The sequence below is a fragment of the Mesoplodon bidens genome, assembly GCF_964165515.1.
Source record: "Mesoplodon bidens genome assembly, chromosome: 4".
Taxonomy (NCBI): Eukaryota; Metazoa; Chordata; class Mammalia; order Artiodactyla; family Ziphiidae; genus Mesoplodon; species Mesoplodon bidens.
This window is the reverse complement of record NC_138160.1, coordinates 151,749,843-151,861,156: the sequence shown is the minus strand read 5'-3', so window position 1 is coordinate 151,861,156 and position 111,314 is coordinate 151,749,843. Positions and strand designations below refer to the sequence as shown.

The 111,314-nt window shown below is 57.8% G+C and overlaps 8 protein-coding genes across 17 annotated transcripts in view; 5 read left to right on the top strand and 3 right to left on the bottom strand.

Annotated features, from left to right (window-relative positions):
• The first annotated feature begins 9,864 nt into the window (after nucleotides 1–9,864).
• On the top strand, nucleotides 9,865–10,427 carry LOC308616203 (small ribosomal subunit protein uS19-like). Its single transcript, XM_081232379.1, has 2 exons — nucleotides 9,865–10,201; nucleotides 10,285–10,427. Exons 1-2 carry the CDS (start codon nucleotides 9,878–9,880, stop codon nucleotides 10,396–10,398), a joined length of 438 nt encoding a protein of 145 aa, XP_081088505.1. The 5' UTR covers nucleotides 9,865–9,877; the 3' UTR covers nucleotides 10,399–10,427.
• A 21,746-nt stretch (nucleotides 10,428–32,173) lies between these two features.
• Nucleotides 32,174–43,836, top strand: PTBP1 (polypyrimidine tract binding protein 1). Of its 2 annotated transcripts, none has more exons than XM_081233512.1 (15): nucleotides 32,174–32,280; nucleotides 34,561–34,591; nucleotides 37,417–37,492; nucleotides 37,732–37,904; nucleotides 37,986–38,132; nucleotides 38,220–38,390; nucleotides 38,484–38,594; nucleotides 38,668–38,842; nucleotides 39,057–39,134; nucleotides 39,820–39,968; nucleotides 41,073–41,106; nucleotides 41,499–41,591; nucleotides 41,687–41,903; nucleotides 42,169–42,246; nucleotides 42,343–43,836. In XM_081233512.1, the coding sequence occupies exons 1-15, from the start codon at nucleotides 32,273–32,275 to the stop codon at nucleotides 42,473–42,475; spliced, it is 1,674 nt and encodes a 557-aa protein (XP_081089638.1). In that variant the 5' UTR covers nucleotides 32,174–32,272; the 3' UTR covers nucleotides 42,476–43,836. The 2 variants fall into 2 exon arrangements, with proteins under 2 accessions (XP_081089638.1, XP_081089637.1); XM_081233511.1 differs by lacking the exon at nucleotides 32,174–32,280 and adding an exon at nucleotides 32,890–32,913.
• Nucleotides 43,837–44,162: 326 nt separating this feature from the next.
• On the bottom strand, nucleotides 44,163–57,213 carry PLPPR3 (phospholipid phosphatase related 3; the record flags this gene model as incomplete). Its single annotated transcript, XM_081231963.1, has 8 exons — nucleotides 57,142–57,213; nucleotides 56,696–56,816; nucleotides 46,701–46,886; nucleotides 46,482–46,623; nucleotides 46,201–46,396; nucleotides 46,055–46,112; nucleotides 45,798–45,971; nucleotides 44,163–45,512 (listed from the first exon to the last, which is right to left on the bottom strand). Exons 2-8 carry the CDS (start codon nucleotides 56,768–56,770, stop codon nucleotides 44,163–44,165), a joined length of 2,181 nt encoding a protein of 726 aa, XP_081088089.1. The 5' UTR covers nucleotides 56,771–56,816; nucleotides 57,142–57,213.
• A 4,202-nt stretch (nucleotides 57,214–61,415) lies between these two features.
• AZU1 (azurocidin 1) lies at nucleotides 61,416–64,082 on the top strand (the record flags this gene model as incomplete). The annotated part of the gene is made up of 5 exons (XM_081232925.1): nucleotides 61,416–61,473; nucleotides 61,753–61,909; nucleotides 62,311–62,452; nucleotides 63,207–63,440; nucleotides 63,853–64,082. 5 exons carry the CDS (start codon nucleotides 61,416–61,418, stop codon nucleotides 64,015–64,017), a joined length of 756 nt encoding a protein of 251 aa, XP_081089051.1. The 3' UTR covers nucleotides 64,018–64,082.
• A 6,842-nt stretch (nucleotides 64,083–70,924) lies between these two features.
• On the top strand, nucleotides 70,925–79,796 carry LOC308616476 (neutrophil elastase-like; the record flags this gene model as incomplete). Of its 2 annotated transcripts, none has more annotated exons than XM_081232709.1 (5): nucleotides 70,925–70,991; nucleotides 77,643–77,799; nucleotides 77,999–78,140; nucleotides 79,145–79,375; nucleotides 79,543–79,796. In XM_081232709.1, the coding sequence occupies 5 exons, from the start codon at nucleotides 70,925–70,927 to the stop codon at nucleotides 79,747–79,749; spliced, it is 804 nt and encodes a 267-aa protein (XP_081088835.1). In that variant the 3' UTR covers nucleotides 79,750–79,796. The 2 variants fall into 2 exon arrangements, with proteins under 2 accessions (XP_081088835.1, XP_081088834.1); XM_081232708.1 differs by lacking the exon at nucleotides 70,925–70,991 and adding an exon at nucleotides 77,233–77,299.
• Nucleotides 79,797–81,833: 2,037 nt separating this feature from the next.
• On the top strand, nucleotides 81,834–84,539 carry CFD (complement factor D). Its single transcript, XM_081232378.1, has 5 exons — nucleotides 81,834–82,327; nucleotides 82,986–83,142; nucleotides 83,234–83,378; nucleotides 83,475–83,732; nucleotides 84,319–84,539. Exons 1-5 carry the CDS (start codon nucleotides 82,270–82,272, stop codon nucleotides 84,478–84,480), a joined length of 780 nt encoding a protein of 259 aa, XP_081088504.1. The 5' UTR covers nucleotides 81,834–82,269; the 3' UTR covers nucleotides 84,481–84,539.
• A 1,947-nt stretch (nucleotides 84,540–86,486) lies between these two features.
• Nucleotides 86,487–105,568, bottom strand: MED16 (mediator complex subunit 16). 7 transcript variants are annotated; one of them, XR_014015772.1, is made up of 17 exons: nucleotides 105,440–105,568; nucleotides 103,879–104,056; nucleotides 103,194–103,301; nucleotides 102,750–102,919; nucleotides 99,013–99,444; nucleotides 98,236–98,341; nucleotides 95,933–96,088; nucleotides 94,938–95,149; nucleotides 93,977–94,183; nucleotides 92,831–93,041; nucleotides 92,280–92,413; nucleotides 91,907–92,099; nucleotides 91,190–91,406; nucleotides 90,044–90,127; nucleotides 89,394–89,536; nucleotides 88,001–88,210; nucleotides 86,487–87,009 (listed from the first exon to the last, which is right to left on the bottom strand). XR_014015772.1 is itself a non-coding variant. In XM_081233507.1 (16 exons), exons 2-15 carry the CDS (start codon nucleotides 104,009–104,011, stop codon nucleotides 89,410–89,412), a joined length of 2,490 nt encoding a protein of 829 aa, XP_081089633.1. In that variant the 5' UTR covers nucleotides 104,012–104,100; nucleotides 105,440–105,568; the 3' UTR covers nucleotides 86,487–88,210; nucleotides 89,394–89,409. The 7 variants fall into 7 exon arrangements, 6 of the variants coding, with proteins under 6 accessions (XP_081089633.1, XP_081089636.1, XP_081089631.1 ...); XM_081233507.1 differs by having other exon boundaries at nucleotides 86,487–88,210; nucleotides 103,879–104,100; XM_081233510.1 differs by having other exon boundaries at nucleotides 86,487–88,210; nucleotides 91,902–92,099.
• Nucleotides 105,569–107,774: 2,206 nt separating this feature from the next.
• R3HDM4 (R3H domain containing 4) overlaps nucleotides 107,775–111,314 on the bottom strand; it is a 9,204-nt gene continuing 5,664 nt past the window's right edge. For both annotated transcript variants that reach the window (XM_081231173.1, XM_081231174.1), the window contains exons 4-8: nucleotides 110,924–111,047; nucleotides 110,644–110,729; nucleotides 110,090–110,175; nucleotides 109,956–110,011; nucleotides 107,775–108,795 (exon numbers count right to left, since the gene is read on the bottom strand). In XM_081231173.1, the coding sequence (XP_081087299.1) occupies nucleotides 108,692–108,795; nucleotides 109,956–110,011; nucleotides 110,090–110,175; nucleotides 110,644–110,729; nucleotides 110,924–111,047 (456 nt within the window). In that variant the 3' untranslated portion in view covers nucleotides 107,775–108,691. The remainder of the gene's footprint in view (nucleotides 108,796–109,955; nucleotides 110,012–110,089; nucleotides 110,176–110,643; nucleotides 110,730–110,923; nucleotides 111,048–111,314) is intronic.

The window sequence follows — 111,314 nt, the reverse complement described above, 5'->3', positions numbered from 1 at the left end:
GCTCAGAGCACTTATTAAGCGCTTGCTGAGTCCCCAGCCCTTCTGGCTTCAGGGGCAGTTGGAGGGGTCTTTAGTTAGGCTCTGCGTGTGTACCAGGGGCACAACCCCCGCAGAGAAGATCATTCTGGGCAAGGCCATGGGAAGCGGACTCAAACCTGGCTCTGCTGCCCCTCTGTGTGGCCAAGGGGCCCCTCCACCTGCCCTGCCTCTGTTTCCCCCCACACACCCATGGGGATGGGGATGGGACCCCTGGCCTTGACCCCAGAATGACCCCGACAGCAGCCCCCTCCTCCCACCAGCCTGGGCCTCCAGAGGCTAGGAGCAACTGGTGGCACCCAGCCAGCAGGGCCTGTCCCCTCCTGCTGCCCCCGGCCCCTCTCCTCCTTAAAACTCCTTCCCCTGCAGTCACCGCAGGGAAAACAGCCATAGCTATTCTAAGAGCTGCATCTTGAAAGCGGCCCACGCGGGCCAGGGAGGATCTGTGGCCTGAAATAGCCGAGGCTGCGGGTCTCCAAGGGCGCCCGGGGCAGGGGTAGCTGAGGTCGAGGGGGGCTGCTTCGGGCAGAACAGGCTATCTGAGGAAGGAGGGCATCTGTCCTCAGGGGGAGCACCTGGGCCCGGCAGCATGCCCCTCGGTGGCCAAGGTCAGCTCTTCTCTGGGGTTCTAGCCCCAGGAATCAAATGTGGGCCCCCGCCCTTCAGGAAAGAAGTTTTGGGGCTTTAGATACAACCTGCCTGAGTCTCGCCAGGTCCTCCCCCATGTCCCACCACATCCTCACCCTGGTGTCCATGGGTCGGTCCCCCTGGTCCCCCTGCTCTGAGGATGTGAGTCTACTGGGGTGACTGCAACAAGTCATCGTGAACAGGGGGCTTAAACCAGCACAGATTGGTTCTCTGACAGTCCTGGAGGTCAGGAGTCTGACTCGGGTCTCACGAGGCTAAATCCAGGCGAGGGCAGGGCCAGTCCTTCCGGAGGCTCCAGGGCAGCATCGGTTCCCGCCTTTTCCAGCTTCCAGAGGCGCCGCATCCCTGGCTCGCGGCCCCTCCTGCATCCTCACAGCCAGCAGCGCAGCATCTCCCGTCTCCCTCTGCCTCTGACCGCCCCCCCCCGCCTCCCTCTTATAAGGACCCTGGGATGACGCTGGGCCCCCGGGAATTCAGGGTCCTCCCCATCTCAGGGGCCTTAATCCCACCTGCAAAGTCTCCTCTGCCCCATGACACGTCTGCAGTTCCCAGGACCAGGACGGGGACGTCATGGGGCCGTTATTCTGCTGACCAGACACAGAAGGACACACACTGTCTGATTCCACTCACAGGAGGTCCTGGAGGAGTCAGATCCATAGAGGCAGGAAGTAGATGGTGGGGGCCAGGGGCCAGGGGAAGGGGTGGGGAGTTAGAGTTTCATGGGGACAGAGCTTCAGTTTGGGAAGATGAGAAAGTTCTGGAGACGATGGTGGAGATGGTTGCACACTGTGAATGTGCTTAATGCCACCGAGCTGTGCGCTTGAAAATGGTTAAGGTGGTGAATTTTATGTTCTGTGTATTTTACCACGAGTTTTTGAAAAAAGAGAGAGAAAAGTATTCTCTCTCTTGAAGACCTCAGAAGGCCCTTGGGAACAATCCAGGAACGATCCACTTACTGGCTAAAAAACATGAGGAGTGTCCTGAAAAGTGCAGTGTCCTTGAAATCCTTGATTCGATGAGGCTGGTGGGAAGGTCTTGTTTTGATGATTCACTTTTCGTTTAATTCTTCTCACTGGCCTCTGCCCTTAAGGAACGAAGAGAGAATTCTATCCACCTGCCAGGCTGCCGTCCCACAAGGCTCTGGGCAAGAGGTTTAAATGAATTCTTAGCGCAATTCCCAAGGGAGGGAGGGTCTGTCTGGATGGGGGCCGAAGTGGGGACAGAGCCTGGGTCTGCGGGTCCCGCGGCCGCTCAGTCTTTCCTGGTTTCCTCCCAGCTTGGGGTATATGATCCGGGGAGGGAGGGAGTTTTCTCAAAGGCCATTAGAAAGGCTGAAACACAAGCCGAGTTTCCAACTGAAAAGCCAGAACCCTTGTTTGCTCTCAGCATTTTTCACCTTCTCTGGCAGCATCGCTCTTATTTAATTAACTCCTGCGGGACCACGTGAGGATCAGGATCCGGGAGCCGGGCTGCCACTCCGGGCTCTGGTGCTCACTCCCTGTGTGTATCCATCAACTTCTGCTGTGTGACAACCATCCCAGCCTTCAGTGCTCTAACGGCAGCTGCTACGAGCTCATGATCCTGTGGTCAGCTATGGAGGTGCTGCCTGGTCTGAGGGAACACTGACCCACACGTCTATCGGTCAGGGTGGCAGGGGGAGGGATGGGAGATAACATTCAGACACCCAGTTCCATTTGAAAATCAGGCCAACACTGAATGACTTTTCCAGTATAAGTATATCCCATGCAATATTTGGGACATATTTACGCTAAATAAAAATCACTCATTGTCTCTTTGAAGGTCAAATGTAAGTGGACGTCCTGGGTTTGTATTTGCTGAATCTGGCTGCCCTGGACAGGGCGCCACGGCCGGATCTCAGTCAGACTGGCGGGCTCATCCCCAAGGTGCTCACAGGAGCCCCGGGCACAGTAGGAGAGGCAGGTTCCAAAGCACCAGCATTAGCGTGATGCTTGTGTCACACTGGCCGCTGTCCCTCTGGCGGCACCAGGGGTGTGACGAGCCCTGAGTCAGGACAGATGGGGACTGCAAGGCTGGGTGGCAACGGGCACTTCCTCCACCTGGAGGGGCAGGTGGACCTTACATCAGTCACGCTGCCCCTTGGAGGTGACGGGCTGTACGTACTGGGCTGGAAGATGTGCAGACACCCACTTAGCGGCTACAGGGCCAGCTGTGACGCTTGGGACCCCACCGGTGCTCCTGGACAAGCAGGCTCGTGTATGAGGGAGAAAGCGGCAACGCCTCTGTGCCTGACATCCAGAGGAAGTGTCCTCACAGAGTGTGGGGCACCCAGTGCCCTCCCGGGAAAGAGGCAGGTCCTGCCCTAGTATAGGGGGAATCCATCTAAGGCCCTGATTGTTGAAGGGACAATGTCCAAGGCAAAAGTCACAGAGAACCCCCTTACTTCTTAGGTCACAGATGTGCCCACGTTCATAAAGGCAGGTCAGAAATAGCACACGTGGACTTCCCTGGTGGCACAGTGGTTAAGAATCTACCTGCCAATGCAGGGAACACGGGTTCGAGCCCTGGTCCAGGAATATCCCACATGCTGCGGAGCAACTAAGCCCGTGCGTCACAACTACTGGGCCTGCGCTCTAGAGCCCGCGAGCCACAACTACAGAGCCCACGTGCCACAACTACTGAAGCCCGCGCACCTAGAGCCCGTGCTCCACAACAAGAGAAGCCACCGCAGTGAGAAGCCCACGCACCGCAATGAAGAGTAGCCCCTGCTCGCCGCAGCTAGAGAAAGCCCAATGCAGCAACGAAGACCCAACACAGCCAAAAATAAAATAAATAAATTAAAAAAAATAGCACACGTGAGTCAGCACAGCAGTGAGCTGGCACACAGGGAAGGATGAAGGGAGCTCTTTGGCCTTCCCTGGAAATTTAATTTTCAGTCACTAGGATGTGTGAGTGGGTAGCTTAGAGACTGGGTATTGATTACTGCAGAAAAGGAACTTTGGGCAGATTGGCTGTATTACTTAGCATTTGCTGTGGAACAAACGAACCAACTTAGCTGCTTTAAAAACAGTTATGTATTTCCCCACAGTTTCTGAGGGTCAGAAGGCCAGCACAGTGTGGCTGGGTCCTCTGCTCAGGGTCTCACCGGGCTGCAATCAAGGTGTTGGCTGGGTTGCGTTCTCATCTGTAGACATCTGCTTCCAGGCCCCTTCGGGTGTTGGCAGAAGTACTTTTCTACATTTGTAGGACTAAGGTCCAGTTTCCTTGCTGGCCACCCCAGGTCCCTGCCACACGGCCCCATCCACCAGCAGTTCAGCACATGGCTGTTTGCTGCTCCCCAGACTTTTATGAAAGCCTCACCTGATTAGGCCAGGCCCACCCAGGAAGATCTCTCTTTCAATCAACTCAAAGTCAGCTGATTTGGGGACCTTAACTGCATCTGAAAAAGCCCTTCACCTTTACCAAATAATGTCTCACCCACACTCAAGGGGGTTACGCACGGTGTGTACACGAGGACAACTCAAAATTCTGGCCATTTTGGGGGGACTTAGCATGGGGTTTAGGGCATGGGCTCTGGTGGGAGAAGTTGGGTCCGAATCTCATCCCCAGCTCCTCATCTTAGCCCTTGACATCTCAAGCGGGCGGCAGGGGCCTGGATTCAGAACACAGGCCTCTCTTGGCCCTCAACATTAAGATTTTTTTTTCTCTTTTAAAGAATTTGCCAATGTTTAAAAATCAGGAGGGCTTCCCTGGTGGCGCAGTGGTTAAGAATCCACCTGCCAATGCAGGGGACAGGGGTTCGAGCCCTGGCCGGGGAGGATCCCACATGCCGCAGAGCAGCTAAGCCCGTGCGCCACAACTACTGAGCTTGCGCTCTAGAGCTCGTGAGCCACAACTACTGAGCTTGTGTGCCACAACTACTGAGCCCGCGCTCCGCAACAAGAGACGCCCCCCACTCACCGCATCTAGAGGAAGCCCACGCACAGCAACGAAGACCCAATGCAGCCAAAAGTAAATAAATTAAAAAATAATAATAATAAAAAATTTTTTTAATCAGGAAATTTTAATAAAAATCTGGATTTCTTGCTTTTCTTGAGAAAGCTGTGCATGGCTGTGGATGGGCAGCTACAAGCAGATCCTGTGGGGAGAACCCCTCCCACTGTGTTTCACCACATCTCTCTTCCACAAGAGAAGAAACTATAATTGGATAAAAATTAGCGAGGGCCTTGCTGAGAGAAGTTTCTTTAAAAATAAATCCTCCTTTACATCTTTTTTAACTTTCCAGTCCCTGCCACGCTCCCCCACTCCATCTGCCTCTCACACAGGGCTATGCCTATACCCAGTGGCAAATTTCCAGGCAGTGCCTTCCAGCAGGACTGAATTTCGGGGTAAAAACGGGGTCTGAGCTCTGAGGCTGTTTGCAGGGCCCCAGCACCCCACTTTTCAAAGGCAGTTGCTGTTGTGAGTTAAATAAGGTCCCCCCCAAAATTCATGTCCAATGAAAGCTCAGAATGTGACCTCACCTGGGGATTGAGTCGATTGACTAAGGGTCTTTGGATTGCAAGAAAAAAAGGCTGAAGCAAAGTCAACTCAAGTTGGCTTTGGTAATACTGGGATCTACTGGTTCATGTAACTGAACAGTCAAAGTATGACAGCTTCAGGCTCAGTTAGTTCCAACCCCCAAACAGGGTATTTGGGTCCCTCTTCACTGTTGAGAGCCCCAGGTTCAAGTCCCAGCTCTGCCGGCCTCAGTTTCCTCATCTGTAAGGAGAGGTAGTCTCAGTGACCCCTCCCAAGGTGGGTGGTTATGAGGGTTACCAGGCATCTGGCACACAGTCAGGGCTGCATAAATGTTAGCTCTTGTTGCTATTGACCAAGTAAATAAAGGAATCCTCGCCAGATAATCAGGGACTCAGATGCAACTTCTTGTTATCAAGGCCTAGGGGAGCAAATGCAGGCTGCCACCAGAGGGCGGAAAAACACCAACGACGCAGCACTAGCTTTCACCCAGCACGAGAAACCTGCTTCCCACTCCTTTAATTGGCTGGCGTTTTCCCAGAATCCCCGAGGGCCCAGACTGGAGAAAACGCAGCCCCCGACCCAGAAAACGCCCCAAGCTGGTGGAGGTAAGAAAGAGGGGTGTGGGCAAAGCAGCACGGAGCCCTATTAGAGGAAAACAGTTGCCTTCTATATGTGTTTCTATGTATTTAAAAATCTTTTATTTTTTTTTTTCCTGGAACACTAAAGTAGTTGAACAAAGTCGAAAAATTGAAAAGTGGGCATATTGAAACGACGTTATTTTAGGCTTAAATACGTACATTTTATTTACATTCCAAACAGAATTTATGCTTTTGTCCACAGTCCTGTCCCTGCAAACTGTGTTTCCTGCCTTGGTTTCCTGCTTGGGACCAGCTGAGTGTCTGGATAGAAAGTTCATCTGGCAAAGAGTCTCTGGCATCTCGAGAGAATTCTAGAGACGTCGAGGTAATATTTTGGGGGCTCGTTGGCCAGGTCCCCACTATGGGCACGTTGTCGGGTGGGATTCGGAGCAAGGCAGGGTGCGGTGGGGCCCAGGGGCTTCTGAGAGAGACCCCATGCACTCCTCTCTCCCTCCACAACCTGCTGGGGCTCCGCGTGGCCGAAGGCCAAAGTCCACAGACAGCACAGTCTCCAAGCCATTCGCTCATTCATTCATTCATTCAAGTCTCCAAGTGCTGGTCAGACCAGCGGCAGGAAATCACAGCAGCCTACCTTTGTGTGCGCTTAGGGAAACCGTTCTAAATCATTGCGGTCTTTAGGCCTCGGAAATGGAACCCACCCACTGCTCGCGACCCCCACCCAGGCTGGATTCCAGCACCCCTCCCCCATCCCCCTACCATCGCCCACCCCACATCCTTCACCGTTTCCCCCACCTTCCCCGCCAAACCTTCCCTCTCCCCATCCCCCCCATCCCCCAGCCATTCCTCCAACATATACCCCACCCCACCCACCCCTCCCGGACCCCCGCAGTCGCCCCGCCCCGCCCCCCGTCTCCCGGTACCGCCCACGGCCTGTTCTCCCCCGAAGCCGCCAGAGGGCGCCTGTGAGCAGCGAGCGGGACGCGTCCCTGCTCGGCCCGCCGCCCTGGGGGGTCCCGCGTCCCTCCGGGTGAGAGCCGAGCCCTCCGCGCCCCCGGGTCCTGCACGGCCTGCCCTGAGCTCCAGCCGCGTGGGCCTCCTTGTGGGTGTGTGTCCAACACACCCGTCCCGGCGCCTTTGCACATGCCGGGACCCCCAGGTACACTCGTACTCAAATGCCCCTGCACGCGGTTCCTCCCCGCTGCGCGTCTTGCCCCCCGCCACGTGGTATTTGCTCAGTAAATACTGGGTGAACAACTGCGCCCACGGAGGCTGCACCCTGAGCCTGTGAGGCAGGAACAGACGAGGACTCCCAGGCCCAGCGGGAAGCGCCGACAGGACCCTGTCACGCAGCCTGGCTGTCCAAGGCCCCTGGGGGGGTGGGGGCGCCAGGCGGCCACGGGCCGGGGGCTGGGGTGGGGAGGGGAGAGCTCCTCTCTGGGCTCAGGTCCCCCCTCTCCTGCGCCGACCTCACGGGGCGAAATGAGGCCATCTGGTCAAGTGCCCAGGTCCTGACACACAGTAGGTGCTGAATAAATGTCTGGTAGCTGATGCCCGGAGAAGGGGGCTCCCTAGGGCTGCCACCTGCCTGGCCTGAGTCTCCCCCTCGTCTGGTTATGGGAGTCGGGTTCCCAGCCCGCAGCAGGGGGCTGGGCAATGGGGACACCCCAGTGGCGCAGGCCAGTGGTGGCGGGTTCTGATGTGGAGTACAGGTGACACAGCGCTGGTCCCAGGGGCAGACCAAGGGGAGGCCTGGAAGCTGCTGGGCAAGAGAGGCGCTCTGACACCCCGCCCCCCAGGCTTGGGTTCCAGCCCAGACTCCCTCCTGCTAAGCTGGTCACTTTGGGCACCTTGCTCACCCCCTCGGTGCCTCAGTCTCCTCATCTGGAAAGTGGGTGGGTGGTCATGAGGTGACAGTGTGCCATAGGCTCCCAGAGCTTTGGTGCTGAAAATAACGCACAGGATGCTGGCAGATATGGGCCAGCCCTTGGGAAGGACTCACTGTGATCTGGGCACCGTGCTTCTCAGTGTGCAAGCCCCAGCTCTCGGGGTCCTGACAATTATCAGCAAAGCTGATAATTTTAATTTTAAACACTGTCCCCATTGTTTAAAAATTGAGGTAGGGCTTCCCTGGTGGCGCAGTGGTTGGGAGTCCGCCTGCCGGTGCAGGGGACACGGGTTCGTGCCCCGGTCCGGGAGGATCCCACATGCCGCGGAGCGGTTGGTCCCGTGAGCCGTGGCCACTGAGCCTGCGCGTCCGCAATGGAGAGGCCACAACAGTGAGAGGCCCGCATACCGCAAAAAAAAAAAAAAAAAAAAAAAAAAAATTGAGGTAAAATTCACATAACATAAAACTAACCACTCGCCACCTTATACAATTCAGTGTTTTTTTAGTGCATTCACAAGGTTGCATAAACACCACCTCTAATTCCAGAACATTCCATCACCCCAAAAGGATACCCCCGTCCCCATCAGCCCTCACCCCCACCCCTTCTGCCATCCCCTGACAACCCTGAACCCACTCTGTGTCTGTGGATTTGCCTGTTCTGGACGTTTCCCATCAATGGAATCACACACTGTCCTTCTCCGTCTGGTTTCTCGCACTGAGCATCGTGTTCTCAGGGTCCATCATGTTGTAGCGAGTGTCAGTGCTTTTCTCCTTTTCATGGCTGAGTGATGTTCCCGTGTGTGGAGGGACCACATTTGTGTATCCATCATCTGTTGATGGACATTTGGGTTGTTTCCACCCTGACTGTTATGAATCGTTCTCCTATGAACATGCATGTAGTTTTTTTTGTGTGTGTGTGTATGTATGTATACATTTGGGCATATACCTAGGAGTGGAATTGCTGGATCATACAGTAATTTTATGTTTAACTTTTTGAGGAACCGCTGCCTATTTTCCACAGCTGTTGCACTATTTTACATCCCACCAGCCATGGACAAGTGTCTGATTTCTCCACAGGGAGCTGCTGCTTCTTTATTTTATTTTTTATTTTATTTTTTATTTTTTTGCGGTATGTGGGCCTCTCACTGTTGTGGCCTCTCCCGTTGCGGAGCACAGGTTCTGGACGCGCAGTCTCAGCGGCCATGGCTCACAGGCCCAGCCGCTCCGCGGCATGTGGGATCTTCCTGGACCGGGGCACGAACCCGCGTCCCCTACATCGGCAGGCGGACTCTCAACCACTGCGCCACCAGGGAAGCCCCTTCTTTTTTTAAATAAATTTATTTATTTTTTAAATTTATTTTTGGCCGCGTTGGGTCTTTGTTGTTGCACGTGGGCTTTCTCCAGTTGTGGCGAGTGGGGGCTACTCTATGTTGCGGTGCACGGGCTTCTCGTTGCCGTGGCTTCTCTTTGTTGCAGAGCACAGGCTTCAGTAGTTACAGCACACGGGCTCAGTAGTTGTGACGCACGGGCTTAGTTGCTCCATGACATGTGGGATCTTCCCAGACCAGGGATTGAACCCGTGTTCCTTGCATTGGCAGGCAGATTCTTAACGACTGCGCCACCAGGGAAGCCCACTGGGAGCTTCTCATAAAACGAAGCACCCGGCTGGGGAGGTGAGTGGCTCAAGAGGTGGCCTGGAGCTGGTGAGGACTCTTCCTGCCCCACAGGCTGACAGTGGGTCCCCAGGCCTGGTCTCTTCTCTCACCCTCAGGCTCCCCATCTGGGCCACGCCATCAGCCTGCCCCATGTCTAGTATCTCGTGGATGAGGCAGGAATTAGTATGGAGAGGAGGAGAGTTGAAGAGGGAGGAGTCTGGGGTCCTGGCTGTGTGGCTTGTAGCTTAGCTTCTCTGAGCTGCAGTTTCCTCATCTGTAAAATGCGACAAGAGGAAAACAGTCTGGACTTTCTTTAAAAAATGATCACGTGGTCCAGCACTTCCACTCCTGGGAACATGCCCCAAAGAACTGCAACAGGTATGTAGACAAACCCTTGTGCACACATGTTCACAGCAGCACGATGCACAACAGAGTGGACACAGCTCAGATATCCATCAGCTGATGAATGGACACACCCAATGTGGTCCATCTGTACAATGGAATATTATTTGGCCATTGAAAAATTGAAACACTCTTTCTGGAGAGCCGACCAGATGGCGGAAGTGGAGCAGAAGAAGAAGCGGACCTTCCGCAAGTTCACCTACCGCGGCGTGGACCTCGACCAGCTGCTGGACATGTCCTATGAGCAGCTGATGCAGCTGTACAGCGCGCGGCAGCGGCGGCGGCTGAACCGCGGCCTCCGGAGGAAGCAGCACTCGCTGCTGAAGCGGCTGCGCAAGGCCAAGAAGGAGGCGCCGCCCATGGAGAAGCCTGAGGTGGTGAAGACGCACCGGCGCGACATGATCATCCTGCCCGAGATGGTGGGCAGCATGGTGGGCGTCTACAATGGCAAGACTTTCAACCAGGTGGAAATCAAGGTGCGCGTGGGCTGTGCTGCGCCGGGGTGGGCGGGGCCTGGCCACCCACGCCTGCCTGACCACCCTGCTCCCTTCCTCCTCAGCCTGAGATGATCGGCCACTACCTGGGCGAGTTCTCCATTGCCTACAAGCCTGTGAAGCACGGCCGGCCCGGCATTGGGGCCACCCACTCCTCCCGCTTCATCCCCCTTAAGTAGCCTGCTGGCCAATAAAGGTAGAGACTTGAGTGTGGGGTGGGGGAGAAAAATTGAAACACTGATTCTTGCTACAGTGTGGGTGCACCTTGAAAACATAATGTTGAGTGAAAGAAACGAGACACAGAAGGACAAATATTATGAGTCAATTTATATGAAGTCCTTAGAATAGGCAAATTCACAGAGGAAGAAAGTAAATAGCGGTCACCAGGGGTTGCAGGAGGAGGGGTGGGGTGACTGCTAATGGGGACGGGGCTTCCTTCTGAGGTGATGAAAGTGCTCAGGACTCAGACCGTGGTGATGGTCGCACAACTCTACAAAATGTACTACACATCCCTAGATGGTACACTTTAAAATAATGAATTTTATGGTGTGTGATTACATCTCAAATAAAAGAAGATGCTACCAGAGCTTTTTCAAAAGCGGCTGCCCCCCTCACCTTCCTGTCGGAGGTATCAGGAAGTTCCTATTGCTCTTGGTCCTGGCCAACACTCGGCATTGTCCGTATTTTTGGTTTCAGTGGTTCTCATGGAGTGAGGTGGCCCCTCACTGAGGTCTTACGCTGCAGGCAGGCCACATGGGGTTCAAGCTCATTGGCCATTGGGGTGTCCTTCAGGACATGACCTTTGAGGTCTTTGGCCCATTTTTCTTTAGTTGGGTAGTTTGGTTTTTGTCATTGATTTGCAAGAGTTCTTTACATATTGTAGACCCTAGTCCTTTGCTGGATTATACACTGCAAGCATCTTCCCCCACTCTGCGCTTTGCCTTTGACTCTCCTAATGGTGTATTTGGACAGATTCACTTGTTTAAAATAAAAGACTAAATGTTTTAATTAGAAATAAATTTTATAGGCAAGGAGGCTCAGCGCATGAGTCACCGGGGAGAGAGTTTACCAACAGTAGCATTAGCTTTTCCACACAGAGGGCAGAGGGAATGAGATTGGCTTCATTCACAGATGAAGAGACGGAGGTTCCCAGAAGCACCCTGACTCGTCCTGGGTCACCTGGGGCAGCAGCCCCAGCTCTCCACTCCTGCCCTTGCTTTGGGAGGGATGTTTCCAGAAGACACACCTCCTGGCCCACATGAGGTTATTTCTGAGCAGATTTGCAGGTTTGGCATGAAACCCTCAATTTCAAGTTACAAAACCTCATTTCCTGCCAAGGCAAATAGAAAAGGCTGGGGACGGAGAGGCCACTGTTTATGTCTCATCCACTCTGGCTGGCCACCCTCATAGGTCAGTCATGTAACTACATGGTGTGGAGTGAGGACGTGGCCACACGCAGGGGTTGCGGAGGACCTCGGTCACCTGGCCTGAGCTGGACGCTGCTGCTGGGGCCCATACCCCGCACGGGGCCTCCATGTCCACCACTGGGTCCTCTTTGCTTGTCCCCTGTGGGGGGTTGCTGGGAGGAGCCAGAGTGGGCAACCAGGAGCCACTGAGTGATGGGCACCCTGCCTTTCTGGGCATTAAACATTTGGGGTCTGGAAAGTTTGCTCCTGGATATATATACCCAAAATAATTGAAAATAGGTATTCAAAGAAAAACCTGTACACATACGTTCACAGCAGCACCATTCACAGCAGCCAAAAGGTGGAAACAACCCAAATATCCATCCACAGATGATGGATAAACACAATGTGGTCCCTCCACACACGGGAGCATCATTCAGCCACGAAAAGGTGTGAAGCACTGACACCTGCTACAACGTGGATGGACCCTGAGAACACGATGCTCAGTGAGAGAAGCCGGACACCAAAGGCCACATAGTGTGTGATTCCATTTACGTGAAACGTTCAGAACAGGCAAATCCACAGAGAGAGAGAGAGAGTGGGTTCATGGTTGTCAGGGGCTGGGGAGGGGGCTGGGGAGTGACTGCTGATGAGGATGGGACTTCTTTTTGGGGTGATGGAATGTTCTGGAATTAGATAGAAGTGATGGTTATACAACAGTGTGAATGCACTAAATGCCACTGAATAGTACATTTTAAATGTACAATTTTATGTGAATTTTATCTCAATTAGTGTTTTTTTAATTTTAATTTTAATTTTATATTGAAGTATAGTTGATTTACAGGGTTGTGTTAGTGTCAGGTCAACTCGGCAGGTGTAGAAAGCCTGGGAGGGTGGTCCAGGCCCCACCCCAAGCCTCAGCCTCAGTCCAGGTGCTTCCCAGCCAGACACATCCCCACACCCCCGCAGGGCACCAGTTTTTCCTCCTTTTCTTTCCTTTCTTTCTCTCTCTCTCTCTCTTTTTTATTTGGAGTTCTTATATGTATTTTTAAGCTGCTTTGTCGGGTATGAGTGACTTCAGCTGGGCGCCCACATTGGAAGCGGCCCTGTGATGTTCCCATGGGCCTGCCCGTGACATCATGGTCACAACAGCAGAGCAGAATCAGGACTTTTTTTTTTTTTTTTGGAAGTTTAGTTGATTGACAATACTGTGTTAGTTTCAGGTGTACAGCAAAGTCATTCAGTTATATATATATATATACTTTTGTTTTGTTTTTTCAGATTACTTTCCATTTAGGTTATTACAAGGTATTGAATATAGGTCCCTGTGCTTAGAATCGGGATTTTGCAATGCGTCATAGGATAAAACTGCCACACACGTGGCTTAACCAGCCCAGAATCTGCAGTGTCTCCCACCCCCCGCCTGCCTCGGGGCCCTCATCCCCAGGACCCACCACGGACCTCGGGATCCTTCGAGAATTAATTACGCATTGTACACACGCGAGGGTTTGGATGGATGTAACACACGTGCAGCTATGACCTGCTTTGGTTCTGGTGGCTCTGCTGGCTGCCTTGGGGCTCAGAGCCCTGCTGGAACCGGACCTCCACCTGCCCTTGCCGGGGACGCGCCGGGGAAACCGAGGAGGGGGAGCGAGTGCCTTAGGGCGCTGAATCCTCATGAGACTGTCCATGTAGGGAGGTGGGTGACAGTCTGGCCCCTTGGACGGTGGTAGAGTCACCGGTGGGCAAGAGTTGCTGCAGGGCCTCAGTCCCCCTGGCCAGCGGCCACCGAGCGTTCAATGGGTCCCTGCGGGCACCCCCGGCCTCGTGGCCTCAATGCCGCCCCCCACCCCCAAGCACGGGGCATCCACTCCGTGTCCCTGCCCTCTCCCCCAGGGCTGCCCAGTCGCCCCACAGACCCCGTGGCTGCTGCCTAAGAGTGTTGTGGATAGGCCGGTCTCCTCGGGGGGGGATGTCCCCCAGTCTGCCTGACCCCTCCCCACAGACGCAGCCCCCCAGGAGCATCCCGCCCCAACCACCTCCCCGCCCCCACCCCCCGTGGCTTCAGTGTGTCTGCCTGTGAAATGGACGGGGTGGAGCTGAGCTGGAGTCCCACCTCCGCTGCTGAGGAGCCAGGAGGGAATGGACTAGGTGGGCACAGGGGAATGGAGGTAGAGTCTGACCTGAGAGGACAGACACTCTGACCGTGGTGGTGACCATCATGTTTGGGGGGGTGGTTCTCACCGTGGGCTCTGGTCTTTATAAACCTCCCTGGAAGACAGGACAGGTCCCCCAGGCCGGGAGGAGACCCAGGGGGACCTGGATGCCCGCAGCCCCCAGGGGGTCGGGGCTGGGAGGGACAGGGCTCTGCTGGGGGCTCCAGTAAGGGACGCCCTGCCAGGATGGAGGCCCCACCCCGAGCTTGGGGACGGATGGTTCAGGACAAGGAAAGAGGGAAGCGCAGAACAGCGAGGGGCCCGAAGGGGCGTGGGGGGTGGGAGCAGGTGGGCAGCATCCCACAGGGCATCTGTCCAGAGGCCGGTGGCTGATCCCAGCCCCTCAGAGGGACTAGTGCTGGGGAGGCTGGGGGCTGAGGACCAAAGTGGCCCTGACAACACCCAGGCGGCTGGTCTGAGCGGGATGCCCGGTTCTGAGCCTCGGGAGAGGGTGGCCGGCCGGCACACCAGCCCTATTTATAATGGGAACCCATGGAAAGTTCTCCTGGCTTCACCGAGCTGCTCTCATCAATAAGTCGTTGCCAGGATGAAGATTCCACCCCAGGGAGCAGCCAGGAGGCTCCGCCTCACCCCCTCCAAGCCCTGAACGGGCCTTGGACGTTCAAACTGCTGGCCAGCTGTTCCTCAAAAGGTCAAATGTGGAATTTCTATGCGACCCGGAAGTCTCCCTCCTGGGTGGAAATAAAGTGAAAGCATGAGTCCACACAAATTCACCCACATCCAGAGCAACATCATTCAGTACAGGAAGAGGTGGACGCGCCCAGATGCCCATCCACCAATGACAGGTGATTGCGACGTGGTCCCCCCACACACGGGAACATCACTCAGCCACGAAAAAGAGCAAAGCACTGACACTCGCTGCAACGTGGATGGACCCTGAGAACACGGTGCTCAGTGAGAGAAGCCAGACACAGAAGGCCACACAGGGTCCTTCGATGACTCCATCAATGGGAAACGTCCAAAACAGGCAAATCCACAGACAGAGAGTGGGTTCCTGGTTGTCAGGGGCTGGGGAGGGGGATGGAGTGACTGCTGATGGGTATGGGGCTTCCTTTTATGGTGATGGAATGTTCTGGAATTGGATGGAGGTGATGGTCACACAACTCTGAATATACAAGAAAGCATTGAATTGTATAATTAATTTTTCTCTGCATAATTTAAAAATATCTTTACTAGTTTTTTGCACAAATTAATTTATACAATACAGCAGGGTATAATTTTTTCTAAAAGCCTGTCCCAGCTCATCATTTCACATAATTCCATCAAGCCATTTCTCTAGGAGCAAACACTTTTTCCCCTCAGCTTCACTGAGGTGTGATTGGCAAATAAAAATTGTGTACATTTAACGTGCAGCATGTGATGGTTTGATATATGTTTATATTGTGAAATGATGACCCCCGTCAAGCTTATTAACACAGCCATCGCCTCAAGTGGTTACCTATGCTTTTGTGATGAGGACATTTTTACGATCTACTTTCTTAGTAGCTGTCAAGTACACAATGCAATATTATTAACTACAATCACCGTGCTGCACTTTAGACCCCCAGGACCTATTCATCTTATAACTGAAAGCTTCTTCCCTTTGATGAGCATCTCCCGACTTCCCACCACCCACACCCCCCAGCCCCGGGTAACCACCGTTCTGTTCTCTGCTTCTATGAGCTTGAATTTTTTTGGAGTACACATTTAAGTGAGATCACGCAGTATGTCCTTCTCCATCTGACCTCTGTCTCCTAGTAGAATGGCCTCTGTGTCCATCCACGTTGTCAAAAATGACAGGATTTCTTTCTTTTTTAGGGTTGAATAATATTTCATTGTAAATACAGGTACCACGTCTTCTTTATGCATTCATCCATCGACGGACACTTAGGTTGTTTCCATGTCTTGGCTATTGTACATAATGCTGCAATGAACATGGGGGTGCAGATATCTTTTTGAATGAGTGTTTTTGTTTTCTTCAGATAAATACCCAGCAGTAGAATTGCAGGATGATATGATAATTCTATTTTTAATTTTTTGAGGAAACTCCATGCTGTTTTCCACAGTAGCTGCACCAGTTTACATTCCCACTGACAGTGCACAAGGGCTCCCTTTTTTCACATCCTCACCAACACTTATTATTTGTTGTCTTTTTCATGATGGCCATTCTGAGTGCTCTAAGGTGATATCTCACTGTGGTTTTGGTTTGCATTTATCTGATGATTAGCGATGTTGAGCATCTTTTTATGTACCTGTTGGAAAAATGTCTATTCAGATCCTCTGCCCTTTTTTTTAAAAAAAAACAGGTTATTTGTTATTTTGTTGTCACATCTGGGCCCCTTGCCCTGCCCTTACAAGCATCCGCCCCTTTTTAAAAAATAGATTTCAGTTTTTGAGCAGGTTTAGGTTTACAGAAAAATTGAGCAGAAATTGCAGAGAGTTCCTGCGTACACACCCTCACCCTCGTTTCCCTGCTGTTTCCTCCCTGGCCATGAATGTCTGGTGTTGGCGTGCTTCAATCCATGAGCAATATCAATACTTTATTATTAATTAAAGGCCGTAATGACACTCAGGTTCACTCTTGGTGTTGGATGTTCTGTGGGTTTGGTCAAATGTACACTGACCCGTATCCACCATTACAGCATCACACGGCATAGTTTCACTGCCCTAAACCCCTCTGGTCCCCACCTATCCATCCCTCCTCCCCCCAAGCCCCGCACCACTGATCCTTCTCCCGGCTCCAGAGTCCTGTCTTTTCCAGAATGTCCCAGAGTTGGAATCACAGTGTGTGTGTAGCCTTTTCAGACTGGCTTCTTCTACTTAGTCATGTGCATTTAAGGTTCCTCTGAGTCTTTTCGTGGCTTCATAGCTCATTTCTTCTTAACGCCAAGTCACATTCCATTGTCTGGACGTTCAGCGTTTATCCATCCATCCACCTGCTGGACGGCATGTTGGTTGCTTTCTGTCTGGGCAGTTATGGATGAAGCTGCTATAAACACCGGTGTGCAAGTTTCTGTGTGGATGGCATCACCTGCTTTTACGTCTTCAGAGCTCAGGCCACTCGACGCAAGGGTCTCGTTGAATTCTGGAGCTCTGGACCGATGTCCACCGCCACCAGCAACCGCGTGAGGGCGGGGACGATGGCCTACTGCCCCTGCTGGTCCTGGAGCTGAACCTGGGGCCGGCTGGAGGCCGGGGCTAGGCAGACCCCGCTCCAAGTCCCACCAAGCTGAGTGACCTCAGAGACTGCCCTGAGCCTCAGTCTCCCCAGCTTCATGAGGCCTGGAGGGAGGTCGCAAAGGGGGTTGCCGGCACGGGCCTCCTCTCCCCCCTCCCCTCCCTCTCCCCCTTCATCTTCCCCTGCTCCAGGCAGAAAATGCTGGGGAGCAGCCAGCAGGGGAGCCACAGTGGACACCACTGCCCCCCGAATCCTTGCTTCTCGGGGACGGGAGCTTCCAGACTCGGGAAAGTGGGGCACCAAACGTCCCCAGCAGGTTTTTCTGGCCTACGGAGTCCAAGGTGGTAACTCACCGTCGGGCTGCCTGAACTTGTCCAAATTTCCCAATTTCCCTCCTGTGCACACAGCCCTCAAATGATGGAAACTCCCATGTGTCTGACACGTACCTTCCCATGTCCTGACGCCACCCCAGCGCAGCCTCGGGGGCCACTGGGAGAAGCTGGAGTCTGCTGTTTTGAGCCCCGGGGCTCATGTTCTGTCCACAAGATGAAGAATCCTGCTCACTGGTGGGAATGAAGTAAAGTGGGGCAGCCGCTGTGGAAAACAACACTTCCTCAAGAAGTCAGACATAGTTGCCATCCATTCCAGTAACGCCAGTCCTAGGCCTTTACCCCAAATGACTGAAAACAGGTGTTCCAGCAAAGATGTGTTCACAGCTGTTCACAGCAGCCCCAAAGTGAAAACAACCTAAGTGTCCATTGATGGATGAACAGGTACACAAATGTGGCCCCTCCACACACGGGAGCGTCCCTCAGCCATGTAAAGGGGTGAAGCCCTGACACCCCTTCCCACATGGATGGACCTTGAGAACACGATGCTCAGCGAGAGAAGCCAGAGACAGGACACACAGGGTGTGATTCCACTGATGGGAAACGTCCAGAACAGGCCGATCCACAGAGAGTGGGTTGGTGGTTGTCAGGGGCTGGGGAGGGGGTAGAGAGAGACTGCTGATGGGGACCAGGTTCCTTTTGGGGAGATGGAATGTTTTGGAATTAAATAGAGGTAATGATTGTACAGCATTGCAAATGTACTGCCACCGAATTGTGCACTTAAAAATGGTCAATTCTGGGAATTCCCTGGCGGTCCAGTGGTTAGGACCGTCAGGTCCTGTGGTTAGGTTAGCTTTCACTGCCACGGCCTGGGTTTGATCTCTAGTCAGCGAGCTAGGATCCCACAAGAAGCACAGAGTGGCAAAAAAAAAAAAAAAAAAGACTAAAAATGCTCAAAACAACTTTACTCCCAGATGGGATCTCCCTGATCATAAACTTGACCTTAAATCTAAAACAACCAGATACCTTAACAGCAAAACGGGTTTATTCGGGAACGGCAAACAGGTACAATTCTGGATACAGGATCCAGGAAGCCACAGGCAAGCCTGGAGAACAAACCTGAGGAAACTTTTATAGAGAATAGGGAGTTGGGGGGGGCTGTTGTAAACAAAGAGCCCATTGGAGGAAACTCGGAGCTGGGAGTGTGGTGGCTTTTCATTGGCTGAGCTCTGATGGTCTCTCATTGGCTGGGCTATGGTCGTTTCTCATTGGCTGAGTTGTGATGGTCTCTCATTGGCTGGGCTGTGAAGTCTGTGGCTGGCTGGGCTGGACTGTTGCCGTGCGGGGAGAAATGCTTCCTTCTCCTGCTGGTGAGAAGTAATAACCTTCCTCATGTTTGGAGTCTGCAGGAGTGGGGGTGAGGAGCAGGGGTAGGGAAACCTCCACTGTAAATGAGGTTTCCTTTGTTCAGTGTCAGAGTTCCGTTGGCTGTGTGCCTGCCCTGTGCTGGGCAGAGGTGATAGGCTCGGGGCATTAATAAAGGCCCCAAGCATGAGCACCTGCTGTGCGCGTGAACCTGCCCAGAATTCTCCAATTTCCTGGAAACAGTCCCATTTCTACGACAGCAGTCGCTGACTCTGCTGGTGTCCCACCTGAGTGCTGGAGCCCCCTGAGGCCTGACAGGTGTTATCCGGTTTGGTCTTACTGTTCCTTCCAAGAGGAGGTCAAGGTCACACAGGCGGGGCTTCTGCTCACTGCAGGGGCCGGGGTCTGCAGACAAGAGCACTGCAGCTCCACGAGGGGTGAAACTTGCCCCCGTTTTAGAGGTGACACCACTGAGGCTCAGGGCAGTGAAACAGCTCCCCAAACCGCCCGCCGGCCCCACGGCCCCACCGCCGTCAGCCTGGCCCTCTTTAGGTGCCCACTGGGTGCTGGGGACAGAGCCTGGACTCAGTGGAGGGGCTGCAGGGGCCGCCGGACTGAGGGTGGTAACCCCTGCCTCGGTTTCCTCGCCGGCAAGCTGGATGTCAGCTGACTACCTGGCGTCTGAAATTCTGCCCTCTCCCTGTGTCCAGGCCTCGGTGTCCTCCGTGACCCAGCCTGCTCTGCAAGCGGCAGAATCTCCTTTCCATCCTCCTCCCGCCCACAGCCACGTGGGGGGCGTAAGGCGGGGGCGGCAGAGCAGTCCAGTCTGGAGCGCGGAGGTCCTGATGGGGATGGGGAGATCGGGGCGGGTCGGGGAGGCAGCTTGCTCCGTGGGCCTGAGGTCCTGCGGGCCCCCGCAGACACTGAGATGCAGAATAACCCACAGCGTGGGTGTCTCTTGGGGGTGGGCCTGTGAGGGTGCTGGAGGGTTCTGTGGCTCGGCCAGGCGGTGGTTCTAGGACAGCAGAATCCAAAAGGCAAAAGGAGTTCCTGGCGGCTTCTAATTTAAAACAAACAAACAAACAATGTGGGAAGGAGAGAAGGAATGCTAGGAATGCGGCCATTCCCCCTCGCGGGTGGGGCCCTGGGCCTGCAGCCTTCAGTCCAGGACCCGCTGAGGGATGGAGGCCACCCCCGGCCCACCCCGGCTCCCCCCAGCCTCTGCGCTCCACGAGGCAACAAAGACAATTATTAACAACCTTGGAAAAGCAATTAAAACTGCCGCAAACCCTCCCCCTGTTTTTCTTTCATTCTTTGGCTTAATACCTCATTCCTCAACCGGAAGTAAAAAGGGGAAAATTATCAAAGACAGTGCTGGGGAACCAAAGGACTTTTCCTTCCTTGTCTGGGGTCAAGATCTCTGTGATCCCACCGGCCTCCTGTAAGGGGACCTGGGGGTCTGGGCGGGGAGTCCTTGGTGGTTTGAATTCTTCAAGGTCTGGGGCGTAGGAGAGCCCCCATGGAAGGTTCCAGAGACAGATTTTCACAGGGAGAAATAACCATGAACTTCGCAGGTTGTCAGTGGCATACAGGGATTTAAAAGCTGTGTTTCTATTATAGCCTTGGCCTGGTCTGTCCCGGCTGTGTCCCCGTGTCTCTGCCGGAACCCTATACAATATCTGGAAATGACACAAGAACATTCCGGAGCCCAGAGGCGGTGCTTTGGAGATAAATACAAGCCTGTCGGTACGTTTGTTTTTATTATTGGGACCTATTTTATCTTCAGCAAAAAGGAAATCGCCAAGAAAACAGGGGTGTTGGAAGCTGGTGGGGCTTTCCTTGGCCCAACTGCTTCTAGAATGTTCCTCCAGGATAATGGGCGGGAATTTAAACCCTGTTGGTTCCACAGAGAAGCTTGGGGTGGGGGTGGGTTGCAAAATGTGAATTTCTTTAAAAAAAAAAAAAAGCTAAGAATGTTGGATCGTAGGGAAGGAAAGGTGATCACCCCAGGCTTTCTTGGTTTTTCTGGTTGTTTGTCCAGCTCTGATGCTCTGAAGGCCCAGGGGCAGCGGACTGGCTGCAGGGTCCTGCTGAGGCCCCCGGGGGAGGCAGCAGGTCCCAGGTCAGCAGGGCTGGGGGACTGGGGAGCACAGAGCCAGAGTGTGCAGACCTGGGCCCACCCGCAAGTCCCGAGTGAGTTCAGAGTAACCAGCTCAGCCACCCACGTGAGGGGCCAGGGAAGGACGTGAGGGGCGTGGCCTCGGCAGGGGCTGGCCAAGGTCGTGTGGCATCTCAACCATGATCCAGCTCTAGTTAAAGATGTTTCCAGGGAATTCCCTGGCAGCCTAGTGGTTTGGATTCGGCACTTTCAGTGCCATGGCCTGGGTTCAATCCCTGGTCGGGGAACTGAGATCCTGCAAGCCACAGGGTGCGGCAAAAAAAAAAAAAAAAAAGATGATGTTTCCGGAAAGTTCTGGGGATGGATGGTGGGGATGGCTGCCCAACAATGTGAATATGCTTAGTGCCACTGAACTGTGCGCTTAACGATGGTTAAGATGGTGAGTTTCATGTTGTCTCTTTTACCACCATTAAAACAACAACAAAAACGATGTTTCAGAAGAAATGTTAGTATCATCCGGAAAGTTTCAGGATATCAAATAAGTGGAAAGGAAAACGAAGGGGAATCATCTTAACAAGGAGACATATCTCTCTCCTTGGTTAACAGAATAAAAGTACCAAGTAAGAATTTAAAAACCTGCTCCATGTAACAACAGTTAACAGTTTTACCTCCGGATTCCTGGGATATTTGTTTCCCTCTCTGCATCAACGCTATTTTAAAATGTTTTCCTGCCTAAGCTTGAGAGACCCCCTCCCCGAGCTGGTTTTTAAATGTACCAGTGAAAAATGGATACAAAAGACTTGAGGACCATTTAAAAACCACAGGAGAGAAACTGCCTAACAGCCAGGAACATGGTGCCACCTTATAAAATAGATAAATGATCATAGGATTCCCTCAGATTCTGGGATGTGGAAAATGCCTGGAAGTGAACAGCGTGAGCTTGGAGCAGCAGGAATCTGCCAGGACCAGGAGAGAAGAGCTTTGCACGCTTATTTTTTATTCTTCCAGGGTTGTGTGAACTTGCTACAATGACACCTAGTAATTTTTAGGCAAGGTTTGGAAAATATTAGCGTGATCCCAATTTTATATATATATATATATATGCATATATATAAAAATATGTATACGGTGTATATGTATTATATATATACATACACATGTACAGATATGTAAATATATGCACATCTATGCTTACACACATACACGTTTCCCGTATAGCATAAATAGATCCAGGAAGTATTCTGAAGGGAAAACCTCTGATGTTAAAGGCAATTATTGCTGACTTGGGTGGGCCGGGTGTTACAGACAATTTTTAGTTTTCTTCTGTTTGGTTGTCTAATTGTGTAGAATGAGTATTTAACATACATAAATTTTAAAGTCAGTAAGAAAAAATACGTACAAAACGCTCAGGAACAAAAAGAAGCCCCGTGCCCATCAGCCGTCATCCCATCCCCTCGCCAGCCCCTGACAACCGCTAACTCTTTGTGGACTTGCCTGTTCTGGACGTTTCCCATCAATGGAATCACACCCTGTGTGTCCTGTGTCCGGCTTCTCTCACTGAGCATCGTGTTCTCAGGGTCCATCCACATGGTAGGGAGTGTCAGAGCTTCACCCCTTTTCGTGCATGGCTGAGTGATGTTCCCGTGTGTGGAGGGACACATCTGTCCCTTGATGGACACTCGGGTTGGATCCACCTTTTGTCTGCTGCTCGTCTCGTTCCTGTGAACATTTGTGTACGGTATTTATGTGGACTTGTTTTCATTTTCCTGGAGTGGAATTCCTACGATGGGATTGCTGGCCATACAGTAACTCTATTTTTACCCTTTGGAGGAACAGCCACTGTCATCCACAGCAGCTGCAACGTTTCACCTCCCACCAGCTGTGGACAAGGGTTCCAGCCTCCCCACACCCTGGCCCACACTTGTAACTGCCGTGGGGACATTGGCCGCCCTCGTGGGCCGGAGGTGACCGCCGTGTGGACAGTGGTCATCCTCGTGGGTGGGTGGTGATTGCCAGGTGGGTGGTGGCCACCCTCATGGACGGGAGGTGCCGTGTCACTGTGGTCTGACTTGCATCTCCCTCATGATGTTGAGCATCTTTTCATGTGCATGTTGGTTGGTTGTCCGTCTTTGCAGAAATGTCCATGCAGAGATGCAGAGGAATTCGGAGCCAGTGCTTTTGCTCCAACCCCTTTGGGTGAGCACCAAGCAGCCCCCACCCCGTGGCCTGTCAAAATGAGAACAACTTGGTGACATAACGTCTCCACTCCAGGAAGGCACCAAACGCCTGCTGGTGTGTTCAGACTGAGAAGGGGCCCATCCTGTCCCCTGGGTGGGTCATCAGGGGCCTCCCCGGCAGGCAGCCCTGAGACACCTGAGCCAGCTGGCCGCAACACGGGATCAAGTGTCCGTTTCCCACTATAAACTATTGATGCCGGTGATGTCACTCCCTCAAGGTTCACAGGTCTCATGTGTTACCTACCGTGAAACCCGAGGGCTGCTGCTCCTCTGTCCTGGAGTCCCACGGCCTGCCTGAGGTGGGGGCACAGTCCTTCCCCCCTCATGGATCCTTCCAGAATTAACTTCTTACCAGAATAGCCCCTGCCCCCAGGGAGCAGGACTGCAGAGACCCCAGAGTATTTCGTTTATCTGAGCTGACATCCCTCTGTAGGTCCCCGTGGCCCCAGAAAACATGCAAAAGCACCAAAGGGTCTGGGCCAGTCTCCTCAGCTCCGAGCATCCTCTGTGGGGTGTCCCGGGCTCTGTGGGGTGTGGAGCAGCCTCCCTGTCCCCACCCACGCGATGCCGGGAGCCCCCCATGGTGATGACCACAGATGTCCCAAAGATGTGGCCCAGTGTCCCCTGGGGCAGAAACGCCGCAGGTGAGAGCAGCTGCTTTCCTGTAGTTAATTCTGGACTTCAACTTGGTTTGGCCTTTTGAGCCGCCTCACACCTGCCCAGGGTCAGAGGCCAAGGTCTGGACAAGGCGGGACGGACTTTCCCAGAACAGGCTCCAGACGAGGCAGCCCCAGGGGTTGCCAGGCTGGGTCTGGGGTCTCTGCTCCTGCGTGAGCGAGGAGGTGGGTCTGCAGCCCCACCCCCCCGTGCCTGCACCTGGCCGGGACCCCCTGGGCAGCCCTGACCCAGCCAGTGCCTGTGGCTCCATGACCCTGAGGACAGGCGGGCAGCGGGTGAACAGGTGGCCTCGGGATCGCTTACAGCCTGGCTCACGTTCCCTCCCTATCGAGACATCTTCCTTGTCATGAATTTTGCAAGCCCATGGAAGCCAGCCGCCCTCCCTGCCCGCCCAGCCCCCACCTCCCTGAGGCAGAGTGAGTTTCCTGTGGCTGCCACCACCAAGAGCCACAGCGGGTGACCTAAAACAGCACACATTTCTTCTCTCGCAGTTTGGGGGCCGGAAGGGTGAGGTCAAGGTGCGGGCGGGCCGGCTCCTTCTGCAGCCTCTGACGGACCATCTTCCTGCGTCAGCTGGCCACCCTGGTTCCAGATAAGGTCGTGTTCACGGGTGCTGGCGGTCAGGATGTGGACAGCTTTTGGGGACCATGATTCAGCCTCTGATGGGGTCTCTGTGGGTCCCTCCTCCACACTTGGGCCCAGCCCTCCAAGTGCCGCACCCCCTGGCGCCCCGCCGGGTTAGATGTGGCCCCTGAGTGAGGTCCCAGCCCCTTCCTGCGTGCCCCCACCCTGTCCCCGTTTCCTGCTGCTGCCCTCAGTCATGGGTTTGTCATTCATCTTCCCGGAGGCCTGGGCTTTCGGCACACCTGGTGCCCGGCAGCAGTCCCCAGGCCTTTTGGGCTGTGGCTTGTGTCTCCACCACCAATCACTTGATAGAGAGACCCCAGGCCCACCCTGTGTGAGGGCTGCACACAGAGACACTTCCCAGGAGGACAGCATGCAGGGGAAGGAACCCCCCCTCCCCTCCGTAGAGCAGCCAGGAGGTCAGGTCAAGGTCGGCAGCAGGGACCCCTGGGGTGATGGGTGAGAAGGGCACCTCCCTTCCGACGTCTCCCCCGGGGAACCTATGGCCCCGGTGCAACCACAAGAAAACACTGCACAAACCCAGACTGGGGACATCCTGCAGGACTCCCAGCCCGGGCTCCCCACGACTGCTCAGGGTCCCCCTCCAGGAGAGCTCGTGAGACCGGCACAGCCCGGGGGGCCTGGTACCGCGGGGGGCCTGGGTAGAGACCACGTGGAGACAAACTGAGGAAATTCACCAATAAAGACAGACATGGAGAGAACGTGGGAAATCAGAGCCCTAGACACGTAGGCTGGGGCAGCCACTCTGGACAGTCTGATGCTTATTCCAAAGGTTAAGTTCAGAATCATCATACATATGACCCAGCAACTCCACTCCGGGGGCGGTCTATAGTTGGTTGATTTTGTCATGCCCTCCACCCCCTCCCCAAAATAAGATATCCTGGAGCCCTAACCTCCAGTACCTGTAAATGAGGTCTTATTGGAAACAGGGTCTTTACAGAGGTGATTGAATTAAAGTGAGATCATTAGGATGGGTCCTAATCCAACATGATACCTAATCCCTGGTGTCCTTATAAAAAGGGGAGATTAAGGACAACCACGTAAGGACACAGGGAGAAGATGGCCATTGACAGACCCAGGAGAGAGGCCTGGGGAACCAGCCCTGCTGAATCCTTGATCTTGGACTTCTGGCCTCCAGAACTGCAGGGGGATAAACTTTGGTTGTTTCAGGCCCCCATCTGCATCATTCATTACGGCAGCTGCTGGAAACTAGCACAGATTTATCCAAGAGAAACAAAAACGTACGTCCATGCAAAAACCTGTACACGCACGCTCACAACTGCAGAAAAGTGGGGGGAAAAACGACTCTCCATTGATGTATGAATAATAAATGTGGTGTATACACATATGCACACACAGGAATATTACTCAGCCATGAAAAGGGGTGAAGCACTGACACTTGCTGCAACGTGGACGGACCTTGAGAACACGATGCTCAGTGAGAGAAGCCAGACACAGAAAGACACACAGTGTGAGATTCCATTGATGGAAAACATCCAGAACAGGCAAGTCCAAAGAGAACAGACAGTGGGTTCCTTGTTGTCAGGGGCTGGAGGAGGGGGTGGGGATGACTGCTGATGGGGATGGGATTCTTTTTGGGGTGATGGAATGTTCTGGAATTAGAGGTGATGGTTAGACAACAATGGCCATTCAGTGGCCACTCAATGCCACTGAATTGGACTCTTCAAATGTACAGTTTTATAGTATGAATTTTATCTCAATTAAAAAATTGTTTTGGGGGGCTTCCCTGGTGGCACAGTGGTTGAGAGTCCGCCTGCCGATGCAGGGGACGCGGGTTCGTGCCCCGGTCCGGGAAGATCCCACATGCTGCGGAGCGGCTACGCCCATGAGCTATGGCCGCTGAGCCTGCACGTCCGGAGCCTGTGCTCTGCAACGGGAGAGGCCACAACAGTGAGAGGCCCGCGTACCGCAAAAAAAAAAAAAAATTGTTTTAATGTTTGTGGCTTTCCTGGCTGCTCTGCAGAGGTAGAGAGCCTGGGAGGGTGGTCCAGGCCCCATCCCCACCTGTCCCTGCACTGGGGCAGCTTCAGTGCCTGGCGACCCCCCGGGACACTCCCTCGGTCAGGGGTACACGACGGGGACACAGGGTAGCTCCAGAGTTTTACTGTCTGTTGCCAAGTTGTAAGTTCGTGTCTGGGTGCTTCACCCCTGCTGCGTGGCTGCCCACCCCGAATCCATGTGTAGCCCAGCCAGCCCCCGCCTCACCCTAAGACCCTCTACTCCCTCAGTGCCATTCCCTCTGCTCACCACATCTGACACACCTCCCCCAGGAAGCCCTCCCGGATCCCCCTCCGGTCCCTGCAGGGCCCTGCTCCATCCTCCACCACCTCTCCCGACACGCACGTCCAGAAGCAGGGAGATGACCCGCAGTGTGGCTGGATCTCAGCTCTGTGCCCAGCGCCAGCCACAGCATGTGTGGGGCTCGAGAAGCCACGAGGGGCATCTGGGAAGGGGGGGGCTCTGGCCCTGCAAAGAGGTGCAGCAGAAAGAAGTGCCCAGAGACAGCTGTCCCCCAGGCTGGCCCACTGGTCCCTCCTGTGACCACAGAGATGTCCTCTGCCCGGTGAGAAGGTGGGCACTAAAAGTTTTTACATTTAGTGCTTTTTGTGGGTGATTTTGGCCCCCAAATGTCCCTGAGCACAAGAAGGCTGTGATGTGCCTTTTGGATAAAATACGAGTATTTGCCATAAGTTGTTCTACAGCCCTGCTGGCTACTGAATCAATATATGTTAAATAAGGAGTCTGCAAACAGAAACTCGTGGGACACAAGATACGTGTGATGGGTTGGTGACACTGTTGTGACCAAAGGCTGGCAGGACTCTCACCTGCATTTCCCCCAGGAGCTGGGGTTCCGTGCTCCCCAACCCAGTGTTTGCTGTGACTTCACAGACCCTGAGTGTGAGAATGATGAGAATCAACAGGATTTTCTAAGCAGACTTTCTACTGAGCTGCAATTTACATGCAGGAAAGCACCCCAATCACAAAGCATTTTGCGAACTGAACTCCCGTGAGTCCCCAGGTCCCCCCACCTGCCCTTCTCAGCCACTGACCCCCAAGAGCGCCCTATCCCAATTTCTGGCACCGTCGGTGCATTTTGCCTGCTGTTGGACTTCATTTGTATACTTGGAACAGAGGTCTACCCGGCTGGTCTCTGTGCTTCTCCATTGCCGCGTGGATCCCCCTGTGCCGGAGACCCTCCACACAGCACATCTCCATCCTTTGCGCAGTGCTCACTTCCGTTCTTTCCAGTATTTGTCTGTCCGTACTTTTTTAAAAGCTGCTATGGAGATTCTTGTCCAGGCTTTTGTTGACTATTTCTACACGTTTCTCTTGTGTAAACACGCAGGAGCGTGAGTGCCTGGCCTTAGGGGAGGCATACAGGCAACTTTTCAAGAAACTGTCAAGCTGTTTTGCAAAGCAGCTGCGTGGCTTCCCCCTCCCCAGCGGCGTTTAGAGTTCCCCCTGCCCCATCCTTGCCAAAGCTGGCATTTCCGGTCTTCATCCTAATGATTTCTTAAAAACAGCTTTATTAGATATAATTCACATAACCACACTGCCCATCCATTTTTAAAGTGCACAATTCAGTGGTTTTTCAGTTTATTCACAGAGTTGTGCAACCATCATCACGATCAATTTTAGAACATTTCATCACGGGGGAAGAAACGCCAGCCGTTGGCAACCACTTCCCAGCCCCTGACAACCAGGAATCCACTCTGTCCCTGTGGATCTGCCTGTTCTGGATGTTTTCCATCAATGGAATCACGCACTGTGTGTCCTTCTGTGTCTGGCTTCTCTCACTGAGCATCGTGTTCTCAGGGTCCGTCCACGTTGCAGCGAGTGTCAGTGTTTCACCCCTTTGCGTGGCTGAGTGACTTTTCCATGTGTGAAGGGACACGTGGTGTTTATCCTTCATCTGTCGATGGTCACCTGGGTTGTTTCCACTTTTGGGCTGTTGTGAATCGTGCTGCCATGGACGTGCACGTTCAGGTTTTGTGTGGACGTGTGTTTTCATTTCTGCTGGGCAGATACCAAGGAGGAGAATTGCTGGGTCAGGTGGTAACTCTACATTGACCATTTGAGGACCGGCCAGACTGTTGCTCACCCTCCTTGGTGCCCCCGTAAAGGCGGAGCAGCCTGGGTAAACCACAGGGGGGCCTCTTCCTGGCTGAGAGGCCCAGGCAGCTCACCCAGCCTCTCTGGGCTTGGGAAAAGGAGACATAGTATTTCCTACTCAGAGGATCCAAGACTTAAAACAGGAGCCTGGAGGGAGGTACCCAGCCCAGGCTGAGCTCCCAAGGGTGTGGACGGGCGGGGGTGTGTGGAGGCGCTTAGGGCAGAGAGACAGCTCCCTCTCCGGACAGGGCCTGGGGACACAGTGGGTCCTGGGGGGAGAGGCTGGCTTGCTGGTTTGGGCAGATAAGGTTTGCATCTTGGCCTGAGGGCCTGGGGCTGGGGAGTCAGCTGTTGCCCAAGGACCCCGTCAGGGGGCGGGAGACTGATTCCGACGTGAATATTCCCAGGCCTGAGCCAACCATTTCATTCTGTCCCTCGGCTGGGGACTGGGGTGGGTGCCTCCAGCTTGGAGGGGCTGCGGGGTAGCCTCTTTGGCACCCCCTACCCCTAGCTCAGTCCCACAGAAATTTGGAAAATGGGTCAGAGAGGGGAGGGGAGATGTGGAACCCAGGCCCCCACCCGCCCTGGACCCAGGCCCTATGGCTGTTGTAATCAAGGCAATGAATAAACAAACACAGGGAACAAATATGCCGAAACTATTAAGCCATTTCCATTTGAAACACTAGGGAAAGCCCGTGGGAAGGAAGGGGGCACTGGCCTAACCCTGCCCCTTATTTTGACAAAGGGGTAAACTGAGGCAGCCCCATCAGATCTGTAAAGAGAAATAAGACCCAGCAGACTTCCCCCCCACCCGCCCCCGACCAGGGCCTGGGATGCTGGCCCTCCACCCCCATCTGGCTGCCACCCACCTCCCTTGCCCCTGCCACAGAAGATATCCTTTTCAAAATTCTCAATTGCAAGGGGATCACACACCCACGTTCACCCTAAATCATTGATGAGGGAGCCAGCTGGCCGGCGGGCAGAAGGGTTGAGCAGGGAGCAGACAGACAGGGGAGCCGGGTTGCTCCAATAAACCGGGGCATCCATCCAACTGAGATGCAGGGCCTGGGGGCTCCCTGGACCCCCACCCACCCACCCCCGCAGACATGGAAGGCCTGCCAGCAGTCTTTCATGGCTGGTCCAGGGTCCAGGTGGGGTCCTGAGCTGACGAGCAGCTCCCAAAACGGTGTGTCCACATCCTAATCCCCTAACCCGTGAGCATGACCTTGTTTGGGAAAGGGGTGTTTGCAGGTGAGATTAAGGGCCTTGAGATGAGATTATCCCGGTGGTCTCTAAATCCAAGGGCAAGGGTCCTCTTTAGAGATACAAACAGGAGAGACAGAGAAACAGGGAGAAGAGAACCATGTGACAACAGAGGCAGGGACTGGAGGGACTTGTCTACAAGCCAAGGACACCTGGGCCCCCAGAGCCGGAAGAGGCAGGAAGGACCCTCCCCTGGAGCCTCTGGAGGGAGCTCGGCCTTGTTGACACCTCAATTTCTGACTTCTGGCCTCCAGAACCGAGCGAGAATAAATGTGTGTTGTTTCACGCCGCCTGGTTTGTGGCCCTTGTAAGGCTGGTAACAGCGTGGATTCCGAACCAGGCAGGGGCTGTCTTCTCTCCCTCGTGTTCCAGTGGAAGGCGAGAAAGAAATCCTCAACCGTTTTAAGGGAGAGGTCGGGGAGACTGTTCTGATGAGGGGGCCTCTGCTCGAAGGCCCCAGGGCAGGGATTAAAAGGAGGGAGTGGGTTTAGGGAGGAACCTTCCAGAAGGGAACAGCCTCGTAAAGGAGGCCTGTGTAAATGCAGTCAGAAACCAGAAAGGCGGCTGCGGGTGTGAGGTCTGTGGGGCCACAAGGTCGACTTGGGCTTTGACTCTGAGCAAAGCCTGGAGGGCGGTGAGCAGAAATGGCTTTTAATAGATTGCGACCATTTAGATCCGGGCTAGGAACCTGGTGGAGGGTCCACCAACGTCGCTGCCCCCTCCTCTTCCTCTGGGCTACGACATTCCCATGTCTCCAACCAAACTCCTGTCAAGGGGGCCCATCCCTGGCACCAGTAACCGAGGCAACAAAGATGAGCAACTGCCCCTGGTGGTACCCAGAGCGGACCGTGACGGGAGTCCTGGAGGGAGCAAATCCACAGGAATGCGTTGGGGATTCTCCTAAATCCACCGGGACACTCCTGATTAGCCATTCCTGGGCTTCAGATGGCCTTCGGCGAAAGAAGGGGCCAAGGACTGCAGGGCGGAGGCCTCCGTGAAAATCGGCAGCCGCCCCTAATCCGAGAAAGCCCTCTGGCTCGGGAGCCCCGGTCTCTGGGCCCTGTCCAGGCCCGCGCGGCCCTAAAATGGACGCTGTTACCATGACTCCGCCCAAGCTAAAACCGACCGGTGAGGCGGCAGCAAAGGCCTGACCTCGACTTAGGGAAACGGCAAGTGTCATTCTCCCTCTCTAGGCTTGTGCCAATTAAAAATCCATTTTTCTGCACGAGACGTATAGCAAACAATATTCAGGATAATTTCTTCTATTTATTGAACGTCTGCTCCACGCTGGGAACTGCGCAAGCCCGGGATGCCCATCATCCCCTGGATGCTTCCAAAAGCCTGGGGTACCGGACTGCCGCGGCCTCCCTGACTCCGCCTGCCCCTCCCCCCACTCGCCCCACCCAGCTGGCCCTGTTTTCCGGCACCTTTCCCGGGGTTCCCCTATCACCCACAACCCTGTTCAACTCTTTTTGGAATCCGCATTCTCCGAGATAAGTTTGGGGTGTTCTGCTGCTGGGATGGAGGCCCGTCCAGTCCTGAACGTCCTTTGACGGCAAAGTCTGCTCTGTGCGCCCCGGGCCTCAGTCCACCCCCCCCCCCATTGCAGGCAGGCACGGCGGGGTTGTCCGTGCGCCCCCGGCCTCAACTTCCCACAATTGCAGGCAGGCAGGGCGGCGTCCGCCATGCCCCCCGGGCTTCAGTTTTCCCATTCCTGCAGTCAGGCGAGGAGACCGTGGCCGGGCTTCGCTGCTCTGGGGCAAACAAAGGACAGTCAGGGGCGACCCGTGGCCACATCGTGCCACAGGCTTGGTGGCCAGCAGTGGAAACAGCCCCGGCGCCTCTGGGACGCGTTGGGCCGCCGCCACTTATCCGCGTGCTAACCTAAGGGTAACGTCTGAGTTCGAAATGGACTTCGGCCAGGTGCCCACAAGCAAGGTGGCGCCTCGGAGGTTTCCTGCCCTACTTCAAGATGGCGACGCGCCTCCCTTTGCTCTCACGCCCGAGGTGGAGGTGGGCTCTGCCCGTTTGCAAGATGGCGGCAGCCTGGGGGAAGCACGCTTCCCACCGCCTGACCCGCCACGTACCCACTCCTAAGATGGCTTCTCCAGCAAAGCCCCACGCAGGAGGGCAGCTCGCTCACTGGCTCTGGCGCAATCACGTGGCCTCACCTCTTCGCCCCTTCCCCGACTCCACGGGCCGTTTCCGCCTCGAGCCTTGACGGACGGCCATCTTCCCCAATGGCCGCCTGCCACTGTTTTTGGCCCCACCCCTCGAGCGACTTCCTAACCATTGGGAGGCGCTGGCGGGGTTCCGCGGCGCTCGCCCCGCCCACCTGCGCGGCAGGAGCCAATGGGCAGAGCGCGCGGGGGACGTGTTCGGGCGTCTCCGCCATTTTGTGAGTCTATAACTCAGAGCCGTTGGGTCGGTTCCTGCTATTCCGGCGCCTCCACTCCGTCCCCCGCGGGTCTCCTGTGTGTGCAATGGACGGGTGAGTAGTACTCGTTCGCTCTACCCCCTCTCCTTCTCGCGCTCCAGTCTCTTTCTCGTCGCCGCCCCGGTCTCCTCGGGGCGACGGTCCTGGCGCGCCGCTCCGCCTCCACCCCGGGCCCCGGGGCGCCGCCCGGTTCCCTCCCTTCCCCCCGGCCTGGGGCGCGGGTGCGGCCCTGGAGGGGGCCGTCGGGGGCGCGAGGCGGCTGGGGTCCGGGGGAGCCCAGCCCGCTTCCGGTGCCCACGAGGCCTGTCCCGTGCGCACGCGGCGGCTGCGCGGCCCTTCCCGCTTCCCGTCCGGGTTCTGCGCGCACGCGCCGCCCTTGGAGAGTCTTGTGGCCCTTCCGGTGCCCCGTACGGTCTCCGCGCGCCCCGTGTGGTCTCCGCGCGCGTGCGCGGCCTCGCGCGCTCCCGGCAGCTTTGGCGCGCGTGCGCGGGCTTTCCCGCCGCGCGGACTGCCCCGGCCTGCCCCGCCCGCCGCGGGCCCGGGCGCGGCCGGAGACGCCGCCCTCCCGCCCGGAAGGGCGCGGGCCCTCCGCCGCCCCCTTTGTTCCAGCCCGGCGTCCCGGGGTGGCGCCCCGGGCGCGGTGGGGGCGGGGCGGCTCGGACCCGAGCCCGCTCCCCGCGTGCCGAGGTGTCGGGGCGGGGGGGACCGGGCCGCGCGGCGGCCGGGGCTCTGTCCTCGGGAAGGGGTGGAACCCGGTGGAGCTGCGCTCTCCCGTCTGGCACCCCGTGGGAAGCGTTCAGGGGCAGTTGCGGGTATCTTGTGGTGGGGTGCTTCGAACCAGCTCTCCTTTTTCTCTTGGCCCGACCGGGAGGGGCGGGCGGTTAAAAGTGCCCGGAGGGTCACGTGCCTTCGGTGTCTCGGGCTTGAAATGATAGGTTTCAACCTGAATTGAGGCCAACCTTTTAGAAAAATTGCTGCAGCAAGAGGAACTTGATCTCCTCGTGGTCTGCCTTCCGCTTTGGCTGGGGTGGACTTGCCCAGAGAACCCTTTCCCGAGCCAGTGGGCCGTGTGCTCGGTTTTCTTGGCCGTCTGGTCAAGTTCTCGAGTTTTGTCTCTTCTATCGTCCCCCGTAACGTGGTTTGGGGGCGCATCTGTAGCCTCTTGTCGGTGGTGTGGTTACCTAGGCAGCCGGGCCTGGCCTCCGGGTGCCGCTCCTGTTTGGCCTGCCGTGTTTTTGGAAGGTCGGAAAATCTTTCCCAGAAAGGCCGTTTTACGTAAAACACTTCCTGTGTCCGAAGCCCTCCGTGGGAGTAGGAAGCCGCCAGGCGGCCTGGGTTAGCAGTTGGGAAACTGCGTACTTTTCATTATTTTATTTCAGGGAAGTTTTTTCTTGACTCATTAAGATTTTTAAAAGTCGTTGTCGCTGGCCCGTGGGGTTTTTGCGGGGAAGAGGTGGAGGTTCCGCCGCAGAGGCGGTGGGTGAGGATGGGGCAGAGCCCGAGCCGAGGCTATGGTGGGAGCCCCCTCCCTGAGAGCCCCAGGGGGATCCTGCAGGCGGCGGCCCCGGGGCCCTCTGCCGGGCCCGAGGCTGGGCCGGGGGACATGTTGTGTGACATCATGAGAGGCTCTGGTCACGGGACCGCCAGGCCTTGGCGGCCAGGTGACCTTGTGAGGGGCGTTGCTGGCTAAGTTATCTCTTGAACTGATATTTCGGGAGTCGTTAGTTTGTTGCCAGTTTCTGTTTACTACATAGACGCCCTCGGAGGGTTCTGCTGTCCCGGGGGGGCTTGGGCTGCAGGACCCAGGAATCCGGGGCAGCTGTGCTCTCCCCCGGCCCCGCCTTTCCTAGCGGGGCCTGCTCTGCGCGGAGGGGGATAAAGTCCGCTCTCGTGGAGCCCGGTTGATGAGTAACTCGTGTCAGTTCTATCTGATCCTTTCCACCGAGCTGCCCCCTTCTCGGCCCCGTGGGGCCGGAGCTCTAATCTCGGGCCCTTGAGTTGCCTTTTTACCGGCCTGCCTTTTGCTGGAAACGTCCCCCAAGCACTGCCAGTTTCTAGAAAGCAAACAGCAGCACCTGAACCTTAACCAGCATCAAGTGTCTCCCAGGGCCTGTAGAGGGGGTGTCTTTGTCTTTGGACGGGTCGGGAGGCGGGGCCGGGGTCCTGCCGGGAGGGAGCCGGAGGACAATGATGGCTCCTTTTCAAGTGGCGATTAAAGGGCGGACGGCTCGCTTCCCTGCCCCAGCCTTCTAGCTGACGAAGGCCTCGAGCGGGGGCTCGTGCTCCGGGATGTGGCGGGCGCCCTGGCTGACGTTTCCTTTTTTCTCTCCGCAGCATCGTCCCAGACATAGCAGTTGGTACAAAGGTAGGTGCTTGTGATGTTGCTTCCTCCTTCCGCCCGCTCCCTTCATGGGCTGCCCGGCTTGGTGCTCCTGGGGTGGACAGCCTGCCTCGGGCGGGGGGTGGGCGGCCCCTCAGCAGTCTGATTTCGGGATCCCGTGCCCTGCCCTCGAGCTCAGAACGGCTTGCGGTTGGAGGTGGGATGCGCGGCGGGGTGACAGGATTTCTGTCCTCGGTTTCGTGTGGGTAAGGTTGAAGTCTGTTTGCACCTCAAGCAGCTTGTCGGGTGGGGGGCGGGACCAGAGAATCTCGGGGCTCTGGGGTAGTTCCAGGCTGCTTCTGAGGCTGTCCTCGTTAAGATAATTTTTGCTCAGAGAAACGGAACGTCGGGGGCAGAGTGTCCCCCCTCGGGCTGTGTGTCCTGAGCCCCGCAGGTGGCTGGGTGTCCTGAGGAGCAGGTGGCAGCTGGTTTCTGGTCTGGTGGCCGCCGTGCCTGGGCTGGTTTCAGGTTTTCCCAGGCGGACTCGTCTTTGCACGCCGCCTGTCCCGATCTTCCTGCAGATAAAACCTGATTGGTGGCGGGAGGAGGGAGAGGGACTTCATCCGGAGTGCTGTGACTGGCACGGGGACCCTCCCCCAGCTTCTCTGGGGGCCACTTCAGCCGGAGCACCTCTTACAGGGGCTGTCTCCTCCGTCCCGTGCCCCGGGGGGTCTTGGCTGCCAGAATCAGCTGCACAGGACGGAGGCCCTGAGCCTGTAGGGGGCGTGCACCGGGGGACCCACCGGGAAGGCAGCCTGGTCCTCTCCATCAGGTTCAGGATAAGCTGGGCCCCAAGTGAGGCACCAGGGGTGTTCGTGCGTAAGCTATCGATGAAGAAGCAAGGGGGCTCTAGGCGCTGTTCCTGGCGCAGTGGTCGTTTGCTGTTGGTGCTGAGTTGACTTCAGGGCAGGAGCCCTGTGGCAGCAGCTGGGAAGAGCTCCCTTGCGGCGTGGACTGGCCCACGTCCCCCTAGGCTTCTACCCCGCAGAGTGGCTGTGCCCCAGTGGGCTGTCCCTGTGGAGCCGCTGGTCACCACGTGCACCTGCCCCCCCCCCGCCTCCCCCACCACGGGAGGGAGACCTGGGGGAGATGGGCGGCCAAGTGGGCGGGGCTTGCCCCACAGACCCTGCAGATGTAGGCGTGCCAGGCTGTCTGCTGTGAGAACATGGTTGGGGCCAAGAACGCCCCACTCCTGAGGGAATCCCGGCCTTGCTTGTCACCTGTCAGACAGGAGTCGAGATGCTCTTTTTAAGGTTGTGCAGCCGGTGTGTGGGAGCTGCCCGGGTGCCCCGTCCCTGTCCAGCTGTGGACGGGGGGCCTTTGTGTGCCGGGGGGCGGGTCAGGGCTCCAAGTCCACATTCCTACCACTTAGGCAGGGGGGACTCTGTCCTCGGTGGCTCAGGGGCATTCTGCCTGGGTTCTCATGTGGCCCTTCGTTCACAGCTGGGGCTGGTCTACTGCTCTGAGCCTTGAAGCGCCCAGGTCCACTTGCTGAAAGTGAGCTGGGGCGTGACGGGTCGGGTCAGGTCAGCCTGGAGTGCTTGGGGTTTTTAACATTTTGCTTCATTATAACAAATTCCAGCCCGTAAGCGGCTCTGGGTCCTTTTCTGGACTCTAAGACCAGGCAGGGGTCTGAGCCTTTGCAGCTTCTCCACTGGCTCAGGTGTTGGCCCTCTGCACATCCATCTCAGCCCTGAGCCCTGGGGAGCCAGGGGGTGGAGCGGCCCCTGCAGATGCCCGCCAGGCGTGGGGTCTGGGTTCAGGGTCACGCCCGTAGCAGGTGGCCTAGCAGCCAGGGCAGCCCAGAGCATCCTGTTTGCTCCCAGCAGTGTTGGCATGGACCCGATTCCTGTCCTGAGGGGCAGACCTTGAACCTCCTTGGGTTCCTTCGGCTTGTCTCCAGGGGCAGGGTGGGGTGGGAGTGTCCCACTGACCACGGGAAGGTGGGAAGGCCCCTGGGTGTCTGGCGTCCTTGTTTGTAAGTGGCAGTTAAGCTGGCCTGAGGGAAGGGCAGAGATAAGGTGTTCTTGAGGAGGGACAAGCTGGCGAAAATGGCAGTTGGAGGGTCTGGCCCTGAGAACTGGTTTTTGCTATTCCTGCTGGGAGGGCGCGGGGCACCTATAGGGCAGGGAAGCTCTTCTCAGGCCACCGGTTTCGTGTCCGGAAGTTGTTAGAGGGGAGCCTCCTGGTCCCAGTGGGGTCTCCTTGCCCCTCGAGTGGGGTTTTGTCCTCGCCCGGCAGGAGGGCCCCCTGTCTGCTTCACCCTGGCCTCGATCTTACCTGGTTCTGGGAGTTAATTCAATTAGATTGAGATTAATGAGTCAACTAGTCATTTCTGGAGAGAGAATGGTTTGGGCACTTCGGGAGCTTCTTGCTTGTTTGTCACCAAGGTGCCCGCCGCCTGGAGAGGTGGCCTTTCTGGTCATCGGGCTCCGGTTTCCTCAGACTGGAAAGTAGGGCAGGCTCCTGCGGCTGAGCGGGTGGCTGCAGTGTGTGTGACAAGGGGGCTTTGTCCTCGTGGGCCTTGAGTGGCTCTGCCGTGATTGAGAGCACGACGGCCGAGCCTCGGGGTAGCCAGCCTGAGCCCGTGCAGACCCCAAGACCCCAGGCACGGGGGGGTGGGAGGTGGGACACGCAGAGCCCCTGTAGGGGACGAGACGCTGGCCCTGCTTGGGGAAAGACCCCCAGGGGCTCCGCAGGTGGGGGAAGGAGCTGTGTCTTGGGTGCAGAACCACCGGGCCCCCGTAGGGAGGGTTGGGGGGCGCTGTGGTGAAGACGCTGCTCGGTTCCAACCCGCCCCTCTTTTCCAGCGGGGATCTGACGAGCTCTTCTCTGCCTGTGTCACTAACGGACCCTTTATCATGAGCAGTAATTCGGCCTCCACAGGTAACCCTAACTGCGGCCCTACCTAGGAGCACTTCCTCTGTGGCTCTGAGGAGCGCACTTGGGGTTGGTTGGTCCTGGCCTTGGTGACCTTGAGCCTCACTTCCCTGGGAGCCAGGTGTGGAGACCTCCCCGTCCCCGCAGCCTCCCAGAGCTGGGAGGAAGCCGATGCCAGGAAGAGGGGTCCCTTGCTCTAGGGGAGCCGGGAAGTGCCTTGTGCCACGCACACCATCCTTTTGCAGCAAATGGAAACGACAGCAAGAAGTTCAAGGGGGACAACAGGAGCACAGGCGTGCCCTCCAGGGTGATCCACATCCGAAAGCTGCCCAGTGACGTCACCGAGGGGGAGGTCATCTCCTTGGGGCTGCCCTTCGGGAAGGTCACCAATCTCCTGATGCTGAAAGGGAAGAACCAGGTACAAGGCCTAGGCCTTCTCTGGGATGGTCGCTGGGCCTCCCGGGTCCGGGCCTGGCTCACACACGACCCCCGCCCCCAGGCCTTCATCGAGATGAACACGGAGGAGGCTGCCAACACCATGGTGAACTACTATACATCGGTGACGCCCGTACTGCGTGGCCAGCCCATCTACATCCAGTTCTCCAACCACAAGGAGCTCAAGACGGACAGCTCGCCCAATCAGGCGGTGCGTGCCCTGGGGTGCGGGCGGGTGGAGGCGGGGGAGCGGGTGGTGGCCTTGGGGCTTGTGGGACTCACAGCTCTGCCCCCACAGCGGGCCCAGGCAGCCCTGCAGGCGGTGAACTCAGTCCAGTCAGGAAACCTGGCCCTGGCTGCCTCGGCCGCGGCGGTGGACGCGGGGATGGCGATGGCTGGCCAGAGCCCGGTGCTTAGGATCATCGTGGAGAACCTCTTCTACCCGGTGACCCTGGACGTGCTTCATCAGGTGAGGCGGGGTGCAGCGGGGCAGTGCTGGCCTGTGGGTGGGGGCCAGTTCCCGGGCTGAGGCCAACCCCACCCGGCCGCCCTCTTCCTGTAGATCTTCTCCAAGTTCGGCACCGTCCTGAAGATCATCACTTTCACCAAGAACAATCAGTTCCAGGCGCTGCTGCAGTACGCTGACCCCGTGAGCGCCCAGCACGCCAAGCTGGTGAGTGGTCCCCGGGGCAGCTGCGCCGCCGGCTGCCAGGCCCCCACTCACAGCCCTCTCGCTGTCCCCGCAGTCGCTGGACGGCCAGAACATCTACAACGCCTGCTGTACCTTGCGCATCGACTTCTCCAAGCTCACCAGCCTCAACGTCAAGTACAACAACGACAAGAGCCGCGACTACACGCGCCCCGATCTGCCATCCGGCGACAGCCAGCCCTCACTGGACCAGACCATGGCCGCAGCCTTCGGTAAGGTGCCCGGTGGCAGGACGGTGGTGGTGGGGCCGGGTGGGGCGGGGGGCAGGACACGTAGCTCAGTCCTAGGCGCCCGGCTCTGCACCTGGGGAGGTCAGCACCCGTCTCCCGGATGCCCACACAGCACCAGCCCGGAACCCACTGGGTGGGGCACTGGCAGCCGGCTCGCACCCATGGGTGCGATGATTAGTGTCTCATTTGTTTCTAGGTGCGCCTGGTATAATGTCAGCCTCTCCGTATGCAGGAGCTGGTTTCCCTCCCACCTTTGCAATTCCTCAAGCTGCAGGTATTCAAACACTCGTCCCCACCACCAACTCTGCATGCCCTCACCTCTCCCGTAGCTCTGCTTCCACGGCAGCCGACGTGGCGCAGTCACGGGGGGAGCCTACCTTCCTGGGCACAGGCCTCCAGGTTCCCCACGGAGCCTGGGCACAGGGCAGTCGTAGGGCAGGGCCGTGCAGAGAGCCCGCTAACCCCACAGTCTCTGGTCTGGTTCCCTTCAAGCGCCCGGTGAGGACCAGCGCACGGTGGTTGGAGGGATATGCCCCTAGTAGATGCATTTAAGTGGCCTGGTAAGCGGAGCAGCGTGAGCTGGGCGGGCACACCTGAGCATCCCTCCTGGGGGCCAGGCGCCCACCTACATGACAGTCCTGAGCCTGTTGTCCCGCCCGGCGTGCGATTTGCATGGTGACGGGCACCTGCATGCAAGCACGGCCGAGGCCGCTGGGCTCGATCCTGCATCCGAGGAGCTGGAGCTTTCTGTGCTGTTTGGCGCATGTAGACGGTCAAGCCAGCACGGTCTGTGACATGAGAAGCGTGGAGGAGCCGCAGGCGTGTCGCTGGGCCAGCCTCTCCTCCCCACCCCGCACCCCCAACGTGTTTCCGTTTGCATGAGGATGGGCAGGACCCGCGTTTCTGTCTCGGTGGAGAAGGTGGGTGCCGCTGCTTATCTGACCACCTTTTCCCTCCAGGCCTCTCCGTCCCTAACGTGCACGGGGCCCTGGCTCCTCTGGCCATCCCATCAGCGGCGGCGGCGGCGGCAGCGGCGGGCCGGATCGCCATCCCGGGCCTGGCAGGGGCAGGAAACGCTGTCCTGCTGGTCAGCAACCTCAACCCCGAGGTACGTGGCTCTTCTAGGCTGTCCTTCCGGAAGTAGGAGTCGGGCGTTTGCTCTAAGGTCCTAGTGCAGACTGAGCCCCTCCCCCAGGCACTGGGGCCCCTGGAGTGCCTGCAGGTGTCACGCTGTTCTCCTCTCTGCACTGACGTCACTCACTGCTGCGTCCTTTCCGCAGCGCTTGGAGTCCTCCTGTTTTCCTTAACATCTCAATGTATGTTCCTAATTCCATGATGCTGAGAGTTGAAGTATTTGGTGTCCACGGGAGCAGTCTTGCAATTTCGAGCCCAACCAACCTCGGTCTGCAGGGGCCTGCGGGGCGCCTCTGGGGAGGGGGTGCAAGCCGAGGCCACCAGCCACGGTCCCTGAGGTGGCAGCCGGGCCTGTGCTTGTCTCGGTGGCCAAGTTCAGCTCAGGGAGCTGGGATGAAATGATTAAGGCTCGAGATATTTTGATTCTTGAGGGACGGGGTTCCTGTTTATTTTAACGAGTTGCTCTCTTGCCTGTCTGAGCACGTGTGACTTGCGGCCTCTCGAGCCCTGTCCCAGCTCCTCTAGCCAAGCTCTCCGCTACCAGCCACCCCAGTGAGCCTGACTGGAGGCCCTGGTGCGGGCCCCGGGGAGACAGTTTCTGGAGGGCCTGGTTGGGGGAGTGGGGGGGGCGCCGTCTCCTCCCCGCCGGGGGCGCTCCTGCTGTCCGCCCGGCGCGTGGCTCGTAGTGTGTGTGGTCTTGACTGATGGGACGCCGCGTGTTTTCTTATGTATTTACTGACCTGTGTTTTTGCTACTTTTTTTCTTTTCTCCCCTTCCCCTTTCCCAATTTTTTTTCTTGCCCTGATCCGGAATTTCTTTGCCAACTGACTGCACGGTACTTCTGCTTCCTGTTGTTGCTTGAAACAAAACAAAACCATAAATAAATAAAAACAAAATTCCCCCTCAAACCCTGCTCTCCGGAAACCAACCTGCCCTTGAATATTAACATCCTGACAACTTCATCATCCATCAACCTGCACGCCTGCGGGGCTGCCTCCTCGTGGTGGACGATTCCAACTCGCCCCCTGACCTCTCCCTTTCCCTGTCCCTCGCTGCCTTGCTCTGCTGTCCTCTAAAGAGAGTCACACCCCAAAGCCTCTTTATTCTTTTCGGTATGTTATCGTTCCCACTTTTATTATCTTGTTTTCATGTAATTGAGGTGGTTGTCACGCTCTGAGATGTCCGAGCGTGCGGTCTGGGCTGCGCTTTGCGTACTGACTTGGACTCCAGAGCATGGTTTACGGCCCCGCATGCTATTGGCAGAGTAGACGTGTCGGTAGCAGCCGCAGGATGGTTCTTGGCAATTGGCCTTTCCTGGATTTCAGGGCTTCTTTGCTGAAGGCAGCCCTCCCGGTAACACTCCCTGTGACTAGACAGTTTCTCAGGCAGAATAAGCAGAGCTGCGGGGAGAGCCAGCCCTGTGCGGGAGTGCGGGTCGTGGGGCCGGCGGGGAGGCGGCCATGGGGCCCGGGCAGCTCAGCAGTCTGTCCCTGTGCCCTTGAAGGCGTGTACGGCGACGTGCAGCGGGTGAAGATCCTGTTCAACAAGAAGGAGAACGCCCTGGTACAGATGGCCGACGGGAGCCAGGCCCAGCTGGGTAAGGGCTGCAGGGCTGCCAGGCCGGGGGGCTGTGGGGCCGGTGCCTAGGGGCCTTGGGTCACGTGGGTCCTGTGTTGTCGTGTCTCGCCCCAGCCATGAGCCACCTCAATGGGCACAAGCTGCACGGGAAGCCGGTGCGCATCACACTCTCCAAGCACCAGAACGTGCAGCTGCCCCGTGAGGGCCAGGAGGACCAGGGCCTGACCAAGGACTATGGCAACTCGCCCCTGCACCGCTTCAAGAAGCCCGGCTCCAAGAACTTCCAGAACATCTTCCCGCCCTCGGCCACCCTGCACCTCTCCAATATCCCGTGAGTGTCTGTAAAGGTCTCCTATGATGCTCCCGCTTCCAGGGCCTTCCACAGGCCCTAGGGAGGGCTTGCTGGAGGCCTAGCGGAGTGTGTTCTTTGCTTGTAGTGCACCTTTCAGATGCTCTTGGTCATTTTCTGATAACCTATTTCTGGGGCCCCTAAAAAGCTCCTGGAGACCCCACCCTTCCCTGGACACTCAGCTGCTGTCTTGAGGGAATGGCCTTGACCTTCTGCAGACTGGCTCAGGTCTCCTCTCCCCCTGCAGGCCTTCCATCTCCGAGGATGACCTCAAGATTCTCTTCTCCAGCAATGGCGGGATCGTGAAAGGGTTCAAGTTCTTCCAGTGAGCCCAGCCCCATCCCCTCACCCCACTGCCCCCAGACCTGCCCCGCCCCACCAGGCCCTTCACAGCTCCTTGTGTCCCCCGTTTTCCCTGCAGGAAGGACCGCAAAATGGCGCTGATCCAGATGGGCTCTGTGGAGGAGGCCATCCAGGCGCTCATCGACCTGCACAACCACGACCTGGGTGAGAACCACCACCTGCGGGTGTCCTTCTCCAAGTCCACCATCTAGGCCGCCACCAAGGACCAGCCTGCCGGGCACCCGGCGACAACTTCCATCATTCCAGAAAAAAAGCCACTTTAAAAAGCAGCTGAAGTGACCTTAAAAAAAGACCAGAGATTTTATTTTTTTAAAGAGAAATCAGTATACCTGTTTTTAAAAGAAATTAAATTGAATTCACTTGCTCACCTGGGGGAGGTGGGGTGCCAACCTCAGGCTCTTGGTGACCATCGAGGCCCAGCCCGGCCCCTTGCCCGTGCCTTCTGTAGTCTGCGTGGTGGGCGCTCCCAAACCTCCACTCGGCTTTCTTGTGCCTTAAACCCGCTGCTCTGGCAGGGCCTTCTTGGGGTAGCAGATGTGTAGGGGTTTGGGGGCCTGGGGGGGGTCAGCCTCCCATGGGATCGTGTGCCTGCCACGGTGGGAGACTGGGTGGCTGGGTGTGGCCGCCCCCCAATCCTTGTATTGTGTATGATTTGCCCCCCAGCCCCAGGGCCCCTCCCCGTCGCTTCTTCAGCTTTGTTTCCACCGTAATCTCTGTATTATGCTTTGATGCAGCTGCAGACACCTGTGCCTAGCAATATTTCCAGTTGACCAAATATTCTAATCTTTTTCATTTATATGCAAAAAATAGTTTTAAGTAACTTTTTATATAGCAAGATGATAAAAATGGTATGAGTGTAACCTAAATTTTCTCCTTGTGGTATGACTTTGTATACTGTACTTTTATTCCTTGTCATTGAGTTGCAGGGCAGGATCTAATTTCCAGGGCAGACACAATGGGGCCGGCACGTCTGCGACCTGCCGATGCCTTACTCACAACTGTCCTCTGTCTGGAGGACAAGTGCTCTTAAACTTTCAGGGTTTCTTTTTTCCTACAAATTTTGGACCAAAGTTTTGTTTCTGTTTTTTGTCTGCCTCTAATGCTGGGACCCCAGGAGGTGGGACAGCAGCCCTAACCTTCCGGTCTTCACCGCCTTGTCCTGCACTCATGGGTCCAAGGGGCTCCCCGCACAGGCCCTGTGCTGGCCGGCCCTCCTTCAGGGCCTGGGCCTCAAGTTTCCATGTCGGGTGGAACAAGGGTGTAAATATTTATAATTTTTTATACCTGTTGTAAGACGTGAGGGGCAGCAATTGCGGTTTTTTTATGGTGACACAGATGTATATTTTGATAACAGCAATTACAGGCTCAGTATTGTAAGGAGCATGGCAGGCCACTGCCCGCTGCCGGCTTGTAATGCGGAGAGAACTGAATTAAAGCAATTTTATAACAACTCCTACCTTTTCTGTAGGCTCTTTTTTCCTGTCCACATGTAGGAGGTGGTCTGGCCAGTCTGTACTGGACTCCGAATAAATTCTCTGTATCCTGCACTTGATTTCCCTCTTTATTGGGCCTGTTTGTTTCACTGCTGTTTCCTCCTCTGTGTGAACTCAGCCGTGTTGTTCCCCTCACTTCTCGCTTGGGGGTTTCAGGGGGCCTGGAGATGAGGCCCCACATCTGCATTCCACCAGACAGACCCCTGCCCCCAGGTGCGTGCGCACAGTCCCCAGAGGCCGGGTCTGCCTGCTGGGCCCTCCGACCGAAATTACTCCAAAAAGCTGCACCCCGCTCAACGATCGCCTTTTATTGTCTGATGGGGCCCCACGTCTGTGTTCAGCCAGAACCCCCCGCCCCCCCAACCGCGCGGCCCCGCACCCGCCCTCAGTCCTTGAACCTGCGGGCCGCCTGCATCTTGCGGTAGTAGCTCTCCGCCTCTGCCTCCGCGGCCTCCCGCTCGCCCAGCACCAGGCTGCCTGCTTTGCGCCGCAGTGTCGACTCCCGGCTGGCCGGCCCCAAGGCCCCGTCGGCCACACCCAGTGGTGGCAGCCCCTCGCCTGTGGCCAGGTTGACGGTGGCCATGGCCCCAAACCGTGGCTCCTCCTGGTCCACGTCACCAACAGAGGAGCCTGGGGACACGCTTAGGGCCTTCGGTCTCCCACGGAAGCCGCGAGCCAGGTCCCCCAGCTCGTAGCCAACCTCCCCCTCGGCCCCCTTGGCCCCTTGGCCCCCCGCCTTCCACTCCCAGGGCCCGTTACCCGCAGACAGGTGGACCACGGGGTGGTGGGGCGCATGCGCGTCGATGGTGACGATGCTGGCGGAGTCACGGTCTGACGGCGACCTATACTGAGAGGAGTCGGAGCTGGCGCTGGAGGATGAGGCCGACTCGGCTGCCTTGGGGCCCGGCCCACCTGGGGCCTTGGACATGGCGATGACCTGCAGCAGCCGCGGCGGGTTGGCCACACGGGGCTGCGTGGAGGCTGCAGCCACCACGGCGCCGCTTTTCTCTGCCATCATGAGCCACTTGGCCCGTACGGCCGCGCTACTCTTGGGGGACAGGCCTGCCGCCGCCTGGACCCCCTCCTCAGGGATGTGCACCAGCGGCTGCGGGCCGGCCCGCGGCGGGAGGATGACCCGCGGCCCGAGCCCCGGCCGCGCCTGGACTGCGGGGTACAGTGAAGGCGGGGCTGGACCCCCTTCCTCTCCCTCCTCCTCCTCCTCCTCCTCGTCCTCCTCTTCCTCCTCGGCCATGGGCTCCGCTGGCGCCCGCAGGTGCGCAGGGCTGGCCTCGTCCGGCAGCCCCAGGCCGCGGCCCTCCAGCGACTTCTGCTTCCACTCGCTGATGAGCTGCTTGGATCGCGAGGCGTCGAGGGGCACGTGGATGGTCATGTGGCGGCGGGCGGGGTCGTCCAGCGAGGGCGTGCTGACGCGGGGCAGTGTGTGGCTGAAGGTCACCATGTTCTCCTTGCCCATGGGGCTGCGTGGGGCCAGCAGGTCCACGTCCACGCTGGCCCGCTTCAGGCTGCCCAGTGAGGTCTTGTCGCGGGCCACAGGCCGGGGCACACCCTCCAGCCGCCCGGGGGGGCCCAGTTCGTCGGTGCTCACGGACTTGTTCTGCTGGTACACCGAGTCGTGGCCCCGCTGGGTCAGCGCCCGCAGTGCATCCTTGGCAGGCGCCGGGGCCGCTGGTCTCTCTGCCGGCGGGGCCTGGAAGTTGCCCACAGCGTGGCAGGCCTAAGGATGAGACACGGGCTGGGCATGGGGCCGGCAGCCAGAGACCAGGGTCCCCACCAAGCCACAGACTTGCCATGGGGGTCCGAGAGGGGAAGTCCGCCTTTCTCCCAATGGGACAAATTCTGGCCTCAGGTCGCTCACTCTGCACATTTGGCAGGTCTGGGCCCATGAGGTTCTGCCTCTAGCTACCAAGGGACAAAACTCAGCAGAGTCCCCCAGGGTGGGGCTGGCCTCCCCTCTCAGACCTCCCCCTGGGCCCCCGGGCCTCTCCCCTCAGCCCCTCACCAGGTAGGCTGCGATGCCAGCACCAATGAGGAAGCCGGCGTACACGTCCACGGGGTGGCTGCGGTACTGCGTGATCTGGGTGAGGCCACAGACGCCCGCCGCGATGGCAAAGGAGAACACCAGAATGGGCTTCAGCAGCTTGGTGGCGTCCGAGATGACCGAGTTGAAGTACATCTGCAGCGGGGCAGGCCGGGTGGTCAGGGCAGCCGGTCCTGGTGGGGTGTCCAGGGCATGGGGCTGGGCCGGCTGGGACTCACCGACACGTAGACAGCAGCGAAGGCGGACAGAGTGGCGTGCTGGGATGGGAAGGTCTTCCTGCAAGAGGCACCCGGGTGAGCCCCGCCAGCTCTGGGCCCCTCAGTTTCCCTGCATGCTCCATGGGACGGGGGCCGGACACGCTCACCGTGCAGACAGGATGGCGTGGGTGTCGTGGCCGGAGCAGATGTCCTGCGTGATGTAGGGGTTGGCCTCACATGACGTGCCCAGCAGGGTGTAGTTGGGTTTGCAGACCGTCAGGAAGAAGGGTGCGTGGTAGCCCGTGGCCAGCTGGATGACGTCGGTCACCAGGGCTGTGGCACACAGGCCAAACACGTGGACGCCTGTGGGATGGGAGGGTGAGGGCCGGGTGCGGGAGCTGGTGCCAGACCCACCACCCTCAGCATGCGGACGCCGTCGGGGACTCACCTACAAAGCGCACCGTCCGCCGAAGGAAGGAGTTGAAGTTGCAGCCGCCGGCGTGGATGCTGCCCTCGGGCCCGCCTGGGCCCCCGCTGCGGCCCCACAGCCGGGACTGCAAGCAGTACAGCAGGCCCTCGCCCACCATGATCTGCCAGACAGGGAGGTGCTCAGGCGGGCTCCCGGCCGCGGTGCCCACAGCCGGCCCCGCCCCGCACCAGGACTCACCGAGGCCGCAGGCGCAGCGAAGGCCAAGCTGAGGAGCATGAGCAGCGGGATAAGCTCCTCGCTGGTCTCCACGTAGGGCATGGAGAGTGTGCGGTCGTAGCACTGGAAGCCCACCGTGGCCGGCTTGAAGAGGTCGGTCAGCTCCAGAAAGTAGAGAGACACGACGGAGGACGCCACTATGGGCAGCTGCAGAAACGGGACTGGCCAGGGTCACGCCACACTCATTGACGGAGTCATCCGCCCATGAACTCAGTCCCTTCACTGATTCATCCACCTATCCACACATCCGTGCGGCTGTTCACCCATGGATCAGCTCATTCAGCAATCCAGTGACCCCCCCACTCATCTGTGTAACATCCACAGATCCATCCATCCAACAGAGCCATTACTGCACCCATAACTCACTCATCAATCCACTAATCACCCCATCCATCAACATTCCTTCCATCCATCCATCCGTCATCCATCAGTTCACACATGCTTCCTTCTTTCCATCTATCCATCCATCCACTTATCCATCCATCCATCAATCAACCCACACACCCATCCACCCACCCATCTATTCATCCATCAGTCTATCATCCGACCATCAACCCTACCCACCCATCCATCTGTCCATCAACCATCTTCCATCATCCAGTCATCAATCCACCATCCATTCATCCACTTAGGCTTCCTTCCTTCCATCCACCTATCCATCCATTTACTCACGCATCCATACATCTATCCACCCACCCATCCATCCAACCATCCATTCATCAGCCCACCCATCCCCTCATCCATCCATCATTCATTTATCCAAACACCCATCCATCCATCCAACTTCCAACATCCATTCATCCATTTATTTATTATCCATCCATCTGACCACCACCCACCCACCCATCCATCCACTCATGCTTCCTTCCTTCCTTCCATTCATCCATCCATCCACCCACCCACCCATCCATAGGTATGTCCATCCACCTACATTTCCATCCCTCCCTCCTTCTTCCCTTCCACTCACCTACCCACCCATCCATCCATCATCCATCCATCAATCCACCATCAATCCAACCACCCATCTATCCATCCACCCACTCATCTATCCATCATCCAACCATCCACCCATGCTTGCATCCTTTTTTCCTTTCACCCATCCATCAACACACCTACCCATCAGCAATCCATCCATGTATCCATCATCCACACCCCATTCATCCATCATCCATCCATGCTTCCACCCAACCACTCACCCATCCACCCACACATTGATCCACACTTCCACCCTTCCTTCCTTCCAGCTAGCCATCCTACCCACCCACCAATCCATCCTCCCATCCATCAATCCACCCACCCACTCATCCATCAATCATCCATTCATCCAAACACCCATCCCTCCATCCATCAACTTCCAACATCCATCTATCCATTTATTCAGTTTCAATCCATCTGGCCACCCACCCACTACCCACCCACCCTTCCATCCATCCACCAATCCTCCCATCCATCAATCCATCATCTTCAATTATCCATCCATCAATCCACCATCCATTCATCCATCCATTCATGCTTGCTTCACTCACCACCCATCCACCCACCCACCCATCTATCCATCCATAATCCATCCACCCATTCATCCATCCATTATCCATCCATTCATCATCCATCCTTCAATTATCTTCCATCATCCATCCATCAAATCAATCCACCTCCATTCATCCATCCATGCACTCATGTTTCCTTCCATCCATCCACCCACCCATCCGTGCATCATCCATCCATCCATCCATCCACCCACACTTACTACCCTCCACTTACCAACACACCCACCCTTCCATGCATCATCCATCCATCCACCCACACTTACTACCCTCCACTTACCCACCCATTCATCAACCCACATACCCATCCAACCATCACCCCCATCCATCATTCATCCATCCATCCCTCCCATCCATCATTCATCCATCCATCCATCCAGCATGTAGCCATGAATTCACCATCCATCCACTTATCCTTCCTTCTTCCATCTATCCATTAACCAATTCATCCATCAATCCACCATCCACTCATCCATCTACTCATGCTTGTTTGCTTGCTTTCCTCCTTCCTTTCATCCATCTATTCACACAACCATCAACCAACCCACCCATCCATCAACCACCCATCATCTTCCATCAATCCACCAACCATCCATCAACTCATCCTTCCTTCCATCCATCCATCCACCCATCATCCATCCATCCAGCATCCACCCATCCATCCATTCACCATCTTCCATCACCTATTCCTAACCTAAATCCACCATCCATCAATCTACCGTCATACATCTACTATTCATGCTTGCTTGCTTGCTTCCTTTCTTCCTTCCATCCATTTATTCATACATCCATCTACCTACTCACCCATCCATCCATCCATAATCCCACACATCCATCCATCCACCATCTTCCATCATCCATACATCAATCCACCATCCATATACCCACTAATTCTTCCTTCCATCCATCATCTTCCAACATCAATTCATCAATCAGCCATCCATTCACTCATCCACTTATGCTTCCTTCCTTCCTTCCATCCATCTATCCATCCATTTACTCACCCATCCATACATCTACCCACCAGTCTACCCAACCATCTATCCATCAACCCACTCATCCATCCATCAATCCACCCACCCACCCATCATCCATCCATCCACCTCTATCCATCTATCCATCCACTCATGCTTCCTTCCTTTGATCCGCCCATCCATCCCTTCATCCTTCCTTGCATCCATCAATCTACCCACCCACACACCCATCAAGCCGTCTACCCATCCATCCATCCACCCATCATCCATTCATCCACCCATCATCCATTCATCCACAAACACCCATCCATCAGCTTCCAACATCTACCCATTCATTTATTCATTATCCATCTATCTGAACACCCATCCACCCACCCATTCAGCCTCCCATCCATCCACCCTCCATCCACCCACCCACCCATCATCCATCCATCCATCTACACTTCCTTCCTTCCTTTCTTCCACCCACCTATCCAGCCATTCAGCAACCCACCCACCCATCATCCCTCCATTCACCCATCATCTTCCAGTATCTATCAATACACCATCCATCCATCCACTTGTCCTTCCTTTCTCCCATCCATCCATCCATGCACATCCATCAATCCACCATCCATTCATCCATCTACTCATGCTTGCTTCCTTCCTTCCATCGACCCATCCATCTATCTGTATATCCATCCACTTACTCACCTATTCATCCATCAGTCCACCTTCCCACTCATCCATCCAACCACCACCTATCTACCCATTCAACAATCATCCTTTCATCCAAACACCCATCCCTCTGTCCATCAACTTCCAAAATCTATCCATTCATTTATTCATTATACATCTGACCACCCATCTTTCCTCCCATCAATCATCCATCCACCCACTTACTCATCCATATTCCATCCACCCATCCAACCACATACCCACCCACCCATCCATCCATCATCTTCCATCATCCATCCATCAATTCACCATCCATCCACTCATCCTTCCTTCCTTCCATCCATCCATCATCCCACTCATCCATCAATCATCCATTCATCCAAACACCTATCCCGTCCATCAACTTCCAACATCCATCTATCCGGTTATTCATTTTCCATCAGACCACCCTCCTACCCATCTGTCCCATCTATCCACCCATCCTCCCTTCCTTTCATCCATCATACATCCATCCTGCCTTCAATCCACCCACCCACACACCCATCAAACCATCCACCCATCCATCAGCCCACCCATCCATTTATCCATCCATCCACGCATCCATGCTCCCATCCATCATGCATCAATCCTACATCCATTCACTCACTCATTCATGCTGCTTGATTCCTTTCTTCCACCCATCCATACACTACCCATCCATCCACCTGTTCATCCATCTATTCATTTGTCATTCATCCATCCTCTCCCATCATCCATCCATCAATCCACCATCCATCTATCTACTCATTCTTCCTCCAACCCACCCATCCACCTATGCATCCACCCACCTACCCAGCTACCTATACTTCCCTCCACACACTACCCATCCATCCACCTGTTCATCCATCTATTCATTTGTAATTCATCCGTCCTCTCCCATCATCCAACCATCAATCCACCATCCATCTATCTACTCATTCTTCCTCCAACCCACCCATCCACCTATGCATCCACCCACCCATCCATCTACCTATCCTTCCCTCCACCTACCCAACCATCATCTGTCCACCCACCTACACTTCCTTCCACCCTTCCCTTCTTCCTTTCTTCCACCCACCAATCTCTCCACCCATGCTTGCTTGCTTCCTTCCATCTACCCACGCATCTATCATCTGTCCATCATTTTCCATCATCATCCATACATCAAACCACCATCCATCCATCCACTCATCCTTCTTTCCATCCAACCATTCATCCATCAATCATCTTCCATCATTCATTCATCAATCCACTGTCCATTCACCTACTTATGCTTCCTTCCTTCCATCCATCCATCCACCCACTCATCCTTCCTTCCTTCCATCCATCATTCCATCCTACCACCCACCCATCCATAGATACATCCAACCACCTACACCTCCTTCCTTCACTCCTTCTTTCCTTCCTTTCACACACTACCCAACCATTCATCTGTCATCCATCAATCCATCATCTTCCATCATCCATACATGAATCCACAATCTATCCACCCACCCATCCATCCATCTACCCCATCTTCTATCCAACATCCAACCATCCACCCATGCTTGCTTCCTTTTTCCCCTTCATCCATCCATCAACTCATCCACAGATTCACCCATCCATCCATTGACCCACCCACCCACCCACCTGTCCATCACTCACCCACCCATTCATCCATCATCCATCCATCATCCATCCATCATCTTCCATCAGCTATCAATCCACCTCCATCCACTCACCCAACCATTCCATCATCCATCCATCCATCCACACTTCCTACTTCCACTCACCCACCCATCCACTTACCCATCCATCAATACACCCACCCATCCACCCACCCATTCATATATCAACCATCCAACTATCATCTTCCATCATCCATCCATCAAACTACCACGCACTCATCCATCCTTCCTTCTATCCATCCATCCACCCACCTACCCAACCATCCACCTACCTACACTTCCTTCCTCCCTTCCCTTCTTCCTTTCTTTCACCCACCCATCCATGAACCCTTGTTTGCTTGCTTCTGTCCTTCTTTCCATCCATCTACCCACCCATCTGTCATCTATCCATAATCTTCCATCCATCAATCCACCATCCATCCACCTCTTCTTTCCTTCCATTTCATAATTCACCCATCCATCATTTTCCATCATCCATCCATCAATCCACCATCCATTCATCCATCCACTCCTGCTTGCTTGCTTCCTTGCTTCCTTCCACCTATCTACCCATACATCCATTCACTTACTCACCCATCCACTCTCCCATCCACCCATCTATCTGTGCATCCATCTATCAACTTACCCATTCATCCATCCATTCATCAGCCCACCCATCCTCTCATCCATCCATCATCCATTCATCAACCCACTCATCCATTATCCATCCATAAGTCCACCATCCATCCACTTACTCGTCCGTCTATCCAGCCATCCTCTCATCGATCAATCATCCATTCATCCAAACACCCATCCATCAACTTCAATATCCATCTATCCATTTATTCTTTTTCCATCCATCCAACCAACCACCCATCTGTCCACCCATCCATCCATCCTCCCATCATCCATCCATCCACCCACCCACCCACCTATCCATTCTCCCATCCATCACCCATTGATCCATCTTCCATCATCCATCAACCCACCCATCCATCAATCAACATCCATCCATCTATTCACCTATCCTTCCTTCCTTTCATCCATTAATCCACCCACCCACACATCCATCAACCCATCCATCCATCCATCCATCACCTATTCGTCCATCCATCCATATACACTTCCTTCCTTTCCCCCTTCCTTTCTTCCACCCACCTATCCATCCATCAATCCACCATCCATCCATCACCTATTCATCCACTCATCCATCAATCATCCATGCATCCAAACACCCATCCCTCCATCAACTTCCAACATCTAACCATTTATTCATTTAACATCCATCTGACCACTCACCCACCCACCCATCTGTTCATCCATCCACCCATCCATCATCCATCCCTCCATTAATTTCCATCATCCATCCATCAATCCACCTCTATCCATCCATCATCTTCCATCATCCATCCACCTATCCACCCATTCGTGCTTCCTTCCTTCCTTCTATCCACTCACCCACTCATGCATCCATTCATCTTTCCACCCAACCACTCATCCATCCACCCAGCCTTCCTTCCATCCACCCACCCATCTATCCATCCATAAATCAACTATCCATCCACTTACCCATCTATCAACCCAACCATCCACTCATCCATCAATCATACATTCATTCAAACACCCAGCCCTCTGTCCATCAACTTCCAATATGCTTCTATCCATTTATTCATTTCCCATCCAGCCGACCACCCAGCCAGCCAGCCAGCCATCATCCATCCATAAATCCACCATCCATCCATCCATCCGTTCATCCACCCACCTTTTCTTCCTTTCATCCAGCCATCCACCTATCCATCCTCCCATCCATCATCCATCCATCATCTGCCATCATCCGTCCACTCATACTTGCTTCACTTACCCATCCATCAACCCACCCACCCTTCCACTCATCCATCAATCATCCACCCATCTATCTACCCACCCATCATCCATCCATCCACCTATACTTCCTTCTTTTCTTCCACCCACCCATCCATCCATCAACCCACCCATTTCCCCCATCCAACTATCATCCATCCATCCGAGCACCCATCCTCCATCCATCATCTTCCATCATCCATCTACCAATCCACCATCTATTCATCCACCCACTCATGCTTGCCTTCTTCCTTTCTTCCATCCATCCATCCATCCATCCACCCATCATACCACCCACCCATCCATTAGTCCATCCATCCACCCACCCACTCACCACTTCATTCATCTCTCTCCTCCAGCTACCCTTGCTGTCTTGAACAACCTAGAAACAACAGACAGGTTCCTGCCTCTGGGCCTTTCCTCTCAGGGATAGAAGGACGCACTTAGACACTCCTCTGGAGTGTCTGGCCCTCCTTGGAGACCCCTTCCTGGCACCAGTCTCTCCATCCCTTGCGCTGCTTTATTTCCTCTGCACCCAGTACCTCTATGTGCCAACTTCACACTCAGCCCTGAGAAGATGGGCATCTGGTCCATGGCAGGTGCTGAATAAATGAACAAATTCTCTGAATTACTCATTTGTGCAACTGTCCTTCTGCATACCCTGATCATGTGTCCTCAGGTGACAGGCACACAGCACACATGACATTCCTGCTCACAGCAGCTGTGATGAATGGGCAGGAGGCTAAGGTTCAGGAAAACTGAGCTGCGTTTGACCAAGTTGCAGACATGGCACCCGAGGAGGGCAGGGGGGCAGGATCTACACCTCACTCACTCACCCACTCGTGCTGCAAAGCTATTGAGCAGATTCCAGTGGAACCTTCTTATGGAAGCAGAACCTCCCGGTGTCCTCTGCCTCCCCTTCTGGTCCAAGGATCTCAAACTCAAACCCCCACCAGGGCCAGGTGGGGCTGGCACATCTGGGTACCAGAGAGTAGGCAGGCCCCTAACGGCGCCCAGCTGCCTTAGGAAGCCCCCACCTCCACTCGATTTGTATGGCGCCTTGAGAGGGGCCTCGGCCCTCTATGCAGCCCTGGCCAGGGGCTCCCAGAGGGGAAGTGCCAAAGGTGGGATTGCAGGAGCTGGGCTGGTGTGCAAGGAGCATTTATTGAGTGCCTGCTGCATGCAGGCATGAGGCCCAAGGCAGTTAAATGAAGCCACCTGCCTGGGCTTGCATCCTGGCTCCACCTCTTCCCCGTGCCTCAGTTTCCCCAGCTGAAAACAGGACCAATAAAGTGGCCACCACCCAGGGCTTCAATGCAGGACTGGATAAGCAAATACACTGAAAGCGCTTAGAGTCTGGCACACGTGGAGCCTATAGTGGTATTAGCAGCAGTTAGCAGCTGCCTCCGTGATCACGGTTAGGGCCATCTGGCTCGGCGGGCAGACAGCATCAGGTCACAAAGAGGGTTTAGGTGGGGACTGGGAAGCGCCTTAAAATCACCAAATCTTTCCGCGACAGGGTCGTGCTGAAGACCCCCCACGACTTTCTAAGTCCCAAGCGGTGTGGCTATAATGCCTGGCCGGCTCCCCTGCTTCTCCTCCAGCCTCTGCCCGCATCTGCCCGCCGGACCAGACTGGAGGGAGAACCGGCGGCCCCTGGTGGCAGGTTGGGTGGTGGGGGTCCCCAGTCAGAGCCCGCCACCACCTGAGGGTCTGTAAGTGCCTCTGGAATCCCAACACCTACCTCTCACCGCTTCCCAAGACCCTCGGCTGAAAACCAGGAAGCCCTCAGCGCAAATCTCTGCACCAAAGGAAGATCACTCACACACACCCATGATGTCGAGCCAACTTGCTTGCTTTGGGGGCGTGTGTGTTTAAAAAAAAAAAAAAAAAAAAAAGAATGGAACACTGGCCGTAAAGGAAATGCTGACCGGGACTGGGATATGGTTTTGCACCCACTGGGTCAGTCAAAATCCAGACGCCGCTAACGCTCGGGGCAGACGCAACTGCGGGAAAACAGGTACGCACGTGGGTGCCTCCGTGAGAGGACTTTGGGGCCTTTCCCTTGTGACCACACCCTGCTCCCCAGGGAGGTGCCCTGCAGATAAGCTCTGCACACTTGTGTGGGGTGACACAGGCCAAAGGACTTAAAGAGTCTCCTTCTAGGAAAGTCTGTGAGACACAAAGGCTAGGAAGCACCCGAGTGCCCAACTCCCTGGGGCTGGGGCCCAGCACTGGAGTACTACATAGCAGTGAAAAAGGATGGGGCACCATTTCCTGGGACGATGGTAAGCAACAATCTCCGCCAGAAAAAAGCCAAGGGCAGGAACTTGTGTTTGCAAAGGTGGTGGGGGGAGGCTGCATATCTGGTGGACTTAAATGGGTGTGAAAGGTTTTCTGCGAGGGAACACAGGGGAGAGTAGTGGGAAGTGGAGGGGGTTAGGTGCCTGGGGAGGGGGGGTGTTGTCTCCGTGATGCCTGGAGAACACTGAGAAGGTACAACCTACCGTAATGAGGATTCAAATGCAAATCTGAAGAATCATCAGATTTCCTGCCCGTTGGGGAAGTACCCAACAGCCTGGGTGACCCTGCACAGGGTGGCGGGGAATGCTGTTTGCTCAGGTCTGGTAGCCCCCCCCTCTCTACCCACACCTTGTCTGGGCCCCTCGCTGGAGCTGGGTTTCCCCGGCACGGCAAGCAGGGTGCACTGTGGGTAACCCAGGTGCTAACCATCTAAGTGTGGCTACACGTTGTCTGCTGGTCATTAGCGCTTAATATGTGCCCGGTGGCTGCATTTACCATCTTTTACTTTTTAAACACTCACGAGGTCTTCACTATGTGCCCAGCCTGTTCTATCAGAGCTTGGCGAAGTGCAGGGATTTCAATTCAGACCTTCAGGCCTCCGGCCCTCACGCTGGAGGAAGACAGCGCATCCATACCCCGCGCCCCCCCACCCATGGCCCCCAGCGCCTTGCTCCAGCCCCTTCATCTGCGCTGCTGACCCGTACCCCAGACTGCAGGCCCCGCCTCCCAGCATCTGCCCAGCTCCTGCAGGACAGCCTTCTGCGCCTCTGCAACGCCTACTCGTCCTACAGAGCCCAAGTGTTCTGACCCACCCCCACCCCCAGGCACCCTAGCTGTGCCTGGACCCGAGGCTGACGCGACCTGTGCCCGTCCCTCGGCGTGGGGGTCCCCGAGGGCCGGCGGAACTGAGGCCTCTGCCCCTCCCCCACCAGCGCGACCAGCCCCCCACTCACCTCTACGAAGTAGAAGCAGGGCAGAAGCGTCATGCTGTCCTTCGGGCTTTTATTCTTCTCCTTGGTCGAGATCATGGTGCCGGGGGCGCCACAGGCCGTGGTGGGAAGGGACAAAGCCGCGCTGGAGGAGGGAGGGGCGCAGACTGAGCCCTGGGGGGGACGCGGAGCCCTGCGCCCGCGGAGGAGGGGCAGGTCAGGATGCGCAGGAACCGCCCAGGGAAACTGAGGCCGGGGAGAGGGGAGCCCACGACCTCCCCCGCGCACTGCGGCCCTGCCCAACGCTCCGGCTGCCACTCCGGATGGGGAGCCGGGAGGGGGCTCGGCAGAGAGGGCGGAGACGGCCTGGCCGAGGAGCCTCCGGGCCGGGGTCCGTCCCGCGCGTCAGGGCGGGGGCCTTCGGGACCGGAGGAGCGGTGGGGTCCTCGCTCAGCCCGAAGGCCCCTCACCTGGCGCGCAGGCGCTCTGTGGGCGGAGCTGGCGGCGGCGGGGGCTGCGGCGCGGCGAGCACAAAGCCAGCCCCTACCCCGCGGGGGCGGAGGGGAGGTGGGGAGGTGGGGAGGGAGGGAGGGGCCCCGCCCGGCCCGAGACCCCGCGCCCGGCGGCCTAGAGGCGGCGCTAGGGGCGGGGGCTCTTTGTCTCGGCGCGTCGGGGGCGCCGCGCGCGTCCGTTGCCGTCCCGCCCCCGCCTGCTCCCGCGCCCTCCGTCTCTGGGTCTCCGGGGTCTCGCTCTCCCGCGGGGGCGGGCATGGGCCGGGGTTTGCGGGCTCCTCCCCTCCTGGACCTCTCGGATGGGCCCGGGGAGCCCCATCGAGGCCGGGAGCTGGGAGAGTGTCCTGGTCTCCGGGTTTCTCGCGTCTCTGCCTCTCTCCCCGGCGCGCGTTTCCATGGCGAGCTCCCGGGCGCCTGGGCCTTCGGGAGACAAAAGAAGCTGGGGCGGGGGCCGCCCTCACTCCCGGGCCCCCGCGCCGCGCACCGCCCACCTGCCCCCTGCGCCCCGCCGGGGTCCTCCCTCCGCTCGTCCAAACCCGGCCCCTCGCCGAGCCCACAGCATCCAGGACGCACGGCCCGGGATGCCCCGGGATGCGCGGGCGGCGGTAGGGCCCTCGTGGTGAATTCACATGAGGCTCACTTAGGCAGCGCTTGCTCTTTGCAGGTGTTTCCTCTTTTCCACACACAGCCATGTGGGGTGGGACCAGCTGACCGTCATTTGACAAGTGGGGAAGCTGAGGCCCCCGGGAACTTAAATCTCTATCCGCGGTCTCCAGGCCCAAAACGGCAGAGTTTTATTCAGTTCATTTTTTCACCGTCTCCTAGCACCTCCTGTATACCTGGCCCTGTACAGTCACGGGGGAGCCGCTGAGAACTGGGACAGACCCCCGAAATCAATCCCGCAGTTAAGCGTCCAGTTAAGGTCGGGGGTGAGGGCTGCAGGGATGGATAACACGGTGTGTGCAGCCACTGGGCTTTATTCGCACGCAGCTGTTCACACTCCAACCTGGTCCTGGCCGTGGCCCTTCTTGTTTTAAGAGACTCAGCTGCATGTGTCTTCAAAGATGACTGTATGCGCGGTTAAGGGTGGGGCCCAGAGGGTTTGAATCCCACCGGGGCCTCCATTTGCTCACCTGGAAATGGGCATAACAAGGCCGCTTTGCGCATGGGGCACACCGGAGCTGTCTGTCCCGCCTCCCCAGGCCTGATGACCACTGGGCCTCGGTTTCCCTGCCAGCCAGGGGCGGAGCCTGGGCTGGGCAGCGGTTGGGAATCCCGGTGTTGAAAGATGACCACAAACAGCCCTCAGGAGGCGGGAGGAGCGGAAAATGGGGCAATCGCTCTTGGAGGCCTCCTGGGGGGGCAGGAGCAGGAAGGGGTGTCCTGGGAGACCCTCCTGGCAGGAGGGGGTCTGGGGCAATATCAGGGGCCGGGGTGGGGGTCTTCTTCCTGTCGATCCCCAGAGGTGGAGGAGCCAGGCCTGGCTGTGATGGCACATGGCCCAGCAGTGGGGCCTGGACTTGCTTCTGGGGCACTAGGGAGCCATGGCGGAGTTTAGAGCAGGCAAGAGGGATTGAGCACGCCAGGTGCTGCTCAAAGACTCTTGCACATATTAACCCACTCGATGCTCACCACAGCTCTACCGGGGGAGCGGCGGGAACTGTTCACATCCTGGTACCCAGACAGGGAAACAGGGCCAGAGAGGGGACCTTGAAGTCACCCAAGTAGGAAGGGATGGACCTGTGGGCTCTGGAGTCACCCATCTCTCCGGCTGTGCTCTGTGCAAGACAGCAGCCTGGTCCACGGGCAAGGACAGGGTGGGTGGCAAGGTGGGGCCTCAGGAGGGAGGATGCACAGGTGGGAATCAGGGAGAGTGGAGATGGGAGGCAAACTTGGGGGGACACTGGTCTGAGGCAGGGGCCATGTGGGGGACACGGCTGGGCGGTGGGACCGTGAGACTTGGCAGAGACCAGGCCTGAGCCCCAGGACCCCATCATTCAGGCTGGGTGGAGGACTGCAAGTCCGCCCTGACCCCTGCTCCTGCCACCCTCCCCAGTCCTGCCCTGCAAGAGCCTCCCCAAGGCCCCAGACAGGAACTGGTGTCCTAGTGTTCTGAGACGTGGGGTCCACCACCAGCCCCAACCTCTTGGTGTCACCTTGGAAATAAATCCTATTTTTTTTAAAGTGAGGTGTCAAAAATAAGTAAAAGTAAAAATAAAAATAAAAAATTGAGCTGAAATTCACATGACATAAGATCAGCCATCTTAAAGTATCACATCCACTGGTTTTTGGAAGGAGCACTCACAGAGTTGTGCAACCAGCTAATTCTAGAACATTCCATCTCCCCCAAAGAAACCCATTTCCTTCAGCTATTATTCCCCTAACCCCCTAACCCCCCAGCCCCTGACAACCAGGAACCCACTCTCTGTCTCTATGGATCTGCCTGTTCTGGACGTTTCCCATCAGTGGAATCGCACACCGTGTGTCCTTCTGTGTCTGGCTTCTCTCACTGAGCATCGTGTTTTCAAGGTCCATCCACGTGGTAGCGAGTGTCGGGGCTTCACCCCTTTACACGGCTGAGTGATGCTCCCATGTGTGGAGGGACACGTCTGTCTGTTGAAGGGCATTTGTGTTGCGTCCACCGTTTGGCCACTGTGAACACGCGTGTGCAGGTTTCTGAGGCCCTGTCTTTGGTTCTCTTGGGCACGCACCTAGGAGTGGAACTGCTGAGTAATATGACAATTCGGTGATTAATGTTTTGAGGAGCTGCCAGACCTTCCCCAGCCGCGGCATTATTTTACATCCCTGCCAGCCTGTCTGAGGTTCCAATTTCCCACCTCCTCACCAACGCTGTATTTTTTCTGCCCTTTTCATTCCAGCCATCCTAGTGGATGTGAAGTGGTGTCTCGCTGTGGTTTTGATTTGTGCATTTCCCTGATGACTAATAATTTTGAGCATCTTTTCATGGCATGTTGGCCATTTGTGTATCTTGGGAGAAATGTCTATGCAAATCCTTTGTCCATTTTAAAGTAGATTGTTTGTCTTTTTGTTTTTGAGTTGTGAGAGTTCTTTATATATTCTGGATACTCGACCCTGTCTTTCTCTCCCCTTGGCCTCATCTCTTGCCCAGGTTCTGAGTGCCTGAAACCTCTGAAGACCCTGCTTCGAGGACAGGGAAGGGGAGACAACCTCTCCAGGACCACCTGGCTCTGGGGGCTCCATGGCCGCACCTGCCCACTTTAGAGATGCAAAGACTGAGGGTGGGAGAGTGACCCAGCCAGGTGCCCACAGATAAAAACCCTGTAAGTGAAAAGCTGGACACAGAAGACACACAGTGTGTGATTCCATTGATGGGAAACGTCTGGAACAGGCAAATCCACAGATGGAGAGTGGGTGCCTGGTTGTCAGGGGCTGGGGGATGGGAGGGGGAGTGACTGCTGATGGGGACAGGGCTTCTTTTGAGGTGATGGAATGTTCTAAAATTGGGGTGCTGGCTGCGTAACGCTGTGTTTCGCAAGGCACCAGCCTCTAGGGAGACACCTCTTTTTTTTTTTTTTTTTTTTTTTTTTTTTGCAGTAGGCGAGCCTCTCACTGTTGTGGCCTCTCCCGTTGCGGAGCACAGGCTCTGGATGCGCAGGCTCAGCAGACATGTCTCACGGGACCAACCGCTCCGCGGCACGTGGGATCTTCCCGGACCGGGGCACGAACCCGTGTCCCCTGCATCGGCAGGCGGACTCTCAACCACTGCGCCACCAGGGAAGCCCCGTAACGCTGTGAAGATACAAAAAACGATGGAATTGCACGCTTTAAACAGATGAATTGCGTGGTACTTGAATTATATCTCAATAAAGCTGTTTAAAAAAAAAATAAAAAGCAGTAAAAACACACACATGCAAAAGCCAGCAGGACTCAGTCCCAGGACAGGTGGGCAGTGGTGGAACCCCCAGCACTCAGGCTGGAAAGCCAAGCGGAGCCCCCATTGTGAGTGGCATGGCTGGGTGTCAGCCTCACCCACATCTGACGGGTCGCCCACCGTACAGAGGGGAGGACGGGGCACAGGGTGGGCAGTTGGAGGGCCCTGGCAGGCCCCAGGAGCGGTTGACTCTGGAGGCCTTGGGCAACTTCCCCTGTTCCTGACGGGAGGGGCCGGGCCCTGGGTCGGGGGTGTGCCGATGGCCAAGGCCCCAGGTATAAGGGCGCCACCATCCCAGCCACCCCCAGCGGCCCCCGTCATGACGGCACTCAGACTCCTGGGCCTGCTGGCCGGCCTGCTGGCGACCTCCAGGGCCAGTGAGTGCCTGCCCCAGGCCAGATGTCCCCATCCATGCAGGGGTCCAGCTGCAGGGGACAGGCCCTGGTGGGAGGGACCAGCGGGAGCCAGCCCCTGCTTCCCTGGACTCAAGGCTCAGGGAGGGAAAGCGACCTGGCCCAGGCCGCACAGCCAGGCTGGCCCTGACTAGCCCTGGGAGGGTGGGCCCCTGTCCTTTTAGGGAACAGGGTGACGGGAGGCCGGGGTCTCCCCAGGGATGGGGATGAAACTGGGGGAGCTGCAATGCACCCTCTCCCCAGGCTCGGCCCCCCTGGCGGACATCGTGGGTGGCAGGAAGGCCCGGCTGCAGGAATTCCCATTCCTGGCCTCCATTCAAACCCAAGGGCGGCACTTCTGTGGGGGCGCCCTGATCCACCCCAGCTTCATCCTGACAGCCGCCAGCTGCTTCCAAAGCCAGTGAGGAGGGAGCCACAGGGTGGGGAGGAGGACTCGGAGAGGGAGAGAGCTCGGGGTATTCCTGGGGGGGGCGGTGCCTGGTAGGTGAGAGGGGGAGGGGTCTTAGGAAGGGTTGAGGGGCTTGGAGAGGGAAATGCGGGGACCCAGGATAGGAAGGGGGCCCAGGAGGGTCTCAATCTGGAAACAGAGGGGCGATACGGCTGCAGAAGGAAGGAAGGAGGCTTGACCATCACCGCTGTCCTTCCTTTGGCTGTGGTTCAGCGGGCTAGTAATTCCCTGCCTTATTTGCAAGCCTGCTCCCCATCAATGCCCGGGCCCTGGGGTGGGTGTGGAAGGTTGGGGATTTCCCCACAAGCCCCCAGGACTGCCCCAGCCTGGTGTCTGCCCCCACCTGCTCTTAGCAACACCAGGATTGCCACTGTGGTGCTGGGGGCCTACAACCTGAGGCGGCGGGAGAGGTCCCGGCAGACTTTCTCCATCAGGAGCATCAGTGAGAATGGCTATGACCCCCAAGAGAACCTGAACGATGTGCTGCTGCTGCAGGTGGGGAGAGGGGGGTGGGGCTCACGACGGCCTGGGGGGCTCAGGAGGGACGAGCCACATGTACGGAGCCTGTGGTTAAATCGCACAGCCAAGTGCACAATCCATTTAGCTATCCTCCGGATCCTGGACACAGTAGCTGGGCCAACTTACCCTCCCACCAGCAGAATTTAAAACTGCCCATTTGGGCTTCCCTGGTGGCGCAGTGGTTGAGAGTCCGCCTGCCGATGCAGGGGACGCGGGTTCGTGCCCTTGTCCGGGAAGATCCCACATGCTGCAGATAGGCTGGGTCTGTGAGCCATGGCCGCTGAGCCTGTGCGTCCGTGAGCCTGTGCTCCGCAACGGGAGAGGCCACAACAGTGAAAAGCCTGCATACCGAAAAAAAAAAAAAAAAAACCTGCCCATTTCTCTACATCATTACTGACACTGCATAATATGATTTTTTAAAATTTTCTGTCACTTGTGACGGGGGATGGTACCTTGTTGTATCTGCATTTCCTGGGCAAACTCTTCACCTTCAGGGTCTTTCAACCACCTTTGCGATAAGAACGATTGATTCCTTCTCTGGAGGCACCAGAGGCCCAGAGAGGTAAAGTCACTTGGCCAGGACCCCACGGCCAGTTACTGCCTAAGCTGGCCAGGACCCAAACCACTTTACAGACCAAAACTCACGTCGCTGCCGCTCTGGCTCCCAGCTGGGCCCCGTGAGGCTCTGGTCCCCAGCTCCGCCCTCTCCTGACTCAGTTTCCCTCCCCAGCTGGACCGTCAGGCCAACCTCACCAGCGCCGTGGCGGTGGTACCACTGCCCCCACAGAATGCCACGGTGGAAGCTGGCACCAACTGCCAGGTCGCAGGCTGGGGCACCCGACAGCATAGAGGGCGTCTCTCCCGAGTGCCAAGGGTCGTGAACGTCACTGTGACCCCGTCGGACCAGTGTCGCCCCAACAATGTATGCACCGGCGTCCTTACCCGCCGGGGCGGCATCTGCCAGGTACGGACTGGGCGTGACCTGGGGTGGGCTCCAGGTGATGGGAAAAGCAAGGACAAGTGCCAAGCTCTGGGCTGGAGGCTGGAGACAGGGAACAGGACAGGGTAGGGTCTGCCCATTTGGAGCCAGGGGCTCCCAGACCTTGTGGGTGGGGGAGTCAGGTGTCAAGACAAGGGCGAGCACGGGACAGGCCCAGCCCAGGGTAGCAGGGAGTTCCTGGGGGCATCTGAGACCTGAGTTGCAGGTGGGAGTTAACCGAGCAAAGTTGAGGGAAAAGCGTGCAGGCAGTGGGACAGCAAGTGCCAAGGGCCTGGGGCGGGGACAGGATTTGTGGGTGGCATAAGCAGTGGTTCTGGGTGGGAGCAGAGTAGGGGGGCTGGGCCTGGGGTGCCCTGACTCTCCTGCCGCCCTGCAGGGGGACGGGGGCACCCCCCTCGTCTGCAACGGTCTGGCGCATGGCGTGGCCTCCTGGTCTCGGGGGCCCTGCGGCAGGGGCCCCGACTTCTTTGCCCGCGTGGCACTGTTCAGAGACTGGATTGACTCAGTTATAAACCAGCCAGTCGGATATGCGCCAGCCTGATGGACCCCCAGCCCAGCCGGTGGGGGGTCGTGTGAGCTGCCACGGAGCCCAGCCCCCCACGCCTCTGTCCCTTCCCGCAGCCCACGCGGTTGTGACTCTAATAAAGGATCTGTTCCCATTTTGTCCACAGCACCTGATTTCTGCTTTGTGGGGGCGGGAAGGGGCTGGGGGCCGAGCGCAGGGACATCTTCCGGCAAGAGTGGCATCCACCCCAGGGGCCTCCACTCACAGAATCCGCTCGCAGCCCTGAGAACCAGGGGCTCTTGTTATCTCCACCTGACGGAGGTGGCGCCGAGGCTCAGAGAGGTTGGGTGACTACCCTGAGGCCACACAGCCAGAGTGGGCTCTGAACCCACATCTGTGAGATTCCAGGCCCCCTTAACCGTCTCTCATTTTGGTCGAGAATACAGTCACCCCTTAGTATCTGCAGGGGCTTGGCTCCAGGACCCCGATGGATACCCAAATCCGCGGATGCTCAAGTCCCTTGTATCAAATGCTGTAATATTTGCAAGTAACCTATGCACATCCTTCAGTGCACTTAAAATCATCTCTAGATGACTTAAAATACCTGATAAAATGTAAATGCTGTGTAAATACAGTTGCCCGCCTACAGCAAATTCAAGTTTTGCTTTTTAGAACTTTTTGGAAATTTTTTTCCCAAATATTTTTGATCTGCGGTTGGTTGAATCCGAGGTTGGTTCAGTCCATGGGTGTGGAACCCACAGATACGGAGGCCCGGCTGCATATTATGCAGCAAAGTCAAGAGACACACGAGAAACTGGCTTTAGACTATTTGCCACTTGAAAAAAGAGCCTAATGTGAAAGGAACTAAAATATAAATGTTAAATAATAAATATAATTTTATAGGGATTTCCCCGGAGGTTCAGGGGTTAAGACGCCACGCTTCCACTGCAAGGGGCACGGGTTGGATCCCTAGTGGGGGAAATAAGATCCCACATGCCCCGCGGTGCAGCCAAACTATATATATATGTATTTATATATTTATATAAATGATATATAAAACATAACAGACATAATCGTATAAATAACATACAAAACATAATAAAAATAAGTATATAAATGATATATAAAACATAATACACAGGGGCTTCCCTAGTGGCGCAGTGGTTGAGAGTCCGCCTGCCGATGCAGGGTACAAGGGTTTGTGCCCCGGTCTGGGAAGATCCCACATGCCGCGGAGCGGCTGGGTCCGTGAGCCATGGCCACTGAGCCTGCGCGTCCGGAGCCTGTGCTCCGCAATGGGAGAGGCCACAATGGTGAGAGGCCTGCGTACCAAAAAAAAAAAAATTATATATATATATATATATATATATATATATATATATACTTAATAACTCATAATAAAATATAATAAATCAATCGTGTAAATATTATATATTAATATTATAGTATATATTTATAATATATTTATCTTATATATTTATAATATAATACATATAATGTGCACCTAAAATCAGTAAGGAAAAAAATTAGAGCCCAGTAGTAAAAAAAAAGTGGGTCAAGGATGTAAACAGTTCACAGCAAAGAAACACAGAAGGCTCTTGACGATGTGGAAACACTGCCCCTCAACCAGTGCGTGAGAAATGCCCGCTGGCCTCCTGGGATGTGGGCTTTTCACCCAGGGGGGTGATCACTAAGCCTGCCATCTGCGGTGTCTCGTCTTGGTCGGGGGGACGGGGTGGCAGGGATGGGTCGGGCATCTGAACCAGGTGCCGCCCTGGGGGTTGCCCACGTGTCACCTTGCATGAGACGGGGACAGGTCCTGCCACGTGGCTCGAGGGAAAGAGGCTGCAAAGGATCCAGTGTTCCGGGCTGGCGGTGGGGAGACCACAGAAGTCCGGGGCGGGCGGGTAGCACATAGCTATGGAAGAGGCTCAGCCCAGCCGGCGTCGGGGCCAAAATGGAGATGCCCAGCTCTGCCCTTCTCCTGGAGGCCCTGCTGATGCCCCAACACGCAGGGGAGGGGAGGGGCTCGAAGGGGCGGCACTGTGCCCTGAGCCGGGTGGTATTGGGGGCTGTGCCGTACCAAGACCCCTGCCCTGACCGCACGCCCTCCACCCCCTCGCTGCCCCAGAAACCCCCAGCGATGGCCCACACTCACCGACCACCGGCCACCAAGGTTACTTGTGTTGCCATTAAGCCATTTTACACATGGGGAGCCCGAGGCCCAGGGAGCTCCTATCACCACTGGCGTTGCTGGCGCTTATTGGGCACCAGCTGTGTGCCAGGCCCTCACCCCATCCTACAGGCCTGGTCTGTGGGTCCTGGGTCTGTTTATTTGTTTTTCATAATTTATTGCAGTGAAATTCACGTAACATAAAATTCACTCTTTTAAAGGGAACAATTCAGTGGTTTTTAGTGTATTTCACTAGGTTGTGCAACCCTCACCGCTGTCCAGTTCCAGAACACTCCATCACCCCAAAAAGAAGCTCCGTCCCGATTAGCAGTCACCTCTCCTCCCCCTCCCCCAGCTCCTGACAACCACTAACCACTAACTCTCTGTCCCTGTGGACTGGTCTGTTCCGGACGTTTCCCATCAAAGGAATCACACATTGTGTGTCCTTCTGTGTCTGGCTTCTCTCACTGAGCATCGTGTCCTCAGGATCCGTCCACGCTGTAGTGAGTGTCAGGGCTTCACCCCTTTTCACGGCTGAGTGATGTTCCCGGGTGTGGATGGATGTATATCCATTGTCCGTTGATGGTCATCTGGGTTGGTTCCACCCTGGCTAATGTGAATCACGTCGCTGTGGACATTTGTGTACATGTTTTGTTTGAACATCGATTTTCAATGCTATGGATTTGTACCCAGGAGTGGCACTGGGGGTTCAGAATGGGTCCTGCTTTATAGAAGGGGAAACTGAAGCCCAGAGAGGAATGTCAGTGGCTCAGGAGCCCAGAATGGTCCCAGGGAGCCCACCTGCTGATTGTTCAGATGGGGAAACTGAGGCCCTAGGGCGTTGGGGTCCAAGAGCATATGGTCCCAGCTTGGAGCCCCCAACACTGGCCCCCTCAAGAAAGGAGTGTTTTTCTTTTTTCAGGAGAGAAGAGGAAATAGAGGCAGAGACACAGAGGCTGAGCCTCTCCCGTCCTCCTTCCCTCGATCCTGGGTGGGTCGGCTTGGGTCCGCTTGCCCCTTCACCCCACCCCAGCCCGTGTTCCCGGCGAGGCCGTTGCCTGTTGCACCAGCCACAGTTGGAGCGGGAAAGGGGCTGAGGCCACAGCTTCCAGCCCCACTTCCTCTCCACCTGCCGGCCCGACCCCCAGAGGCCCCCAATGGTTCCCTCCCTCCCAGTTACAACCCCCAGGGCTCCCGGTGCCCCCAGCCCCCACACCCAGTCCCATGCCTTCCCAAGCCTCTGCCTTCAGGCAGCCCCCCGGCCCTGCACTCACCTGCCTGCCCCCACCCCAGGCCTGGAGCAGAGAGGAGGACCCCGGGCCATCCCCCTGTCTCGTCTGATGCTGTGACTCCCCTCCCCGCCCCCCCCCCGCCCCCGGGAGGCTCCCTGGTGGGTGAGAGCTTCCGGCCAGGACCCCATGGGCAGTTACTTAGCAAGGTTGTGTGTGTGTGTTTCTTTTTTTCAGTTAAAGCTTTATCGAAATGTGCTTCTCCTACCATACAACCCACACGCTTAACAAATCAGAGGCGTTTAGTATAGTCACAGGGTTGTGCAACCACCACCTCTAATTCCAGAACATTCTCACCACCCTGAAAAGAAGCCCTGTCCCCATGAGCACTCACCCCCATGCTCTCCCCCAGCCCCTGACAACCAGGAACCCACTCTCTGTGTCTGTCCAACAGGACTGGCCTGTTCTGGACGTTTCCCGTCAAAGGGATCACACACTGTGGGTCCTTCTGTGTCTGGCTTCTCTCACTGAGCATCGTGTTCTCAGGGTCCGTCCACGCTGTAGTGAGTGTCAGTGTCTCTCTCTTTTTCAGGGCTGAGTGATGTTCCCCTGTGTGTATCCCCTTTCATCAGCTGATGGTTCATCAAGCTCTTAACTGTATTAGGGAAGTCAGCCCCTGAGGTGGGGTTGTTCTCATGACTCCCCATCATTAACAGATGGGGAAACCGAGGCCCAGAGAGGTGGCGTTTCTAGCCCAGAATCACAAAGCACAGCAGAATGTGAACCCAGGCGAGGGACTCCAGACCCTGGGGTGTACCCACCCCGCGTCTGCTCCCAGAAGAGCCTGGATCTGAGAGAGGCACGTGCTGACCCGGCCCAGCTGCCGAGAGGATGGGCTGAGACGGGGAGAAGCACAGCAGAAAAAGGAAGGGGGTGGTGGGGTGGCAGCGACAGGGCTGGCACCTGTGCTCACCTCACCTCACTGTGCACCCACACACTCCAATACTCTTAACTTATCAAATCCTCCTGCTGTCGCCCTGGGGGAGGGACTATTACTACAATCACCCCACTGTACAGGTGGGGAAACCGAGGCACCAAGCAGCCTGCCCCGCTGGACCGGACAGTGCCAGTCCGCAGAGATGTTCTTGTCAAACGAGAAAAACCAGTTCTGAAAGCAAAAGGCACAGCAGCCCTGGGTTCCTGTGGAGACATGTCAGGGCCACACCCAGGGCTGCGGAGTCCCAGACGCCCGGCGGCCTTTCCCGAGTGACTGGGCTGATGTGTGACTTAAAAACACGTCGGCAATACAGACAGCCAACAGGCACATGAAAAGATCACTAATGATTAGAGAAGAGGAAATCAAAAATACAATGAGGTGTGAATTCTGACCTCACAACGGTCTGAATGGCCACCATCAAAAAGTCTACAAATTACAAATGCTGGAGAGGGTGTGGAGAAAAGGGAACCCTCCTACACTGTTGGTGGGAATGTAAGTTGGTGCAGCCATTAAGGAAAACAGTATGGAGGTTCCTCAAGAAACTAAAAATAGCGTTGCCATATGATCCAGCAATCCCACTCTTGGGCATATACCCCGGACAAAAGTATAATTTGAAAAGATACACGCACCCTTATATTCATAACAGCACTGTTCACAATAGCCAAGACATGGAAACAACCTAAATGTCCATCGACAAAGGAATGGATAAATAAGATGTGGTACATTTATACAATGGAATATTACTCAGCCATAAAAAAGAATGAAATAATGTTATTTGCAGCAACATGGATGAACCTAGATATGATCATACTAAGTGAAGTAAGTCAGGAAGAGAAAGACAAACATCATATGATATCACTTATATGTGGAATCTCAAATATGACACAAATGAACTTATCTTTGAAACAGAAACAGACTCATGGACATAGAGAACAGAGTTATGGTTGCCAAGGGGGAGAGGGGTGGGGGAGGGATGGATTGGGAGTTTGCGGTTAGCAGATGCAAACTATTATACATAGGATGGACAAACAGCAAGGTCCTACTGTATAGCACAGGGAACTATATTCACTATCCTGTGATAAACCATAACAGAAAAGAATATGGAAAAGAATATAAAAATAAATTAATTAATTTGAAAAAAAGAGCCTGGGGGGGGAAAGAAAAGAATATATATATATTTGCTGTTCAGTAGAAATTAACACAACATTGTAAATCAACTCTACTTCAATAAAATTTAAAAGATAAAAAATAAAAACGCATCGGCAGAGGGGCAGCCACCTGCAGGGCAGGAAGCAGTGAGGCACGCAGGCTGCTCCAGGAGTCCTTGGTGCGCAAAACTCAGAGCAGGTGCTTCTGCCTCAGAGACGTTCATTCATTCCAAAGGGGAAAGTGTGACTCGGCGGGAGGGACACACAGGCATCTCCGAGATGCCCCACGTCCTGGGGACCACCGCTCGGTATGCAGACCCCATCTCCGTGTGAGGACCCTGTACAAGCCCATTCGGAGGGACGTTCCCCCAAAACCCCGCCAGGTTGCCACCAAGGACACAGCACGAAGGACAGGAGAGGCTGAGGGGCTGCCCCAGAGCCCAGGAGACTCGGGGAGGTGGTTTGGGGGATCCTGGACCAGAGACTGGCTGATTGTGAAATCCAGGTGGCCTGTGAGGGGGCAAACTTTGTGCAAGATGTGGCCCCGGGGAAGCTGGGGCAGCACATCCGGGAATTCTGCGGACTGCTGTAAGCGTGAAATGATTTCAAAATGAAAAGCTTAAAATCTATTTTTTTTGGCCCCCAAATTCCGTGAGCTCCTCTATCTATGCTTCTGTAGGTTTAAATTTTTCATAATAATGAGTCAGTTATAAATAGATACATAAATAAATGTCTCCCGGCACCAGAGTCTCCCCCTGCCCCCTCCCATGTGGGGCAGCATCCCTGGTCCCAACCACTGCATGCCAGGAGCCCCCCAGTCATGACGACCACAGGTGTCCCCAGATATCTCCAGTTGTCCCTGGGGGAGGAATCGCCCCAGGTGAGAGCTCTGCCTTAGAGAGAAGAGTGACTCCCCCAGACAAAGTGAGGGCAGAGAGATGATCCTGTGGGTCTCAGGAGGCGCAGGGCTCTGAGACCCTCACCCCCTTTTCTGTCCCGCTGAGTGGGTTTATCCCACCCCTGCATACGTCGGCCACATCTCACCTTGCTGGGGCTACAGGGACCCTCTGGGGGCAGGCAGTGCCCCCTTGGAGGTGTGGAAGCTGGGGTGCGTGTCACTGTGAGGCCTGTGGCCACAAGCCCCCTTGTCCAGAGGACCCCCAGCATGGGGTGGGTGGGAGCCAGCTTCCTACATCTCCTGGGGGTGCCGGGACCCCGAGCCTGAGCCTGAAGCCCCTGCAGGCTTCCTGGGGTGCAGCTTTGACCCCCAAGCTCCCGAGCCCTCGAGCTGGAAGGAGGAAGTGGGGACGCCCAGCCCAGGTATGGGGCAACCCTAATAGCCTCCCTGAATTGGAGCTATAAGAGGGGGCGGGCAGGCAGGGGGCATGGCCCAACCATGACCCAAAGCTGCAGACCCTCCAGCCCTGCCCTCGCCCCGGTGCTGCTGGCTGTGCTGCTGGGCGGTGAGTGGGGCCCAAGTCTGTCCGTCCGTCCGTCTGCCTGTCCCACGCCCTCACGGCTCAGATGGGGAAAGTGAAGCAGGACCCGGCTCAGCTGGCTGCTTGGGATGAATGCCTCAAGGGGAGGGGAGGAGAGAAAGGGGGGGCCTGGGATATGCAGCTCTCTTTCCCCATCTGTAAAATGGGCAAAACCTAGTCCTTCCTGCCCAGGGAGGTGCCCTAGGGACTCAGTATAACCAGAATCCCTGGACAGCACCTGGCACCCAGCAAGCACTCAGTAAGTGTGCACGCACGAACGAATGTGTCACCGGGTGAATGACGCACGTCAGAGGAAAAACCGGAGTGAGGGAACCCCTCCGCCCTCATCCTGATGAGGCTTTTTCATGCCTCAATTTGTCCATCTGCAAGATGGGTCATCTTGCCAGCTTCTTCCCCCTCCTGACCTCCAGGACTGGGCGCCGCTGCTTCCTGGGAGCCTTCAGAAATAATAATGTTAATGACCACCGGGCTCTCCCCAGCGCTAACTGTCCTGGGCCTGGGCCTCTTCCCTCCACAGCCCCCCAGCCCCCCTGTGCTGCTATGGGACCTCCAATTTGCACATGGGGAAACGGAGCCTCTGAGGGGTCCCGGTCCTGGTGGAGGCCACACAGCGGCTCTGCCCTCGTCCCCCGACCCCCATCTGGGCTCCCTGGGCGGGGGATGGGGCGGTGGGGTGGGGTCGGTCCCCCGTCCAGGGAGCCGCGGAGGGCGTTAGGCAAGGCGAAGGCCGCTGACCCCGGCGTCCCCCCCAGGTGTAGCCCGGGCCGCGGAGATAGTGGGCGGGCGGGAAGCCCAGCCCCACTCGCGCCCCTACATGGCGTCGCTGCAGAGGTTCCCCAGCAACCACTTCTGCGGGGGGACGTTGATCCACCCGCGCTTCGTGCTGACCGCAGCCCACTGCCTGAGCAACATGTGAGTGAGTGCGCCTGCGCGGTGCGGGCCTGCCCGGGGAGGGGGCGGTGCTCCGAGGGAGGGGGCGCGGCGCTGCCCCGGGGGTCCGAGGGGGAGAGGCGCGGCCTGCCTCCGCTTGCCTGGTCTCAGCCCCTCCGTCCATCTGCCCAACCCTCTCATCCCAAACTAGGCGGGCACCTGCCCTGCTCCCCAGCCCGACGTGACGCCCTGATGCCCCAGGAGGATTAGCTCAAGCCAGGGGTCCAACCCTCGGGGGCAAGATGCAGACGGGGGCGGGGGCGTCTCCTGGGATGGTGGGCAGTCCCCGAGGGGCTGCACCCTGGGCCTCAGGACGGGGGTGGGGGGCACGTGGGGGGGGGTCGGGGTCCCAGAAATGAACGCCCTGACCCTCAGGAACCCGTTGCGGGTGAGCGTGGTGCTCGGGGCCCACCGCCTGCAGGCCTCCGAGCCCACCGAGCAGAGGTTCAGCATCAGCCGCCTGTTTGAGAACAACTACAACCCACAGGAGACGCTGAATGACGTCCTCCTCCTGCAGGTGGGTGGGTGGGGCCAGCAGGGCCCAGGGACCCCTGTTCATTCATTTTCCAGCACCTACTGTACAGGAGCCCCTGCGGGCATGGGACACGGCCTGGTGGGGAGAGAGCCAGTCACCACCTTCTGAGCACGCGGGATGCCCCCACGCCCCGCCCCCAGGCTTTGGCCGGCTGTGGCCCCTCCCTGCTCCCTGCGCTGTTCCCAGATACCCTCAGCCTTGGCACCAGCCTCCCCTCCTCAGGGAAGCATCCCCTCGCCCTACTTGAGTGACAGCCACCCCTCCCCCAATACACTGTTCATCACTGGGCTATGTTTCCCTTGACTCTGCCACCTGCCATTCTCTTCTTGGCCCCTCCCAGCCCCAAAGATCAACTCCCAGAAGGCAGAGGTAGGATCCCCAGGGCTTAGCCCAGGATCAAGCATACAGTTGGTGCTCAATAAGTGCTTTGTAAGTGAATGAATGCAACAGTGACCAGTGCTGCAAAGGGGAGTCTCATGGCCTCGGGGAATGTGAAACTGAGCCCTGGCAGGTTTGGAGGGTGATCAGGGCAGCCTCCCTGGAGGAGGTGACCCTTGAGGTAGAGCCAGGCGGAGGGAACAGCATGTGCAAAGGCCTGGAGGAGGCACTTTGAGATAATCGTCCAGGGGTGGCTGCGGGTCCTGGAGACACACTGCCCACCAACCGCCCTCTGTCCCAGCTGGACCGCCCGGCCACCCTCAACGCCCAGGTTGCGGTGGCCCAGCTCCCCCAGCAGAACCAGCTGCTGCCCCACGGCACTCAGTGCCTGGCCATGGGCTGGGGCCGCCTGGGCACCTTTGAGCCGCTGCCCCAGGTCCTGCAGGAGCTCAACGTCACCGTGGTCACTTTCCTGTGTCGTCCAGAGAACGTGTGCACCTTTGTGCCCCAACGCAGCGCTGGCATCTGTTTTGTATGTACTGGGGGCTGCAGCTCGGTGGCTGCAGGGACAGCCGGGAGAAGGAGGGAGGGCAGGCAGGCGGGTGCCTCTGTCACACCATCTGGAGGGTGGGCACACCCATCGTGAGGGGGTAACGGGGCCTTCATGGGTCTGGGGGCTTTTCCACCCTGCAGCCCCCCTTGGGCGGGTGCCCCAGCCCCACTCCGGGGGCCACACCCAGAATTCTGGGGTCCAGGTATATAGTAGGGGGCCAATAAATGCCCGCTCTCCTCCAGAGGGACCTCCCCTCCCTGTCTCACCCACATACTGTAAAGAAAATTCTAGACTGGAATCATTTCACCCCTACGTGGCCCCTTCCCCTGAGGTAGCCTCATCTGGCTGCTGGCCTGGCCTGAGTGACTGACCGACCTGCCCCCTCCCCAGGGGGACTCGGGCGGCCCCTTGATCTGCGACGGTGTCATCCAGGGCGTGGACTCCTTTGTGATCCGGGGATGCGCCAACCGCCAGTACCCCGACTTCTTCGCTCGCGTCTCCCTCTACGTAGACTGGATCCGCTCAGTGCTGAGCAACGCGGGGGGCGAGGACGGCCCCTGAGCTCCCCCGGGCACTGAGGCCATGCTGTGGACAGACGCAGCGGGTCTGCTTCTGCGCCCGTGCCCCGCTTCCTGCCCCTCCCCGGCTCTTGGGAGCCAGGCAGACCCACGGTGCGTCAATAAAAGCTGAACCGTCCCCCCGGCTCCTCTGTGTCCTTTCCACGGGGAGATGTGGGGGAGAGTGGCCCAGGGTCTTCAGCATCCGAGTCCCCAAACCCCGAGCTCGGAGTCGGGGTGGGAATAGAGGCCTGGAAGTTGGAGGAGGGCACAGGTCACAGCGGATCCTACTCCCCAGATGCCCGCAGACGTGGGTTCTAACCCAGCCCCGCCAGTGTGACCCGGGGCAAGTTGCCACCCCTTTCTGTGCCTCAGTTTCCTCATCTGGAAAATGGAGTCACTCCAGACATTTCCCAAGTGTCCAAGGAGCCCCACCCGGGCCCTCAGGGCTAGGGGTGTCCTGTCCAGTTCTGTGTCTCCCAGCTCCGGGGCCACTTGAAGACCAAGCTCTCATAACATGGGGTGCCCAGGGCCTGTGGGGCTCCTGACCAGTCAGGGGCAGTCAGAAGGGCTATTAGGGAGGCTTCTTGAAGGAGGCAGCAATGCCTGAATACGAACAAAAGGAGAAGTGTCGCCAGGCAAGGCACAGCCAGTGTAAGGGCCCTGCATCAGGACAAGCTTGGGGGTGTGGGGGAAGGAGAGCAGGTCAGGGAGAGGGCAGGGTTGGAGCATGCAGGGCCACAGAATGAACTGGGGTCTAGAGGAGAGGCCTGAGGCCAGGCAGAGGTAGGGGTCATTGGCCAGCCGTGGAGAGGGCACGTGGCCTTAGCAATGAGGCAGTGGAGGCTCAGAGAGAGGGGCCAACCAGCTCACCGGACACACCAGAGTTGGAAGGCAGCTCTTTTGTTATTGATTTACTCTGCCGCCATCTGGTGGCAGCATGCGAATTCAAGCTGGAGCCAGAACCCCCAGGGCTGCCCCCTTTTTAACTGTTCCACACCTCAGCTGACCACCCCAGGGGAGTAGATGGGACTGGTTTTCCACTTCAGCAGGAGCAAGGGTGTGCTGAGACCTGAGACGAAGCCAGAACCCTGGGAAACGCAAGCTGATAAGTGTTGAGGGAATGCCGGGAATTTTCTGCATTTCCCACGGGCCAGCGGCAGGGAAGTGGTTTCTATAAAAAGCCCAGAGGGATTTTGGTGCCCAGCACTGGGGGTAAATGAGGTTTGCTGGAGGGAATGTTGGATTGAGCCCATTGATGGGAACAGAAAGACCCAGAAAAAAACAGCCCCGGGTGTTTTCTATTTTCTTTTTTTTTTTTTTGGCTGCCTTGGGTCTTTGTTGCTGTGCACGGGCTTTCTCTAGCCCCCGCTCGCACGGGGGCTACTTTTCATAGGGGTGCGCGGGCTTCTCACTGCGGTGGCTTCTCTTGTTGCGGAGCACAGGCTCTAGTTGCGCGGGCTCAGTAGTTGTGGCGCACGGGCTTCAGTAGTTGTGGCTCGCAGGCTCTAGAGTGCAGGCTCAGTAGTTGTGGCGCATGGGCTTAGTTGTTCCGCGGCAATGTGGGATCTTACCGGACCAGGGCTCGAACCCATGTCCCCTGCACTGGCAGGCGGATTCTTAACCATTGCACCACCAGGGAAGCCTGTTTTCTATTTTCTATGAGCTCAAGGACAGCACTTTCTCAGCTGAGAACTTTACAAAAGTTCATTCATTTAATCCTCAGGACAATCCTGTGAGATGGGAGCCTATAACTTCCATTTTACAGACGAGGAAACTGAGGCATGGAGGGGTTACATCCATAGCCTGAAGTCATAGTGGGCAAGTGGCCACTCCAGGATCTGAACCCAGAGTCCACAAGCTTAGCCACCATGACCTGTGAGGAAATAACATACAGGTGGTGCTCAATATAGATGCAGCTTTTGTTTAAATCCAGTCTCCCTGCCTGAGGCATGGTCTCCTCCATTATTCCCACCCCCATTGGAAACAGGGTTATGTATACAGCAGGTGCTTACCAAGTGCTCTATGGTAGCTTTAACTCAACAGGGTGGCGACCCCACCGAGAGGGGGAGAGATGGGGGTTTGCTTGCCTGTGGCCACACACCAAGGAGGAGCCCAGGGACAAACTGGACTCCAGCCCCAGCCCGCCTCTGGGTGTCCCTGAGGGCCCCCGCCTGCCTGTTCCTGCAGATGGATCCGTTGGTTCCCTCGCCTGAACCCTGCTCCAAGCCAGGAGAACGTTGCTTCTTGCAACAGCCTTGGCTATGGCCGTTGCAGCTGGAGCAGCCTGGGACGGGGTGGGGTGGGGGGTGGGAAGTTGAACGGGGGCCACGGGGCTGGGAACTGGCCCTGGTGGACCCCATCTCCATTATTCGGCTTGAGTTCTTCCAAGGTCCAGGCTGAAGCTCTCAAACTTGGTTGGAGATCCACGGTCCAGCCTCCAGGCCTGGGTGGGAATTTTCCCTCTGCCTCAGGCTGGAAGGGGGTTCAGAGAAGCTCAGAGGGGTGCGGGTGGGGTGGGGGTGGGAGGGATTCCTTCTCAGAACCTCTGAGGGCCCCCAGAGACTGACCAGGTCCCAGGTGGGAGTGAGTTCCCCGTTAGGAGCAACAACCAAAAAGAGGTTGGAAGTCCGGGCTCCAAGAGGGAGACGCAAGGCTGGGGAATAGGCAGCAAGTCTCCCTCCAGCTGTGCATTGTGGGCACCTGGGTTCAAAGCCCAGTTCCTCCACCACTTCACTGGGTAGGCAGCTCATGGGGGGACCCCTGCCACGCCTCCCAAATGTCAGGACAGGGCTGCATGCACGTGGTTGCCGTTGCCCTGGGTAAACTGAGGCACGTGGGCGTCCCAGCCAACTCCTCTGGGCCGGGGTGGTCAGATTTAGCAAAAATACAGTACTCCCAGCTAACTTTGAATGTCGGACAAACAAAGACAAACTTTGTATGTAAGTACATCCTGTGCTTATATTTGGGATATACTTATGCTTAAAAAAAAGAAAGTTTATCTGACATTCCGATTTAATTGTGCATCCTGAGTTTGATCTGGGGGCCCCCCTGGAGCCAGCCCCGCCCCTTGCACACATCCTCTCTCCCCTGTTCTTCCCATCACCCCCTCGTCCCCCACGTCCCAGAATGGGGAGAGGAAGCTGGGGCACCAGGCCCCCCCACGGGCAACTGCAACGGCCTCCAGGCATGGGGGCTATAAGAGGGGCAGGTGGGCACAAAGGGCAGAGACGCCAGAGCACCTGCCCAGCCATGATCCAAAGCTGCAGACCCTCCAGCCCTGCCCTGGCCGCTGTCCTGTTGGCTGTGCTGCTGGGCGGTGAGCGGGGCCCGGGTGTGTCCCTGGGGTCCATTCCTGCCTCTCCACCTGCTGGGGACCCTCCCAGCCCCCTCATCCTCATGGGGAGTGACAGCTGGGATAAGGAGAAGGCTGAGGTCCTGAGTGGTGAGGTCTGAACAGCGGGGTCTCTGGGGGCTCCCAGTGGGTGAAGTCCAGACCTAGCTGCGCCCTGGCAGGGGGACCGTGCAGGCCCCCTCCCCTCTCTGGGCGACAAGCACGGCAAGAACCCGACCCGGTGGGGTCCTGGGAGAGGGGCGGATGTTCCCGGGCGGGGGCGGGGCTCCTCCGCGCCGCTCACCGCCGCCACCGCCCTTGCCCCCAGGCCCTGCGCTGGCCTCGGAGATCGTGGGGGGCCGGCCGGCCAGGCCGCACGCGTGGCCCTTCATGGCGTCCCTGCAGAGGCGCGGACGCCACTTCTGCGGCGCCACCCTGATCGCGCGGAACTTCGTGCTGTCGGCCGCGCACTGTCTGAACGGCCTGTGAGTGTCCCCGCACGTCCCCATCTCGGGTTCCAGTCCGCCCGCCGCGGGAGGGTCGCGCGGGCCGTGCTGCGGGCCCGGGGTGGGGCCTTCCGGCGAAGGCGCGAGGGTCTGCAGGTCCTCCTGCGCTCGGGCGGGGTCTCTCCGCCGCTCCCGACCCCGGGGGCGCCCCAATCGCCTCCTGTTCCCCCCGCCCCAGGAACTCCCGGTCGGTGCGCGTGGTGCTGGGGGCACATAACCTGCGGCGGCGAGAGCAGACCTGGCAGACGTTCAGGGTCCAGCGGGTCTTTGAAAACGGCTTCAACCCCTTGAGCCTGCAGAACGACATCGCGGTTCTCCAGGTGCGCGGCCGGGGGCGGGGCAGGAAGGGCAGGTGCAAAGGCCCGGGGGAGGCTTGGGGAGGGCGGGACAGGGGCAGGAGCCTGGTGGACAAGGCTGGCGGGCGCAGACCTGGTGTCGCCCCCATCTCTGTGTGCCTCAGTCTCCCCCTCTGTGAAACAGAGTACTCCCCACCCCCACCCCACCCCCGCCGTGCAGGGCTGTCAGAGATTAGATGAGGTGACAGCGAGAAAGGTATTTTTGTGCTGGCGGAGGGCAGGGGCAGTCTCCCTCTTTGCCAAATGGGGCAAAATTCCCCACATTCGGGCCAGTGGGAGACTGGAGGGAGAAACCTGCCTTTCCCCTCTGCTTGCCCAGCTATGATTATTCTCAGGGAATGTTCTAGGACAAGGGTTTTATGGTTGTTGCTATGGCCCATAGTTTGCTTTACCTACTGTTTTGTTTTTTTTTTTAAGAAGATGTTGGGGGTAGGAGTTTATTAATTAATTTATTTATTTTTGCTGTGTTGGGTCTTCGTTTCTGTACAAGGGCTTTCTCTAGTTGTGGCAAGCGGGGGCCACTCCTCATCGCGGTGTGCGGGCCTCTCACTATTGTGGCCTCTCTTGTTGCGGAGCACAGGCTCCAGACGCACAGGCTCAGTAGTTGTGGCTCACGGGCCTAGTTGCTCCGCGGCATGTGGGATCCTCCCAGAGCAGGGCTCAAACCCGTGTCCCCTGCATTAGCAGGCAGATTCTCAACCACTGTGCCACCAGGGAAGCCCTATTACCTACTGTTTACTGCACTCAAGACAGATCCAGGGATGCCCTGAGCCACGGTGACTGCTCCCACTTTACAGATGGGGAAACTGAGGCTTGAAGTGGGAGGCAACCTGCAGGGTGGGTGTCCTGCTCTGAAACATCCCAGAACCATGGTGGAGCCTCGGTTGGGGAAACCAGGGCCCAGAGCGGCAAGGGTCATCACTCCCCACCCTCTGTGACATGCCACTGCTCCGTCCCACCTGCTGCAGCTCAGTAGCATGGCCACCATCAACACCAACGTGCAGGTGGCCCGGCTGCCCACCCAGGACCAAGGCGTGGGAGAAGGGGTGCAGTGTGTGGCCATGGGCTGGGGCCAGCTGGACACCAACCGGCCACCGCCCCCAGTCCTGCAGCAGATCAACGTGACCGTGGTGACAGCCCTCTGCCGCCCCTCCAACGTGTGCACCCTGGTGCCAGGCCAGCATGCTGGCATCTGCTTTGTACGTACCCCATGTTCCCCCGAGCCACCACCACGCTCTCATCCAGGCTGCAGCAACTAGGACTACAGCCAGACCCATGGAAGGAATCCCCGACCCTGAAGGGGGTGGGTGGGGGTGTGAGGGTGGGGACTGGAAGCCCAGACTCCCGAACTTGTCTGGCTCCACAGGGGGACTCCGGCGGGCCCCTGGTCTGCAACAGACTGGTCCACGGGATCGATTCCTTCATCCGAGGGGGTTGCGGCTCCGGGATCTACCCAGACACCTTTACCTCCGTCGCCAAGTTTGCAGACTGGATCAACTCCATCATCCGCCGCTACGGTGACGATGACGGCCCCTCTCTCCACCCTAGGGACGCTGCGTGCAGGACCTGCTAGAAGGGGCTTCTCCTGTCACCCCACCTCACCTGCCCCTGGCTGGGCCCTTCCCATGCAGCATCATGTGGCACCTAGCACAATAAAAACATTCTGCTTTGTAGAATGTGTCTGGGTGTTTGTTGGTTGTGCAACCGAGTGTCGAAAGTCCTCAGGAGAATGTCTTGGGCATGTCACGAGTACGCTGCCACCAGGTGGCAGCTAATTCAGGGCATTGGGGTAAGGAGTCCCTTCCCCACCCTCTACAAAAGGATACTGATTGCCATTTCTGGTTTTTCCTCCTATAAAGCATAATTAAACTAATGTTGCAGGTGGCGATAATGAAAAGCACTGTAGCAAGTGTTCATGAGTGCTTACAAGGCATAGAAATCATTCTGAGTCTTTGCAAGTATTCTCACTCAACTGGTCCTCTCCACCCTCGAGGCAGGTCCTATGAGTTGCCCCACTTTACAGATGAGGAAGTAGAGGTGCAGAGAGCTGTGAAGCCACGCTCAGGAGCTTGGGTTTGAGTCCCAGCTCTGTGACTTTGGGCAACTTGCTTGCTGTCTCTGAGCCTCAGTTTCCCTGTGGGGAAGAGTGAGGAGCTATCTGGGAAGGACCCAGCCAGGGGTTGGGATCCCAGGCCAGCCTTGGCCTCACTGGGTGGGGAGACAATCCCTCCCCCACCTCCCCAGCCTTCTGCCTTGGCAGGGGTCGGGGGGCAAAGCCGAGCAGATGTTTCACAAGGAAACACCCAGCCCCGAAGGAGTCACAGCCCTGGGGGAGACGACCAGCCTGTACCCCTCTTCTGCCTCTGAGCCTGAGAAGGAACCTCCTGGGGCCACAGGTGGGGACCACGACACATGTGGTCTCTGCCATCACTCGGCTCACAGTCTGATGGTGGGGGAAACAATCACCCAAGCAAGCAAATGAGAGAAGTAACATCAGGTAACACCCCTTCCCCCACCCCGGACCCCACACCAGGGGGCCAGGATAAATCTCTCCCTCTCTGTCCCCTCGTGCCAAACCCTCAAATACCCCATCCCTGCAGCAGCACCCCGGGGGGGTCCCACCTCAAGGTCGTTAACGTTTTCTGTTCCCTCTGCCTGCCAGCTCTTCCCTCAGGTTGTCACCGGGGCACACCTCCCCCCAAGTGCCAGCGGCTCAGAAAGGTGACCCACTGCCCTGCAATCACTTTTTCCACTTAATACTACACCCTGGCGGTCTTTCCATGTCAACAAAGCATCCGGGGACGTGCAGGGTTATTTATTGAACCATCTTGTCTTGTTGGGTCATTTCTAAATTTTGTTGCAATTTTCAACACTCTTACTTACATAATCTGGACTCCACATGCGAATGGGCTTTCGTTTCAGAGTTTCTGATTTGAGTAAGAAAACATGCTGGGATCTAACAAATCACATTTGCTATGTTGTTTTCTATTTTTCTTTTCACCATGAAAAGAAGTAGAGGGGAAAAGACTGTGCACTGTTCCCACTGGGAACAGCTTGAGGTCCTCCTCACCCTTCTGGTCACACGCAGCATCTCCCACTAGTAGGTTCACGAGATGTTGACCCACCATCCCCAACTTATAGAGGGCCATGTGACCTAGGTTCTGCTCCTCAGAACCTGCCACCCCCTGCCCACAGTGACAGTGTAGGGGCATGAGATCCAAGCTCGGCCAGTCAGAGGCAGGCTTGAGATTCTGGCTAGAGTGATGGGGAATTTGCGGAGGGCTGACTGAGCTCCTGGGCTGAGTCTGGGGCCCCTGGGGTCACAACAGGGGAGCCTGGTGAGGAGAAAAGCCACCAAGGAGGAAAGGAGGAACCAAAGGCAGAAACCTGACCTTGTTCAGGTAACTGGATCAAGCTACACCTGAAGGTAGATCCATGAACTTTCCACATAATTTCCTTGTAGAAGGCTCCACCCAGTTTGCCTCGGTTTTTCTGTCACTTGTATCCAACGGTCTTTCCAGCTGCCCCATACACACCACCTTTCCAATATTCTACTTGTTGGGGGTATCAAGCTCCAGAGCCACAGCAACAGGGACAAGGGTGTTGGATGACCTCTCCCCCACCCCCACACGACTTCCTCTCCAAGTTGCAGGAGGAAGAGAAAGAAGAGAGAAGCTGAAAATGAGGAAGTGGGTTGTTTACAAACTGTGGTTTCCAGCTGCTGTTGTGAAACTTTGGGGCTGCAAAGGCACCCTGGGGAGACGGGGCCGTGGGGCTGGGTGTAGGTCCATCCCTCTGCTCTGCCTGCTGCCCACCCTGAGGGGTTGCTCCCCACACCGGGGCCAGCCCTGGGCCAGGCTCACAGAGGCGGGACGCACGCCCAGCAGCCTGTCTGTACTCTTGGTACAAAGTCCATGGAAGACAACCACACCCCTGGGGAGGGTGGACAGGCGGCGTCCCCTTGCCCAACTGGGCTGCTGCCCACCTGGCTGATAGGGCCTGTGGGAAGGCCCGCGAGGGCCCGCCCCCTTCCACCCTCATAAAAGCACCCCCAGGGCCTGGCCTGGGTCAGTGTCAAGGCCACAGCAGCATAATGGCGGACCGCTCCCTGGACCTGGCGGCTCTGATCCTCCTCGGGGCGGCCGTGTGTGGTGAGTGGACCTGGGCCTGTGGTGACCGCTGGGGGCCACCAGCCTGCAGGGCGGTCAGCCAGGGGGCCTGCTCTGTCAAACAGGACTGTCCTCCAGCCCCCCCAAGTGGGCAGGGAGGGGGCAGGTTTCATGTGAACGGAAGGCTCTGAAAACCAAGGAATTCTCAAAATTTTGGTGGTTTATTTTTCTTGGGGGGGGAGGGGGCCGGGCTGTGCAGCTTGTGGGATCTTAGTTCACCCACCAGGGATTGAACCCGTGCACTCGGCAGTGAAAGCAACGAGTCCTAACCACTGGACCACCAGGGGGAATTCTCAAAACTTTGAACCTAGCTTTCCACACACTGGAAAACCGGCAGCTCGAGGGGCAAATGGCTGGCAGGGGTGTTGGGTTTGGACAGTCCGGCTTTCCTTTTTTAAATTGAAGCCTCAGGCCCAATGTGTAGGTATGGAGTTTGCCCCAGACTCGGTCACTCCCTATCATCTGTCTTCTCGGGTATTCCTCCCTGGGCCCCCCGGAGTTTGCAACTCTGTGGGGAGGATTGTAAGGATGGATTTCCAGGTCTGAGGGGTGCTGGGGCCGCCTCGGGGTAGAGAGGGAATCCTAGCGGGGAGGGCTGCAGTCACCCCCGAAGTCCTCACGCTGACCTGCCTACCTCCAGCGGCTCAGCCCCGCGGCAGGATCCTGGGCGGCCGAGAGGCCATGTCCCACTCGCGGCCCTACATGGCATCCGTGCAGGTGAACGGCAAGCACGTGTGCGGAGGCTTCCTGGTGGCCGAGCAGTGGGTGATGAGCGCAGCGCACTGCCTGGAGGATGTGTGAGTGGCCTGGGGCAAAGAGCGGGACGGGGTGGGGTGAGGTGCGGCGGGAACGTGGCTCTGATGTGGGTCCACCCACCCCCCCTACCAGGGCCGACGGGAAGGTGCAGGTGCTCCTGGGCGCGCACTCCCTGTCACAGCCGGAGCCCTCCAAGCGCCTGTACGACGTGCTACGCGCAGTGCCCCACCCGGACAGCCGGACGGACACCATCGACCACGACCTCCTCCTGCTGCAGGTCTGCTGAGTCTAGCCCCAGTCCCCCCTGCTGCCCCGGGGCCCCCGCCCCCGCCCCCGCCCCGACCCTAACATCCCCTTCCGCCCCAACCCCCAGCTCTCTGAGAAGGCCGTGCTGGGCCCCGCCGTGCAGACCCTGCCCTGGCAGCGCGAGGACCGCGACGTGGCGGCCGGCACGCTCTGCGACGTGGCCGGCTGGGGCGTGGTCACTCACGCTGGCCGGCGGCCCGACCGCCTGCAGCACCTACTCCTGCCGGTGCTCGACCGCGCCACCTGCAACCTGCGCAAGTACCATGACGGCACCATCACCAAGAGCATGATGTGCGCGGAGAGCAGCCACCGGGACAGCTGCAAGGTGCAAGGGCGGGGCTGGGCCACTAGAGCGGTGGGGTCCGCGGCCTCTGGAGGGCGGGTCAGAGGGGGCCCGGCCTGCTGGGGGCGGAGCCAACAGAAGGGGCGGGGCGCGCGGGAATACAGGAGGCGAGGCTAATGGAAAGGGCGGGCTGTGCGGGGGAGCTCGCAGAGTGCCCCCCCCCAGGAGAGTGGGCGTGGCCTGAGGCAGGTGTGGGGGCTGAGATGGGTCAATGACACAGACTGGGTAGGCGTGGCTGGCCTGAAGTCTAAGCAGGGTTGGGAGGAGAGGTGGGATCTGGAAGAGGGTGCGGACGAGTTGGGGCCCGAGCTTGGAGAGGGCCAGGAGTGGGGCAGGGTCGGAGGAGTGGGCTGCTCCACTTCTGTGGGACGGAGTGCGGAGTGGAGCCTGGAGAGGGGTGGAGCCGAAAGCCGGCGGAGGTGGGACCTTGGTGGGCGGGGCCTGAGATTGACGAGCGAGGGAACTGTTGGGACCGGCGGGCTGAGGGGAATTGCAGCAGGCGCCGGTGGAGCCGGACAGGACGCCTGCGGCGGCCCTGCACCGGACCTCATGACATCGCTCCCTGTAGGGTGACTCTGGAGGCCCGCTGGTGTGCGGCGGCGCGGCCGAGGGCGTGGTCACCTCGGGCTCACGTGTTTGCGGCAACCGCAAGAAGCCCGGCATCTACACGCGCTTGGCGAGCTACGTGGCCTGGATCGACGGAGTGATGGCTGAGGACTCAGCTGTCTGAGGAGGACCTGAGGGGCGGCGGTCACGGGGGCCCGAGCAATAAAGTCATCCACTCCTGCACCCGGTCCGCCTTTACAGATTGCACGCTGCGTGAGGGAGCGGATGGAGGCGAGCCAAACTGAGGGGGGCGGCAGCGTCCTGGTAATCCGGTGCCAGGAGGTGACCCAAAGGCTGAGAGACGGCGTGCCTGGCGTAGGGATCTTCGGGGACAAAAGTCCGGAGACCCCACGCCCTTCAAGCCGGGCTGGAGCTGCCAGGAGTCGCTTCACGTCTCGGCCACGTGGTGGCGCCCTTACTCTCCACAGGGCCTGCGTTCCTAGGCCATCCCCAGGTGCTGCGCGGTTCACTGAGCAAAGCTGACTGGTGTCCCAGAGCAGCTCCACTGATTGGAGGCCCAGGGGACTCACTGTCCTCCTGGGTCTTTACCCTTTTGGGAAGTGACAGGGCAGAACCCAGGTCCTGAGGCCCTGTGCCCTCTCTCCCACCTGGACGAGGGGCCACTGAAGCCCAGCACCTACTAGGCCCCAGGTGTTAAGCCTGGTCCACAAAGGGGGTCTCTGACCTCTCTTTGGTCAAGGAGACTGAGGGTCTGAGAGGTGGTCGTGTGCCCCACCAGGGACTGGAATTGGAACCTATGGCCAGTTTTTGTTTTACTGCTATGGAGCGTTCATTCATATGGAACCACTTGTTGAGTGCCTACTGTGTAGCCACAGCTGAGACCCAGCCCTGTTCATAGGAACCGGGTCAAATATTCCATTGCACAGGATGGAACTCATAAGTCATCCTGAAGACGGGCCTGGGGTTCTCAGCGTACTCGTTGTTCATCTGAAATTCAGACTTAGCTGTCGTCCCGCATTTTACCTGGCACCACTAGTGGGGACTACAGACCAGACTAGGCTGTCCGTGTTGGTGAGCCGGGGGCCCCGAGGTCAGAGCAGGACCAGGTGGAGTAGATGGGGCAGGCAGAGGGGGAGGGATCTGTGGGTCTCCAGGCAGGAGACACAGGCTCCATGCTTTCTACCCCATGGGGGGTTTCTGCAGTCACATGAAAACTCAGAAGTCCCTGTGACACAGCCGTCTGAGAGCCCTGTGACCCTGCAGGGCCTCTGCTAGCAATTTCCCCACAGATGCTGGTGGGAGGGGGAGGGGACAACCCTGAGCAACAGGGGAGGGGGAGCGTGCAGGGAGGGTGGGCCACGTAGCCGTGCCCCCCCCCACTGCAGACGGGAACCCACTTGCCATGGGGAGTCAAGGGCAGCTTCCCGCTTCTATTTCCGGAGGATGGTGGCCTCGGCCTCCTCACCTGCAGCTGAGACCCGTGGACCTGGCTCTGAGGCTGAGGGCACAGTGAACACGCAGCCCGACGGACTGACCTGCCTCTTCCTGTCTCAGTAACACCTGCCCTTGTTGACTCCAGAGGGGGAGACCCGTGTGGACACATGGTGGGGGCAGGACAGGGGGCAAGGGAACATCCCCACCCACAAATCCCCTCCCAACCTGAAGGAACATTCCAGCAGGGCTCTCAGCAGGTGCCCCCCCCATGGCCCCCAGATGAGCCCGACGCTTCTGGACAGCCGGGCCCGCTTATGCCCACTGGGCTTGTCACAGCAGTTCACGGAGCGTTCTGGTTATCCGCTGCTGTGTAACAAACTGCCCCAAACTCGGCGACGCTGAGCCATCCCCGTTCGCCATTCACCGCTCTCAGCTTGTGTGGGTCGGGGTCACAAGGATGTGGGGGGGAGGGGCGTGTGTCCCTGTCCCACCACCTAGATGACCAGAGGCCTGGAAGCTCCAGGATGATGGCCCAGGAGCCAGGCGGGTTCCCACCAGCCTCAGGGTCACCTGGGGCCACTTCCCCTGCACAGGACAGGCGGGAACAGGTGCAAGCCCCAGACCTAAGGGGAGGAGATGCGGACCTGCCCACCAGGGAGCATCCGAAAATGGTGGCCGGGGTGTAAATGCCCACAATTTAACCTTAACCAATGAAACATGAGTGCAAGAAACAGGTTCATTTTTCTAAGACAAATAACTGGTTTAAAGACTTCAAATGACTTGAGAAACACAAGTTGCTTAAAAAAACACGGTCTGGGCTTCCCTGGTGGCGCAGTGGTTTGAAAGTCCGCCTGCCGATGCAGGGGACACGGGTTCGTGCCCCGGTCCGGGAAGATCCCACATGCCACGGAGCGGCTGGGCCCATGAGCCGTGGCCGCTGAGCCTGCGCGTCCGGAGCCTGTGCTCCGCAACGGGAGAGGCCACAACAGTGAGAGGCCCTCATACCAAAAAAAAAAAAAAAAAAAAAAAAAAACATGGTCAAATGGGGTAAAAGGCTGAGAAAAAATATGTAGGAATGTGGACCACATGCCCCTCGACCAGGGAGGCCGCCCTGGGTCCCCTTTCCCCAAGGGGACAGAAGGCGGTGGCAGCAGCAGGGGAGGTGAGTCCGAGGCAGGGTGTCTCCACCCCTCCCGGCACGGCCAGCAGCTCCAGGTCCCCACAAGTCCCCACAGAAGCACCTCTCGGACGGCAGGACCTAGATGCCAAGTGCTGCTGGTCAGCAGGGAAGCGGCCCCTGGCCCAGGTAATGGGGCCCCTGGAGCGCTGCAAGCCCCTGAAAGCCCGACAGACACCGCTGCCACGTGTTGACCTCCGCGGGGTGCCCGGCCGGCCTGCCCTCCCTTGCGCCTCCAGAAGGAAAACAAGAGAAGCAATCATCACTTAACAGGCAGGCGCTGTGCGGGGGCCTGCAGGGAGCCAGGCATAATGGGTGGAAGCAGCTGCCGGTGAAGCAGGACCCCTGGGGACCACGGAGCTCAGGAAACCCGGGGGAGGGGGAGGGATGCAGAGGGAAAGCAGAGACAGAGACACTCATGTGCACAGGAACCCGGCGGTGGGGAGCAGCCCCCACCCACGTCCAGCCCACCGCTCCCCCCGTGCAGAGACCCCTGTGCCTGGCAGACACTAGGTGCTCAACAAATGCTGACAGAGCAGGAGAGCAGCACACACGGGCAGAACCACATGCCTGTGGAGGGGGAGGGAGGCTCCGGGGGCGAGGGGGCTGCCAGCTGGCACCCAGGACACTGGCCACCCAGTGGGGACGTTTACTGGGCCTTCCCAGGTCAGAGACGGCGGTCGCGAGGGCTCAGCAGTGACAGGTACAGGTGAGGAACCCGAAGCAGACGCCCGGGCTGGTGTCACTGACAGTGGCCACTGGACACCCAGCAGGTTCATGTGGGATGTTCTGAAGGACAGACGCCTGAGCTGTCCTGGACCCTCTGAGCTGGGACCTGGGAAATCCAGGGCGGTCACTGCGCTCTGGGGTCCCAGGGGTCGGGAACACAGCCGTGGCTCTACCCAGGGCAGTGAGATCCTCAGGGCAGGCCCAGGCCTGTCTCAGTCACCACCTGTTATGGTGGCCATGCGGCCAGGCCCTCCACCCGGATCCGCCAGTAGGCTCCAAGGAAGAAAAAGCAGGGCCCACTGGGCCGAGGGTGCCAGCTTGAGGCTTCAGGCCATGTTCTCACCTGCCCTGCCGGTTACAGAGGTGCTGGCGCAGCTGATAAGGGCCCAAAAGCATAGTTCAAGGGTGGCATTGTCTCACGCACCCAGTGAAGGTCTGGAGTGCGTGGCTGCTCTGTGACCAGCAAGGGGACAGCGTGCCTTTCCTTTAAACCCATCAGGAATCCACTGACATTTTGCACAGCAAAGGAAACCATAAACAAAACGAAAACAACCTACGGAATAGGAGAAAATATTTGCAAACGATGCGACCAACAAGGGCTTAATTGCCAAAATACATAGCTCATACAACTCAATATTAAAAAACCAAACAACCCAATCAAAAAAATGGGCAAAAAATCTAAATAGACATTTTTCCAGAACAGACATACAGATGACCAACAGGCACATGAAAAGATGCACAACATCGCTAATTATTAGAGAGCTGCAAATTAAAACTGCAACAAGGTATCACCTCACACCAGTCAGAATGGCCATCATGAAAAAGTCTACAAATGACAAATGCTGGAGAAGGTGTGGAGAAAACGGAACCCTTCTACACTGTTGGTGGGAATGTAAATTGGTGCAGCCACTGTGGAAAACAGTATGGAGGTTCCTCAAAAAACTAAAAATAGAACTGCCATATGATCCATTCCTGGGCAAATGTCCAGACAAAACTATAATTCAAAAAGACACATGCACCCCAATGTTCACAGCAGCACTATTCACAATAACCAAGACATGGAAACAATCTAAATGTCCATCGACAGATGAATGGATAAAGAAGATGTGGTATATATATATATATATATATATATATATATATATATATATATATATATATATATATATATATATATGTATGTATATACACACACACATACACACAACAGAATATTACTCAACCATAAAAAGAATGAAATAATGACATTTGCAGCAACATGGATAGATCCAGAGATTATCATACTAAGTGAAGGCAGACAAAAACAAATATCATACAATATCATTTACATGTGAAATCTAAAATATGACACAAATGAACTTATTTACGAAACAGAAACAGACTCAGACATAGAACACAAACTCATGGGTACCAAAGGAGAGAGGGATAAATTAGGAGTGTGGGATTAGAAGATACACACTGCTACATATGAAATAGATAAATGACAAGGTCCTATGGTATAGCACAGAGAACTATATTCAATATCCTGTCATAAACCATAATGGAAAAGAGTAGGAAAAAGAACGTGTATGTGTACATATATGTATATATATAAATTTATATACTGTGTTATATACCAGAAACTAACAAACTTGTAAATCAACTACAATGAAATTTTTAGAAAAATTATCCAACTAATAATTAAAGACCATATTCACCAGACAAGAAAAAAAAAAAAAGAAAAAGAATCCACTTACAGGGGCCTGGGCTTAGTCAGGGGTAGCTGAGGGGCATCCGCCACCAGAGCCCCCCACACAGGCAGTTCTTGATCCAGCGCTGCTCCCACTGTTTGACGGCCGTGGTCTTGTTGGGTGACTTGAGCATGGTGACACAGCCACACCTGCGGGGGGGGTCAGGAGGGTGGGGCACTAGGCAAGGTCGGGTGGTGGCCACAGGGCCTTTGCACATGCTGTTCCACCCCAGGAATGCTGTTCCCTGCAGCCCCCACTCCCCCCACACTGATCTAATTCCTTCACATCCTTCCGTCCCAGTTCAGATACCACCCCCTCACCTCCCTCAGTGGACAGAGGAAGGGTTGTGGGTCCAAGTCCTGGCTCAGCCTATCCCTAGTGGTGTGACCCTGGGGTCGTCTGGCAGCACTTGGGGCCACGTTTGCAAAGCGCAGCACTGCTGCAGTCACTCCTTCATGTCTGCACTTGTCAGGTCACTGGGAGCCCCTCAAGGCAGGCTCGGGTCAGCCGCTCACCGCTGGGCCACCCCAGCCCTTTATGAAGACCACCTGGGGCACCCGCTCAGCAGCCCCACAAGGGAGGCACTCTGGGACCCCCGTTCCCAGGCGGGAAACCACCTGTGGCAGAGCGGGCCCGGTGTCTGCTGCAGTGCTCACCTGGTGCAGGCCTTGCAGGCCTCCGTGGGGTAGGCGCCCAGGTGCAGCCTCCGCAGGTGGTCCATCTTGGGCTGGCCCGGCGCCCTGACGGAGAGGGGCATGGGAAGGGCTCGGGAGTGTGTGCGCGTGCACGCATGCAGCGCGCGCGCGCACGCACAGGTCCATCTCCTAAAGGCAAAGCGTGCGTGACACACACTCGCTGGGGAACCGGGAGAGTCCGCCAGAGGGGCTTCTATACACCCTCTGCCCACAGACCCCCGGCCCGGGGTCGGGGTGGCGGCCCAGAACCGCCGCTGGCGCCCAGAGCCCCTCAGAGAGGACCTGGGGATGGGGCGGGTCGGCCTGTTATGCTCGTATCACACATTTGAAAACTTCTGAGAGTGTGAAACCCCTTGTACGACCAGCCACCTCTCCTTGTAAAGTTTTTTCTGAAACCCAAGCACAAACCACAGCGTGTGATTCATCAGGCTATTCCTCCCACGGCGAGACATGCAAGAAAATGTGGAAGGTGGAGAAGCAAGGCCCAGAGCGCTTCCCGGGGAGGCGGGGACGCGAACCTCCACTTGGGGATTCATCGCTCGAGCACCATTTCAGGCAGGCGGCCTGGCCGGCTACCTCCGGACTGCATCTCTGAGGTTCAGTTTCCTCGTCTGTTAAATAGGGACAAACCCCCACCCCAGGGCACTGCTGGGCAGTCATGAACTCACTCAGCAGGGTTGGGCTGTCCAGACCCCACACATTCCAAAGAATGGCTCCTGAAGTCACCTCTAAGCCCTGGGAGGTCTGCCTGAGAGGGTTCTGATTCCCTGGGGCCTTGGGCCCCACCAGGCAGTCCAGGCTGCAGTGCGATTTACGGTGGGGGACTGGGGCGTCAGCTTGAGCTCTGAAAGGGCTGGAGCCCAAGTAACCAAGGCCAGCCACGTGGGGCCCTCCAGGCAGGCGGTGACAGACCAGAGGGAGGATGATGTCACCCAGACAAACGAGGGCACAGATCAGCACAGGCCGAGGCGACTGGATGGAGGCAAGTGACCAGGAGGGGAGAGAGGGTGGAGGTGGGGGAGTCTCGGGAGCAGCACTGAGGTCAGGCTGGAGGGAAGCAGCGGGCACAGCATGTGCAACGGCCCCGAGGCAGAGATGGGCACGCACCTGATGAGGCCGTCCAGCTGCAAGCTGGTGGCACTGCCGGGCAGAGTGGGAGGCTTGCCAAAGTGCAGACGCAGGGGCTGCTTGGGCTGCAGGCGGCTGACGAGGCCATCGCTGACGGGCAGCCAGTCCAGGCTGGGGATGAGCAGCTGGCTGGGCAGCAGGCAGCACTCGTCAACGAGCGCCTCATCCGGCTCGCTCGTGGGGCCCTCATCGCGGCCTGCGGGGACGGGACCACGGGGATATCTTGCTCAGCAGCCTTGCCCAGAGCGCTGCCCACCCAGGAGGCATCATGGCCTCCTCAGAGCTCACAGAGCACCAGGCACAGGTCCCAGCCCTGACCCCACTTCCTGAGTGGCCCTGGGAAGCTCCTTCCTCTTCTCGGGCCTCAGTCCTCTCCTCTGTAAAATGGGGACCCACTTATTCATTTAAAAAATATGCAGCGAACACTGGGTGCCCTTCCTGGCATCACGGATGTGACAACGATAGAGCCTGGCCACAGAAACACACGACCTGGTGACACAAGACAAACAGGTGCCTAAGAGCGGCTGATGTTTAACGAGCACACACACCGTGCCTGGACCTGTGTTGGGTGCTGGGGGAACAGTGGGGGCCATGATAGAGCCAGTTTGACCTGTGGGAGCTTATATTCTGGTGGGGGGACTCAGCCAGGGCTTGTATTTTGGTGGCGGAATGACAGTAGAGAGCTGGGCGTCTTACAGCAGATCCAGAGCTTGGTAAGCAGGCGGAAGAGCAGGGACATGCTGTCCTGGGTGTCGGAGGTGGCCGTGTACACAGGCAGGCAGCTGGGTTTCAGCAGGCCCCAGATGCGGATGACGACCATCAGCTCCCGCAGCATGCCCAGCGACGTGCCATCCCGCAGGAAGCTGTGGCCGGGCCGCAGCGGGGAGCCCTATGGGGAGGAGGGTTCAGGTTGCTTACTTCAGCGTGTGCAGCATCCTAGGACCTCAGCAGGTCCTGGGGGGAGGGGTCTTCCGGGAGGGGCAGGGTCAGGGAGGTGGGACTTCAGGGGACAAGGCCAGGGCTGGGGCTCCTGGGGGGGTGGGGCTTCCAAGCAGGAGTGCAGGCGCACCTGGTTGGGCAGACTAGCCAGCAGGTAGAGCACGAAGTCGCCCACCCACTGCAGGAGCTGCTGTAGCGCCTGAAGCGTGTTCATGTCCAGGACGAACTCCTCCGTCTTGAGGTTGATCATGACCTTGTCAATGTCTGGGAGGGGACAGGCAGTCAGGGGCGGCCAGAACCTCACATGTGTGCCCGTCAGCACGCATGGTGAGCTGGACCCGCCCCCAGAGGCCGACACCTACGTCGTGAACAAGCAAATGAGGGATGGGCTTGGCTGAGCCTGGGACCCTGAAGGGTGGGGTTGGAGGGAGGGGCTCTGGGTGTCCACCGCTGGCCTTCAGATCGCTCTGCCCGCCCCTCGGACCCCCTGTGCCGGGCACCCTGCAGCTCCCGCCGGCCTCCAGGCCTCCACACAGGCAGTGCCCCTGGGGACGCCATCCCCAGGCTGGGTCATCTTCGTTCCCGTTAACGCCCACTGCGTGTCCCCAACGCCCCACACGTGCGCGATGGCTGAGGGGTCCTTAGCAGCCAGGGCAGCCCGCAGGACAGGGCAGGACCCACCGACGTCCGTGATCTTGGCGCAGACTTCCGTCAGCCGGTCACCGGGACTCTTGTCGGGCGTGTTGAGCACGTGCGGGCGCAGCAGCGACTTGAGCGTGGAGCTGGCGGCGATGAGGAAGAGCTTGGCGTGGTACTCGCACACGCGGGTCACTGCGCAGGGAGACAGCTTGCAGAGCGAGGCCTTCATGGCCAGGATCCGGGTAGAGAGGACCTGGGGGGTGGAGGATGTGAGTGGGCGGGGCATGCGCCTGAGGGGCCGGGGAGAGCGAGGCGCTGGGCCAGCTGGGCAAGCCGCTAACCCTCTGGGCCTTGCCCTCCTCATGCCGGAACCAGGTAAGAGGACCTTCCTCACAGGACGGCAGGGTCTCAACCTGCGGGCGTGTGTACCCCAGGGGCCGGAGGAACACACCTGGGACACCTCACGACTGGGGGCGCTCCTGGCATGAAGTGGGTGGGGCCACAGATGCAGCTCTACCCCACCCAGTTCCTGAAACCTGTCGTCTCCCAGGATGACTGGAGGACTTAAAGCATAAAGATGCTTGCATACAGGGAATCCCCTGGTGGTCCGGTGGTTAGGACTCTGCACTCTCCCTGTGGAGGGCCCAGGTTCCATCCCTGGCAGGGGAACTAAGATCCCCCAAGGCATGAGGGGTGCGGCCAAAAAAGAAAAAAAAAATGCTTGCACACAGCTCTGCCCCATAACAAGAGATCTGATCACTCCTGGCGTCCCTGGCTCTGAACCCAGCTCCGTCCTGCGCTGTTCCCTGGGTCGGGCCCGGCACTCGCACATCTCAGCAGGCTGCTAATGGGAATGGGATCTCTCCTTGACGGCTGGCACAGAGGACAACTTCAGATTCTTAGCAGCGCTGACCTCTACAGCTGCCCCACTGAACTCGGGGGGCTCTGGGTTTTACAGGCGCGCCACCATGGCGTCCAAACGATCCCTCCTCTCTGGCTCGCCCGTCTATAAAACTCCCGTTTAGTGCTCTGATAGCAAAAGAAAAGGCCTCCAAAGCCACCCAGAGGCAGGTGGCGTCAGGCCCACAGCCACGCACTCCTGGGTTGAGGCAGCAGCGAGGGGTGGGCCGTCTGGCCCGCGGGTCACCCTGACGGAGGGACTGGGCACCAGCCAAGGGGGGCGGGCACCTGCTGCAGCTCGGCCTTCTGGCGCGTGTACTCCTCATGCAGCTTCTCCACCAGGCTCTGCACCATGCTGGGCTGCACGTGCAGCAGGATGTCCCACCAGTCGTAGCCGGTCACCATGCAGTACTCCAGCAGGAAGAGCAGGTGCCGCAGGGCCAGCCCCGCGTCCAGCGAGTGGCCCATGGAGGGCGAGATGCGCAACATGCTCAGCTGTGGAGGAGGGCGGGGTGTGAGGGGGCTGGGCCCGAGGGGCAGCTGGGGGGCAGGGAGCGCACGGCTGGCGTGGGGCCCAGGCCTGCCCGCTGTCCTGTCACACGGGCGGGCTGCAGAGCCACAGCCCAGCCACGTGGCGTGAATGGGGGCCACAAGCCCCAAGTTTCCATAGCCGTGGCGATTCCCACATAGGGCCTGAAGGGCCTCCTAGCCAGCAGGGCGCCTGTCGGGTGACGGGGCCTGCAGGTCCACTTGGGGGCCGTGGAGTCCCTGGGAACACAGACCTCGTGCTCCCGAGAAGCCCAACCCACCACCCGGAGACACCGAGGATGGGGCCGGAGCAGAAGTCACAGGGTGCCCGACAGCAACTCGCAGGAGCCCACTGCGTGGGGCGGGGGGCACGCACACGTGGGTTTGAGCGTGTAAATGTGTGCACGTGTGCGAACGTGCCAGTAGGACAAATGTGAGGTGTGAGCATACACGGGTGTGAATGAGCGTGCAAACACGAGGTGTGAGCGAGTGAGTGTGCGAGTGGCTGTGAGGCTGCCCGCCCTCCTGCCAGGCCACAGACAGGTTCCCCTGGGAACCAGGAGGCCAACTCGCAGAGCATGTGCTGCGCACTGGGGACCTAGGACTCCTTGACGTCAGGAGCAGCACCCTAGGGGCCCCCACTTCCTGAGTGCGGCCCCCCGCCACAGACAGCAGCACGGGCACCCCGCCTCACCCTCGGTCCCCCCGGGACAGCACTGACCCTGCCGTGGTTGTCGATGCCCACGAGGGCCAGGGAAGTCCAGGAGAGCTGCATGGCCTTGAAGTGGACAGCGGGGCCCGTGGTCCGAGGGCGCTTGAGAGCCGGCTCGTCCACGGAGCGGGGGGCTGCGGAGCTATAGAAGATGGCCATCGTCTGCAGCGAGAGCCGGTGCACGATGTGGACGCTGCCGTCATGGAAGGCCAGGGCCAGCCCTGGGGGCACGTGTAGGGTCAGGCGGCCGAACCCAGCTCTGGACAACGGGAAGGGGCCGCCACCACACCCAGCAGAGGCTGTGCTAAGGAGCAGCGTGAGCCCCGAGCCACCGGGGTGCACCCCCCACAGTGGGGTCCAGTCCTGGCCAACCGGCCCCCGAATCGGTGTAGCAGACTGCACGCTGTCTGGGCACCTCTGCCCCGCTCCCCTGCGGCCAGCACTAAGTTTGGCCAACGTGAGGCAACAGGTGACTTCCAGGGAGACAAGTGGGAGGGGCAGGCGGAGAGGACAGCGGATGGGAAGGGCCTGGGCCTCATGTACACCAAGGGCCTCAGGGCGGAACGGAGGCCACTGAGCTCAGGGGCTCGTAGAACCCAAAGCCCGTAATCCACAGCAGGGAGCTGGGGGCTGCCCTGGACCGGCACCAACACGGCCAGCCTGACTCACCCAGGGTCACAGACGCCAGGGCCCAAACCCAGAATCGCCACGTGAGCTACTACAACGGGGGTGGGGGTGGGGGTGGGCATGGGAGGGAAGCTTATCTGGAAAGTTTTCCCCAAGTTCCCAGCCTCTCCCTTGTGGACTGCTAACAGCCCTCTACATAGTAAAGAGCACAGCTGGACGGTGGCCTCACAGCCCTGTGAGCCCATCAGATCCTGAAAGCAGCACCCTCGTCCCCAATGGGACTGACGTGAGGCTGGGGGCCAGGCTCCCAGGACCCTGTAATGGAAGCCCAAGCTCAGGGCCCACCCCCTTCCCCCGGGGGCTCTGAGACACCATACCGAGGCCGGGGTAGAACTGGGTGTCGCTGGCCACCTTCAGGTCAGTGTTGGTGAGTGAGATGGGGAGCTTGGGCAGCGCCACAGCAGACACGCGGTCCAGGTCGTTGGTGGCTGACAGGATCCGCCATTTGAGAATCGTGGGCTGTTTGTCACCAACTAAAAGGGGGTGGGGGGGACAGAGAGCAACAAAATGAAGACAAGACGGGGGTGGTGGTAGGGTGAACTGAGAGATTGAGATTGATATATATACACTAATATATATTAAATACATAATGAGAACCTGCTGTATAAAAAAATAAATACAAGGGCTTCCCTGGTGGCGCAGTGGTTGAGAGTCCACCTGCCGATGGAAGGGACGCAGGTTTGTGCCCTGGTCCGGGAAGATCCCACATGCTGCGGAGCAGCTGGGCCCGTGAGCCCTGGCCGCTGAGCCTGCGTGTCCGGAGCCTGTGCTCCGCAACGGGAGAGGCCACAACAGTGAGAGGCCCGTGTACCGCAAAAAGAATGAAGACACGACAAGGGTGGACCTGACCCAGCACCCTGCCCCTCCTGGAGACCCAGCAAGTTCACATGACTGGGGGTTGGGGGGAGAAGCGGAGGACCCCAAAGGATCCGGTCCTGGGCCTTCACAGGAACAGGAGGAGGCACCCGCCTGGGCCGCGAGGCTGTCAGCTGGCGGGGGCGGCTCCACCTTGTCCCCTCAAAGGAGCCAACGTGCTGAGAAGGGGAACCCACCCCCGACCCTGCCACCACACAAACCCCAAAATTCCCCAGTGACTTGGCCGGCTTGCGTGGGGTTCTGTCCCTGTGGTCTGAGAGGTCCTGGGTGGAACCCCAGCTCTCCCCATGAGCTGGACCGACAGGTGGCCAAGACGGGCTCCCCCCTGCGCCCACACCCTTGGTGTGATGATGAAGCCCCCCAGCGGGTGGGGTAGTTCCCATCGATCTGGGCTTGGCCCCCGGCGCTGCGGGCATGATGTGAGCAGAGGCTCAGTGGCGCCCATGCACCTGGACTCCAAGGTGACACTGAGGTGAGCCCGGGCGCCCAGGCAGCAGCCAGCACACAGGGAACCAGGACGGAGCAGCGGAGGCGGCCTGGCCCAGCACCCTCCGGGCTGTGGTTCTAAGCCAGAGTCTGGGGCTGGTGTGTGACACGGCAGAGCTGGCTGTGACGGCACGCCTCTACCCATCTGCCCTGAGAGCTCTTCCCTGGACGGCCCAGCACAAGGGGGCTCTTGGCAAACGTCATCCCACAGGGAGACCAAGGCCCAGAGAGGGACGATGCTGAGCACAGCTGCAACGGTGACAGCTACGGAGATGCCCAGGGAGGGAGGGCGAGCAGGCCAGGCACCCACACCCAGCCTGGCGGCCCCCGGCCATTCCTAGCTTACAGAGGGGAGCGGCCGCTGTCAAGAGGCTGAGCTGCTTGCCCGAGTCCACCTGGACCCACGTGTCCACCCAAGTCAGGCCAACCCCTGGAGCACGGGCTGGACGGTGGCTGGCAGAGCGGGGGCCTGAAGGGGAGGATGGGCTGGCGGGGGGCGCTTCGGGCAAAGGCAGGGAGGTAGGAGAAGAGGAGGCAGATCCAGGAGCCGCAGGCCGTTCGAAGCTCGTGCGAGGGGCAGGGTGGGGGGAGGAGGTGTGGGTGAGCTCAGCACAGAGCCTGCCGGCACTCGGACACCTGCATCAGGACAAGGCTCTACCCGCTGACGGGGGTGACAACCCTTTCACGTGAGATGTGGTCCCGCTTGTGACAAGGTCCCAGGGTGTGCGTGGGGGCCATGACCTGCCTGACGGCCGCGCCCACAGCTACTAGGACAGAGGAGGGAAGAGGGAAGGGCTGGGACCCCTTGTGGCTATGCCGCCCCGTGGGGTCACTCAGGAAAGGCAGCATAACCTTCTTCACATTTAGTTCCTCCGAGGCCACATCGAGCAGCTTAGGCAACCACCTTGCGGGCAGACGGAGCCTCAAGGGGCCTCTTGACTTGGCCCCTCGGCCACTCAAGGGCCAATAGCGCTGCCATCAGCGGGAACATGCCCCGTGTGGCCACAGGTTCACCCCCAGCTTCCAGGGAAGGAGCTTTTCCGGCTTCCCAGCCACACAGGTGTCAGGAGGGGGGCCAGTCCCGGCGGGGAACTCGGGGCTCCGCTTGGGTGTGGGGACAGAGAGGGAGGGAAGAGAGTGGCGGGCACGTTCTTGGCAAACTCAGGTCACCCCCGTGCCTCGCTCTACCCGAGGGCTCCCAGAGGACCCCAGGTTCCCGGGAGGCTGCGTGTCCCTGGCCGGCTGGAGCGGGACTCACCGGCGGGCGAGAGCTGCTGGAAGATGTTGTTCACAGGGAGCCCCTCCTTGCGCAGGGACCAGCACTCCACCACGCTGCTGGTCTGGCTGGACGCGCACAGCAGCACCTGGGGGGGTGGGCGGCTCGGTGAGGGGCCTGGACCAGCCCCTCGGCCTCTCCGGGCTTCCGGCTGCTCCACGGGGCTCACATCGGCACCCGCCTCACAGCCGCTGCGGATTCCGACCCAGGTACACCCAGCCAGCACCGCACCTGCCCCCCATGACCCCGCCTCCCCTGGGGAAGGCAGTCACTCAAGGCACCCCCAGCGGGAAGCGAGGGGGCCGCGTAAAAGTACTGGGACTTCATGAAGCTGGAGGCTGATCAGTGCAAGGTTATGAGGGGACCCCGGTGCAGCTGGCTGAACCTCGCCCCCAGAAATGTCCCTGTCCTGGTCCCAGGACCTGTGGATGTGTCAACTCATGGGGCAGAGGGGACTTCGCAGGTGAGATTAAGTTAAGGCCCCTGAGACGGGGATAACCCTGGATTCACGGGGGGCCCAGCGTCACCCCAGGATCCTTATAAGTGGGAGGCGGGAGGGTCAGAGGCAGAGAGAGACGGGAGAGGCTGCGCTGCTGGCCGTGAGGATGTAGGAGGGACCGCGAGCCAGGGATGCGGCGCCTCTAGAAGCTGGGAAAGGCGGGAACCGATGCTGCCCTGGAGCCTCCGGAAGGACCGGCCCTGCCCACGCCTGGGTTTAGCCCCGAGCGGTCCTACCACGGGGTGGCCGGGTGGGCACACCTGCTCTGACATGTCTCGGGCCAGGAACTTGAGGTGGGTGATGGCGGGGAGCCGGTCCCGGCGGTTGAGGTCGGTGGTGCAGCGCATGAAGAGCGAGGGCAGGATCTCGGTGTCGATGCGGCACTTCTCGTTGACGACGCTCACGCACACCTTATAGAACTGCACTGGGGATGCGCTGCTGCCGTCTGCCGTGGCCACCACGATGTTGCCGCCACCCGTGAAGGCGATGTCGGCCAGGGCCACGCGGCCACGCAGCCGGCACAGGCTCTCCGTCGAGGTCAGCACTTGCCCACTGGGCTTGAGCAGGGACACGGTGACCAGGCCGCTGACCGTCACCGCAATCCAGCCCTCCATGGGCTTGCCCCCAAACAGCGTGAGCGACGGCGAGAACTTGACTCGGGAGAACTTCTCGCCGAAGCTGGAGGCGCCCGACTGTGGGGGAGGGGGAGGGGTCAGCTCGGGGCGGCCCCGGCCACGCGCTTGGCCTTCAGGGGTCTGCCTCTGTGACCCCAGGACGCCCTTCTGGGAGTCGCACCCTTGGGAACATGGAGGAATCACGTGGCAGAAGGCACGAGAGCATGAACTTGAGTTCAGGTCCTGCCTCAGCCACTCAAGCACTGTGTGATGTGGGCCTCTCTGACCCTCAGTATCCCCATCTGTACGTCCGAGGGCTGTGGTGAGGCTGACACACTAGACACACACAGGACAGGACCCACCATGCTTTCCTCACAGGGTCAGACACTCAGTACTTTCAGCTTTGTGAGCCAAGTGGTCTGCTGTAACCACTCAGCTCTTTCCCTGCGTCTGCAGCAAAGAGAAGCAGCTGCCAGTGAGACTGCTTACAAAGTAGGCGAGCGAGCAGGCTGCCGTTTACAGACCCCAGAGGTAAGGCATTCCGGCTGTGCTGCAAAGTACAGCTGCCACTGCTATTTTACCTTTCCAAACCAGGTTTAAGTTACAATTAACGTACAGCAAAATTCACCTCCTCTCGGCTTTCGGTTCAAGTTGACAACCACCCCATTGTGCGAACCGCTTCGATCCTGGGCAGGAACGTTTCCACTCCCCTCGGAAGGGCCCTCGGGCAGCCAACCCCTGCCCCGGCCCTGGTTTCTGTCCCCGGCTGTGCCTCTCCCAGCGTTCCACCCCAGGCGGACCCAGGAGCAGCCTGCGCGCCGGGTTCCTTTCAATCCGTGCAACACGTCTGTCACTGAAACAGCACGAGCTGGAGACTAAGCAGGGCTCTCTGGGCAGTGGGAGAGCATGTGCCCTCTCTGTCTGGGGAGCAGACCCACAGGGCCAAGCGTCCAGGGAAGGCAGGGCTGACCATGGCCCCAACAGAGTCTTCCAGACGTGGAGGTGCCGGCAGTGTTGTAAAGAAAGAAGCAGGGGCTTCCCTGGTGGCGCAGTGGTTGAGAGTCCGCCTGCCGATGCAGGGGACACGGGTTCGAGCCCTGGTCTGGGAAAATCCCACATGCTGCGGAGCAACTAAGCCCGTGCACCACAGCTACTGAGCCTGTGCGTCTGGAGCCTATGCTCTGCAACGGGAGAAGCCTGCGACAGTGAGAAGCCCGCGCACCGTGATGGGGAGTGGCCCCCACTCACCACAACTAGAGAAAACCCTCGCACAGAAACGAAGACCCAACACAGCCAAAAATAAATAAATAAATTCATTAAAAAAAAAAAAGAAAGAAAGAAGCAAAAGCCCCCAGATGACCCCCAAGGAGAGACGCTGGCAGTTTGAAAAAGGAACGTCCCAGGCTTCCCTGGTGGCGCAGTGGTTGAGAGTCCGCCTGCCGATGCAGGGGATGCGGGTTTGTGCCCCAGCCCGGGAGGATCCCACATGCCGCGGAGCAGCTGGGCCCGTGAGCCATGGCCGCTGAGCCTGCGCATCCGGAGCCTGTGCTCGGCATCGGGAGAGGCCACAACAGTGAGAGGCCCGCGTACCGCAAAAAAAAAAAAAAAAGAAAAGAAACGTCCCACAGAGAAAAAGGTCCAGAAGGTTAGGCAGCAAGCCCTGCAGTTAGAATTCCTACCAAGGGGAGAAGGGATAGACGCCTGACCTCAGCATCATGGGCAAGAGCCGTGTGCATGTCCAAGCGGTTTTTTTTTAAATAAATTTATTTATTTATAGCTGTGTTGGGTCTTCGTTTCTGTGTGAGGGCTTTTTCTAGTTGTGGCAAGCGGGGGCCATTCTTCATTGCGGCGCGTGGGCCTCTCACTATCGCGGCCTCTCTTGTTGCGGAGCACAGGCTTCAGACGTGCAGGCTCAGTAGCTGTGCCTCACGGGCCCAGTTGCTCCGCGGCATGTGGGATCTTCCCAGACCAGGGCTCGAACCTGTATTCCCTAGCATTGGCAGGCAGATTCTCAACCACTGCACCACCAGGGAATCCCTGTCCAAGTGTTTTAAACAAGCACATATGTCTTTTATAATTTAGAGACAAAGGGATCTGGTGGTAAGAAGAACAATAGCCCTGACGCTCGCAACAGGGTGGACGGACCTTGAGAACACGACGCTAATGAGAGAAGCCAGACACAGAAGGACACACGGTGTGTGATTCCATTGATGGGAAACATCCAAAACAGGCAAGTCCACAGGGACAGACAGTGGGTTCATGGTTGCCAGGGGCTGGGGTGGGGAAGGGGAGGGAGGCTAATGGGGACAGACTTCCTTTGAGTTGAAAAGAATGGTCTGCGGCTTCCCTGGTGGCGCAGTGGTTAAGAATCCGCCTGCCAATGCCGGGGACACGGGTTTGAGCCCTGGTCTGGGAAGATCCCACATGCCGTGGAGCAACGAAGCCTGTGTGCCACAACTACTGAGCCCGTGTGCCACAACTACTGAGCCCATGCACCACAACTACTGAAACCTGCGCGCCTAGAGCCCACGCTCTGCAACAAGAGAAGCCACCGCAATGAGAAGCCCGCGCACTGCAACGAAGAGTAGCCCCCGCTCGCCACAACTAGAGAAAAGCCCACATGCAGCAATGAAGACCCAACACAGCCATAAATAAATAAATAAAGGAAATAAAGAAAGAAAATATTAAAAAAAAAAAAAGGATGGTCTGAAATCGACTGTGGTGATGGTTGTACTAGTCTGTGAAGATACTAAATAAACCTCCAATCTGTATACTTCAGGTGAGTGAACCATACTAAGCGACTTGTATCTCAGTAGAGCTGTTACATAAAAAAAGAGAACAGACAAAGGGAAGGCAGCACGCACCCCCTGCCCCCGCTCCCCGCGGCCTGGAGCCAGCGCTGCGTGCGCTGCTGCCAGATGCTGACAGTAACTGTCCCCAGGCCCTGCACCGGGCACAGGGAGCAGACATGGGGAAGGGATGGGAGAAAAGTCACTTCCCACAGCACCAACCCAGGAGGGGCTCCTGGCTCTGGGGAGCAGCCGGCAGAGCAAGCCACGTGCGCCCCGGCGGCCCCACCAAGCCCTCTCAAGCCTTCTCGCGCTAGACCCTCACCACGGCCAGCGGCAGCCCCACTTGATGGTGAGGAGAGCGAAGGGTGAGGCGTGGCATCGCGATCTGAGTTCAGCACCCTGGACCCAGGCGGGTCTCTCGAGGGGACGCTGGGCTGAACTGTGGGGTACAGGCAGGAATTCTGGGATCTCACCACGTCAGTCACACGGGTGACTGACCCTGCATGGCAGGTGTGAGCCGGGCTCAGGTGAGGAGGACCAAAAGGGTGCCGGTGACACAAGAGGAGCTGCACCCCCAGGCGGGACACCCACCTTTTCCACGTGCAGGGCCAGCTTCACACCATTGTGCAGCCACGACAAGGCTACAATGGGGTCCCCCTCCACCAGGCTGCCCACGGGGCTCTCCCAGCTGTTGGCCAGGTGGTCGGCCATGCTCCAGCACTTGATTTGCCCATCGGCATCAGCTGACAGCAGCCTCGAGCCTGTGCAGGGCGGGGCGGGGGACAAACCCGTGTCACAAGCTTCCCCCCCACTGTCCATCAGGGGCCGGGGTGGGAGAGGCCGGCCTGGGGGCAGTAGAGCAGGGAGGGGCACAGGCGAGTCCGGAAAGGACTCTGGATAGCAGCAGTGGGCAGAGCAGGGGCCGCCAACGCACAGGTCAAGGGTTAGAGTCCCAGCTCTGGACACCTGGGCCAGGACCAGGAAAAGAAAGAGCAGGTGGCCCTGGGATTCAGGGTCAAGGGGAGCTGCCCTCACCTGACTGGTCCCACTCAAGGCAGGTGATGGCTTCGCTGTGCTCCGAGCAGATGGAGTGCACGTCCCAGGGGTGCTCGGTGTCCAGGATGTGGATCATGCGGGTCAGGTCTATGAAGGACGGTGTGGTCAACACGGCAACAACAGCCGGGTGCCCGACGACCCCGGGGGCATCGGGGAGGAAGAAGCAAAGCCCCGGCCATGGGGACTCAGGAGCCGCTGCTGACAAGCCGGCGGCCCGAGTAGAGATGGAGCAGCCCGTGACCCTGCCTCCAGTGGGGCAAAGGAGACGTAGAAAACGGCACCGGAAAAAAACGAACCCCAAATGCTAACAGTGGGCGTCTCTCCGTGGAAACTAACAGCTGGTTCTTTCCCTCACCCTAAGTTTCTGTTTTTCTAATTCCCTCTCCCAAGTGCACGTCACTCAGTGGCAGAGACAACACAGGCCCAGCTAGCAGAGTGCACCTCAAAGTCAGGTGGTGACACGTTTGGTCTGGAAAACTCAGGCAGGAGCCTCAGCAAGCTGCACGGGGCCACCCACCCCTGGCCCCTGCCATCCCACCGGTGATCCCAGTGCCCCCAGCTCCAGGCCCTCTGTGCCCCTCACCACCCCTCATCACCCCTCATCTTGGAGGAGGAGACCCTGTGGGAGCCGGGGGGGTGGGGGGCAAGGGGGCGGCTGGCGCACCCTGGTCGTCACTCCGCAGGTCCGTGGTGAAGGCGATGAGGTTACGGCAGGACCAGGTGCAGGCCAGGGGCACCGACGGGCAGTGGGTGCTCTTGGGCCATTTCTCCCACTCGCAGATGTAAGCCAGGTCCATTGTGCCCACCTGCCAAGGTCACACACGGAGGACAGTCACCAGCTCCTGCAGCAGGGAGGACTGGCTTGTCATCGATGTTCACGCAGCACCTGCAGGACCCCAAGGACAGTGCTGGACACTGGGTAACCGCGGGGGACAAAGTGGACTCAACCCCTGCCCCGCATGCGGCGGGGGAGCTGCATTTTACTCATACATGGCCAGGGAGGCCTCCCCGGTGGAGGTGTGAGGGATCAAGGCACACAGCCTGAAGGAAGAGCATTCCAGGTAGAGGAAACAGCCAGTGCAAAGGACCAGAGGCTGGACTGAGCCTGGGCGCTCAAAGAGTGGCACGGGGCCCTGCGGGGCAGGAAAAGGGTGAGTGAGGGGGCGGGGCAAAGTAAGGGTGGGGAGAGGACATGACAGGTCGTGCAGGGCCTGGGGGGTTTCACCCTGAGGGAGGTGGCAGCCCCAGGAGGGCTGAGGCCTGTTTATGTTTCACAGGCCACTCTGGCTGTCTGGAGGGCGAGGCTGAGAGACAGGGTGGGGGTGACTGCACTGGTCCAGGTGAACAAAGCTGGGGACAGTGCAAGCTGTGAGGAGCGGTAGGGTAGGACCCGGGTCTATCCTTAAGGAGGAGTCCACGGACACCCAAGAGCACCGGTGGGGCTGCCTTTGACAGAGGCAGGGAGGGGGCCGGGCAGCAGCTTGGTGCCGGGCTTCCACAGGTAACTAAAAACGTGAACGGTGAACGTTTCCTCAGCGCGCTCCACGCGCCGGGCATCCATTAAGGTTATTTCTTTTCACCTTTACCAAAGCGCAGTGAGACTGGGAGTACGATCGGCCCCGTCTTCCTCAATCCCGACCCCCAGGCCCCAGGCTTCTTCAAGCCATGCCCGGGAACACCGAGGCCCCGCCCACAAGCCCTTTCAACAGTCTTTAAGCTCTGCTCCCAAAGCTCTCCGGCCCCGCCTCCTACAGTATTTGCTTTCCACACCCCACTCCCAATTTGCCCCTTGTGTCCCCAGGCCCGGCCCAAACTCTGTTTTCATCTCAGGGTCTCCGAAACAACCCCAAGGCCCCGCCTCCATACATCTGGCCCTCCAGGTCGCGCCCCCAAGCCCCCCCCAACGCATCTCAGACCCTCCCCGAGGAGGTATAACCTTAGGCCCCGCCCCCGATCGTTCCAGGCCCCGCCCCGATTTCTCCCTGCCCCGGTGCCCCGACCCCCGGGGCGCCTCAGGTCCCCCCAAGTTTCCGCCACGACCCCCAGACCCCGCCCAGCGCACTCAGGACGCGTACCCAGCACCCTTTGCTCTCCAGGCCCGCCCTCTGACCCCACAGGCCCCGCCCCGGCGCCGCTAGTTACCGCCTTCCCCGGCCGGCGCTCCCCGCTGCCGCGGCGCCGTCCGGAGGCCGGCCGACCGCCCGAGCCCCCAGCCCTGCACTCACCGGGCCGGCCTGTGAGCCCAGCCGAGCCGGTGGCCGCAGCCTGCACTTGCCCTAATGCCCCGGCTCCGCCGCCGCCATCTTCCCAGGAGCAAAGATACCCCCGCGCAGCGCAGCCGCTTCCCGGAGACTTCTGGGACCGCAGCGGCTCCGGCTCCGCCCCTCTTCCGGTACAATTTGCATGCGACATGGATTCCCAGCAGCCACCTGAGTCATATTTGGTGGAACAAAAACCACTTTCTGAATTTCAGTGAATGACCCCATTTGGTTAAGGTATTGTTGCAGAAATATCATAAAGGAAGGGACGAATGGCTGAATCGGTTTTTAACGGAGCTCGCCCTTAGTGTAAAAGGATATATTCTATGCCCTCTAAATAGCTCTGGGGTTAAATCTTAGATTGTGCTCGCTTCGGCAGCACATATACTAAAATTGGAACGATACAGAGAAGATTAGCATGGCCCCTGCGCAAGGATGACACGCAAATTCGTGAAGCGTTCCATATTTTTGCCCTTCTTCTTCTGGTATCTGCGGTGTTATAATTGGGCTCTATAAGAGAGGTGACTTAACGCATCGAGGGTCCCTCTGGATTCAACCCCCATCTGCAATTCCTTTTCCAAAAGTTGGTTCTATTGCTGTTGGACTCTCCCCATTTTGAAAGGTCTTTTCTAGAAAGACCTCCTAGGGTTGCAGGGAAGGGTGAACCGGGTGACAGGCACCGCCTGGGCAAAGGTCGGGGGGCCGGGCTGTCTGGGGGCCCGGCTGGAGTAGCGGGGTGGGGGAAAAAACCCACGCACCAACCAGGGGCCAGGACAGGACGGAGTTGGCGTTAACAGTTCTGGAGGCAGGCTGTGAACTCCCCCAGAGACCCGACACCCGCGCCCGGAGCCCCAGCCCGTCCTCTGGGCGCCGGAAATTCGGTCCCCTTCACAGGTGGGAGTCTCCAAGCGGGTTACTCAAGTATCTCCTTGTGTCCTCCGTACGAGCCCTTGGGATTTCCATTATTTAGCATCTATGTGTAGAACTTTTAAAATGCCTGTTAAAATGGAAGACAGCACACCCAGCGCCCAGATCTTGGTTTTTAAAACGGTGCCCCAGGGAAAGGAACCAGGCTCCTTGGAGAAAGGGCTGGTTCTAGGACGAAGCAAGAATATGCAGAGGAGCCCTGTGCGTCTTGTAGCGGCAGAAAGTAAGGCGGGTGCTCAAATAAATAAAACCCCGCAACTATGGGAGTGCCTCAGTGACACACAGGAGCCACTGACAGGGCTCCCAGCAGCCAAATCTGGAACAACCTGAGGAATAAAATTAAGGAATATTGGATTATAACCCAAACTATAAAGTAAATGCCTAGGCGTCCGTACTGATATAAATGGTTAAATAAACAAATACACAGGGGTATAGAGACAAATCTCCCCTGTAGAATTTCCAGTAATCAACATAGATACTCCGCCTTCAGGGAGGTGGAGGAGATCAGGGGTGAGGTCAGTACTGAGGAGCCCTGTGGGCAGCAGGGACCCCTGATGTGGCCGGTTGAGAAGGGAACTTCCCTCGGCGCGATCACAAGAGAAGAGCAGATAATCCAGGCTGGGGGATCCTGCAGGATGCACAGCCGTTTCCAGACACACACAGAAGGAAGACACGGGAAGGAGGCCACGTGAAGATGGAGACAGAGGCTGGACGGATGCAGCCACAAGCCAGGGGGAGGCCACGTGAAGATGGAGACAGAGGCTGGAGGGATGCAGCCACAAGCCAGGGGAGGCCGGAGCCCCTAGAAGCTGGAAGAGGCAGGGAGGACACTCCCCTGGAGCCTCTAGAGGGAGTATGGCCTTGCCACACCTTGATCTTGCATTTCTGGCCTCCAGAACCAGGCGACAATAAACTCCTGTGGTTTTAAGCTGCAGTGTGGTGTATTTTGTTCAGCCACCCAGGAAGCTCACACAAGTGACTTTTTTTTTTTTGGCCATACCACGGGGCACGTAGGATCTTATTTCCCCAACCAGGGATCGAACCCGCAGCCCTGCAGTGGAAGTGCAGAGTCTTAACCACTGGACCACCGCCAGGGAAGTCCCACAAGTGACCTTTCTGGAGGTCACACAGCTGGAAGGTGGCAGAGCTGGGGTTTGGGCCTGGGCACCTGGGAGGGGACCAGCCAGGGCAGCAGAGCCAAGGGCCAGGCCACTCCTAGGAGAGTCTCCCCACACACCTGCCTCCACGGGGGGTGTCACTCAGAACCAAGCTTCATCCCCTGAGGCCTGCATCCCTCAATGACCAGGACACAGGGCATCGTGAGTGCCTGTCGTGCCCCCAGCCCTGCCCCAAAGGAAAACCCCACAGCAGCAGACCAGAGCACCAGAAATTTATTGAACGCTCCACTTTTCCCAAAGCACAACTAGCCACACACACGGGGGTGCAGGGCAGGGGTGCAGTCTCCAGCCCTGCTTCCTGTGCCAGGCCAGGGTGACCAGCATGAGAACACCCCAGAGCCAGGCTGGGGGCAGGAGCAAGGGGACATGGAGAGAGGAACAGGACAGTCTGAGGGTGGAGGCTTCTGGCTGGAAGTCCCAGATCCTCAGTATGAAGGGAGGGGGGCGTGTAGAGCAGACGGGGCCCTAACAGCCACCAAAGGGGAGTGGGGAGGGCAACACACATTCCAAAAAGAGGGTGACACCAGCTTTTAAGACGCAGCTTCCATCCTGGGCTGCGGGGCACACACATGCACACGCACGCGCACACACACACACACAAAACGTAATGCTCCCAGGGCGAGGGGCAGGGCCCCAGAGACCCTCCACCCAAGCGAAAAGCTGGGAGAGGGTCAAGCAGGGACTGGAATGAAGCCCCCCAATTTATCACTTGGGGCAAGTTTTTGGTTTTTCTTCTCAAAAGGGAAATTTAAAAATCTACAACAAATCACACCAAATTCATTAAAAATGATAAAAACCCAGCCTCTCCCTCCTCGCTTAAGCTTCACACGGGGCCAAAAACACTGACCCAGGAAGGGATAGGGAAGTGACCAGGCCGGGTGTCTCCTCCCGAGTCTAGGCCCCGGGGCAGGAGTAGGGCAGATTGTGCTCCTGCGGGGCAGCCCAGCCGCCAGCTTTAACCCGGAAAGCTGGGCAGGGAAGGGGTGCGGTGCGGGAGCCACCCCAAGGGGAAGAGCACGTTTCCAAGGGAAAATTCTAAAAATAATAAAGATATTTTAGTGATGTTACAGGAGGTCTTGGCACTGGGGAGGCGGGGCCGGGGGCAGGGCCGCCATCAGCTGCGCTGCTCCAGGTACGCGGACAGGAGCAGCCCCGGCGGCAGGAAGTCCAGGTGCCGATTGCTGACCTTCATCTGCCGCTTGCCCTCCAGGTCACCACCTGCCGGGGGACAGGCAAGACAGGGAGGAAGGCGAGGGTTGCGGCACACAGCAGCCCAGCCCTCGGCCTGTCCTGCCCCAGGTCCCCACGAGCTGGGCTGCCCCGACCCCCCAGGTCCGAGGCCAGGCGCTGAGAGCAGCTCGAGCTGTTCCTTCCTCTCCCGTTACTTATTCCGTGTCCTACGGGCACAGAGACGCACACACCACCGAGACACACTGGCCCGAGGCCAAGGGGACTGAACGAGGGTCCCGCCCCGACCCTTGGTCTCCCACCTCCATCCCTGCCCTCAGAGGGAATCACCTAGGCCCCAGGCGGCCCAGGCCCCACCAACCTCCCCTTCACCCACCTTCCGTCACCCCAAAACCTGAACCATAGCCATACACAACCCAAGCTGGGCCCACCTCCCAGCCTCTGGCCCGGCGGCTCCCTCTCCCCTGCTCCCCATCTTGCCAGGCCCCGCCTCCTATGTTCAGGCCACGGCTCCACACCCGCAGAGAGGTACCCCCAGTCCAGCCCCTCCATCCCGAGTCAGTGGGAACAAAAGCAAGTGTGGGGACTGCATCTCCCTCCCAGGCAGCCTGAGAGGAACCATCCTGGCGTTGCCATGGAAACTGTCTCCTCAGCAACTCCAGGCAGGAGGCAGAGAGACTGTCGGTCCTGGAGAGAGAGGACCCGATGGGATGCCAAGGGCCAGCAGGGGTCTGCGAGGACCCTCCATGGGGGTGGACTGTGTCCCAAGATCACTCCCATCATAAAAGGGGCACACAGGCCCCTGGAGGAGGGACTTGCCAGAAGTCACATGTGTGTCACAGTGGAGGGGGGCTACAGCTAAATGCGAACTCTGCAGACATCAGGGTCCCCTCATCTCATCTCGGGGTCCCTGGAGGCCCAGTTTCATCAGCCCCACACAGGCCCCTCTCTCCCCAGCCCTGAAGATGCAGATGGAGGGGTGTCTGTGTGCACAGCATCATCCATTGTGGGGCCAGAGGTACAGGCGCTTCTGATGAATTAAGGCAACATCGAACTGCCGCCTCTGTGTTCACGCTGTCCCTCCTCTTCCAAAGCCTGCCACGGGGCAAGCAGACCCCGGGGAAGCCCAGCCTTGGTTTTCCCCAGACTGAATCAGCCAACTGGGGTCCCAGGGGCCGCCAGGCACTTACTGGCTGAGATGAGGTCCATGTACTGGCAGATGGCGTGAAGCAGGAGCCTCTCAAAGCTGCAGGGAATGGATGCTGAGTGGCCAGAGCCAGACACCGGGGGAGCTCACCGCACCCACGCCCACCCACCCAGTCACCTGTTGTCCAGCATGGCCGTGTACACGGCCTGGGGGGACACAGAGAAGAACCTCAGCAGCCGCTCCTCCCAGGTCTCCAGCATTTCCTGCAGGAGAGACAGGCCCAGGGGTCAGGCCGACTGTGGCACCCTAGCCAAGATGTCCAGGCCCCCCACATCCACGATAGCCTCTGGAGCCCAAAGCCCTGGGTTCAAATGTGGCCTCTGATTCACTACATGAGGCTACTTAACCGTTTCCAAGGATACCAGGCACTCAGACACATCCACACCTTTGAATCTCTGAGTCTTTGGCCTGGTGAACTCCTACACATCCTTCAAAACCCACCTTCATTGCCCCTGTCCCTCCCACCCTCAAGGAGAACCCTTGCCCAACCCTGGGTCCTGCACTCGGATCTCACTAGTCTGTATCCTACCCTGTCTGCTCCATCACACCACGTTCACTGGGTTACTGGTCTCCCCTCACCCCGTCCCTGATTGCAAAGCTGAGAAAAAGGGCCTTCAGAAAAGACCAGGTAAGTGGAAAGAGACAAGGCCAAGGCCAGGCTTGGTACTCACCATGGGAATACGGCTCCGCTTGAGAACGGCTCGTAGACGCCGGCTGATACGCTGGAAGCACTCACGGGGCGTGTAGGCCGGGTCTTCTGCAAGAGTCCATGCAGTGGGGCAGAGGTGGGAGTGAGCCGCGGGCCCCGCCCACAGCCAGGGCCCACCCACCTACCCTGGCCCCACCCACCCACCGGGCTCCTCCCCACCTGCCCTGGCCCCGCCCTCCCACACCAGGCCGGGCCCCCCATCATACCTCTGCCCCACAGCCCCACCCCCGACCCAGGCCCACCTCTCCGCCGGTCTTCCCCGCGGGCAGGCCCCCTCCTCCGCGCCTTGCTCCTGCCCTCGTTCTCCAGGTAGCGGAGAACCCGCTCCTGCTCCTCCCCAGAGCGGTTCATGAAGTCGTTCCAGACCTGGAAGAGAGGCAGGCAGGCCCTGACTAATGCCTGCAAGCCCCCGAGCCTCAGTTTCCCCGTTTGGCTAATGTACACTGGGGGGGCCACAAGTGCACAGAAATACTCCTTGTGCACACATGTGACCACTGGGCCGGCCAGGAGTTCGTGGGGCACTTGCGGACCCACCTGTGTGGGGCGGGGAATCAAAATGAACCAAACACACCCCCAATAACATCAGTAATTCCAAGTGTGATAAGCAGATGAACCACGGGTGCTGGAAGTTTC

Excerpts from the sequence above, each read along its gene's own strand:
- LOC308616203 (XM_081232379.1), top strand. The coding sequence starts at position 9,878 with ATGGCGGAAGTGGAGCAGAAGAAGAAGCGGACCTTCCGCAAGTTCACC. Across the intron at positions 10,202-10,284 it reads TCAACCAGGTGGAAATCAAG|CCTGAGATGATCGGCCACTA; the intron begins GTGCGCGTGGGC and ends CTTCCTCCTCAG.
- CFD (XM_081232378.1), top strand. The coding sequence starts at position 82,270 with ATGGCGGACCGCTCCCTGGACCTGGCGGCTCTGATCCTCCTCGGGGCG. Across the intron at positions 82,328-82,985 it reads CCTCGGGGCGGCCGTGTGTG|CGGCTCAGCCCCGCGGCAGG; the intron begins GTGAGTGGACCT and ends GCCTACCTCCAG. Across the intron at positions 83,143-83,233 it reads GCGCACTGCCTGGAGGATGT|GGCCGACGGGAAGGTGCAGG; the intron begins GTGAGTGGCCTG and ends CCCCCCTACCAG.
- PTBP1 (XM_081233512.1), top strand. Across the intron at positions 37,493-37,731 it reads CAGTAATTCGGCCTCCACAG|CAAATGGAAACGACAGCAAG; the intron begins GTAACCCTAACT and ends ATCCTTTTGCAG. Across the intron at positions 38,133-38,219 it reads ACAGCTCGCCCAATCAGGCG|CGGGCCCAGGCAGCCCTGCA; the intron begins GTGCGTGCCCTG and ends CTGCCCCCACAG.
- MED16 (XM_081233510.1), bottom strand. The coding sequence starts at position 104,011 with ATGGACCTGGCTTACATCTGCGAGTGGGAGAAATGGCCCAAGAGCACC. Across the intron at positions 98,342-99,012 it reads CCCGAGACATGTCAGAGCAG|GTGCTGCTGTGCGCGTCCAG; the intron begins GTGTGCCCACCC and ends CCACCCCCCCAG. Across the intron at positions 96,089-98,235 it reads CCAGCAGCTCTCGCCCGCCG|TTGGTGACAAACAGCCCACG; the intron begins GTGAGTCCCGCT and ends ACCCCCTTTTAG.